This window comes from Leptosomus discolor, chromosome 1, assembly GCF_034619465.1.
Source record: "Leptosomus discolor isolate bLepDis1 chromosome 1, bLepDis1.hap2, whole genome shotgun sequence".
In the NCBI taxonomy this organism is placed as follows: Eukaryota; Metazoa; Chordata; class Aves; order Leptosomiformes; family Leptosomidae; genus Leptosomus; species Leptosomus discolor.
This window is the reverse complement of record NC_141391.1, coordinates 58,011,802-58,141,372: the sequence shown is the minus strand read 5'-3', so window position 1 is coordinate 58,141,372 and position 129,571 is coordinate 58,011,802. Positions and strand designations below refer to the sequence as shown.

At 43.2% G+C, this 129,571-nt stretch overlaps 3 protein-coding genes across 3 annotated transcripts; 1 reads left to right on the top strand and 2 right to left on the bottom strand.

The window, feature by feature from the left end:
* Positions 1-12,856: 12,856 nt before the first annotated feature.
* On the bottom strand, positions 12,857-48,764 carry DNAJC3 (DnaJ heat shock protein family (Hsp40) member C3). The gene is made up of 12 exons (XM_086482030.1): positions 48,683-48,764; positions 42,145-42,255; positions 38,976-39,100; positions 37,855-37,929; positions 27,151-27,303; positions 25,666-25,847; positions 24,692-24,811; positions 21,530-21,635; positions 21,304-21,424; positions 16,119-16,251; positions 15,136-15,284; positions 12,857-13,104 (listed from the first exon to the last, which is right to left on the bottom strand). Exons 1-12 carry the CDS (start codon positions 48,762-48,764, stop codon positions 12,947-12,949), a joined length of 1,515 nt encoding a protein of 504 aa, XP_086338156.1. The 3' UTR covers positions 12,857-12,946.
* Positions 48,765-65,167: 16,403 nt separating this feature from the next.
* Positions 65,168-107,263, top strand: DZIP1 (DAZ interacting zinc finger protein 1). The gene is made up of 18 exons (XM_086481352.1): positions 65,168-66,148; positions 69,639-69,723; positions 71,261-71,385; positions 74,522-74,683; positions 75,418-75,555; positions 76,747-76,809; positions 78,045-78,185; positions 79,869-79,917; positions 85,530-85,586; positions 95,051-95,110; positions 97,934-98,079; positions 98,399-98,594; positions 98,883-99,012; positions 99,204-99,254; positions 100,061-100,263; positions 100,620-100,747; positions 106,145-106,316; positions 107,181-107,263. Exons 1-18 carry the CDS (start codon positions 65,168-65,170, stop codon positions 107,261-107,263), a joined length of 2,970 nt encoding a protein of 989 aa, XP_086337478.1.
* Positions 107,264-109,036: 1,773 nt separating this feature from the next.
* CLDN10 (claudin 10) lies at positions 109,037-122,805 on the bottom strand. The gene is made up of 5 exons (XM_009951286.2): positions 122,586-122,805; positions 116,281-116,442; positions 116,035-116,116; positions 109,866-109,973; positions 109,037-109,151 (listed from the first exon to the last, which is right to left on the bottom strand). Exons 1-5 carry the CDS (start codon positions 122,803-122,805, stop codon positions 109,037-109,039), a joined length of 687 nt encoding a protein of 228 aa, XP_009949588.2.
* Between the last annotated feature and the right edge of the window lie 6,766 nt (positions 122,806-129,571).

Here is a 129,571-nt window from a genome sequence, read left to right as displayed (position 1 = left end):
ATTTCTCTAAGCAGTTTCTTGAAGAGGTCAAAGTTAGCCCTCCTGAAGTCCAAGGTTGCAGTCCTGCTTCTTGTTTTATGCCTAGTACCCATGATCCTGAACTCTTACCTTCTCATGATCACTACAGCCAAGGCTGCCCCCAACCTTGATGTCCTCACCTGTCCCTTGTTGTTTGTCAGTACTGGGTCCAGTAGCACACCTCTCCTTGTGGGCTTCTCCACCACCTGAGTCAAAAAGTTATCATCAATACACTGGGGGAACCTCCTCGACTGCGTGTGCGTGGCTGTGTGGCCTTCCCAGCAAATGTCAGGGTGGTTGAAGTCCCCCATGAGAACCAGGGCCTGTGATTGTGAGGCTACTTCCAGCTGTCTGTGGAAGGCCTCATCAACTTCCCCATCCTGATCAGGTGGCCTGAAATAAACACCCACAACAGTGTCTCTCATATCAACCTGCCCCTTAATCTTTACCCACAAGCTCTCCACTTGCTTTTCATCTGTCCCAAGGGAGCGCTCAACACATTCCAGGTGCTCTCTCACATAAAGAGCAACTCCCCCACCTCACCTTGCTGGCTTGTCTTTCCTGAAAAGGACACAGCCATCTGTGACAGCATCCCAGTCATGGAGCTGTCCCACCATGTCTCAGTAATCGCAATGAGATCATGGCCCTGCAACTGCAAACAGATTTCCAGTTCTTCCTGTTTATTCCCCATGCTGCGTGCACTGGTGTATAACCATTTCCGGGAGGGGCTGAGCATGTGGATTTCTCCCTTGAGGGCTGGTAGGCCTTTTGGTTCTCAAAAATACTAGCATGCTGCCCCACAAGTACTGAGCTACCACCCTCAGGCAGCTCTCTGGCAGGCCCAGGTACATCCCCATCCCCTCTGAATCTCGTTTAAAGCTCTCTCAAGGAGCGCTGCTAACTCTTGTCCTAGAACCCCCTTCCCCCTGTGAGATAACCTTTTCCCAGCTGTTGACAGCAGGCCTGGTGTCTTGTAGATGATCAAAGAACCCCAAATCCTGCCACTGGCACCAGGCTCGGAGCCAGGCATTCATCTGCTGGCTCTTCTGTTTGCCACCTCATCATTCCCAGCAACTGGAGGCACAGAGGAGAACACAGCTTGTGCTCCTGCTCCCTTGACCAGCTGTCCCAGGGCCCTGTAAACTTCTTCATTGCCCTTAGGACGGCTTCTCACAACTTTGTTCCTGCCTACCTGAAAGGGGACAGTAATCTGAGGGCTGTACTAGGGAAGGAAGCTTCATCTTTACATCCTTAACCTGGGCCCCATGTAGCAGGTCTGGCCTTCTCCTCCCTTCAGAATTGAGTCCCCCACAACAAGGGCCCATCTTTCTTTCTTTCTATCAGATGTTTTGATGCAAGGCATGCTCGATCTTAGCCTCGGTGACATCTCCAAGCTAGGCAGCTGTCCTCTTTGTCATTATTTGGTTCCCCTCGCAGAACATCGTACCTGTTACGCAAGGGCACCTGGGAAGGGGGGGTAGTCACTGGGCAGACGCGCCTGCAGCGCCGGGCAGGAGCTTTTTGCCGTTGCCCCCCATCCTGCAACTCCCCCCGTTCAGTCGGGCAGGGAGAGGACAGGCAGCTCTCTGCAGCGGGGGTTCTGTCCGCCTGCCGGGCTTCTGTCACGGCAGTCAGGGGACGACTCCCAGCATCTCTCTCTCCCGCCCTCCCTGGCGGCCCTCAACCTGCTGACCTCCCCCTGAGCTCCGTCACGAAGCGGAGGAGCTGCTCTCCCCGGGCACACCTCCCCCTCCCCCGGGGGTGCTCACCGCTGCCGTCGGACAGCGGCGGGAGAGCCGGGCACCCCCCGCAGCCCGACGCCCGGGGGGGCAGCGTGTTCCCCCGAGAGCTCCGCCTGGGAAGCGGCGTCAGGGCTGGCGGGTGCGGGGCCGAGGGAAGCCGTGGGCTTCTGCCGAGCGGTTCCCGTCGCCCCCCGGCCGAGCCGGCAGACCCCCCGCGCCTCCCGTGCGAACCGCCGCGCTCCGTGTGCCGGCTCCGACCGCTCGCCCGGGAGCGAGCCCTTGCCGTGGCGCTCCCGGGGGACGCCCTGGGGGACGCCCACGCGGTGCCCGTTTACACCGTGGCTGCGATCCCGAGGGGCTTCTTTTGGGGGGGAAGGGGGGTGGGGGGGTGGTCTGGGCGAGTGACCGTTGGCGCGCTCACGGCTCGTCCAGAGCCGCCGCTGGTGGTGCTGGCGCCTTTTTGTTCGCTAAAAGACAGTTTGCCCAGAGGATTTTAGAATATAAAGAACGATGTGTTCAACCCTTTAAAATACTATATCATAAAATTCCATTATGTTTTTGGTTAAGATAATTTTCCAGCCAGCATACATTGCATCAGAAGATTAGTACCTGAAATCTCTTTCCACTCAGTTTTTGGTTATCATGATCCTGTTTAGAATTGAAAATAAAATAATAAAATTCCTGCGTAATTTTGATTATCAGTGGTGTCTCCTGTAATTTTCTAAATATGTACTCAGAACCATTACTTTAATGGGCTATTGACATTTTGATCCCACAAAAATTGCAGTGAAGAGTTCTTGCAATACACATATTTGAAAATAGGGAATTTATTTCTTAAACTGAAATCTAGTGCCTTAAATACACACTGTGGTGTTCAGGCTGGGCTGGTTTCAGAGTGGACTGGATGTGACCACAAATTCTTATAAGAACAGCTTAATGACTTCTTTCAGTCTAAATGCTTGAAATCACAAAAGATAAGGTAATTTGCACTAAGTGGGTGAATCCACAATGAGTTGAATAATAATTCCATACCAGCAAATAATTGAATAAATAATAAGAAAAATGAAGCATATTTTGTATGTACTGTCATTGTCCTCAGGTGTTCGTTATTTAAAATTTCCTACTGTAAGAGCAAGCACTTAAAATGGTGCTTTGCTGGTATTTTTCAAGTGTTTGTAATACGAGTTGCAAATTTTTTTTTTAGAGCTTTTTCTATTTATGCAATCTGAACGTGTCACGTACAGATTTTAAAAGGTCTGTTGTGAGAATTTTCTTCGGATGAGGTGCCCAACAAAGTATTTCCTAGGTAACCCAATGGCAATAATCAGTAAATCCTAATGTCGGTTCTCTGGAGCTCTCCCATCACGCTGCAGTATCTGTTCTGTCATGCTTGTTCTCAAACGCAATTACTTAAGGGTACCAGGCAGCAAGTCCAACGTATTTGAACACAGGACTTTTTCCAGCTGGCATTGCTATACCATATAGATGGACTGATAACTGACTTGCAGATGTACAGGCACCATTACCATCAATTCAGTGTGTAACAAAGAAATACCCGATACTCCAGATCAGAGAAAAAAAAAAAAACACAACATTATTCAACTTCTTGCTGGGTTTTTTTTTGGTGGTTTGTTTTTTTGTTTGGTTTGGGTTTTTTTTTTGTTTTGTTGTTTTGTGGGGTTTTTTCAGTTTATATGTCCATCCTGATGCTTCACGCCGCAGCAGCATTTCACATCGATCTGCCTTGGAATTTCATGCTGGAAGCATGCATTGGAAAACTGTTTTTAAGCCAGAAGTTAAAGGTCCTTTATCTTTAAAAAACCTTAGTTCTCTTTAATTACGATTATCTGTGTGGGGAATTTCTGTTAAGCAGTATAAAAAGTGGATAATTTACGCACTGATTTCTTGTTCATTTTATCTGTAGCATCCTGTTCTTTTTAAAATTCGATTCTACAGGCTCTAAAAAATAAATAGCTCTTTAAATACTATTTCCTTGAGATTACTTAAATGATTAGAATATAATTTTTAGAGAAGCAATTTGCTGGAGATATTTTGAAGATTTAAAAGGTTTCATGCCATTTTCTGCAGTGTCATATGTATTTGTAAAAAATGTTTTACAGCATTTCTTTTTCCTGCATAATAATACTTTTAAGGAAAGCTCTTTTTTGAGATATCTATCGGTTTACAAAGAGGGTCCAGCAAATATATTTGCTACTTTTCAAAAGCAGCACTTTGAAGCATTAGCATATCATTATATTTTTAATAACCAAACCAATGCATTGCATATGTTGTATAAAATATTAAAGGGTGCCACTGGAGGAAAAAAAAATAAATTATTTTCAATTCTCCTATTTTGTGTTCTACAATAACCACTAGAAACTTGGTTATAGATCCAAGGCAAAACAATTGCAGCAAGTCCTCAAATGTCTTTTAATCTGAAGAAAGTGTTTGTGCTGGGAAGCAACAGCAGCGTTCTCAACTCGGAATCTATGGTCAGGTAAGAACTTGGAGGGGCAGAGAGAGCTTATATCTAGCTTCCCACCCATGTGCCCTGCCCTGTGAAAGGGAAGAAAACACATCCCGGATTACAGGAGTGTTACCGAAAGCTGGTTCAAATTGGTAAACAAGCAAAGTAATATTCGAAGCGTTCGAATGAAGATTTAATACAATTTATATTCCTATTACTATCACAGTGTCTTTTCTAGGTCTCAACTCTTCTTACTACCAACTTGTAAGTTTAACAGAAAATGAACAGACCAGACATTAGTGCAGCATTGTTGATGAGCTTTAGCATTAAAAACACTTCTGCCTCCGTTTAGCCTCTACCCAGGGCTAAACTGTAACAGTCACTCTATCACCCAGTGAACGCTCACCAGCCAGGGAGGGCAATCGGGTAAAAGCAGAGAGGACCCGTGGGTGAAAGTACAACGGATTCAATGAAACCACCACCAGTACAAACAGAAATATACTTAGCCAAACAAATATGCTGTTGTCATGATCTAGTGACTGCAGAGCAGTCCTCAGCAAAAGCCAGAGGAGGAGCAGGAGGAACCCCAGCAGGAGCCCCACAGGAGCTCTCTCTCCTCAGTAAACCTTCCCCCTCTATAATGACCATGACATTATGGGATGGGCTACACCTGCAGGTAACTCAGGCCAGCTGTCCCAGCTGGTGAGCCTGCCGAACATGGCTGGGCTGGGATTCTATCCCAGCCAAACCAGGACAATATCTCAGTAAGGTTTCTTTTAACCTTCTTCCTAAATCAAGTGCTTGCCTTCATACCAAGACTTTATTGAAACATAGAACACAGGTCAGAAGGGACCTCAAGGATCATCTGGTCCAACACTTCTTGGGAAAACCTCAGTCTACATAAGACGGCCCAGCACTCTGGCCAGCTGAATCTTAGAAGTGTCCAATGCTGAGGACTCCACCACTTCCCTGGGGAGATTATTCCAATGGCTGATCGTTCTCCTTGTGAAAAGTTTTCCTCTTGTGTCTAATCGCAATCTCCCCAGGAATAACTTGTTCCCGTTACCCCTTGTCTTTTCCATGTGACTCCTTGTAAAAAGGGTGCCTCCATCTTCTTGGTAGCCACCCTTTAAATACTGGAACATGGTGATAAGGTCTGCCCTGAGCCTTCTCTTCTCAAGGCTGAATAAACCAAATTCTCTCAGCCTTTCCTCATACCGCAGGCTTCCCAGTCCTTTGATCATCTCTGTGGCCTTTCTTTGGACTCTCTCCAGCCTGTCCATGTCTTTTCTGTAGAGCAGAGACCAAAACTGAACACAGGATTCCAGGTGTGGCCTGACAAGTGCTGAGTAGAGTGGGGTAATGACTTTGTCTTTGCTGGTGACGCTGTTGTTGATGAAATCCAGCATCCTGCTGGCTTGCTTTGCCACAGCAGCAGCACGCTGTTCACTCATACTGAGCTTGTTGTTCACCAGGACCCCCCGGTCCCTTTCTGCAGAGCTGCTCCCCAGCTGAGTAGATCCTGTGCTGCACTTGGTGGATTATGTTTTCAGAGGTGCAAGACATTTATCTTGCATTTGTCATCAAGACATTTGTCTTGAACTTTGTAAGGTTCTTGTTAGCCCACTCTTCCAGCCTGTCCAGGTCTTCCTGCAGGGTGGCTCTCCCTTCAGAAGTGTATCATTGGCAGACTTCATCAGGGTACACTTGATTCCATCACCCAGACCAATTATGAAGATACTAAACAGCATTGGGCCCAATATCAACCCCTGTGGGACCCCACTTGTGATAGGTTGCCAGTCTGGAAAAGAGCTATTTACCACCACTCTCTGGGTGCAGCCTGTCGGCCAGTTCCCCACCCACTGCATGGATCACTTGTCTAGACCATAACGCATCAGTTTCTCTAGGAGGAGGCTGTGGAGAACCGTATCGAAAGCCTTGGAGAAATCCAGGTAGACAATGTCCGCTGCTTACCCACATCAACCGAGCCGGTTACTTTGTTGTAGAAGGCCATCAAGTTTGCCAAGCACGATGTGTCCTTGGGGAATCTGTGCTGGCTTTTCCCAGTCATGTGTTTCATTTGACTTGTGATAGCTGCCAGGAGGATTTGTTCCATAACTTTCCCAGGGACTGAAGTAAGACTGACGGGCCTGTAATTTCCTTGTCCTCCTTTAAGCCTCCTTTCACACATCTCACATTAGCTATGATTTCCGTTCTGAATGTCAGACACATGCTCCAGCTTCTCCTGCTGACACTTCTCAGCCAACTGCATGTTGAAAGTCTCGATTTGGTTTGTGAATTCCTCTCCCAAAGGCAGGACTCACACAGTTACAGCCACAATCAGTAGTGCTGAACCTAAATCTCTGCTGATGGAGATCTTGGTTCTTTTACCTTTGAATCCTCACTCTTTTGAATGAGGCATTCTGGCAGCTTCTTATTGCACACTGCCAGGAATCTTGAAAAGGATGTCGCATGACTACCTTTCTCCAGCCATCAGTGTGTCACTCTGGATTTTGGGCTCTGACAACTGAAAAATTTAGAGGTGTAGATGGCTTTTAAAGTGCCTTTTGCTAAACACAGAAACGTATTTATATTCATGACTTAAAACCAGACTCAATGCTGCACTCACCTTTTTTTTCTTTTTTTTAACCAAAAATCATGCATGAAAAACACATTAATAAAACTGTGTAATTAGTTGTACCTGGTTGCTGACCATTTATTATCAGATAATTATTTTCTTCCTCTGCAGGAGATAATAGTTCTATACAGATGAATATATATAAAATTGCAGGTCTGAAAGTGCTTGGTCTCTCTATGCCTTTGAGGTGCTTCATCTCCAAGGACACTGTACCGTAAGGTCAGAGGTTCCCCGCCCAGCCCAATACGACTGAGCAGTACACAGTCATTGCCTAGCACAGCGCGCAGCCAGATTTGAACCCTGTGAAACGGTTGTGGTAGACACTGATAGTACAAACTGCATCCTCAGCTGATGTTGGACTTCATGAAAAGAGGCTGTCTTTGCTTGCAGATCCCTTCCTTTCAGCACAGAATGGTGCAGGTGAAAGCACAGCAACCAAAACCTCTCCCTTAAGGGCCTAAGAGCAAAGGCACTTTCAGCAGGGTCTTTTTTTTTTGTTTGGTTGGGGTTTTTTGCACAAGTTCAGTTCCAAGAAGCCAGCTGTCAAACATGGTTCCTTGCAGTTGACCTGTTATATTGACTGGTTTTAACTTCTGGGTATTTAACCGAGTGATGACACATGGTTAAGTTGACTCACTCCTTTAGTGCTATGTGTCTTCTCTGAAATATAAATGTTCTCTTTGTCCGTGTGTGTGTGTATGTAACACCTTTTAGCAGGGGTGTTTGTCAGACCCCAGTTTTAGCTACTCATGCAAATGCATGAGGGACTCTGCCGTTCTACTATGATTTACCTCTCACCCACATGGATATGCTGTGTAGTAACACCATGTTTTCGGTTCTTCACCACCCTTAACATGAGCTATCCCACAGCAAGCATCCGGCATTCTCCAAAGCACATCGAGTCCTGCAGTCACAACAGTAGGAAAATAGGTTTTTGCCCGCAGAAAAATTCTTCACACATAGGAAAATGATGCAGGAGATGCACCACTCTTGTGTTCTAAAAACTGCCAGAACTTGGCAACGCTGTAAGCCCTGCCAAACAGCTGCTCAGCTGTGACTGTACACATCACTTCTGTCTCTGTGCACTGTGTGTCCCTCCTCTCCTTAGGTGGATACTCTTGATTACAGCTCTGAGCCTGAAGAAAACCACCACCAATCAACCCCGCACTCCTGCTGTAACTCCTTCCCCAGTCCTCACAGACTTGAGATTTCAAGAATCTCTCCTAGACCGTAACTGCACCTCTCACTGTTGTGCTTTTTTGATGTGAAGAAAGTCTGACATGCTCCTATCTGACAGGTAGGCCAAAGGTTTCCACAGACAGATGCTGAGAAATCACATTGCCATTCGTGCACACATACGTGCCCTGGCTGACTTCAGGTAGGACCGTCATCTTTATGGATGCCACGACACGACTCTGCTTCGTTTCTCATGCTGCTGCGCAGGGCTTGTGTTGGCGAGTAGACTGAGCCCTCGGTGGTGCTTTATGGCACAGGGTATGAATCGACACTTTCTTCGGTGAAGTCACCGATGGAGCTCAAGCTCTACTGGAGTACTTTGAGGGCACCATCTGCTCAGAGGCCCATGATGCAGTTTCTGCTCCAGCCTCCTATAGGCTCTGCCCTTGCAGAGCAGCAATGCCTCTCGTCCTCTTCAGCTGGCAGTGAAGTCCAGCTGGAAGAGCTGCTGCGTAAGCAACTCCTGCAGGCTCAGCAATTTCTCACCTGCCTTCCAAGTTCCAGTACTTTTGTCAGCCCCCTTGTAACATTCACTGGATTAAAAATAAATAATAATAAGCAACAAAAATCAGGGTACTGGCTTTAGAAGTAGTTTTCATCATTGCCTAGAAATCACACTTGAGCACGTGCTCATCCTACACGTCCCATGTGCCCTCAGGCGCCCACCTTCTCTCCCCAGAGCTGCTGGCTGGCTGCAAGCTCCAGCCGCAGGAGCGAGCAGAGGGATTCCTCCTCTCCCCCTGGCAACTGAGGGGCAGAAGCGTTCCTGGGATAGGCTGCTATCCAGAAAACGCGGCTGCGATGCAATCCTGCCCCCGGAGCGAGCCAGGTACCGCTCTGGGACGGTTTGTCACACACTGTCCTCGACGTTCAACACGAGACATCGCAGCGCTCCTGCTCGCTGCTCAGCTGTGAGGAAAGGGCTGCACCGCCGGCAGCAACCAGCTGTGTCGGGCCTGTCGGGAGGGAAAAGAAGTCTTGAACCCCCCGTGTGAAGCACCCACACGCTGCCTCACCCCGTCCCGTACCTTCCTTGTGAGGGCCTGACGCCTTTTGCAGTAGCTGCTTCGGAAACGTGAATCCAGCCCCCAAGCCAGTGTTCTGGCAGCCTCCTGCTGCACTTCTGCGCAGCTCTGACTTCAAACTTGGAGAGCGGGATGAGGAAAGAAGGGCAGACAAATACACTGCAGTGCATTCTTGTCATCATAAATATCTTTATTGTGAAAAATACCATAAAATAATTCCCACTGTTCTAGAAAAAACAGTTCTTGCTTTTTTAGATTTATGATTTTATATAAAGACATTTTATAATTTCAAACATTTGATAAATCTCTGGCTAGCTTTACTTATCCTTCTCAAAACATAAAACTGCTACTTTGAGATTTGCTGAGGGCAAAAAAAAATTATTCTCCCATTTATTTTTTTTAATTTTATGGATAAAAGTGTGTATCATAGAGCAAACAAACAATACCTTACAATAAGGCACTTATAAATACGACTAACCCGCTATGCTATACTGGCTAGCTTCCAGCAAAGCTCCTACAGATCACAGCCCGAAACAGAAGAATAATTCTTATTCCAAACACTGGTCTGAAAACTGAAACGGTAACAAGCTTTTTTTTTTTCTAAAGTTTAAGCTGACACATTTTCTGCATATGTCACAAGTTTATAATTCACTTCAAATCTGTTTTAATACTGATCTATTAATACATCAGTATTAAGCATGAATCCAGTAAAATACGCTTCCCCCACCTTCATTTTAAAACAAGCTGGAAACTAATTTATTAGAACTGAGAGAATTCAACAGAGAAAGTTTGCATCTACATATAGGCCAATTATTGTAACGATGCTTCATGCACACCCGGGGGTTTACAAACTACCAAGACGTTTATTTCAATGTTCGGTTATTGAACATTATTGCACTACAGACACCCACGAATAAATGAAAAGGCAAATTCAGCTCCCTCGTACATCGCCAGTACCATTAACACTCGGTGCGTTACCAGCGCTCCAGTTTCTACAGTCCCATCAGCCACACCGTATCTGGAGACCCTTGGGACGCAAATGCTTTCTTTTTAACACAACTTGGCACTTCTGTATTTGCAGAAGCACCTTAGAGCTAAAAGTCAGCATCTGCTCCCTTAAAACCAGCACCGGACTGGGAACACTTCATGTAATCAGCAGCTGCTTAGTACCTCCGCTGTCGTTTTTTTGGTTTTGTGTTCAAGACACTGTCTTCTGCAGAAGGAATCTATGAGCAGCAGTCACGCATTTACCATCCTCCTCCTTCTACTGACTATGTTCAAGCCTCTGTTGGGTTTTTTTTCCTTACTGTGTATTTTTCCCTTTCCCATTCGTTCTCAAAAGAAACAATCCTTTCTGTTCCTGACCGCTTCCAGCGTACAGCAGAACTCTCCATCGCCTTAGAGAAACAAGTCCGCACTGCTCTAACGCCAGTGCCTTGTGTGAATAATTTCCTTATGAGGGACCATCCTGGTCCTTCCCTAAAAGAAAAAAAATCAAAACCAGGAAGCAATCTTCTCAGCTATAGCCCTTCAAACAGAGAAGGGAGAGGGATGAGAACATGAAAGCTGAACCAGGGCAGTCCTTCACAAGAAGATGCACCATTTCTAGCGCTTCCCTGGCACGCAGACACAGCCCTCTCCGGTGGTCACTGGGACTTCCCGGAACTGAACAACACTCCGGCGTGTACAAAGGAACACGTCACCTACACCGCTCACTGCACCGCGATTTCCAACCAGCCCCTCCGCAGCCAACCATGCAACACAAGGGCATCCATACAGAGCAGCGGCTCGCACAGACACACGCTGCAGTCAGCCCGCCCGCAGCAAGGGCGGTCGGGTCCAGGGGACAGGGCTGGTGACAGCCCAGGGAGCCGCTGCAGGTGAAGCTCCCTACTGACCTTCCACCTGCTGTGCACCAACAGCTCACCTGCAGAGCGCCGTCTGCGCGGCTGACACCGTGGGCTAACAGGGGACCCATCGTGCAGCAGGACCCTACGCCTGAGCCCCAGAGGTCCTCCAAGAACCATGCTGGCCCAGAACGGCGTGAACAGCGTCCTGAGCATCTTCTACAGAGTCTAAACAAAAAGCAGGTCAAAAGCAGAAGGTGAACTTCTAGAAAGCCAGTCAAGCTTGGAAAATACCTGACACTGGAGGTGAACAGGCTGCTGGAGTGTTCTTGTACAATAAACTGTTGGAAATCACTGCATACGCTCTTCAGCTTGAAGATAAATTTCTGCTGAACAAACACTGACCTTTAAATTGCTGTTGAAAAACATCTGACGAAGCCACATGGCCTCAGAATTATGTTTGCAAAGTACTTGAGGCAGGAGACAGGGGTTATGCTTCAACAGCAATACTGCTTTCAGTGATAACCGCCCCCAATAATGTTCAGACTGAAGGCCTTACTTGCTGATTTCATTTGTTTTACTGTGGCTGCCTCTGCTTTCAGATGCTGTGAGCTGAAGTGAGAGAAGATTCCGATCGGCTGATTGTTTTCCAGTTAAAATTCAACCAAGGAAACACTGATGAACTGTAATAATCCCTGCAGTCTCAGAAAAAGGCTGCTGCTGAAACTCATTGGCACTTATGATCTATTTGGTGACAGAGTGAGAGGACGGTTCCCTCACAGCAACTACAGCCCTGCCAACGCCTCACATCGCATTCACGCAGTCCCATCAATACCCTAAGCCAATTTTAGCTACGGGCATACAGAAAAAACAAACCAGACTTTTGGCTAAACTGGAAAGTTCGTCCCTCTTTTTGCACGCAGGCAGTTGGTTTTGCAGTACTGTGGCTGTTGCACAAAACGACTTCAGACAATTTCACACAGTATTAGCTCGCTGTTGCCTCACCCAGCATTACTGAAGGTGTTGTGTAACGGGGAAAGCCTCAAGTTAACGCCGTATTCCTAGAGGCCGCAACACACTCACCTCACAACCTGTATCGGTTCCAAGTTTATGTACAGAGAAGTAACACATTGCTGCATAGTCGGGGAAACATCACATCGAATTTTTTGCTCAAATCTCACGCAGATATTTTGTTAAAGTGCAAACTACTCAAAAATGGTACCTAAACACCCCAAATCACATTCAGAAAAAGTCTTTCGAAAAACTTCGGGCATTTTTTTTTTTTTTTACTTTCACAGTTGACAATTACCACCAAGGAAATCATCCCAATTCATTTCAGGTTGGTGAAGAAAGCGAGCAGGCATTTTCAAACACCGTTAGTCACAAGCAATCTTCTTTCAGAGCGACTGTTCGGGCTCATTCTGCACGCAGCCTCTTCACCCCCCCATGGCACTGCCGCCAGTAACACAGCTGGCGGTCACTAGGGTTTCCTTTTAAGAATACTGAGAGGGGGATCAGTCCGCTGAGCACGACCCCTAACAATTTGTTAACGTAGAGATTATTGTAACTACCCTTGCCATGTTTATTAGGCCCCGATTCAGACAAGTATTTACATGCATTTTTACCTTTAAGCATACACTTGAGTCCTAAATTTATGTTTAAATGCTGTCCTAAGTAGCCTCTTACTGGTTTTGCCATCCATAGGAATAAGCACATCCTGCATATCCACAACAAGTACATCAGCAGTAACACCCCCCCCCCCCCCCGCCCCAGCCAGTACGAGCTTGTTGAGTTCACCGCAAAGCAAACCCTCCGAACACTAAAAGGAAGAAGGAGCTGTTTTCTAGTGCAGTAAGACTCTGGGTTAAGGACAACATTAGAAATTAAGATTTTGGGTCTTGAACTGAGAGACTTTTTATTTTTCAACAACTGAAGTAAAAAACAGCAGCAGCCACCAGAAACAGTCTTGGCTCTTAACTGAAGTGGAATTTGAATGTAAATGGTCCTCCTCCAGAACCAAAGGGATTGAATCCTTGCCACGTGTTCCAGTTCCTGTGGAAAGGGTTGCCCCCGCCCTGCTGACTCTCCGCATCCAGTGGGTCCTCTCCCGCATCGAATTTCCGCCTCATTTCTGGAGGAAACAAAACCAAGGTGGTATCAGGGCGCAGCAGTCAGGGCAGTAACACCAAGCATCTCTGATCACCAATAATTTGGACACCCCCCCAGGCCACAGAGCTGCAACTCTTGAGTTTTTCAAAGCTGTCCAGGAGCCTGGCATTGGAAAAGAGACTAACTCCGTGGAAACGCTGTACGACAAACTTCAAACAAGTCATTTAGTTTAAAACGAGGCAAGACGGTACCTGCCTGTCCAACAGGACAGGTGTGAATTTCAACAGGGACAGGACAGTGGCACTTGGACCAACTGTGTTCCACAAATAATTGGGACATTTTGTCCTTGATGAGTTTATTGGACCTATTCTCTCATAGCTGCACTCACTTGGGGTGGTCCAAGGACAGACCACACTGTATCCTGCCAGTTCTTCAAAACCAATCAATTCCAGCACTGGTCATTCAGCAACAGCACGGAAGTGAGCACGCAGAGCCTCAAACTTTTTCGACTTTCCCCATATACCATGCAGGCAGAGCGCTGTCACAGGGACAGTGGTTTGGAGGCAGAAAGTGTGTTCTTCAGGTAGTTTTGTCCAGCCTTCCCCCAAGACCCCCAGACAAGTCACAGGCTACACCACTACTCTGTTATTTACACCTGCTTTTAACTTCCATGCAGCCCACAAGCGCCACAAGGTTTTTGATCACCTGACACTTTTTCAGGACACCCACTTTATCAAGGCAAAGAAGGGAAGCAAAGGAGTCAAGTCAGGAGGGAATCACCAGACTGGCTGGGGAAGGAATGTGGAAGATGGCTTCAAAGGACACCAGAGCCCCAGGGTAATAAGCTGGCAAGTCAAAGCTCAGAGATTCAGAGGTCCACAGGCTTTATAGTTTTATCTTTACTTAATCAATGTGGTCACTAGAGCTAGAAAATGACCCGGGAAAAGATATCTGGATGAAAGGAGAGAGTGTCATTGCTGTACGAAGAGATGGACAGCAATACAGATGGCATTACAGAAACCACATACGGTCAGTGCTACTTTTCTGGACCAGTTGGTTTGACAGGAATGATAAATTTGACATCAGAAGCAGTGTTAAGGAGAAAGTAGATGAAGATGTCCTCGAGATGCTGACAGGGCAAACAGCATCTCAAACGCTTCCAGTATACAAGTCTCCAGTATATAAGTCTCCTAACTTGTGTTCATAATTATCAAAAAGATCACAGCAACACACAAAAAGGTTTTCTGACCACAAGTTTGTAATGCAGTTCATCACTCTCGGATCCCTCCTTCCTCTGGAAAACTCTGAGCCCATCTGCCTAATTATCACTTTGATGAACCTGAGCAGTTGAAGATAAAAACAGGAGCCTCCAATATCTCCATGTTTTACGTGCTTCTCTCTCGCCCATGACCATACAGGAACGGTTTAAAGACAAGAACTGCACAGATGGCTCTGGCTGAGGGGTTTTTTTTTGTTTGTTTGCTTGTTTGTTTTGTATTTTTTTAAAGGAGGCAAGATAGCCACGCCACCCTGGTTTTTATTACATTCTTGAGACTAAATGGTCCAACTCCTTCCGTTCATCTCTTGGTGAGAAAGACATTAGACCTCCTAGTCACCACCATAGGGTCTCCCAAGAGATTGACAGCATTCTTCACGTTTTCCCCCTCCTCCAGAGCTGACCAGCAGACAGCCAGACCTGACAGGGCTCCTTGCTCCCAGGGACTGGGCTGGCCCCAGGAGCCTGGCCACAGACCAGTAGCGAGGGCAGCCTCGCCCTCAGGCCGACAGGAGCAGAGTACCCAGTCCCCTCGGGGGGGTAGCTCCGTTTGCAGAGCATCTCTTTGCACAACCCAAATAAATAATTCCAGGTTTACAGCTGACTTCATGCAACAGGTTGGACGCAAGTATGAGTGCACTGCTCTCTCGAGACGGGTAAGGGGAGAAATGGAGAAAGGGAAGCTGTAATGCTTGTTATGACTCACCCTTGCTACATTTTTACATTACTGTAAAAAAGTACTTAAAAATGAAGTCACTGCGTAAGAACAGTCATTACCTGGGTCAGTGAGGACTTCTTTAGCAGCTGCTATATCAATGAATATTTTCTCTGCTTTCTTCTTTTCTTCCTCACTCTGGAAGTTATCAGGGTGCCACTGGGATGCCAGCTTTCTGTAAGCTTTTATGATTTCTTGCTTTCGAGCATTTCTGGATGGATAAAATTGTAGATAACTTAATTTTCTGTTTATATACCACACTAGTGAATCTACAGGCTTCTTTTAAAACACCAAGACAGTAACTAAGCACATCAAGAAACTTATGAGGTGCTAGCTAACCTTCTGCAGGTGGCACTGAAGATTCTTTACACAAAAACCAGCAGAAGCAGGTTGCAACTTTAAACAAAGATTACTCAACTTGTTCCTTCACCACCCATTTACTTTCCTTGGAAAGATGCTGCCGCTAGCTACTATGCAGAACACAGTTCCCAGTCTGAAGAATTTACGATCAGGGGAGTAACAAAAAGCACAATGAGTAGGGATCAAATTAGTTCACGATTGGAAGGACGACCAATACTAGTTCAGAACTGGACATTCATTTGGTTCTCATGAGAAAGAAGTCGTTAGTCTCTCAAGGTTAACGGCAGAAGTACTTTAGATACTTGCCAGTTAGACCTTTCAAACTTTTCCTATCCATCACACTATCCGCCACAGTTTTATTTTTTGTTGCTTTCAGTAATTCTTTCCAGTCTTCATTTCTTCCCCAATTAATTCACCTGACTCTTGATCATCTATACTAAGAATTTCTTGCCAAGGGATTTATTTCCTTCCTCCCTAATGCTGCTTTTTCACTCTTTCTAAAGGAACTGGAAACAAATGCTACTTAAAAGCTGAACACTGCTCAACCAGAGTAGTAGGAAAGTGAAGGTAGCCAGACACAGGAACAAAATCTACCACTCAGCAGAGCACATTCAAGCGATCAGTCCTAGATGTACTGGTTTAATAAGCAACTTTCACATCATCACCTCAGATACTAATATCTCACCTTTTTACTCCTAAGATTTTATAGTAATCCCTCTTCTGTGATTGCTTCAGCATCCTCTGGGCACGTTCGAGCCCCTCCCGAATCTGCTGGTCATTTTCACTATTGGCTTGAGCAGTCTCATAGTCTTTAATAGCTTTTATAAAAAAGTAAATGGAAAAAAAGATTACACAACTATTTTTTATACACTTCAGTTTCAAGAATGCAACCACTCACCAAAACTGGTTTTGCTATTACAATATACAAACAGAAAAACTTATTTCAACTTGCCACTTTTTTTCCAAATTAGAAAACCTTGGAGTAGAGGAGATTCATTTTCACATATAGATTAGGTAATTTTCTTTCTCTAGGTTAATCACACTTTTTGGAAAGGAAGGAGAAGGGAGGTTACTAGTGGTAGGTAGGTCAGAACACTCTAGATATTACAACAGTCACATGGATGAACATAACAATCCAGCACTGGGATGAAACAGGAGTCAAGAAGCCAGTTTCAGCAACTAGTACTTGAAGAGCCCACTGCACAGCGTTAGTCCCACATCACTGTTCAACTGAAGGAGGCATCATACAGAGTTTTTAAAGTGATATTCCTTCTCCCACACTCTGCACTCAACCAACATGACAGAAAACCCCTTCCTCTTTAATGACAGTAAAGCTGGATTTCAGATTACCAGGAAGTTCATAATGTTAGGGAAAGACAAAGATTTGCTTTTTACACCTCTGCGTAATACGCAGACAGTTATATTTTAAGGTTTTTTTTTTCCAAAAGCATGCTCTCACTTTTATTTCAGAAGTTGCATTTCTCAGGAATGAAAGCAAGGTGCTGTGATGTAGTCATGAGTTTAAGAAATTCCAGGCCTATACTTTTTTATTGAAGTGAACTATATTATTATTATAAGTGGTAACTGAATGCTTCAGAATCCAAGTTTAAATATTCTTTGACATCAAGATTTATCAAGGGAAGCAACTGTTGAAGTCTCTAATGAGACTGCTCTTCTTCCACCCTTACAATCCTCAAAGTCTCATTTGCAGATCGAAGTCTCCCAGGTTTCTCAAATTAGACAAAGTACTTGCATCAGATTATTTCCAAGCAGATGCTATTTCTCAGCAGGTGTTACATTTGTTTTTCACTGTTTCTGAGCAAGACAGCAGGAAGTGCTAATGAATTTGTATTACCCAGACATCTGATACCATTGCAATCTTGTTTCGGTTATTAAAACAAAAAAATCCAAGAAGTATTTCCAGTGCCCCAATTTCATATGCCATTACAAACAAAACAGAATTTCTATTCATTTTCACATCACTGGACACTGTCATTTGCCGCTTGAATAAAGCATTTTGGCTTCTACTGGTATTTTTAATAATTTGTCCAGTCATTAAAAAAACAGTGAACATGAGCGTACACTAATGCGTGTGCCCAATATATGCTATCAAAACTGATAAAAAGAATGAAAATGCAGGGATTTCACTATGCTCCTTTACTGCTCCAATAATTTTAAGCAGCAGCGTACTTGATCTGCTTCATGTATTAACAGGAGTTCCCATCACAACGACCCACCAAATGCAGATCAGATTGCTCAGCGTCACTGAGCACCACATCATCTACAGCACACACCACTGCTGCAAACCAAGCTGCTCAGGGGTCAGGGATCTGCAATGACAGTACTAAATTTCTGGGGTTTTGTTTTGGTTTAAATCGACTCCCTCATTTAAAGGCTGCCAGTATTAAGCATATGGGAACACAGATGTTTTTAGTGCCGCACAGCACAGAAGGAATGCACCCAGCACACCTGATGGCAAATACATTTTGCACTTTCCCACAGTTGGAAGAGACTCTCCAGCGTAGGAATTTTCCTCTTTCAGAAAGCTAATCACTTCCCACCTGAGGGGTGAGGAAGCAGGTGGAAGCAGGATGACAGCTTCCTGACCACGGGAAGTTTGCTGTGAAACTAGAAGACTTGTTACTAATCACAGTATGTCAAGTGGGATATTTAACCAGTTCTTCTCAGCTACTATTTCTAAAAGCACTAGTACCTCACAAACTGTCACAAGAATCACTGCTGCTTCTCCCTGGCCTGCTGCTTCATAGAACACCCCTTCTTCCTTTCATTCTGTCTCATGACATGAAAGGAACAACCAGTTTCCAGTATCGCTTTGAGTTTAAATACTTTAGTCAAATCTAACTTTCCTTTCAATACAAGAGTCTTCACAATCTCTCAAACAGCAATCGCATCATATCTCTAAACACCTTGCCTGCCTTTCCTATCTTGCCTGCCTCTTTAAAACAGAGTGACCAAGATTGGCTATTATTCCATACGCAGAATTAATTTCCTATCTAACACGAGCAAATGCAGTTCATGCCAACTCTGTCAGAAGAATAACTGAACCTGTTACACTCTTACTGAAATAGGGGCTGTTTCCTCTACAGTAGCAGGGTGGGGAGGGGGAGGAAGGGAAAAAAAAGAAAATAAAAACGATGTCCTAACCAGTTCTGAAAGAGTAAGGTGGGTTTCTTCTAATTCTTTGACAAAACGTGTGCTGTATACTTTAGACAGACTGCTGTATCTGAGAGGTAAGCCAGAAAGGGAGTCATTACGCATCTGTCTCTGTAGACAAGCCCTGGATCCCATGTGATTATAAAGTAATTAAAACCATTTGACAGGAATCAGAACTCCACTACACGTACTGAAGTGTGTCTTGAACATTTAACCATAATCGCCTTCAAAGTTCTGAATTACAAGTACTCCACAATTTCCTGTCTTTAAACAGGAAAATAGGTGCCTCCAGCTCGACATTTTCTTGAGGGAGGAATGAAAATCAATTTGCCCCTTTAAATATGATACTACAATTTTAATTGCTCTACTGTTCTCTAGAGCAGCGAGAAATCAGCCAGAGTTTTACAGCAGTTCGAACGGAAGGATAAGGGAAGACCCCTTCAGGCAGACTAACACTAATGGATTATAATCAAGTCTATGGAGGCTCTGCTGGAAGGCAGAATGTAACTACAACATCTCACTACTGTCAAGGGCAGGAGGAGGGCAGGGTATAGGCTAAACAACAGGGATTTGGAGAACCGTTCCACTCTAGCATAGCTGTCCACTCCGAACCAGGCTAGGCCAAGCCCAGCAGGCTCCAGCCCAGGAGCTAAGCTCTCCCAGATCACAGCTGTGTCCCCTGATATCCCATAATAGGGAGGCATTGGCTCCGGCACAGGACCAAAATGGCTCTGTGCATTTGTGCAGAACCTTGTTACAAAGCTTTTTTTTTTTCCTCCTCTAATTTGCAAGAGTTGCCAGATTCTCTGACCCTAGAGGAACCAGAAACAGATGAGGATTTAATGGAAGACAATGTTAGAAGCATCCAAATTGAGATCCATCAATTTTGAGAAAACAGATCAATTCTGTCCACTAGTAAGAAGCAAAAGGTACATCTAAGGGGACTCACAGCAGGGCCTGTTTGGCCTGCCCCTCCCTGTACCCTCCATTAAGCTAAAGATTCATACACCTTGCAGGGAAAAAGTAATCTTAAATTTTCTTTGGGTTCTCCTTTTGCCAATACTCCTTCCTCTGAAATCAAAATCTTTGTACCAGCCATAATCTATGTAGATCTGTATTCTGTACCTTCAAGTATTTTTACAGAAGCAGGGTTTTTTTATTCATTTGTAAATCTACTTTTTCCAACACTGAGTGAGCTTACTTCCGCTGTACTGAAGTTCAGAAAAAGATGGGGATATGCCCAAAGGAGGCCTCATCACTGTGAAATCTTCCTAAGCCTTACTTTTAGATTGGCATTGCAGCTCTCAATCAAAAGATGGAAAAAACATTACCCTAAGAACAACAGAAAGAATTTTCCCACACACACTTTAGGGGTTTTTAAACCAATCCCTTTGTACAAAGGTCATCCATTCCCCAAAATGCTGTTATCTTCCACTTTTTTTTCTTAGGAGGAGGAAGAAGGCTTGCCAGCCTCAGCAAAGCGGGACTAGGACTAGGTCACTTCAGAGGTACAAGTCTACAGAACTGATGAAGAGGACTGCCTGAAACCGCACCAGTGCTCTTTATACCCTGTTTTCATTTGAGTCAAGGAGGTCTAAAAAAAGAACAAAATGGGTATCTCATTTTTGAAGTGAGCTTCAAGATGTGAGTGGTATCATCTCTCAGTGATTAATTTCTCTAAAAGAAAAAAAAAACCCTGAGCATGCTATTAACGAGAACAGCTGCCTCATGAATGTTTAAATTGAAAAGGGTTTTTTTGTTCTGTTATAAAGCAAAAGATCCAGTATCACAATACAGAAAAGGAAAATTGTTCTATGAGTGCTAAAATTAATGGAACTAGTTCTTGGCAGATTTAAAATCTACAAGTCCTTTCCCTCATTACATTTGACTGAAACAGCCCAGTGCTTCAAAAACTGCTGCACGACTGTATGGGGAGGGGGGGAACAGACAGATTGTCCAGATTTCCTTCTTAAGCCTGGATTCTTGTGGAAATGAGATTCACTAAATTAAATTTAAGATTTTTTTTTTTAATAGCACATTAGCATTTAGTACTCTTAAAGAAGCCAGGTAACAACATAATGGTGTACTCAGACACGCCCATTACTCGGTCCCTACTTTCCAAGGCTGTAGATGAGACCAAGGAACAGGATGCATTTTATGGAAACCCCGTATGGAAAACGCAGCCTCAGGAGTAGAATCAGTTTTCTGGTCTTAGTAGCACTACAGAGACCCGCGAGGTGAAGCAAGGGCTGTTATCTTCCTCTGCCCTCAACACATGCTAGGGGTTAGAACAGTATTGTTTCATGCTGCCATCTAAAGACATTAAAATGGAGTTCTAAAACAGATTTACATCACCCTAACTATAATTACCTTTTATCTCTAAATGCAATTGTCTGACACTGCTGATTATATAAAATGTGTTTAAGTAAGTTCAGTAAGCTGTACAGCCTCATAAAACATCCTGAACATAGCCCACTGTTCTAAGGACAACTCTGCTGAAAATAAAACAAGTACATTCCACTTAGACTAATCAAGCCCAAATTACCAGCAGGTATTTTTATAAATCTGCAACTACCAGTGCTGATTACAGATAACAACATAGTGTAGAATCAAAGTGCATGTTAAAAAAAATTTCAAAACACTGACTGCATTTTAAACACCCATAAAAGAGTATGTGCAAATGGCACGCACTGCACCTTCTTCATATAGGTCTTCCAGCAAATAAGCTTCTGCTCTGTCTTTCAGAGCATTCACATTGGTTGGTTCCAGTTGCAGGACTTCTGTACAAACTTTTATGGCTTCTGTAGCCTGCTGATTCTAGAGAGGAGAAAGTAAAACAAAATTTATGTAGTGGTAGCTTTTGGGGGGCGGGGGGGTGTGGGTGGCTGTTTTTTAAGAAATTTACGGATAAAGCAGAATTACCTTTGATAAACAGTGGCAGATCCTTTCTTTGGCACGAGTAGCATAAACTGGGACTTCTGGCTCAGTTTTCATTACAGAATCGTATTTACTGATAGCATCTTCATACCTGTTTACATCGTAAAGATAAGCGTAATACCATGAAGTGTAATAACTACTTCAGGGTGTTGTGATTTATTTAAAACTTTAAAATTTTAAAATTCAGGATTTTCACATCCTTCTAGTAACCTACATTAACTTCAGTAGTTTTAAAAGTGAAGTGCGAGACAATAGTATGAACCATAGAATCATCAGTCGAAATAGACCACTAAGATCAAGTCCAACTGTCAACCCCAAACCACCCCCCCAATAAACCATGTCTAGAAGGGCTAGATCAACATGTTTTCTAAACACCTCCAGTGATGGTGACTCCCACCACTTCCCTGGGCAGCCTGTTACAATACTCAACCACTCTTTCATTAAAGAAATTTTTCCTAATGCCCAATCTAAACCTCCCCTGGTGCAACTTGAGGCCATTTCCTCTTGTCCTATCGCTTGTTACTTGGAAGAAGAGACTGACATCCACCTCACTACAACCTCCTTTCAGGTAGTTGCAGAACGCGATAAGGTCTCCCCTCAGCCTCCTCTTCTCCAGACTAAACAACCCCAGTTCCCTCAGCCACTACTCATCAGAACTGTTCTCCAGGCCCTTCACCAGCTTTGCTGCCCTTCTCTGGACACGCTCCAGCACCTCAACCTCTTTCTTGTAATGAGAGGCTGAAAACCGCACACAGTACTCAAGGTGCGGCCTCACCAGTGCCAAGTATGAGGCATGATCACCTCCCTACTCCTGCTGGTCACACGATTGCTGATACAGGCCAGGATGCTGTTGGCCTTCTTGGCCACCTGGGCACACTGCTGGCTCATGTTCAGCCGGCTGTCGACCAGCACCCCCAGGGCCTTTTCTGACAAGCAGCTTTCCAGCCACTCATCCCCAAGCCTGTAGCGCTGCATGGGGTTGTGGTGACCCAAGTGCAGGTCCAGGCACTTGGCCTTGATAACCTCACACAACTGGCCTCAGCCCATCGATCCAGCCTGTCCAGATCCCTCTGCAGAGCCTCCCTACCCTCGAGCAGAGCAACACTCCCACCCAATTTAGTGTCATCTGCAAAGTGACTGAGGGAGCACTCAACCCCCTCATCCAGATCATCGATAAAGATGTTAAACGAGACTGGGTCCAGTGCTGAGCTATGGGGTACACCGCTTGTGACTGGTCGCCAGCTGGATTTAACTCCATTTAGTCCTGATTTAGTCGACTCGGCCTCTCGAGCCGGGGGCGGGACTGCGCCCTGCCCGCCCGCCTGCCCTGCCCGCCCCGCCCGCGCCAACCGCCGCCCCAACGGCCGGGCCCGCGCTCCCCGGGGCCGCTCTGCCCTGCGAGGGGATTGGCCGCCGCCGCTCCTGTCCCCGCCCACGGCGAGTCCGAGCGGACCCCGCCAGGAGCTCGCGCTCCCCTCCCTGGGGGGGCGGGCTGGGGCGCCCTCTCGCTCCCGGCGCTTCTGCCGCCTCGGCCATGAAGAAAACTTTCAGCCATCTCAAGACCTACATCTCCGCTCCCTTGTCTGCGCTACGACACAGACCAGCAGGCACTATGCCTGGCAGGCTTCCGCAGAACCTAACGATTACCATCCCCCACCGTGCACACATAACAGTCTCCAGGTTTGCCTCCCGTCCAACGCACCACTCTGCATTTGGGAAAAAAAAAAAGCATCCCTCTGATATCTCAGAGGGACAAAGTCTGGAGTCTTGCTTGCACTATATTATTTGCATTTCTTGGTACAAAAAAAAAGTTCTTTATGCCAGCTTGAATCGGTCAGTTGTTTTCTCCCTTCCTTCTCCACAAGTCACATAGTAAAATGTATTTTTGCTGTGAAGGTTTCAAAAACACTAAAGTTCCATGGTTTGAGTCAAAAATGGATTAGAACATTCACCTAAAAATGCAAGTGTGTGATTAAACTCATGGGTTGCTACAAGCTAGAAGAAATTCAAGCTCCCTGAAAATGTGCTGATACTCTATTAAACAGAAGACTAAAGTGAAGATAGCCCAAACAGACTGCTGACAATAAAACAGTCTTTAGCTGTGCTGATTCACATGCCTTAATTTTAAAAAGCTATCTTGACAATGTCTACTCATTTGTTAGGGGTCCTTACAGGTGGATGTCATGTGCTTGGGAACACGTAAAACTGAAAGACGGAAGAAGCAGAAGAATACAGAGGCATTGTCTCTCTAACAAGGTGCATAACAAAGCCCATCACTCAGAGCCACTTTTGCTATCACTGCACTGCAGTTACTGGACAGTTTTAGTCTAAAGATGTAGTCCTTTAATCACAGAATAGTTGAGGTTGGAAGGAACGTCCTGAGGCCATCTGGTCCAACCCCCCTGCTCAAGCAGGGCCACCTAGACCTGGTTGCCCAGGACTGTGTCCAGACAGATACTGAATATCTCATCTCCGAAGTGGGCAGACTCCACAGCTCTGTGGGCAACCTCCACCAGTGGAAATGAGGGGGTGGGGGGAAGCATCTCATGTTCACATGGAGTCTCCCATTTTAGTTTGCACCCATTGCCCCTCATCCCGTCACTGGGCACCACAAAGGAGCCTGGCTCCCTCCTCTTTGCATCCACCCTTCAGGTATTCATGTACATTGATGAGATCACTCTGTGGCAGAGAAGACTCGGAGGAGCAATCCCAGCCATTTCAGCCTTTCCTCGCAGGAGGGAGATGCTACAGTCCCTCCATCATCTTAGTGGCACTGCACTGGACCTTCTCAGTAGCTTCAATTCTCTTGTACTAGGGAGCCCAGCACTCCAGGTGTGGCCCCATCAGTGCTGAGTAATAATACATGAGAGCTGACAAATACTATCCCTACCTTGGTCTTACTACCTGCTCCACAAAGAAGTTAAGTATGCAAAGAGAAGACAGTGGCATTAGAAGAGCTCAGAATAGGATTGTCACTACGCGAGTCAATATTTATTTTAATTGTGATTTGAGAGCTGTGCTCAGTTATCCACTTCAACTGACAGATGCAAAAAGCATCACTTAACTCCTCAATCAATAATTAGTTGGCACCTCTGTAGTGATTTTTTTTCTCTTTTTTTTTTTGGTAATATAGCAGTGAACACTTACCTGCCTTCTCTGATGAATTCCTCTGCTGACTCTATCTGCTTATTGAGCTTCTTTACTTGCTTATAGAGAGAGAAGCATTGCTTATGGTCTTGGTCCAGTTTCAGACACTCCCGGACTTCACTTTTTCACCAAAAAAAAACCCAAACCAAAAAACAAGCGAACAAAACAAAGACATCACCACACATTATGAAATTTCACCCAGAGACGCAACGCAGCATCTTTAAGTTGTCCAGAACAATAGTTGGCTTTACACAATCTCTCTCTCCATCCAAAAATGATTTTAAAATGAGACAAAAAGAATATGAAGTTAACAGCCAGGATTGGGCAGGGGCAGTTAACTGCAGGACTGACAAGGGACATACAGGAATAACACCTTAAACTTAACTGAATATGAGTAGAGAGGAGGGCATTATGAAAATATCATCCAAAATACCAGACACTGTCTGCAAGAATGAAACATTTGACAGCTCTGGATCCCCAGCCCCCCATACCTGAATGCTCCTGTACTTTTTATTTGTTCTTAAGCTTGTAACCTTTTGTTTCCACTCTTGAAAAAATCTAGCCTTAAGACTTAATGCATAATTTTTTTTTGTTTGCTTTGTAAACTGAACTTGACTGGAGATTTAAGGTTAAAAAAGGCTCCAGCAAAGCAAGTTTAGAGAAGCACTTTTTTTCTAGGATGAAGAAATACAATAAAGACACCAAGTGTAAGCAGCTCTGATGGACGTCCACTGTGGCTTTTGTTTAAGTAAACAAGATGCTAGGAACCATCAATGGCTGGTGTGCCAAGAACAAACATGGTGCCTTCACTGCCAGTTCTCAGCTTCTGGAAAGGAGCTTCCCTTACCAGATCCAGACCAGAGTTGCCACTCCATCCAAAAAGCAGACAACACAGGTATTTCATGGTTTATCATGACCTGTATCATCACATTGTTTGTCTCAATTATAACCATTACAGCAAACAGTAAAATTACCTGAGTGATAATTCATGGTCCCCCAGCTGATAATATATTCTGCTGATTTTATAGAAGGCTTCAGTGTTATCATTCTTTAATTTGGCAGCAGCTTTCAAGTCACTAATGGCTTTGCTTGGTTCCCCTTCCTTTATATAACACTCAGCTCGAAGTTCCCGTAGCTCTGCATCCCAAACACAAACCTTGAGGAAGCAAAATTAAAGCTTGTTTTTAGTCCATAACACTTCACTTCTTTTCCTCCCCAGCAAAAAAAAAAAAATCCCATTTAATTTCACTTTGCCAAGTGCAATAGCATAAGGTTCAAGCCACATGCAGGGTGCATGAAATTAGCATCTCTGCTTCCTGGTGGATGCTGTGATGCACCTGCCCAAATAGAAAACAAAGGCCTGGAAAATTTGTAAATGATTCAATGAGCTCATGCAGGGAGATGAATTAAATCTACTGGCACTGCTTAAACTGGGACAGTCTGTTGAACCTCCAGGGAAGGATATCAGAATCATAAATTATTATGTCTTCCCAAAAGAACAGGGCTAATGAACAGCAAGGACCAAGCTGTCAGTTGTCCTCTAGAAAGAAGCCTGTGGGCAAGATTTGATCTTAGTATCCAGATTTTAAAGGTAATAGACAGAAGTAACAATGTCACAGCATAGCAAGAATAATTAAAGGAACTGTCTATCATAATTCTTTTTAGAGAATTTATTCTGGGTCTTACAACTTGTTTGTAAGTCATCATTTCAGAGAATGAGGCTTTTCTGCTTTTCTACTTCCCCTCCTGCTAAACAAACTCTTGCACTTTGGGAGTTTCTTCACCAAAAGGTAGAATGTTGTAAATTCCAAGTCCACAGTGGCCATTTATACATGAAGAGTCATAGCATTTAACTGTCTTTTAATATATATTTCTATATTACACCCAAAATGCCCACGATTGAGTCATTTACATTTACACTATCAGACTACCTATACTAAGAACTCAACAAATACAGGTTATCTAAGGAACAAGCAGAAAATCCAGATAGCTATGTACATTTTTAACTTCGTGATATTTTTATCTTTTGTTACTTCATTTTCTCAAGACAAAAATTGCCTGTATATAGGCAATGAAGAGTCTAGATAAAAACACCTACACCTCCTATATTTAGCAGAACTTCATTGGACTGAGAACACCTTTTTTTCCCAGCTCCCCTGAGAATACTGAACTGTGGAAAAATGGGAAAGCATAATCAAAAAAGTTATCAGTAACAGAAGTTTGGTTGAAGTTCTATCTTTATCACCAACTACAAGCTATTATTTTGACTTTTTTTTGTAGCTAGTGCTCAGTATTCTCCACTCTCCAACTTCATTATGGACTCACGGTGTTCAGCAAAACTGACCCAATTACACCAAGTGCTTTCATGTCAGTGAAGAAGTTACTAAACAAAAATACACAGATGTCCGACAGGAGCTCTTGCTTCCCCCTTTCACAGTACCATTTTACTTTACACTTACTGCTAAGATTTCATCCAGAAGCGAAATAGCAGCTTCGTAATCCTCTTGCTGGTAGGCAGATAATGCTTGTGAATGCAGGCGCTGTAGCTCATCAGATTTTGTCAGCTGAGTCTGGGCTTCTTTTTCCTCATTATTGCTTGGATTGGATTTGAGCTGCAAACATTAACAAGGGGAGAGACTGAAATGCTTGTTCAAGGATTTCTTTTTGTCCTGTTAATAATCGTATTATGGAGAACTGACTAAAGTTCCAAATAAAGCAAAATTAGTTTTAAAATGCCATTGGAAACATTTCCAATTCCAAACTTCAGGAAAAAAAAATTTAGCTTCAATACAAGTTCTCAGAGATCAGAGAAATCTAATTCCTCCCCCTACCATGCTTGATAATTTCATTGGACATACCATACACAACAGTTGTCGTTCCCCCATCACCTGCTGGAAGTCACAGACCTCTCAATTGTAATCTAGTTAGCTCACCTCTCTGCAGACATTATTAAACACTGGATTCCTCAGCATCAGTAGAAAGTATATCCACATGGCATAATCACATATCTCACTTTCAGCACAACACGTATTTATAAATTCATGATATATGTAACATGTCACAGACAGCACTACTGTAAATCTGTTTCTTAAATTTTCCCCAGAAAAAGTGCCTACAGCAGCATGTTAAGGCGCTGGGATGGGGGAAAGGGTCGACTGGGATCAGCTGGGAATTTATGCACTTCATATGTAGTTTAAAACAAGTCTGAAGTTTTCTCTAGGAAGACTCTCATTTCTCAAACCCCTCTCTGAGCAAATAAAAGGGGTTACATTGTACCTGCCTTCATTCATCTAGGCAGCTTTCTATTTTCAAAGAAAATAAAAAATATAATTAAAAAAAAAAAATCTCACAGGCAACTCTGCTACCACCCAGCAAGACAAATATGAGCCAGAAGGAATCTCAGCCATTCCCTTGCAAAGCCAGGAAGTCATTTGGAAGATTAGTGTAGTTGGAATAAGGCACTGGCTTCTCATTTGCTCCTGATCAGAATGACTTCCAGAGTTTTAAAAGGGACAGATCAGCAGGACTTGAATTCTTTCTTTTCTTATCTTGTTTTCAAATCAAAATTTGCACTACCTTGCATTTCATACATAGAATGTTGACTGAAGTTACTGAGTCCTCAAAGTCATCCAGTACTTTTTCTTCCCTCCTTTATCTCAAAGTGGCCTCTTCCCTCTTTCTCATCAGTAAATTCTTCAAACAGTCGTATTTTGTGTTTAAGTCTCTAAAGTAATTCAACATCAGCCCTCAGAACTCCTTTAACAAAATTCCCCCTGGTTCTAACACTTAAGTATATGAAAGGAAAAAGCCTAAATGCAACATCAAAAGCATGCACAGGTCCCACCTCTGTCTTAGATTCTTCATTTTAAGTCTTTTTGAATCATATGCAGTTGTTTCATTTTACTCTGGCAAAAATCAAGTTGTACTTAGACCTGAAAATTCTCCTTTATCCCCTACACTGTCTTTCAGCAAGAAGAGAGGAATGTGATCAAAGAGTTTTCTCCTTTGTAGGCTGATTCCTAACATAAGTCTCAAAAGCTTTTCTTCTGGTTAAACATAAACTCTGCCTAAAAATCCCTGGTGCTGTGTATCGCCTTTCTCCCACAAATCTGGAGCTTGTAGTAGAAGCAAATTTCTGCACCTGTAATTTTAGAAGTTCCAAGACTATAAAACTCTCTGAAGTTCTGAACTCTTTAGCTCCAGCCGATTAATTTCTCCCTCAATTTCTAAGTATTTACCTCTCCTAAACATTAAAAGCTTTTGCTATAGACGAGCTTTATGCTCCCGTTTAAACTTATCTCAGGATAACACTGCACTCCTTAGACACACAGTATGTTTTTTCTAATTTATTTGGAGCAAAACATCAGTAGAATATGAAAAGCCATGTTATAATCATACAGACAAGTCCAACAGTACTGAAGACCATTTGAGTGAAACATCCTCAACAAATTTTGGGTAGTACAAACTGTCCAGTTTACAAAGAAAGGGAAACTTTTCAAGCTATCATTCAAACTAAAGTCATCAAGCATTTGTGTACCACAGTATGATGAAAACATACACACAGAAGCTCTTAATAAGTAATCAGCGTACTGCTATGATGTTTTAATCAGCAACATTAACTAAAGGAAAAACAAGCCTGTTCATTCAGCTCCAAGAAAAAAGCTGGAAATGTGATGCAGTTGTTTGATACTCCCATTTTGCTTTACCTCCCAATTATTTTTTTCCTGTCTTTTCGCTCTGAGATCAGAGGACTGTAAGACCACTATCAATAACAAATCACATTTCAGTTATTTCTCCTTTTCAGGTGGAGCAGTAAGCTTGGGGGCAACACCTCAGACTAACTGCTTGCACTAAGTGTGCTAGATTTCCACGAAAGGAGCAACTGACATGATCTACCTGGACTTGTGCAAAGCATGTGACACTGTCCCGCGCAACATCCTTGTCTCTAAATTGGAGAGACACTGATTTGATGGATGGACTGCTTGGTGGATCAGGAATTGGCTGGAATTCAACTCATATCAAGCTGTTGACTGTGACTCTCTGAGCGGAGACTAGCGATAAGTGCCATTCCACAGGGGCCGGTATTGGGACCAGTGCTACTTAACATCTTTCTCAGCAACATGGACAGTGGGATTGAGTGCACCCTCAGCACGTTTGCCGATGACACCAAGCTGTGTGGTGCAGTCGACATGGTGGAGGGAAGGGAGGCCATCCAGAGGGACCTGGACAGGCTGGAGAGGTGGGCCCGTGCAAACTTCACGAAGCTCAACAAGGCCAAGTGCAAGGTCCTGCACCTGGGTCAGGGCAATCCCAAGCACAAATACAGGCTGGGGGATGAGTGGATTGAGGGCAGCCCTGCAGAGAAGGGCGTGGGGGTGCTGGTGGATGAAAAACTGAATATGAGTCAGCGATGTGCACTCAGCCCAGAAAGTGAACTGCATCCTGGGCTGTATCAAGAGAAGCATGGCCAGCAGGTTGAGGGAGGTGATTCTGCCCCTGTACTCTGCTCTGGTGAGACCCCATCTGGAGTGCTGTGTCCAGCCCTGGAGCCCCCAGCACGAGAAAGACATGGACCTGCTAGAGCAGGTCCAGAGAAGGGCCACAAAGATGATCAGGGGGCTGGAGCACCTCCCCTATGAGGACAGACTGAGAAAGCTGGGGTTGTTCAGCCCAGAAAAGGCTTGGGGGAGACCTGACAGCAGCCTTCCAGTGCTTAAAGGGGGCCTATAGGAAAGGTGGGGAGGGACTCTGTCACAGAGTGTACTGATAGAACAAGGGGTAACCGTTTCAAACTGAAAAACGGAAGATTTAGATTAGATATTAGGAAGAAGATCTTCACTGTGAGGATGGTGAGAGAGTGGCACAGGTAGCCCAGAAAAGCTGTGGCTGCCCCCTCCCTGGAGGTGTTCAAGGCCAGGCTAGATGGGCCTTTGAGCAACCTGGTCTGGTGGAAGGTGTCCCTGCCCATGGCAGGGTGGTTGGAACTAGATGGTCTTTAAGGTCCCTTCCAACCCAAACCATTCTGTGATTCTATGAAAGTATTAAAAAAAAAAAAAACCACCCCTTTGGCTGACCTTAATACAGGTCTAAGACAAACCTACCACTTTTCTACATGCTTCATCAATGGCCTCAAAGTATGAAGTCAGAAACTACGCTCTGCTCAGTCCTGCTGGACAAGCACACTTCTATTGGTGCACGCGTCCTCAGCGCAGTATCCTCTGCTGTCTTTGAGGTTTATCGCATTTGGATTAGAACACTAAGTTAGTTGCAGTTTAAGTTGCAGTAGCAAGAGCTAGCCATCCGTTAACAGCAGCTTTTATTCACTACCAACCCCCTGCCAAACCCGCACCCAATTCCTTTACAGAAAACAAAAGGCCAGTATATAGGAATGGCTTTGTTACTGTAGGTAATTCTCAATCACAGATTTACTACTATAGGTGCTGCTTTATTTTATAGCCTAGTCTGAGTATAGGAGAGAAACATACCCTAGGGTAGGCAAAATCCCACTTCCCCCCCCCCCCCCCCCCCAAGTAAGCACGATTAAGGGAAAAAAAAAAAAAATCATCATCCCCACTCAATGTATCAAGTTGAGCTCTAAAAGCATTCACATGTATATCTATCTTTCTCCCCATTACTCTCAGTGAGGAAGCTGGCTTCTTCCAGAACTTTATCTCAAGGACTTGACTCAAAACTTTGCAATACTACCTTGCTGCACCCAGGAGAATGGGAAAAGTTATTAGTAGTTCACTTAATGAAATCCAGCATTTCCTTGGCATCTAGAAAGCACTTCAGTCATTTCTCTTCAGCCTTGGAATGGCTGCCTTGCATTTGCAGACAAAAAATCAGGTATTTAAAAGTTTTCTGCTGGGAAAAGCATTTTAACAAGCTAAACAATTCATGCTGGTTTTCAAGCAGCAACATAACCCCCTCCAAACCTGCCATACTTCATTGTATTTCACAAGTCCATCAATATGACCTTTCTAACCATATACAGAAGGTACACCAGCCACATACAAGGCTACATGAAAAATACAATGCAGCACTACTTCAGAAAGATATTGTTAATACGAGGCAAATGATACAGACAAACTGGTATATCAGCAGTGACAAAACACTAAAACGAGATGCGTGTTGAACTCCTCAGGATCCATTTGCTGGATGCTGCTATCCTGAAGATGCCATATGCCAGTCTGAATTAATTTGTGTATTTCAATGTGCTGCACCTAGATGTATCTCACAACTATGCTTTCTGGATCAACAATATGCTTTTTATTTAACAAAGCTTTACAACACTGTCTGTTACCATGCTGAAAAAAGGATCCTCAAACACTGAACCGGAAATCAGGACCTGGAGCAAGTGCCTCCTGCCCATTAAGTTTAGTTAGAACTCTCTGCTTCAGGATCTTTTTTCTAGAACAACAGGAAAGAGTTACAAAACATGGCTAAGCTAATGCAATGGCTCACCACAACCTGTCCTGCTTTCCAGCTACATAGTCCTACATCTTCCTTCGCAATGGTCCATTAACCATACAGGAAACAGTTGGGCATTTAGTACAGGAATTCTAATGAAGAACAGTTACAACCACCTTAAGAAAAAAACTAAGCAACTCCTCAAAATCCATACTCTCAAAGAGTACAGATTAAAAGTTACACAGGCAATTAATCTGTAGCATTTCAGTATCTTAGTATGTATTATAATCAGATACTATCAACCCCAAAAAATCTTAAATACTGTTGTTTAAAAAAAACAAAATATTGTTAAAACCCCAAAATGTTACAGACATAGTTTCTATACCTTGCTTATGGTGGTCCAGTGCCACTAACGTAGGCATACATCTACACATTCTAAAGCTGTTTTGTTTTCTTGCTTTTCAAACTGGTAAACACAGACAATGAAAAGAAATTTATTAGGCTTGTGAACAATATTCTGAGGCAGACTGAAGGAACCTCCGGGGTTTGTGTTACCTAAGATCAAGACACCCATGCATTCAAGAACAGCGCACAAAGGAAAGCTCTGCATTGGCAGAGCAATATATTAGGTAACATAGCTATGATGTTACACAGACAGAAAAAAGCAAGGAATTATTTAAATACCTCCTATTCTTTACACAGGAAGCTACAGATTATCACAGAACAACGTATTTGGAAACAATCTAATGTTACTTTGATCTGGTTAAGAGAGCTTCAAACACCCAACTCACGATTGCCTAGTAACTTGCTCAGATCAGGTTAACTTACAGTGCCGTAAGATGGACTCCTCCACCTACATCCAGAACAGTATTACTACACATACCAACCAACCACAGAAAACTATTTTCCAGTGTATTTTGCAACAGCCAAGGGCTTCTCTAGGTTAAACAATTTGCACAGTACAGTGCTCAGTCACTTGGTCTTGGCTGACACCTAGTGGAGCTGGAAGGGGCACCTTCAGTTTTCAGCTTTTAAGTGTTTATGCTTTCAAGGGAGATAGATTTGCATGTTTAGGACACCTCGATTTATAGCATTTATTGCCACAAACTGCAACTGTGAACATTACAGCCAGTCTTAAAAAAATAATTAAGAGAATTTAAAAGAAATATGACAACTTGGTTCTTTCGACACTTCCCAATAGACTAGGCAGAAGCTCTGTTCTATTTTTGTGCCTTCTAAAGAATCCAGCATCCCAAAACGCTTGTCATTTTCTCTAGGACACAAGCAGGATCACAGACAATGTTTCAGGGCATATACAACAGGCTGCCAGGACTTGCATTGCTTTTGTCACCTTTTCAGAAGACTTTCCATAAAACAAAGTATACCAACATTCCTTTTATTTTCACTAAAAAAATCACATGCTTAAAGATAAAATAAGTATTCCAAGGCCTTAATGGATTGAAGCCTTCGAAATGAGTGTTGATGTGACCACAGATCTGTCCTGTTGACTTCTATTACTGAGAAACCACTAACCAAAACAGAAGGAACTTTGTATTAAAAGCATATCAACACTCAACCAAAGTTGGAGCAGAGAAATAAATATTATTCATATACTGCAAGCAATGACTTTCTACAGTCACCTAAAGACTTCTATTTAAACCCTGTTCCATCTTGGCCACTCTGAACACAAGAATTAGACTCCTCTGCTGACACCTGTTAAAAAACTTTATTACCCTCTAGGTCCTAGATTTCCAAACTGGTAGCTGAGTTGCAAAGGAAAAAGCTAAAGACCTTCTAAAGATTAATGAATTGTGATTCTGCATCACTAGTCAGAAAAAAAATCCTCTGGCCCATGCAAGGAACTTCATCAGCTTGGTGTATCTGTTGGTTGAACGGAGAGATTTCTAGAAATGTAGTACTGCTTAACATTTCAAGGCATACACCTGAATCACATGAAGACTAGTGTCTCAAGAGGCTCTGTTCCTGAAAACAGCACTCCTGTCCTTTCCAGTCAGGCATTCCCCCTGCCTGCTTTCACACTGGCACTGCCTCACAAGACAGCCAGTACAGATATGCCACAGCGGGTACTAATATCCAAACAGAGAAACTGCTCTGCTTAGCAATCATGTAACTTTAAGGAAGTTTATGGTGCTCATGAAAACTTTCCCCACATACTATAAAACTGTGTAGAAAGATTTTAAGGGCATGAACATTTTTTTTTCTTGAGTACACACTAAAGGATAATTTTACTATTCTATGCAAAAAATAGTTCGGTGATTCTTTTAAGCTCTACACAAAACCACTGATGTTACCAGCTGGGAAAGTTTATCTGTCATCCTTCCCCCTGTTTAGATGGAATGATTTTTTTCTTACTGTTTCTCTCCCTCAAAAATGACTGCATCTCTTAAACTGCTGAGATCCCTTTCAAGAAGCACGACTCCAAATGGAGGGATGGGAAGAAAATAAAAGCTTTTCAGACTCTCCACTGGGATTCGATAGACTTCTGGAAAATGCTAGGAAAAATCAGTATTTTACAGGTGGTTCATCACATCAGTCACCTTGCACTTCTGGTAGGCATGGAAAGGAACACTGGTGACACTGAGTCTTAATGCAAGCATGATACAGGGAATTACAAACCACCTCATTCCTACATGTCCGTCCTTGAGTAGTCCAAGTAAAATTACTCTCCTTAGTTTCCACATCCTGACCCGGTTTCTCCAATTCAAAAGTGGGGAATATTTAAAATCTGATCTACTCCCTTGAAGTCAACACCTGAACCAAACAAAAAATCTCTTATGTGAAATCACACAAGAGATAACATGTACTATCACTCAAGGGCATAAAGTCTACTTCAAAAAAGGCTGGCTTTGCCAGAAGAAAGCCCATCTTACCTACACAACTATTTCGTCGAGAAAAACACTTAATGCTGAAGGTAAACTCTCACATTTAACCCTGCAATTCATTTCTGTAAGCATGACATCCTCAGGACCACCTATTCTAGGTAACAACCTGAAACCCTGCACAGTAAAGGAAGTAGACTATTTCTCTTCAAATTAAGACTTCCCTTTCGGTGAATGGGAACAGATGGGGTGGAGGTTTGTTTTATTTTGCTTTTTTAAATACAGCATTTCCACACCATCTTTCCATGATACTCGACTTTTGCAGACTCAAACCTACGACCAGACTGCTGCAGGCCTACTGACTTACTATGCCTGTTTGCAGATTTAAAGCCTATGCACGACCAATGCAAGATGCCCCAAGTTTTCCCTCTAATTTAGCTCCAGATTTGGACAAATTTGCTGATATGCTACACAATTACCCAGAATTAAAGCATTCTAGTTAACCGATACCCATCCAACAAAGCGAGAGGCTAGAGGGCTGTTCAGATCCTGACCTACATTTAGTCAGCTAAACAGCAGAATCCTAGATTACATACTCTGTTCACAGGTAAAACACACAATTTTAGGTATCCAAGTCCACAACTAAATTCTAGCCTAAAAGCTGTTGAGAGCCCCCTGGCATTTCTTCATGCTGTATGTGCCCTAGTAGTGGAAGGATCTTCCATTTCAAGGTATAACTTATGCCTTTTGGCTTCCCGACCACTGACTTGCCATACGAGTCAAAGCTTCCTAGTGGCTACTATTTGCCTTGCTTCTATCACTTTCGGTAGCAAAGATGGGATCTGGATGTAAAAGTCCTGAAATCACTTAGAAAGCTATTCAATCTCTAACAGCATTCCTCCTTCTCTCCTCCTCCTCTCTCTCATTTACAAAAAAAAAAAAAACCAAGAAACACAGAATGTTAATACATTTTGCAGTATTGTGACTAACTTCCTCTCATCTTGCGATTAAATGCAATTTCATATTTAAATGCAAACATACTGCCAAAGTATACTAGGTATTTTAGATAAGCAGAAAACTGGTAAAATAATCAGATTGACTATCTGAAAGATTTAGAAGAAAACAAGCTCAAGTAAATATGTATTCTACTTAAAAGACTCAAGGTATGTAGGATAACTCAATACCCTCCCCCATATGAATAAATTAACCTATTACAAAGGTTTACTTTAATATTGGCTTATTTTACTTGAAAATACGGTACTTAACTGAAAATTGTGCTCTTCAAAACAAGCTGCTTGCCATATTCTCCAAGTTGTTTACAGAACCAATATTGTTCACAGAACCAAGGAAACTGGAAGTAAGATTTAGGACCAATATGGTATCTTTGTAAGTCAGCTCCTGAGAAGAAACTCTGTTCCACTCCAGATTCAAAACCTGACTGAAGGCTGAAACGATCTGACTGACCAAAGGCAGCTAACTACATTTTTCCAGTTGGTTTGGACAAAGGGCAAGCTACTTGACTCTAGTCGACTAGAGCAGCATTTCCATATGTAGCACTAAGCAATGCTTCAACAAATAGTAACAAAGAGATGCATACACAAACTCAGAATCAACACTGACATCATGTAATTGCTATTGCAGCAACTATGTCCTCAGTTAATTAGAGCTGAACGACATTCTCACACATTTGCAAACAGCAGGGCTGTACTGCAGTCAGACATGCAACTGCAGACCACGCACTCCTAACAAACTTACTGAGGAAGCAGCAGCAGCCAGAGGAGCCGTTGCTACATCAATTTCAGAAATAAGCTTTGCTACAAACACAAAGACTGCCCAGTGCATTTATACCTACAAGGGCCATTCCTGTCAACTGCCCTGCAGAGCATACAGTGTCATACAGTACAGCGTACTGCTCTGTGTCATACACACTAGTTAGATTTCCATTATACATTTGTAATCTGCAATGCAGAACTGCTTTCTCCATCACACTTCAAAGAAAGCCAACAAGGCAGCATTAGTTACACTTGCAAATTCTTTTTATTTTGGCATAAGGGACAAGCAAACTGTTCAAACTAGCAACTCTTGAAGAGTAAGCAAGAATAAGAATGAATCCTATTTATTCTCATGCTTACAGAAATTTCATGCAACAGAGGGAACGGTTTCACACATTCTCTGAAGAATTCTGTTCTGGTGTTAGATCACTTTATTTTTGCAGCTTAAGGCTGAAATACACAAAAAAACCCATCAAAAGAAAAAACCACCCAAGTCAGTTTTAGGTGGGTATTATCCAACTGTGTGTGTATGGAAACTCTGGACACCTCCTGATCATGGAGAGAAAGTATTGTCAACACATTCATGAAAGATGGGAGAACTCTTCTGCAGATGAGAGGACACACAGATGCATGCCTCTGAAATACATAACAGCCCAGTGACTAAATTAAGAGCCCAAGATCCTTCTGCAATCAGTGCAGAGAGATAGGAATCTTCGAAGGTTGATTCATAACGTCCCTAGTGATTTCCCAGGTTGACCTGAATATAGTGATGTAAAGCAGGTTCAATCACATACTTTGAGTCCCATGTCATTTATCCTTTCTTTCTGAATGAAGATTGCTCCCTAGTATAGCCATCATCAAGCAGAGATCATGAAGTGCCAGGCACATTAAAAAAAAGAGACTTTTCAAAGTGCTGTGCTACTTCATGCTACACCTTCTGATTTCATCTTCAGCACTGCACTGCAACTTTATCAGTCACTTATTCATACCAGGTAGCTGAGCTACAATACCTTTAAAGAACAGGAAAGAAACTCAGGCGTACATATACATGTGCTCTAGAGCGTCAGAGCTGAGATGAGACCTTAGCTAAGAACTCAACCTTAAAAGCAGGGATGTAGTTCAACTTAGGCCTCTGACTTACCACATTTTTAAAGTCATCCTCTGCTTCATCAAATTTTCCTTGCTTGAGCAGTAAGTGTCCTCTCTGTAATCTTGCCTGAAATGAAACATAAGGTAATTGCTTTTGATTTACAAATTGGAATTCAGCAAAGTATGAACATAAGCTTCAGTTTCCTCTAGCAGGAAAAAAAGTAGTTTCATTTTACTACAGCTAACAAGCTGAAACAGATCACAACACCCATTCTTTGTCTTCTCAATTTGACAATGTTCTTATGAGGCCTCTTTGATGGTAAATGATTACTCTGCATGAGAGCTGAGGGACAAAAAGCAGCCAGTTTTTATGAGCAGCTGCAAGTCATGGAAGGAACTCATTTGAAGAGTTGCAGAAAAAGTGAATGTTAACTTTACACCATTATTCTGATTGTAACTGCTTATAGATTTTAAGAAATTAGTGGAAATATAATTCCCACATTTAATTCTTCCACTAAACTTTCAGAATAATAGAAGCTATGTAAAGGGACAAGTTAATGATTTAGAAGATTTTGATTTATGGTAAGAATATTTTCATACAACAACAAATTTAAGGTTTCACTGTAAGCTATACAGGACATGCCACTGCCCATGGAAAAGGGTGACTAGAGAATCAGACGGACTTCAGCATCAGTCTCCACATACAGTAAGCAGAAGTGAGCGAGGGCTATGTAAACCAGGACTTGCAACAATCCCATAGGAAGGCAGTGAGATTGCGACAGCTCTTGGGGAGAAGAGATGCCTCAAACCAAATGCCGATTAAGACAGAAGAAAAACAGAGGCATCTGTGCAGTCTTTCTGCCCCCACCCCCCCTCAGAGGGCACAGGCTTGGTGATTAAGAGGGGAATACCTAAGTGAGAGAAGGAAAGTGTTTAGCACAAAACCATGATGAACATGAACTTAAAACTAATATTAGTTAGAATAACTGGCTAGACTGTACTCAGCGTAGTTGCAATTCAAGCACATACACCATTGCTATTATTTTATCCTATTTAAAGCCTTCTGAGTGATAATGTATTTCCTATTTCTGTTTAGCAAAAGCTGAAACAACAATCTTCTTCGAAGTAGGTTTTTTTTACGCTTGAACAATTTTCAATTCCAGTAATACTTACTGATGTGAAGTCCTGCTTTAATTCAACCACTTTACTTAAGTCACGAATTGCTGCTTTAGATTTGCCCATGGCTAAGTACACCGTGGCTCTTCTGTAATAAGCAATGTAGTTATCAGAGTCTCCCTCTGCAAGTGAACGAACAGTAATCAGAATACTATCTCAAAGCAACTGAAACTTTGAGTGCAGCAAAACTGTAATCACTAAAAATACATTCTGAGTTTTAAGCCACTGAGAAAAATGGTACTTACCCATAAAGCATATCTGTAACATTATCCAAGCAATACTTTCTATGCAGTTTGATTATTTAACAAGAAAGATTACAGAAACACAGTAAATGCCAAATACTTATGAGTACTGAGGGTGAAATATGTACATGTTTTTCAGCTTTGTACAGGAACACAGTGACTACATACTAAGCCTTTATCTCCAACTGCAGACCTACATTTGAAAGCATGTTAATTCATCATTCGCCATCCCAGTCCCTGTCCATCATACAGGATGCAAGCAAGTAATCCCAAAATGACCAATATGTTAGTCCAATGTTGTCACAGATGCATAAACCCTTTACACTATCCATCGAAATAGCAGCAACTTCTTTCTTTAATATTCACGTGCACACCAACACCCCCTCTCAACGGCAGACAAATGCACCTACATTATCAAAACCCAAAGGCTAACTCAAGGGCCACACATTCCATGTTGTCTGCTGGTCAAAATTCCAAGACCCAGCAATTTTAACACTCTCTAGCACATACATGTACACCCTTACAGGAGGCAAACACCAGCCTCTGAAATGAAGAAGAATCTTCTTAATATTCCTCTCTATGCAATATTTCAAAGAAACAGGTGACAGTTACTGTGGGCTCTCAAGGGAAGGTAACTTAGACCACCCAAACAACCATATGCAGTAGACAACAGCAAACTTCTTACTGTGCTGTTAAAAAAAATAATCATCAGTCCAGAATCGTAGACAAGAACATCCATAACCAAGGAAAAAAACAAGCATTTCTCTTCCCTACCTCATCTGAGGTTAAAGTTGAACTTTAAAATAAATGGAACAAAGAGCATTGCCAAAAATCTTATGATCAGTAAAACTGAGCTTCATAGCTGACCACCTCCATTACCAAAACACTAATCCAGTTCTCACCGGAAAAGGTATCTGTGCTCTTCCTCTACAATGTCTTTGCTGTGGAAATGCTAATGTCCAGCACTGAAATCTAACGATAACCCCCATACTGTATGCCACCTCGTATGCTAGCATTATGGACATCAAGTAAATTCAAATGTTTCTATCTTTAAAAAAATAAAAAGGAAACAATCTGGTATTAAGTCACATTGCATGCAACTAAGTGTGTAGAGTAAGGACAAACCAAATAGCTAAAATTAGGGAACTTTATTAATACACACAAGATGAAAGATAGGAAAGAGCTAACCCAGAAAGCACATTCCATCACCAGATGATCTTTCTGACAGTCGGAATATGGTTTTACCTCATCATTCCCCAGTAACAGCAACAAATAGCAATTGACATTTACCCAGAGAGAAGGCATAAGCCATCAAACTGATGGGATCAAAGAAAGAGTTAAAAATTAAACTGAAAAGAGAAAATGGACAGTAGCTTTCTTTCATTTTAGATGCTTGCAAAAAATAAAAATAGGCTAAGACAAAAAGATCTGTTTACCTCACAGTCTATCATGATGCAGTACAAGCAAAAAAAGGATTAGAGAAACTTCTTCTCCCCTCCCCTACAAACACAGTAGGCAAATCGTTCTTAAAATCCTTTCAAAAGGGCAAAATACAAAGAAGAAAGAAGTCTGAAGAAAGTTTAGGCAATCAGGCTCAAATCAACATCCAACTAAGAATCCCAGCAAGGTCACAACAGAGGTGGTCATGCCATAGTTCCACCAGCTGCTTGAGCACTGCTGGCAAAGCAGTGGGTTTCACCCCATGAAGGCACCTCACACCACTGCCTCCTGTGCACCACCACCAGCATCTGACTGGTCACCTGCTGAACTGGACTTTTCACCAAATCCAAGTTAAAGCTTGTCAACCAATAACAAAGGAATAAAACGCCTCGTAACACTAACTCTATTCAGACCCCACAGGCGTGCTTTGGCAGCGACATATGACACAAAAGGAGTAAAAGACCACCTCCTGGTGGAACCAGGAGCTTTCGTAGCACAGAAAAGGAGGTTTCTCCCTTTCACTCCCTTTATGTAAGGGAAGCTGACCCAAGAGAACTCATAGAAAATATCAGTAACTCAGAATCAGCAGATATTTCATTTACACATCACTACTAGACCAAGGCATAAATAGCAAAGTCTCAATAGCATGACTCGTTACTCTGTAACACCTTGGTGTTATTCTTCTCAGAGAAAATGCCACACTTGTACACATTATAATGAAGTCAAACAACCTAAAAAAATTAATAAAAAACCTCATACAATTGAGAAATTGTAGTGTTAATGAACACTAATTTTCACTCATGCTGTCCCTCTGCTTCAATTTAAGGATTTAAACCGGAAAAGTTGCTTTAAAATTTAGAGAAGCAAACTGTTAACTCTTCAGTTTATTTACAGTGCAGAACACTAAAACAAGAACTCACTAGCTGAGTATAAGAGAGGGACAGTTCATGTACCCTTCACTACCAGTTCTGAATCTCAAACTTGTAGCATCAGTTTCTCTGAGATACCACCCACTGCAAGATTTCTTTTTTTTTTAAAAAAAAAAATAAAAGAGAAACTATTTTAAGCATTGAACTTTTTATGTTGCTGGACAAGAAGCAAGCATGGATAAACTTAACGTTTCAGAGACATACTTCAAAAAACTTCATAAAGATTAAATCTAATCTTGATTGGATTAGGTACAAGCAATTGCTTATCAAGTGATACTACAGTCAATTATAATTGCTTCCACACAGCTAGCTTGCAGAATATGTGCCTTAGCGTTCACGTATCATGTAGTTAATTTAGCAGAAATATTCTAACTGCATCTCTGTTGGCTCCTGCCCAAGTTTAAACTGCTGCATAAAGGTGCCCCAACTTCTGAGACTCCTGGAAAACAATTTGCAAGAAAGTAGGACACAATGTAGAAAATAGAAAAGCAACACCACAGAACAGCAAAACCCAACCAAATTTCAGAGCAAGACTCACTTTCCTGAGATACATACCTATAGCTGCATGAAAGTGAGACAAAGCATCCGCTAGCTGTCCAGCAGCCAGTAACTTCTTCCCCATTTCAAGCTGTTTTTCTACTTCGGCATTTATTCCACATTCAGCTCCTTAAAGAAAAACAAAAACATCCAGGTTTTGAATGGCCAGTTTGCTTACACCAAACACATACAGCAATAGTACAATACATACAACAGTTTCTGACAGAGGGAGAGATCACGTTTTACCATATCAAAACAATCTGTAGCCTAATAAACACATAGCATGTTTTCCCCACCCCAAAAAAGGTGTCAAAGTAAGTAGATGAACACTGTAAAGCACTGCACTGTGAGAAGGCACTAAATACGCATTTCTGTTCCTCTCTATACATTCAGTAACGTACTTATGCACATGAAGCTTTATAAATCAGCCATAAAACCAGTTTGACAAAATACATTTCCATGTAGGCTTTCAGTTTCAAAAGACTCTGGAAAAAGACTCATAATGCAGACATCGCAAACATAAAAAAGGCTTTGAGTTAAATTTCATGACCCTACTGATAATCCAGGACTCAACTGACAACTGTTAGCTACTTCAAAGATTGGCTTCACATCTACAGCACTTTTGTCTCATCTTTATAATTTACAAGGCAAACTGTTTCCAGAGTGCACATTCTGAAACCAAGAATTAAAATTTTCACTCCCTTTTCATTTAACTAGTAGTATGAAAATCGTATTAAAGCACTATGTTTTCAAAGTGCCAGTTTTAGTTTAAAGCAAATAAATTGCTGCTGCTCAGCCAACAGGGAAAGACTATTGTTGAGAAGAAACGAGCAGCTGAGTGCAAGTACATGCTGTACCTACATCAATTTGGCCACAGAGGTTTTTCATTTGTACTGCTTCCAGCGTTCTTCAAATCAGGGCAGAATTTCAGCACAACTTACCAGTTTATGACTATTAAAACTTTCACACTATAAAATCTTTTATTTTACTATGCATAGGTTTAAGCAAGGTAATATATTAAAATAATATATTAAAATTCTGAATAAATACATTATACTAGAAAACAATGAACTACAATTACTAAGAATCAATTTCTCTGACTCAGGTTTGTATCAAGCCATTTCAGACAGGTACTGGAATTAATGTTAAATACTAAAATGCAGCAGTACTCTGAAGTTGTCCTAGAGTCCGACTAAAAATGTTACACTACACAGACAGTTTGAAGGAAAGCATACCAAAACTTCTCACACAGCAAGGTTATTAAACAAAAAATATTTGTAATGAAAGAACAGTAATTTCTGATCACAAAGTCAACAAAATTGTAGAATGAGACCCTTTTAGCACCTGAGTTCTTAATTTAATTTTCCTTTCCCACTCCTTAATACAGCTCATAATTCTTTTAATTCCACACTGTAAGAAATCATTGACCTGTCTATATTAAAACGAACAAAATATTCTCTGCATCCACTGGAATAAGCTCTATCTATTAAAAGATTTATAGTAATTCAGCAAACTGGATACAAGTGCTTCAATTCATTTATTTGCTTTAGAACAATGACAGCAAACAAATGGTTTTGGGTGGGTTTTTTTTTAAGTAGTAGAAATGACTATAAAGTAAGCCCTAAATTTCCAGTAGTATTTTTTTTTTCTTTAAATAGATGGAATTAAAATAATATTACTTATATAGTCAATTTGAGGATGTTATTAAATGACACATTTCAAAATCCATTCTAGGTATGTATAGCTCTGAATAGAACGTAAACAGCTACACTTACAGTAAAGAAGTATTCCCTGACAGTAAGCTTTTCACATACAGTGTTCAAGGCAGTTTTTATGTGAATGACCAATTTTCAGAAAAATTGACACTCTTATTTGCCATTTTGCTTTCTTGCCTCTTCTCTAGCTTAAAGCTTTGATCACCACATGGTCAAATGTCCTCTAAAATGACAAAGCAGGCACTGGAGAAAAAAAAAACACAACAAAAAACCCAACAAAACAAAAACTGGAAAATAAACCCAACACAAACTTCCCTGACTTTGGAAGTATATAGCAACAAATCAGATATCAAACCATAAACAGACTGAAGTATTTAACATGAGCTAAACCAAACAAAAAATTCTTAAGCTTCATCCCTCCTGTCTCTCCCCACATATGAGTATCTGAAATCTTTCAAAATGTGTTTGGAGTGGCATCCAAGTCAGCTGTAAATACTCTTTGATGAACCTTACATGCACCTAAACATGGAACTCAATTTTCACAGAGTCTCAAGCATCTGAAGGAGTGGCCTTGTTTCACACTGAGTCACATCAGGATAGCTCCAAGAATAGATTTTCCACAATAAGATGTACCTACACTGTTCAGGGTCTTTCACACACATCATGTTCAGTACAGTTTCAGTTACATAATTCTCAGGACAGGAGAGCCATCTTTTTCCTTGAAAATACTGAAGATAATACAGGATTTGAGAAAGGTGACCATTAAGAGTAAACAACTAAGTTACAAAAGCAGAAGCAACCCAGATAGAGAAATACGGCAAACTGTGAAAGACTGCAGGTTCCCCGCAGAACAAGCCTAATTACTAGACATACATTAAAACTTGGCTCTGCAAGTTGCTGAACATCATAAACTGACATGGGAACCTGCAGGAGCAGCCTATATAGTCAGCATAACCATGATGAAAAGTAACATTTATCATAACTACTCAGAAACACAGTACATTGACCTGATACTTGGGCTGTTTATTCATATAAGTCTATTGCTTATTCATTCTCTGGTTGTAGGCAAACAATTGTTCTAAACAACCCCACAGTAGACATCTGAAGTTGTTAACATAGGCACAGGAGTCTGAAGAGCAAATTCTGTGTAACCTGTTCTGGTACCGGTTCAGTCTTTGGCCTGGAAATGAACATAAAGACTCAAGTCCAATCAGAGAAAAAAACAAAATCAACCCCACAGAGCTCTTTCCACCAGATAGACAGTCACCAGTGAGCTCGATACCAAGGGCCCAGCACTACAGCTGGAGGAGCACTGTATACTCCAGCAAGAAATTAAATTTATGCAAAAGATATGCAAGTATACTACTTATGAAAATACCTGAAAGTTTTAAAAATCTGAACATTATTTCCAAAGCCCGCCTAATTATTATCTATTCGCCAAGAACCTCAGACAACCACACACAAGAGCCCCAGCTGTCAAATCAAGTCAGATATTCTGAATAAACTTAGAGCCTGTAGCCCTAGCACTGATAGAAGAGTAAAAAAAAAAAAAAAAAACAAAACACACAAACACACAAAAACCACCAACCCTACAAAAACACAAACCCACTCCACCCACCAAAAAAAACCCCCAAACCACCAAACCAAACCAAACAATAACCAAACAAAACCCCTCAAACTACTCCCAGGGAAGAACTGGTACCAGCCCTGACAACTCAGTCAGAAGGCACAGGAAAAATAAGCAGGTGCAGCTAACCTGTTTTTCCAGTTAAATACACTCACTTCAAATAAATTGTAACTTCCTGGCAGGATTTTTGTTTTATTAGAATAACCAGTGCTAATATGTGGGTACCCAAGTATAAAAAGTTCAACTATATCCACCTATAATCAGTTCCATCCACAGTGTAAAAAGCTTAAGAAAGCCCTTCAACTTGAAAACAGTTTCAAGATTTTACATTTGTCTACACACTCCTCTCTTTCCCCTGTAGAATTTCCACCTACTTTTTTTTTTTTTTTTAAACCTTGTCTCCAAGCTGGGTAACAGGACCATGAAAATAAACAGAATTAGTTCTGACTGTGTACCAGAAACAGAGCTGTTTCAAAGACAAAGAAGAAACATGCACATCACTAATCTTAATTACAATAACCTAAACTTTTTTTTTTTTTTAAACATAGAGGAGCTTGACTATGGCCTTGTCATGCGAGTGGCAGATCCCGCTTTTGGGGGATTTTTTGGATCAGAACGACCCTGTGTTTAGCATAGTAAGTCTGAAGTTGGTTGTTAAACAGGTTTGGGCTTTGCTTTATGCGTTTTTAAAGGACAAGACCGAACAAAGTAAGAAGTGGACAGGCAACCACAGTTTCAGGAGCAATATGAAAAGGCTCACAAGTAGCCTCAGAGCATCTGGTTGAACCATGTGTAACTTCCATCCATCAAGTTTTTACTCACTCCATTTGCAAAGGAAGTCGGTAAATATAGCTAAGACTGGCAAACCAAAAAGTCACCCCCTGCCCTGCTAAGCATCTTTTGGTATTTGGGGCAAGAAAAAAAAACCCTCCCGAACTCAGGACAGAAACATACGGTGTACAGGGTTGAGAGAAATACTTAAGGCTAGTGGTCTGACAATAACGAACTGAGCTCTGTGTACTTAAAGCCCACTTCTTCCCCTTTATTACATTTCCTTTCATGTACTACTAGGAAAGAGAGGGGGAAGAAGAACAATACTCCTCTGTCCTCCTCACTCGCCTCTTTTTGTTGCAGTTAGCGTGGACAAACAGCCATGAAGGATCCATCTTCCCTAGAGGTGATTTGTATCAAATGGAAACTTATTCAGCACGAGTCAGAGTATTTGAAGAGGAATTCAGGAAACCAACAGTAAGGGCTGGACTGCAACCTGCCACATCACCAAGTATTCAAAAACCTTTTTACTGAACTCATTTACCAGCCAGATATAATTTAGTATTCACAGATATTAACTGTAAGACACAAAGTTACTACAGGCTGACTGTTCCACTGATTCCTGAATCAGATGGCACAAGGCAGACTTCTATTATCAAAACGGCAAGATGCAAATATAAATGTGCATATGAACACCTTTGAGTTCAAAGACCAGTAATATTGGGCGGGAGGGGAATCCAGATACTTACCTAATATACACACACACCCCCCCCCCCCATATTCCCTAACTACATACTCTGTAAAATGAACTCATGAACTAAGAGGTTAGTAAGTTCAGTAAGTAATATCCAGAACCACCACTTTTCATTCTATTATTGTACTGTACACCTTTATTAAGCAAAGTTAATAAAATATACCCCAAATTCGGAAACATGGCTTTGGTAAGTCCACGTACTCATTAAACCATACACTTGAAATAGGTTGGCAACTCCAAATAAAGAATCCTCAGCAGGTGCATCACTACCACAGCCTTATGAGGGGAAAAAGTATACTTTGACCACAATAATTATTTTTCCTCTAACACTACCAGAATACATATCCAAAAAAGCAATTCAATACCACAGTATGTAGTCTTATACTACAGAGCATCTTTGCCACAGTATGTTACTGTTGCCACTTTTCCAAAACTGAAGCATTCATGAGTTTAGCACATCAATTGAATTTCTAATGTCAAGCACAGGTCAGTTTTAAGTCTACGGGCTTATTCTGACTATTGACAGCTTGAATTCCACTTCAGTCTGCCACTGCTAGTTAAAGGCTGTTCCTCGGGTGAAACTCTTGACTACATGTGCAATTGTATAACCAAGCTATAAGTTTAAAAGGAGCCTGTGAATAAAAGTTTGACCACACAGGTGCTGCTGACAGCATACTCTGAAAGTAAACAGGCCACACAAATTGCCGATAAACTTCTCTGCTGAGCTTCGAATACTAATAGTGAAAAAAAACAACCAAACAAAAACCACCACAACAGAAGAAACACATAAACAAATGCAACACAACTGTCAAAACCCTCAGAAAATTTGTAGGCCTGGTGCTAATAATAGCTGTGGCCAAGAGGGACCACTGCAAAGGCCTCTGAACTTGGGAGCTGCACAAAATTCATACAGAAGTGAGAAATTCAAGGCCACTACAGAACTAATGCTGTCACACAGTTGCACTCCAGGACACCACGATATTTTCAAGACTTCGCAGTAACTGACCCCCTATCAGCAGGCGAAGGAAAGCAAAGCACATATCAAGCCACCTTAAACACCACCGCCAGGAATCCAGATAAAAACAAACAGGTTACAAGCGCTGACGGTGCCCTCATTACACACCCTTCGCAACAGCCTCGATGAGGTGGCAATTCCGTACCTCCTTCTTCCTCACTCCCGTTCCAGAAATACACGCACACAGCCCCCCCTCCTCGGACGCCCCGCGGGGGCTGCCCCACCGCCATGGCGGTGGTTGGGCCTCCCCCCGGCCCGGCCCAGGCCCACCGGCTCCCTGCGGGCAGGCCGCAGTCCCGCTGGCTCCACTCCGCTCTCCGCTGGCACCTCAGCCCAGCTATGCAGGCTGCCCCTCAGCCCGGGCGGACACCCGGACGCCCCCAGGCGGTGCGGCCGCCGACAGGAGCCCGGGAAAAGGGCGGACGATCAGACACCAGTCGCCGGCTCCCCCCGACCAGGCACCGCTTCGGGCCCAGCAGCGTCCCCGCCTCAGGCTCGCCTGCCCAACGCCCCAGCGGGACGCGGAAGGAAGCGGCAGCCACCCCTACCGCCGCGCACCCCTCGGGCCCGGCCGCAGCTCCCCCGCGCCCCCTCAGAGACCTCACGCGCGACCCCCGGCTGCCAGGGCCCCCCGGAGGCGCCGGCACCGCCCCCCGGCCCGGCCCGGCCCTCACCCTGGTACTGCAGGTCGCAGAGCACGAGCAGGAAGGGCAGCGCGGAGCCCAAGCGGCCGGCGGAGGCCGCGGGAGACACCATCTCCGCCGCCCCCCGACGCCCGCGGCGACAGTGGCGGCACCCCCGGCCAACAGCTCCAGCTCCTGCGGGGTGGGTCGTGGGCGCCTCTGATTGGCCGCGCCCCGCGCGCCCGCCCGCCCCTCGCGCTGGTCTATCGTGGAAGCTGCGTGAGGCCGCCCGTCCGCGCAACTCCAAGCCCCGCCTAAGCCCGGGGGGTGGGGGAAACACGCGGCTCTGCGCCTGCGCAGCACGGAGGCGGGACGCCACCGCCACTGAGCCTGCGCGAAAGGGAGATTGTGTCCGTCCCCCCTCCCCCCCGACCGCCGCTCCTGCCCACCCGCATGCGCAGGAAGGCGGAGCGACGTCGCCGCCCGCAGCGGGGTGCCCTCAGTGGAGATGGCGGTGGGGGCTGATGGGCTGGGTCAGGCGACGGGCCCCAGCTCTAGCGCAGAAAGATAAAGCCGGAACGTTCCCATTTGCCTCTGTGTTTTATCTCGTGTCTCGTTGCCTACCGCAGACAGGCTTCTCCTGGGGCGAGGAGGGCTTTGCTCCAGGTCCGGGCTTAGCCTGGCTGAGGGTGCCCTGCAGGGGCTGGTAGGCCTGCAGAAGGACGCAGGCTGCTTGGCCCGGGCCAGCCAGGAAGTGCAATGGCTGGCGTCGGGGCTGATGGAGTGAGTTTAACACTGTCTATATAAAGGGCCACCCTTTGGGGTGCGATGGTTGCTGTTACCCTTCATTCTTCAACGATTCTCTCTGGACGACCCAATAAAATTTTGGGCAGTAAGTCACAAATTGATTCTGGTTCGTTATTGCTGTGTCTGACTAAGACATAGAGCAGGGGAAGGCAAGTGCAGTTTCAAACTGTGCTTGATTGTCCTTGGGATCCTGTTCTCCACTGAGAGCAAAGCTGAGGTAGTCAGCATGGCCTTAACTATGGTTACCTCCAGGCATGGAGTATTAAGGAGTTTACCAAACGACAGAAAATGTGGTGATAGGACTTACCAGCACAGTATTTTCATGCTAGAAGTTCATATGGATCTGTAAACTGAAAGCAAAGCCTCTGGAAGATGGTCTGCAATCTTAACACATATTTTTAGAGATCTCTTTTGCTTTTTTTCATAATGAAAATACAATTACTTTTAGCTACCACAGAAAAACTATAATCTTGTATGTGCTCAGTTGTTCAATATTTCAAATCATCTGCCTAGTGTTGTTGGATAAACAGTTCATATTAGGGGCTTCTATACTCTCACTGTTAAAAAAAACAGAACAAAACGTTTTCAGGGGAAATCTGCCAAGGAAGTAAAAAACTTGAGGCTTGAAGTCTGATTTGGCAACCACAGAAATTTCTTTTCATTCTGCAGGTACAGTTAAATTAATTTTCTCACCCTAGACAATATAATTTACAAGCTTTACTGAAAGGTTAGACTGAAAAAAAAGTTATCCTTCTTCAACGTTTCATTTGGAAGATGATGCTTCAAAGGTATCACCTCGAAATTTGACCTGCAGAAGATATTCAGAAATAACTTGAAATGACATAAGAAGTGATAGATGTGGAATGAATAATTGATGACATTCTAAAGATGTCAGCATGAGGAAGAACATGACATGGATATAGCATTATGGATAAGAAAATATGAAAGCCTAAAACTGAACTGAGCAGCATGCAATCACTGTTAGAGTAAATGAATTCCTTTGATTTACCTGAGGAAAAAAGTATGAGACCAAAGCCAGATAAAATGAATATGAAAGGGAAATATACAGGTCCAGCCCAAGATAACTGAAAATAATACTAAGGATGATGGACTCTTAATAGTACCTCATACTGGAATACCAAGTATAAAGGTTGAAGCATCACATCCTTTAAAGCAAGATTAAAGTAGTATGATTAAAGCATCAAGTATCATTTTGAGTAGATACTTGACAAGCCCTTGGTCCTTGACCTTGGCCCTGAGATACTGAGCTAAGGTCAATATTTCAGGCTGATGCAGTAATGTAAAGAACAGTGTGTAATGCCAACACTACAAAATGACCTGCTCAAAGAGAAAGTATTTATCATTGTCACTCTGTGCTAGAAATGCCATCAGGTACACAGAAATACACAGTAATTCTTGAAAGAGACCATAAACCATCAATCGTAGAACAGTTTCGGTTGGAAGAGACCTTCAAGATCATCGAGTCCAACCTTTGTCCTAGCTCTATCAACACCATTAAACCATGTCCCTAAGTACAACATCTACCTGTCTCTTAAACACCTCCAGGGATGGTGACTCCACCACCTCCCTGGGCAGGCTGTTCCAATGCCTGACAACCCTTTCAGTAAAGAAATTCTTCCTAATATCCAGCCTGAACCTCCCCTGGTGCAGCTTAAGGCCATTTCCCCTTGTTCTATCGCTTGTTACTAGGGAAAAGAGACCGACCCCAGCCTCCCTACTTCCTTTCAGGTAGTTGCAGAGAGCGATAAGGTCTCCTCTCAGCCTTTCTTCTCCAGGCTAAACAGCCCTGGATCCCTCAGCCGTTCCTTATACGAGACATGCTCCAAGCACTTTACTAGCTTGGTAGCCCACCTCTGTACCCTCTCCAGCACCTCAATGTTCTTCTTGGAGAGAGGGGCCCGAAACCGCACACAGTACTCAAGGTACAGCCTCACCAAAGCTGAGTACAGGGTCAATGATCACCTCCCTGCTCCTGCTGACAACACTATTCCTGATACTGGCCAGGATGCCATTGGCCTTCTAGGCCACCTGAGCACACTGCTGGCTCATGTTCAGCCGGCTGTCAATCAACACTCCCAGGTCCCTCTCTGCCTGGAAGCTCTCCACCCACTCCTCCCCAGGCTTGTAGCGCTGCACGGGGTTGTTGCAGACAAAGTGCAGGACCTGGCGCTTGGCCTTATTGAAACTCATGGAATTGGTCTTGGCCCAGGGATCCAGCCTATCAAGATCCCTCTGTAGGGCTTCCCTACCCTCAAGCAGATCGACGCTTCCACCCAGCTTGGTGTCATCTGCAAACTTACCATTCTTGATTATCGTAGATCCCCAAATGTATATTATTTAGATATTAAGTATAAACCTGTGAGAGAAAGTTCTTTAACATGTATTCCCTTGTGCAATTTCAGAAGCAGAAGAGGAGAAAGACTTGAAACAACAAATGCATATAACAAGCCAACACTGTATTTTGGAATTTGAAAAGTAGCAAAGCAACACAGCTGTGATGCAAAAAGTCTTTCAAAAGGATCCGTAAAAACTAGGCTGGTATCAGAAACAAGTTTCTTCAGCAGTCTTGCGTTTTGGAGTGAAAGGGTGGATGGCAAAGACTACACTAATGTTCAAAGTGCTCAGAAGAGAAAACTAAGGAATTTTCTCGGAGGTACTGCTGGTAATACATACAGTAACAGGAGAGGGCGGCAATTAGCAAGGAATGACTCTGGAAGCTATTCATTGCTTCTAATAGAGACCATGAACTGAATATGGTGGAGGTAGTTAAATCTATTTATTAACCGAGTTTCTATTTATTAACTGAGAAACTTTCGCAGCTATTGTACAGTAAGAAGTCTGGATTAGACGTGACAACACACAGTGTCCTGGGAGGGCCTTGGTATGCTTGACAATACATTTTAATTAATAACCTCAATTCTAAAACCACCCAAACAAATCAAAGTTTTGTAATACAGGAAAGGAAGCAATATAGCAGACAGATATGTTGCATGCACAGTCTAGTATGAAAATAAAGCGGAAGGCGAGAGAGGATGATAACACAGAATACTGTTCTCAGGGCTGCTTCTAGTAAGGGGTCTCTCAGACTCTACACCTCATTTTTATTCTCGCCTGTGTACATCCCTATCAGAAATTTACTATGTTGGAGCTAAATGAAATAGTAGTGTACAGCTGGTTCACATGGGATTATTGTTTACGTAGCCACATCTTTTGGTAATTTCACATTTGGATTTGGGTTCATACGAGAGGACTTTAGGGAAATTCCTTTTTCTGAGCTCCTTTCACAGTACATAGAAGCAGAAAGGTTCCTACAACCTGCAGGTCAGCACAAGACCTAAATTTACATGCTTGAAACTCGCACTTGGAAAAGCTCATCTTTGCCCAAGGATTTGAAAGAGAGTGTGAGGGAGCAGGCTTCTTTAGGGCAAGGCTAGCCTCTGTTAACACTTTCCCCTCCATGTTGTCCTAACAAAATTCTGCACATACATCTTTGCCATATCTGTGATGGCAGAGGGACAATTCTGCTGTGGAATTATTTAGCCCTCTGTGCTATCACCTTGTGTGTAGATGCTATATAAAAATACTAGCTACTGCTTGCTATTTATACTGCTATAAATATTCTTCACATAGCCCCTTTGGTCTCATTTATTTTAAGCTTGTAATACAGGTCCTCGAGTCTGCTTTATTCACTAAGCTATATTACTAGTTAGTTTATCAACAGGGCTGTGTTATATGTAGGACAGAAGTTGGAAAAGGGAAATCAGACATTAGTGTTTCCTTACATTTAAATTGATTTTAAATTTATTTTAATCAGGAGAATTATACTATGTTTGCAACTTTTCTCACTAGCCATGGTAGCAACAAACTCCAAACATCTCAAAACACATCCACCATCTCCTGCCTAACTTAACATTCTGGTATAATGAAGTGTCAATCAGGGAAGGGGATATTAGGAACCCCATTTTATGCTTTACCTTGACATTTTAGTGCCCCAATTAGAGTTAGCTGAGGAGCAGATACTTCGGGGTTTTTTTGTTTGAATTAGAAAAAGTCTAGAAAGAATTAAAATTAAAACCTAATTGCAATTTGAAACAATGCAACCCAGACAGTATTTTTTCAAGTATTTTGATTTAAGATGAAACCTCACTTATGTTGAATTTGGGAGGGGGAAGTCTTGACAGAAAGCAAAAGATTTCATTTATTATGAAAACTCACCCCTTTTAAAACATTTATTTTATTTTTTTAAGGCATAGAACATTTTTCAATTAAAATGCTACTCTGAAAGACAAAAAGCTTTGCTTCAACCATTAAAATATTGTTATATTTCTGAAATAAAGCATTTTGTTTTGAAAATATATGGAAAATGTTAACATTAATGAACTCTCCTCTTGTTTTGACTGAAGCAATTTATGAAATTCAGCCTATTTTCATAACTGGTTTTGATTTCCCTGAACTGTCTTTGGTTTACCTATAATTGATAACAAATATTTTTCTCATCTCAACTCCAAGTTTCAAACCTACATGATAACCGCAAGCTGTTTGTTCTCTTGAACATCTCTTTGATTTTAAAAACTGTGAAAAGTATCATTGACAAAGTATCGTGCCAACGCTGAAGGTGTTCATTCCTATCTTATGTTCTGCCAAAACACCAAGGTCAGCAAATTTCAAACTTCCAAGAATTTTGGCTACAAAGTGGAAGTGTGTATGTGTGCAACCTTACCTCTGCCTGCTCTAGCAGACACCTCCATGCTCTTCTTTTGTAAGTGCCTCGAATTCCACACTTCAAATCCTGTGTGCAGTTTTGGGGCCCTCACTACAAGAAGGACATTGAGGTGCTGGAGCGTGTCCAGAGAAGGGCAACGAAGCTGGTGAAGGGCCTGGAGAACAGGTCTTATGAGGAGCGGCTGAGGGAACTGGGGTTGTTTAGCCTAGTGAAGAGGAGGCTGAGGGGAGACCTTATTGCTCTCTACAACTACCTGAAAGGAGGTTGTAGTGAGGTGGGTGTTGGTCTTTTCTCCCAAGTAACAAGCAATAGGACAAGAGGAAATGGCCTCAAGTTGCGCCAGGGGAGGTGTTTAGATTGGACATTAGGAAAAATTTCTTTACTGAAAGAGTGGTTGAGTATTGTAACAGGCTGGCCGGGGAAGTGGTGGAGTCACAATCTTTGGAGGTGTTCAAAAAAACATGTAGATGTGGCACTTCAGGACATGGTATAGTGGGCACAGGTGGTGTTGAGTTGATGGTTGGACTTGATGATCTTGGTGGTCTTTTCCAACCTTAATGATTCTAAGTGGGAGTTTCCTGTATCTGTTAAGCAATTAGTCGAGACATTTGGCAAAATTTTTACAAACATGTAAGCCCTATGGCCTACAGCCGTGTGATGCTGTCTACATCCTGTTTACAGACACATCTCCGAATCAACAGACTTCATTTATCCTCTAACTGCTAACAATCCAAAAGGCAAGAGAATTCACCTTGCTGATGCAGCAATGATGGCCTGAGGAAATGAGGCATCCTGCATCACTCTTACGACCAGATATCCAGAGGCCAAGCAGAGATCACCTGTATGCATACATTGCCTCTGCTCACACCCATGGGTTTGCTCCAGCTAATCTTTTTTGCCATTCAGTATAGCAACCTGCAGACAGGTGCAAACTAAGGAATTCAACAAAGAGCTTGTGTACATCCTGCAAAGTGACCGGTATGTTGATTAACTCTTCATTTCCTTGTTTTCAGAATTTAGAGTTTTGCTGAATCCAGGACTCTGAAAAGTCCTGAAGGGGCACCAAGTCCTAAGGCATGCCCTTAAATTTTGAGTATCAGGTTTGACAATATGTAAAAAAAAAAAAAAAGGAAAGAGGAAACATTACACATGTACACTTTGTGACTGAGGTTCTGAGATATGGAGGTTCATTTTCCTTTTTCATACATTTGTGGCCCATGAAAATGATTGTGTCCCAATCAGTGTAAAAGTGCAAGGTAGTTGCTAGAAAAAGAACAAATATCTAATGTATGCCATCAAAAATCCACCTAGAGGTTGCTAAGTGTTAAAAACTAAGTCCTTTATTTGGTTTCAGTGTTCAGTGACCTTCCAATTGCTCCAATGATATCAACCGTTTCTAAACACTAAAAAATTAAATACCACAGGTGTCAGACAGTGGACAGTGGATGTTTTTGTAAGTGCAAACCTGAGCTTGGCTGAACGGAGCTCAGCGGGTAAACCCGATGGGTTGGGCAAGGGATATCTACCCTGCCTGGAGCTGCAGGCTGCCTGGAAACAGTGCAAATACGATTCCTGTTCCAGTGCTGCATCCCAAGCTCAATGACAGGGCTCTGGGGTATGTGGACTGCTGAGTTACAGCAGACGGTGAGCCAGGCTGAGGCTGACACCTCTTGAGTTGCTCTGCTGAATATCTGCAGAGGCTTCTGGTCAAACTCTGCTTGGCAAAGGAATGGTTGGAGCTGAGGGGAATTGCAGTCATCCTGGCTGAGGTCCTGCCTGCAGCCTTCACTCTCCTCATCGCACAGGGGTGCATGGTGCATGCCCTGAGACTCTGGGCCATATGTAAATTACAACAGGTCAAGAAAGGGGTTTGAATGGTCAAGAAAGTATCTCTGTGCTAAAACTATGATACTTGTATTTACCTTATTGTTCACATGCTGGGAAAGAAGTTAATGGGAAGGCAAAAAGTTACCAGAAATGAGACAGCAATTTCAGGTTACACTTACCCAAGAAGAAGTGAAAAAGCTTCATGATGCTTTTCTCAACATATGACTTCAGTGATCATCACAAGTAAGACAGACAGGATGCTATTACAGTAACACCCTTGTGTGAAGTAGATGAAGCTCACAATCAGTGTGTTTGCAGTCATTTCTTCAGAGTTAAGTTGAATTCCTTCCGTGTTTGGGAGAAAGGAAGATAAATGAACTGTGTGGCCGTCTCAGTAAAATCCAGCTAGACTTGTTACGTGAAGATAAACCTTTAAGAGAAACTGTTTTATTTGAAGAAAGGAAGAAGATTTAGTTGGAGAAGACTCTGAAGAACCCAAACTTGAAAGTGAAATTTGTTAAATTATATGGGGCAGTGTCTCTTCAAATTTCTTTGTGGTTTGGAGCTGGTGGTGTGTGTGGGCATGAAGGAGGTGGCACAGACGAGAGAGCAGAGTAGCTCATACTATGTTTTTTCTTTTAAATGCTTTGTTTTTCTGTGGTAAAAATATATATTTCAATAATTTCCTCAAGTAAACTAAGTGATGGAAAGATTGAATGAATGGAAGTATTTTAGGCATTACGATTGAAAAATGTGCAGTGGAGGGAATTGGCAGGAAGGAAAAGATTAAACAAACTCAGAATCTGCCTAGACTTATTATTATACCTGTACCATGCTACATCTTTCCACCAGAGTTAATGATTACTGGTATGTGGAACTCAGAGTGCTGTAGGAGCAAGATTACTGAAGTCTATTTCTCTGTTCCCAGGACAGTTTTTCCACTGCCCTCTCAAATTAAAACATCTTGCAGAACATGTATGGCATCCTCCTCCATTCCACAAAACATGCAGATAATTTTTTTACTTAAGGCATTGCATCAGGGCCATGAGGGTACTGCCAGGCCTGGCTGTCCCTGCCCAGCCTCCCCCACCTGCCCAGGGCCCAGGACTGCATGTCATCTCTGCTGGGGGTCCTCAGCCCCTGCCCCAGTGACACCACAGCAGGGCCAGTCTCCAGCTCCCCACAGCCTGGCCCGGCCCTGCCCAGCCTTGGTCCATCCCTGTCCCCAAAGAGGTGCCCCACACCCGGGGCTGGGACTGCTCGGGTGCCTCCTGGCTGCCCTTCTCCTGGGCTGTGGGACAGGCCCTGGCTGCCAGGCCCTGCCCTGCTGCCCCATGGTGAGCAGCCAGCTCACGCTGTGCCCTGATACCTTCCACAGCTACTCAGGACATTTCCCAAATAGCTATGGCCAAGATGTCATTGTATTATACCCCACAATCAGAATAATCTCTCCTTTTTGTGTTCTCCAGTTGCAGGTACCCTCCATAAGCCTCACAATACCTTGCTCCAATCACAATATACTGGGTTTACTTCTTGCACTTTAACTCCCTTTCCTCATCCCATTTTAATTCTTTAACTCTTGGCTTTCCTCACCAGCTTCCTCGTAAAAATCTTTCTGCTCCCTAGAAACCTCAGGTCTCCCCTACTTGTTTTTAATGAATTCTACCATGAAAAAACATATTTAGCATTGCACTGTATCAACAGAATATGGAAAATCCTCCTAGAACAGCAGATCATACAAAATAGTTTCATAAAACGAGCACGCACACATCCAAAACACATTGCCAGAGTCCTCTACATTAAGTAAAGGACTTAAGTAGTAACATAGACTTAACATTATTTGGTAAGCTTGGACCACGAATTGGGAATGCTCTTTATTTAAATCATTCCCCATAGGCTGGCATGTGGAAAGTAATATGTTAGTTAGCAATAATGACACTAGAATAGGAAAAACATGTAAAATTTGAAGTGTGAAAGCACTGGGTAAAAAGTTGGGAATAAAACAATGCAAGGGGAATAAAAGATTTTGAGTTAGGACATTAGACAGTCTTAAGTGTCTCAGCCCAGATTTTAGCTTCCCAAAATGCTCATTCAGCTATCATCTATTACTGTAAAACAAGGTCGGTAGTTAAGTGGAGAAGCTAGCATTTCACTGTCTCCCAGGCACCTAAAGAAAAAAATAAATTAAAAGCTAAAATGCTCTTGGTCCTCTCCTACTAAATCCAAGCGTGTTTTAGGAGAGTACTTTTGTCACCAAGCTACATGATGTAAGGTGAGGAAGGAGGAACCAGGCAGTAATGTGGGTTAAAGAATACCTGCTCTTGCCAAGTCAGGCTGTACCACTGGCAACAAGTAATTAAAGATTAATCGAGCTCTGGAAGGCAGTAAGAGAGAAAGAATGAGACTCTGTCTAGCAGACAGGGTGATGTCCCAACCCTCACAGAATAGAAAACTTGGTTCTAGCTCTTGTTCCAAGGGCTGCATGTGTGTTTTGTATTAAACAGATAAGTGCCCAAGATCCAAGTGTTTCTGCACACTCCATACACACCTCCCCTCATCAACTGACAAGAATCTCCCAACATTTTCTCACCCACTCAGCATTTACTTTGATATAAAAACCAGCTTCAGCAAGAGACCCTTAGAAGGCACACTGAACAGCCTATGGTTGGTATGGCATTTTAAGAAGGGCATGGGCTATAAAACGTCTTGGGCACACTTGCACACCTCACTTTCTAAGTGAGTGTTCCAGCCATTCACATGAAGTGCTCGTCAACTCGAATTGCGTATTTGCCTCTAGGCCTGACCCAAAGAGGCTGTGACTGTCACATTGCTAGCCTTAAAAGTCCTCTCTTCATTATTAGTGTTAATTAACATTTACCACACTAAAGCCATGATATCCCCACCTTCCTCTGGCAATGCCTGCTTTAGCAACTAGTGCAGCCCAATGGGAGCAGATCTGTGGAAGCAAAAGTCAGTACTGAGGACCTGACATCCACATTTTACATGTGTTCAAGTTTTTGTTCAGACTAGCCTGATCCTATGGATTGAATGCCCATTAGTGACTGGAGCACACTGAGGTACCCCTAGGACATTAAAAACTGGAGCATTCAGATGATTACTTACTTTCTTAAATCTGGTGTACACAGCGTGTGTGCCCACATTAACACTGTCACAGCAGAATTTCATGGTTCAGGAAGCAAAGTTGGCATCTTGGTAAGTCTCTGAGCATGCGTGTGGAGAGCCAAAACTTTTCCAGATTTTATTGCCTATGTACTTTGGAAAAAAATAGTTTCTCCCTGACTGAATGGAAGTCCTCAATGAAGATTAGGTGTGGCAATGTGCAATGGTCACCTCCTCTGCTGAATTTGCTGCTGTATTTTACATTAAATACCTATTACTTGTAATTTTCCTCCTTGCCACAAAGGCTGCAGAGCATTGATTTTGAAAAAACACAATTCAAAATATTGCAGGGAAGAGGAAGAAAATTAGGAGTATCTGATGTAATCTGTAGCCGTTGTACTGATTCCACCTGCACGATACGATACATATTTCCATTTAACCCCATTTCTGGGAAACCTTCAGGAAAGCATACTCTGCCTTACCCTCTCACTGGAATTCTTGTTTTGGCACACTTCAGGAAAACACTCATGACAGAGCCCCCCCGCCCACCCCCCCCGGCCCGGGAGTTAACGTTACACCCACCCACGGCAGCCCGCCGAGTTCGCCCCTCCAGCTCCGCGGGCAGGCGGGCTCCTGCCTTCACCGCCGCCGCCGCTGTCCGCCCCGGCCCCCTGCCCGCCCCTAAGCGCTGCCCCCCCGCCCCCGGCCCCCTGTCCGTCCCTAAGAGCTGCCCCCCGGCCTCCTGCCCACCCCTGAGCGCTACCCCTCGCCCCGGCCCCGGCCTCCTGCCCGCCCCTGAGCGCTGCCCGCCCCCCCCGGCCTCCTGGCCGCCTCCCTGGGGAGAGCGCTGCCTCGCAAGTTTAAATGTACCGGCTTCGGTGACCGGGTGGCAAAAAAATGCTTTTAATTTCAAGAGGCGACCTTTCAAAAGCTTCTTACAACTTCCATTGTATTTTAAAAAGAAAGAAAGAAAAAAAGGCTGCTTCTGGCCGGGAGAGGCTCGGGACGCCGCTCCTGGGCCAGGACGGAGACAAAGGACATCCCCGCTGGGCATAAACATCTGCCGGGCAAGTTTCACGAGCCGAGACACGGCCAGCAGCGGGGGAGCCCTCGCCTGCGCCCCGCAGCGCCAGCCTCGGCCTGCAGGCCCCCTGCCGCTCCCCTCCTCCGCCGCCGCCGCTGTTACTGCTGCTGCTGCTGCCCCGACTCATCCTCCGCAGCCTCGGGACAGGGGGAGGCGAGGAGGAGGAGGAGAAGAAGGAGGAGGGGAGCTGCCTCCCTCTGCGGCACGCACTAGTTGCTGCCAGGGTCGGGGCGGGGAGCGGTCGCAGCCCCGCCGCCCCTCCGCGCCCGGCGGCGGGGAACCGCGCTCGGCGGAGCGCCCGGCCGCGCCTCCGTTGCTACGGTGGAGCTCCAGCGTGAGGTAAGCGGAGGGGCTCCCCCCGTCTCCCCCGTTCCCCCTGCCGCGGGGCCGGGCAGCCTTTGGGGCGCAGGAGTGTGAGGGGAGGGAAGCGCTCGGCGGGGCCTCTCCTCGGGAAGGCGGGAGGGAGCGGGGAGGGAGGCCGCTCTCTGAAGCGGAGTCGGAGGTTTTGGCTGGGAGATGGAGCCCGGCTTAGGGCCTCCCGTAGGCCCGGCCCTGCTCGGCCGGCTCCCGCGGCACCCCGCCGAGCGCCCCGCTGCCTGCCTGCCCGCCCGGCCCGCGCCTGGCCTGCGGGCACGGCCGGGGTGAAACGCCGCTTTTCCCCCGTGCCTTCCACCCACCCCGGTGGGAAGGGATGTCCGGCGAAGCGGGACTCTGCCGCCGGCTGCGACCCTCCCGTACGGCGGTGGCAACCCTAACCGAGAGGTCCCCGCGGGTGGACGATAGCCCTAACTTGTAGATGGGCACAGCACCATGGATGGAGTAAATCTGACAGAAAGAAAGGGAAAAAGTGATCGAAAAGAGCTGTCTCAGCCCGTACGTAGTCTTTTCTGCCCCCATTGAGATACTTGGGCGGCATGTGCCTCTCTCAGCTTCATGATGCACCACTGCAAGGTCACATTCAGTTAAAGCAGGTTTAGTTGAAGCAACATGGAACTCTGTATGGATATCCCTGGCTAAATACGTCAGTTGAGGAGAATAAGTGTATCCACAGGTTTGGTTTAACTTTGCTGGCTTTAAATAATGAGGGTTTTTTTTATTAAACCAGTGCCTCGGTGAGTTAAAGACCCTGATTGCACGTGTACTTTTTCAGGCTGCTTCTGCTTGGAACACAAATCAGTAGTTTACAAAATTCACGTGTTTTCTATGTAAAGACATTTCTCTTATGTCAAACAGATAGAGCATGTGTTAGGTTTAGATCTTTGGGAGGCAGATTTTCTTATGTACAACTTAGCAGTTCCTTTGACTAGGAAAAATATCCTAATATGAGTTTTCGAGGTGTTTTAAGGAATTCAAGGTATGAACACTTTGGACAGTAGTCAGTATTTGAGCATTTTTTAAAAATCTAGGTAATTACAAATGAAAGTGTATTTATAGACTGTAAATGGAAGTGAGTCTGCAGTATATTAGAAGTACCTCTAAAGAAGGTTAGTGGTGTATTTTCTTACTACTTAAGGGGTCAGAGCAGTGCAAAGTTAAGTGATAAACCAGGCAGATCTATATTTGATATATATCAAAAAATGTTAAATAGATTTCTTTGCAGGTAGCAATTGCTGGAGGCCCTGCTCGTGGAAAATGAGGTGACAAAAATGTCATCCTTTCAGAGAACACTGCAATGTTACAACCACCACACAGTATCTTTCTAAATTAAAAAAATGTCATGGCAAGTGATGGAAGAATCTGGATGGAAGATGCACTGAAACTTAGGTGTTGTACTAAAGTGTGGCCTATAGGCTTGGGGCTAAAGGTCCAAAAAGCAAGTTTTAGGGCCAAGTATTTTGGAAGATTGCTTTCCAGGGTGGCTTGAGCCAACAGGCAGGAGGGCTCGCTGTCCTGCATTCGTGTTATTCTCTGTTCAAATTTCTGAGACATTGAAATTTGTTTTGTAGATTAATGAAGCCTTGTGCTGGGCCTAGACAATTTCTTTAAAAGGTTGATTTCAAGCTTTTTACAGAAGTGGGGAAGACAGAAGGGTGTAACTTTTCAGTATGTGGATAAAGCAAGAGAGAGGTTCTCCTGGTTCTTTGTGGGTATGGAAAGAAAGGATTTTCCTCCAGCTTTCCCTTTATACGGGAGTAGATGTGGATGTGAAGAATGGGAGAGGCTGGTAAGAATTGCACCCTGGATGGCTAAAGTGAGTGTCTGACCCTCCCTGAGACTGATGAGGGGCTCTCTGACACTGGCAGAGGTAGGGGTTTTGTAGCTGCGGGCTGGAGGAAATGCTTGGGTCTGTACTGTAAAGTAGAGGTGTGTACGATGGTCATGGTTTTGGGTTGCACGCTGAGTGCGCTGACTATGAGGAAGGTAGTTGTTGTGGGTGTTCAGTACCAGACCCCCATTTCTCCCTGTCAAAGGTCCATCTTTTTGGAGCGTGAGTCTGCCATGTGCCCGGGTTTCCTTTAGGATGAATGGGAATGCACAGCTTGCTCACCTCCTGATGCCAAGTCAAAATGTAGCCAGCATGCCTATGGAGAGCAGAGCTCATGGGGTGCACCACAGAGTAGCTGTCCCAGGGGTTGCCCTGAGCATAGGTAGGATGTATATACTGGGGTACATCGAACACAGTGTAACCAGCCGGTCAAAAGAGGTGATTATCCCACTGTTCTCACCGTTGGTGCAGCCTCACCTGGAGTCCTGTGTGCAGTGCTGGGCCCCACAGTTTAAGAAGGATGGGAAGGTCCTTGAATGTTTCCAGAGGAGGGCAACAAAGCTGGTGAAAGGGCTGGAAGGCACGTGCTGTGAGGAGCGGCTGAGTACTTTGGACTTGTCTAGTTTAGAGAAAAGCAGGCTGAGGGGTGACCTCATTACTCCCTACAGGTTCCTGAGGAGGGGAAGTGGAGAGGGAGGTGCTGATTTCTTCTCCCTGGGATCCGGTGATAGGATGTGTGGGAATGGTTCAAAGCTGCACCAGGGGAGGTTTAGATTGGACATCAGGAAGCATTTCTTTACCGAGAGGGTGGTCAAACACTGGAACAGGCTTCTTGGAGAAGTGGTTGATGCCCTAATCCTTGAAGGGTCAGGCAGTTGGACTAGATGACCATTGTAGGTCACTTCCAACTGAAATCGTCTATTCTAATCTATTCAACCTATGTCTGCTGAGATAGGGGAATTAAATAAGGCCAGGTGTGGTTTTTTGTATCAACTCATATATGTGGGAAACACAAACAAGCTTTTCAGCACAGCCACCAACATAAAAACCTACATAAAACTAAGAGCTTGTAATCTGTGAGGGTCCTTGCATTAGTGCATGTAACAACAATGTTGTTATTTACATGGAAGTACCTGTATGTTGTGATTAATGGTAGGCATGTTACCATTTATATTGGAACAGACGATGTTAAAAGTGCAGATGAGAAGTGAGATTCATTGCGAGTTCCTAGGAAGGAAAATATTAAGGGGGAGTCTGAGGGATGTGGAGAAGCTGAAAAGGGGCAGAGAAGGGCTAACAAGAGGGTTAGAGTCTACAGCATATGATCTACAAGAGCTTGAGGGAGCTGTGCTTATTTAGTGTGGTGAAGGAAAGGGGCACTCTAATAGTGGCCTACGGTTACTTGAAGAATAGTTGCAAAAATATCAGAACCATTTTTTTTCTTGGTTATATATTAGGAAAAACATTTTCATCCAGAGGGGAGCAGAGCCATGCAACGGGTTGCCCAGAGAGGTCATGGACTGTTCATCTTAAATGCCACAGGTGATGTGAACTGGTGTTGGTGATAGCCCTGCGTTGAGGAGAAAGCTGGACTAGGTGATGATCACCAGAGGTCCCTGGTGAATATTTTTGTGAGTCTATGCTATATGATTTAGAGGAACCTATAGAGTGGAGTGTATGATCAAGTAAATACTGTGTGAATGTTCTTGAAGAGGTATGTATCTAGGAATGACCAAGAGGATAACAAGCTGAAGCGTGTGTGGAAGGGACTGAAAAAACAGGTAGGTATAAACATGGAACATGGCGGTAAGGCAGAGGTAGCATAGGGGACTGAAACACTAAGAAATGGTTTTTGGAGAAGAGTGGTAAGGATGAATGAGGGAATAAGGTAATTTTGTGTGATGGAGGAGAAGCTTGTACCTGCCTGGGGACAGTGTTTGAAGCAAGTGAGCAGGAACAGGGAAATGGGAACACTTTGCTGGGGGGTACAGGGAATTGTGGTGAGGCAGGGGGATAGGCAGCAGTTGTTGCTTGCCTTGAAGAAAAGTATTTGGGCATGAGTGGTGAGGTAGGTGATGTACGCAGGGCGTGAGCTCCTTCATGGGGGTGAAATGTTTGGGATCGGTAGAGGCAGGAATGACAAGCGGATGTGGTGAGGCTGTAGGGTTTTACCGTTGCAAGAGGTGGTCTGGTGTGTGGTGATAGCAGGTGGAGGTGTGTTGGTGTGGTGAGTGAGCAGAGCATCTGGAAGGAGCATGCAAAGGGTGTATGACTGCGCTAGGGTGAGCAAGGTGTGTGAAAGCGCCTGGCAGGAGGTTGGTGTGTGGGCGTTGGGAGGGTGTGGAGTTGCACTGGAGAGATTGCATGGCGCCACCATCTGAGGCACATGAGGGTGCAGCAGCGTGAAGCAGATGTACAGAGAAATGGCATACGTACCGTGTGCTGATGGTGGGGAGGTGAGTAGGTGAGGCTGGACAAGGCTGTAAACCGGCCCCAGGGTAGAGGAGTGTAACGCTGTGGTAGAGAGAGAAAGGTTTGTTGTGAGTCAGGAGCAGCACCGGGGAGGGAGGTGGGTGGGGAGGCACGATGATGCAGTGAGGTGAAACGGGTCTATAGCGTGCCACGTATAGACTTCTGTGGTGAAGGCAGCGTGGAGAGAGAAAACATACGCTGTGTAGCTGTGGTAAGGGTCCCTATACGTAATGGCGTAGCGGCGGCTGCGTTTGTAGATGTGAGTCATGTGTGAAGATGGTAAAGGATGCGTTGGTACATGCGTGCGGCGTTCAGGGCGGGGGGAGCGCCGGGACCCCAGGGAGAGGTCTCATCAGCCGCTGCCAGGCGAACGTGGAGGTTCTGAGGGAAGAAGATAGCGGGACCGGGCAGCGGGCGGGCGTTGTGCCGAGCGCGGAGCCGAGTCTCCGCCGCGGGAGGCGAGTGCCGAGTGCCGGGGCGGTGCGGGGACAGCCAGCCCGCCGCCTGTCCCGGGGTGCCGCCGTGTGTCGGGGAGCGGGAGGCGGGCCTGGGGCGGGCGGGAGGCGGTGCGGCCGGGCCTCACTCCCGCCTCCCGCACGCGCAGGCCGCGCGGCTGCCATAGCGACGCGGAGGACGCCGTTGCCGAACGGAGCCTGCGGGACGGAGCCCGGACATGGTGAGCGCCGGGCAGGGCGGGCGGGCGGGCGGTGGGGTGGGTGCCGGCCCGGGCTGAGCTGTGTCTCTCTCCCGCAGCCCTTCACCGAGCGCGCCTACTACCCGCCGGCGGCGAGGGGAGCTGGGGCCGGCCCGGGGTCGGCGCCGTTTCCCGCCTTCCAGTTCCGCGGCCGCCATGAGGGCCCGGACTGGCGGCGGTTGAGCGCCGTGGACGTGGACCGGGTGTCGCGGGAGGGGGACGTGGCGACCCTGCAGGAGCACCTGGAGCACGTCACCTTCTGCAGCGCCGAGCGGGAGCGCTGCCCCCACTGCCAGGGCCCCACCGACCCGCTGCTGCTCAAGCTGCTGCGCCTGGCCCAGCTCTGCATCGAGTACCTGCTGCACTCCCAGGAGTACCTCAGCACCCAGCTCGGCAGCCTGGAGGAGGCCCTGCGAGCGGCCCAGGCCCAGCTCGACCGGCTGGGCAAGGAGTTGGCCCAGCGCTCACAGGAGATCAAGGGGCTCAAGGAGGAGTGCCGGCGGAGGAAGAAGATGATCAGCACCCAGCAGATGATGCTGGAGGCCCGAGCCAGCTACCACCAGGTGAGAGGAGAGGTCCTGGCGGCCCAGGCACCCACACCTTGCCAGCTCCGAGTCTGCAGCCCCACTCTGCGGGGGTGCAGTCGCTTCCTGGGCGAGAGGCTGGAGCTGCAGGGACTGATAACCCTGCAAAAAGGGAGTGCATCACTTGCAGGTGCTTCACTTCCCATCTGTGTTTCACAGACGTTTGGCTGGTATCACAGACATTTGGGAGAGAGCTACATCATCCTTAACAAATCCTCTTTTTACTAACAAATGCTCTTTATTCTTGGATTCACTTTTGATGCATCTGAAGTGTCAGATACACACATACAAAACCTGTGGTAAACCTGTTACTACTTTCTCTTGCTGTCTTTCCTCGTCTGTCAACTAAATGGTCAGCAAACACACAGGGCAAGTGCATCAGAACTGGTGCTAAGCAGTAACTTACCTGTCTGTGAGTTGTCACTTTCCTGTAGTAACATTCTCGAGGCACAGAGTTTCTGCTTCTGTGTGTGACTCAGAAGTGACTCAGGCATGACAGTAAAGAGCCCCAGTGGGGTAGCTCATCCCTAACTCCACAACATCTGTTCCTTAAGGGTCTTCCCTAAGAGCCTTAGTGCATTGCTGTTCTGACTGTCTGTGTCATGGCACTCTATTTTTTTTGGGAGGGGTTTTTGCGTTGTGGGTGTAATGGTTTGATTTAAATGTTTTTCAGCTTCAGTATTTTTCAACAGGTCTCAGGAATGCAGACTGCAGTTTCAAATGTAGTCTGAAGTCTAGAGAGTACACTGGACGCAGACTTGACATGATTTCAGGCTAGCTCTTTGTGTCTATATGTTTAAAGTTATAGGTTTTTTGGTTTTTTGGTTGTTTATTTTTTTTTTAATTCTTGGCATATTAGCAGTCCTGATTGTAAAAATTCTCCTTAATCATGGAGATTAGTTGCAGTACAGAGCCACTGCAAGTTCTCCTATAGTATATACACTCTTATGCTACAGTATAATACCAATTTCAGCAGGCTGGAAAAGTTTAAATTTTTAAGACATCAGCGTTGTCTCAAGTGTTTCTGTAAGGAAAGAGATGCCTTAGGCCCGAAGAGTAAAACTATACATATGGTAGACTTCATGGGAACCTTGTCTCAACGCATTCATTTGAGTGTTAGTCTTAAGGACAAGCTGCTGATGCTGTATCATTTAAAAAAGTATTTTTGCAATTTACAGAGCAGTGTGTCTGTCCTGTGTTGCAAAAGAAAACTGATTGCATGCATGATTTTATATGTAAACTTAAGTAATTCTCATACTGTGATCGCCAGTAAAATATTACCAAGTTTTCCTGAAATATTGTAGGATACAACTGTCTCAGTGGAAGCTGAAGAATGTGGTAGCAAACTTGGCTCATCACTAATCTTCTGTTCAGTGGCATTTACAATGACACAGAGATGGAAAGCTATTTCCCATTTTTAGTTTAATTTCATATAAAGTAAATGTCTGCCCTTCCCCCTTTTTTCCTCTCTGTTGGTAAATTCTTGTCTCTAGAAGTTGTTTAGGTTCACATGGGAAAAGTGAGTTCAGGGAGTGATGTTGAACAGTTCCTGCAGTTTCTACAGTGTTTTCAGGATCCTGAGTGTGAATGTCAGAGATAAATTAAACTCTTCCTGGGATTTGTAAATGCAGGGCAGCAGTGTGATCAGTAAACAATTGTGTATTATTTATCTGTGCCACAATCTTGGCTGATCTGCAGTGCCAGCTAATGAGGGTTTTGCTGGTGTTCCTGAGAAGGTAGTTCAAGTTTCATCCCCTTAAAGTCTTGGTTGTTTAGCAAACAAGCCTGTAAATAGTTATTTGCCTTTTTTAGTGGAGGCACACTTTAATGTAACCATACTTTAGAATTCAGATTTAATGCCTTTAACCCACCACCAATGTGAGCTCAACCACGAAATACTACTATGAAATGGTACTGGTACCTACAAGTCATAAATTTAAGACTTGTTGATCAATACTTCCATCTGAGTAATACACATTAATTTTAAATAATAATTTTAAGTCTTATGTTCTCATGCACAGTGTAGGTATAAAGTGCACATTGTGTCTAACACTGTGAAAAGTAGTTGCAAGAATAATGTTACATAATTCAGAACCTAAATATTCCCCGTGTTAATCCTGTGTCCTGCAGTAAGAGCTTTCTTCCGCTACCAGCAAGTCAAACTGACATGAGGTTTGTGCTTGAATGGATAACATTATTTCACAGCCAATTTCATTCCATAAATCATGTGCAATCTGTTACACTGGGAGCTCCCTCTTGGCAGCAATGCTTTGCTACCATACTATATCTCTTTACTTTGGTTTTATGTTAGTACGTTTTTGCATTTGTCCAACAAAATTTGTCTCAATAATTCATAGCTTTAGTGTTTGCCGAAAGATACCTATATTGAATAGCCTACCTGACTATCAGTGGCAGTATTTTAAATATTAGATGAAATCTGTGAATTTGATTATGGTGGCAAGGTCTTGAATCTATTAATTCAGTCTTTTATAGTCATATCACACTGATAAGGAAAAAGGACTCAGCTGAGTATTTGTGGTTTGTTAAAATATATTTATTTTTTTAAAAAAAAGTATAAGAAAGAGGTAGCAAGCAACCCTACCTAAAACAATTAGGGGCTTTGATTCACAGTCTTACCAGTGTGCTGCAAAATCTGTAGATGCAGCTTCTGTCCTTGTACTATCCGTCTGTTTTTAGTATTCTGAACATTAGTGGAATGGAATTTGAAGGTGAACAGAAAAGATGGGTAGGATCTAAATTTGACTTGAAATATAACTTAAAATTCAAGTTCAAAAATAATAAATAAATTATAGGAACAGTAATTTAAACAGTTTTACACTTCAGAAGGATGCTAGGTAGCATACTAATGTACGTATGTACCTTTTCTTGCAAAATTGTATATTGTTACCTTTTTTTTGGTTTACATGTCTGACCTTTTTACATATCTGTGGTTCTTCTAGTATTGTCATCTTACAACTCACTTATGTATACTCAAACCCATCTTTATTGGTTCTCTTCTGACTGTATGATGCTCTCTCTTGCTGTGATAAAAGAGTCTTAAGAATACCTGAGCTGCTAGTTGGCTGGAATCAGTGTGTATTTTGCTGAATAGCATTGTCTTACTTTTTCCTTATCCTTCTCTACCTACCTATATTTGTCTCTTATCTGTGGTTCATATCTGAATTTAAAACTCACTTGGTCAGTCTTTTTTGTTCAGAGTTTGTACAGTGCTAGCACAATGGGATTCTTGCCCATGAGCATCACTGAGAGAAATTAAATAACACAAATGTACTAATAACTTTACAGAAATTTGGCATTGAGAGAATTTTAGAAATTATTCTTGTGAAATGGAATTTTATTGAAGTTACCTACTTTCAACATCTGGACAAACTGTAATAACCTTAACCGCTATACTTGCCAAACAGATGTTACTAATAATAACTAAAATGTTTTTATCTGTTTTTTCTAGTGTCAGTTTTGTGAAAAGGCTTTTATGAACTATTCCTTTTTACAAAGTCACATGCAAAGGCGTCATCCAGAAGAATCTCAGATTGGTATGTACTTTGATAATGTTAATCAAAGAAATGAAGTGAAATAGTTTAGGAAAGTGTAAATATAGTGAGGATGTGCAGTCCGTGCCTTTGTGTAACTGGGAAGAAGGATTTTCACGTTCCATTTTTAGGTGGCAGATACCAGTTGGTGTAAATGCAAGCAACACTGACTGACAAAATGTATTGGGCAACATACGTTTCAGTCTTTGGAAAATAATTAACAAAAAATTGTGCGCTAAAACTAGCATTTTCCCTGAATACTTTAGTTGGCAGCAGAGTTCAGAGCCCAGTTTCTCTTTAGGCATGTCGTTATGAAGGTGTGGGTAAAAGGAACAAGATGCCTTAAGGAAAATAAATGTTGTGAATGTATATGAATGATCAGTGCAGAAATAATCCAGCTCATCTGAAATCAGTTTGAATAGGTTAAGGCTTTCCTGAACTAAACTGACTGTAAAATATAGTGAGAAAAAGAAACTGTCGAGTAATCTAAAGTCATATATCCAGGATAATCTTGGTTGCTATACCACTAATTTATATCCTTTTATCTCTCTCAACTGAAAAATGTTTAGTTTGAAAAACATTGCTCTCTGTTCCGTTCATATCTAAATTTTCTCCTTCCCATTAGGCTGCATGCTTATGATTTATTTTTGAGGCCTAACAAGTATTGACAAATGGTGATGAGTAGATGTGAGTTAGGAAAAAAGAGCATCTGGGAGGAGAAAGAGTGGGAAGAATCTAGCGAGGTCTGGACTGTAGCTTGACAGACAAATAAAACGGGAGGAACAGTGACATGAGTCTGAGTAAGCATCTAAGGAAGTGTTAATATATTGGAAGAAGAAAGAAGCTCTTGTACACTTTACAGTTCATAAAAATGATAGTGGAAGATGCTGTAGAACTAATTCAACTAATTACAATATAAAGAATTAGTCCGAAATGGCTGTATGGGGGAAATACTCCATGCAGTTATTTTGAAATAATATTCTGCATTGTGCTCAGAATCCCAGATGATGGGCTAGTAAATCCTTGGTAAATTGATTAAATATTCAAGATTAACGATTGTTATAATTTTTGCATATTTTAACATGTTTTATTACAGTGACATTCCCTCTGACTCAGTCCAGATAAATGATGAGTTGTATTCCAAATGGACTCCTTCCAAAAGTTACTTAGAATAAATTAATTGAATAAAAAATTGAATAATTGAGGTTCATTTTGTCCTTCATATGTCCTTTTTTGAGCCCGTGTTCCTTAGATGCCTTTGAAATTAGATTATCTAGTACTTTTTCTTGTAAATATTTCCTAAACTATTTCACATGTCAGTGATACTGGTATTTTCCTGTCTTTGAAGATAATGTTAGCGGTCCAGAGAACATACATATTTAAAAACATCTTTGGTGAATCATGGTAGTGGGATGGAAGATAGTCTATGACAGTCACGCTTCATGAAGATGTTACTGAAATGCTATAGAAACAAATTTGCAGTATCACGTTTCCAGAAATTACAACAAACGTTTTTTAAATCTGTGTTTCTTTCAAACAGAACAGAACAGGAAAGCGAAGACAGACAAATTGCAGGATGAGATTGATAAACTGAAGGAGCAGTTGCAGCTCACCAAGTCCCAGTTAGAGGCTGAACAACAGGCTAATGTGGTCAGGCTTTCTAAGGTAATACGTACTAAATAAAATGCACCTCGTAAAAGAATTAGTACTTTGAACTATATTCACTCATTTTGTAACTGGAACAGAACAGAAACGTATGTACAGCTCGCGTGCCTGTTGGCAATGGTGCTTGGGCATTAAAGCATATCTCACCCTCACCCCTCCCTAATTTTGAACATCTGCTTTCTCCTTGCTTTTTTTTTAGACATACTTTAAATGAATACTTAAGAGAACACTTCTGTTAGCACTTGCTATTTCATAAGTGTGGCCCGTTATTGAAGCAGATAAAATTGCCGTGTTGTGGTGAAATATAAGCTATTTTTAGTATTATGGTATTTTGTGATGATTTTATATGTGACTTTATAAACTGCGTAAGATTTATTCTTTGCTGCAAGGAACTTTACTGTCTAACAGAGGTTTAAAGCAGTCAAGGAAGACAGATTGAGAAGAAAGCAAGCAATCTAGACCTTGCATGTTGGTCTTTAAATGCTTAGAATTTGGTTGACCAGAGAGCCAAAGCAGAAAGTAATCTTAGCTACTGCTGTGTGAATAAAAAAGCTTAAAACAGAATGATTTAAAAGCAGTAATTAGATGTTTGTAATCACATGCAAGACTTTCTTTAGGATTATACTGAGTCTTGTGGTAGTGCTTACTAGCTCATAAAGAGGAAAAAAGTCTCTACTTGTTTCTGTTTTGTTTTTTTTTAAGTTTGATAATTTCAGATGATCTCACGGTTTTCATTTCTGTTGGAAAAAATACAATGAGATAACTTGCTGTTGAAATAGGGATGGGAATTTTTCTAAAGGAGGGGGCCTTGTGATTCACTAAGGAGTAAATTTTTGGCATAAGAGAAAAGATACTTCTAAGGATTCATTTAGATGCTGATCTTAGTGCTGCAGTTTGCCCTGTATCACATCCAAAAGCAGGGTTTTGTGGCTGTTAACATAACCTGCGAGAACCTTGCCTTAATATATCACCCAACATTCAGAACTCAGTGGAATTTGAGGACCTTCAAGTATAAGACCAACCATTAAGTTTGGAAAGAAACAGTACATTTTAATTTAAAGGGAACCAACAAAACATTACCACCATTAATAATTTTCTTCCTTGTTTTTGGAGGAAAAGCTGGTCTTCTGTAAAACATGCAGTGTTTCTTTTCCTGAACGCAGCTTCAGACTCTCTCTTCTTCAGTCCTCCTGTTCCCCTTGTTCTGGAACTGTTCAGCTTCCTGTTTTTTTTTCAATTTTTCAAAAGTAGCTGGATGACCAAATGAAGAGCATGGGTAGAGTTTCACCTAGAAGTGCAAGCAGGGTCAGAATAATGAGCCTTGGCCCTATCTGCTAGGTATTCTACTCATTCATTCTGTGCCTCAGTTTTGAGAGGTACATCTATAACATTTCTCTTGCCCCTGAAGCATTGTTTTTCTTATGAGATAGAACTTGGAGTGTTCGCAGCAGTGCAGTGTAGACTTTTTTTCTTTTCCCTTAAGGACCTATTTTGAAGTCACTTGTCTTAGCTGAGACTCCTGACTACAAGGGGACTGCCTGAAATGTCCTGAAGCTGCAGCCTGCAGTGTTACGCAACAAGAAGCTTTCAAAGCTTCTGTGTTTTTCTGGGATGTCAGGAAAGATAGAAAAGTGAAGTGTGACTGGTTGCAGTTTGTCTGCCATGACTGACATCCACTGTCAATATAGGTATCATTATCTTGTTGTCTTTTGCTTCAAAGAGCAGGAGATCTTTCCCCTGCATTTTTTTTTTTTTTTTTAGGAAAACCGCTACTGGAGGGAATTTGGATAAAAACTGTCAGGCTTCCCCTTCTTGGTCCCATCTACTTCTTTGAGGTGAAAGGACACAGAGGATCCCATTCTTCATAAATGCACAATGATGGCTTGTTATAGTTAATCAGAAAACATATTCAGAGCGAATGTGGTCACAGAAAGCTGTACAGGTTGCCTGAAAAGTGTGTATAGCTTGGCCAGTGAAATGCAGGACTTTGAACAAGTTGAGGACTATACAAAAATGAGCAACTAGGTAATGGGATGGTAAAAATTATTTGACAGATAAAGTGGGGTAAATGTATATGGGGAAAAAACAATTCTAACTTCTCCTACAAAGTGATGGGTTCTGAGCTGAGTGCCCCTACTGAAAGGCAAGATCTTAAGGTTTTGATATATCGTTCCAGGGAAATGTCAGCCCAGTGGTTAGTAGCAGGCAGCAAAGAAAATAAAATAATTACAATTTATTCTGAAAAATCACTGTGCAAGCCACAGCCTAAATACTGTGTGTAGGTCTAGTCCCTTCATCTTAAAAAGGATATGATATAATTATAAAAGTTACAGAGATGGGCTACAAGGATGATCACTCTGTATTTCAAATGACTGAGCGTGCTAAGAGTTGTCAGTCTGAAAAAGAGCCAACAGCTTGGTGGGGATGGAGGGTGAGATACTGATATCTGTGAAGTTGTGAGTTACATCGAGTGAGTCGTGAGTTACATTGAGTGAGTAGGTATCAGTCATTCACTCTCTTTTCCAGTTCAGGACTTAGCACCCATCAAATGAAGCTGGCCGGAGCCGTATTCAAACAAACAAACAAAGTACTTGGCTCTTCATGCAACTTGTGGCGCTCATTGGCAAAAGATGTTGCAGTTGCTAAAAGCTGAGGTAACGGGAAGGGACATCTGCAAAAGTGTATGAGGAGAAATCTATAGAAGGTCCCTAAGTTTACAAAACCGTATTGAGCTGAGGAAGTCCCCTGAGCTGAAAGCAGTTGGCGGCGTGGAGACTATTAAGGACAACGTGCATGTTTGCTTGCCCTGGTATTATCCTTTCCCACTGATACGCTTAGGGACTCTGTGAGAAACAGCATGCTGAACTAGGTGGATCTTTAATATGACCAAGTAAGGTCATTCATGTGTTATTCAATGAAAATTAATGAACTACCAAAACTTCTTGAAGTGTACTTGCTTTGCTAGCAAAATGCGTAGTTTGCTACCTCAGAATTCTTCAGAAACTGGTGGTTTTTTCATGGTTTTTGATGTCACAGTGTTGCCCATTGAAAGTGACTGCTTCCCATACACAGTTTGGGTGCTTGAATTATTGCATGTGTGGAAAAATAACAAATAATGTTTTTAAAATAATTTCAGGAATGTGAACAGCAGAAATCAAAAGAAGAAGAAATTCTACAATCATTTCATAAGTGGAAAGAGGAGGAAAAAGAGAAATTGGCTGATAAAATAGAAAAAGTGAAAGAGATGTTTATGAAAGAGCTTAAGGAGTTATCTTCAAGAAATTCAACATTAGAAAATGTAAGTGATTTAAATTTTCCAACTTTTTAAGCCATGAATCCTGTGCAGTAGATGGTAGTAAACTTCATGTGTTTGAAATGTGGTGTAGTCATCTTGGAGGTCTTCTTACAAAACTTTAAAAATAATGGTGGAATGATAGGCGTAATTGTATCTTTGTATACTGGTACTTTATTTCTGTTCTCTTTTTAATAGCATTGTGTTGGACGAATGAATTATGCCTTCAGCAGCTAAGTCAGTTTTTTCTTACTCCTCAACCTTTGGGTGCCTGCTTATAGATCAGTAGATACTGTTATTATTGCTGTCTTTTAAGCATCTATTCCACTAATGTCCTCATAACTGGCATGGAGGGGACTAACCTCTACGTTACAGTCCTGACAGCAGAACTGCATGTTTTCCATAGATGCTCGGAAAACGCTTTCCAGAGTTTTCACTAGAAAGAGAATTGTGAAAGTATAGGTGGGTCAGAAAACAAATATGTATGGGGTTACCAGAGCAGCTTATATTTTGTAGCTCTTAGATCCTGTGTATATTTACAAGGTCTGTTTATGTTAGATGTATATATTAATTATTGCATGAAATTTGATAAATGCTGAACTCATGAGAAATGTGAGAGTTGTCTTATGCAATCTCTGTGTAGTTATGTTTAAAGTAAATTTTGTATTAAATGACAGTTTTAGAAAAACAATATCTGTATATATATATTCAGGTCTTCATTTTCCCCCTCCTCCTTTTAGCAACTGTTAGAATTACGCAAGTCCAATATGCAACAAAAATCCAATTTAGGGACACTGAAAGACAGCCAAGAATTTACAGAAGAGAAGCCTCAGAGTCCTCAGGATTATCACAGTGTGGTTAAACTTTTTGAAAAACAGGTAACGCTGTAACTTAATGTATTGCTTTTGAAGGACTACCTGTGTTCTCTTCATTTCTGTACATCTTTGAGTAGGATTTTAAATCCATAAGTAAAATTCTTATTCCTCTCAGTGCCTAAAATAGCTGGGTTTAAAGATTTACGACTATTTAGTACAAGCTCTATAAAGGAAATCAAGGAATTATTTCCCTTATCCTTTTATAAATAAATAAATTGTTATTTATTTATTGATATTCTTAATTATTAAATATATCTAGCTTTACCAAGTATGGTTGCAGTCCAGTTCCAGAAAACTCTAATAAAAAAAATTTATGTCTGCTGATCTGTGAGGCCACTTAGGGAAAAATTGGATGAAAGTGGTTAAGAAACTTTCTGACAGGATTTGTCAACCTGAGGCTTTTGAGCAGTATGAAGCACTTGAGCTTGTCAGGTGCGACTTCTGTACCAGGACTATGTTATCTGACCAGCGCAGATGCTGGTGCTAGTGCAAATCTGTTGGACAGTCCAAAGTCCCACCTGTAGGAAAGATTGAACTAGGAAGGACCGCTGAGCCCAAGGTCATTGCATTGCTTTGAGACTCACCTGCATGTCCAGGTTGTTCCTATAAAAAAAAATTAATTGTGAGGCCTTTGAAAATACCCACAAATGTCTTTGTGTACTGCTGGTAGCATCCGGAAGTTTGGTCACTTCTGCTCAAAGATGGGGAAAACTTAGTCAGCTTTACTTTATGGTTTTTCTATTTCATCAAAGAAAATTTGGTTCACTCTCAAACTCATATATTAATACTGTTTTAGATCATCATTACGCAAAATACATTGTTAATAAGTGCTTGAAATGACATTATTTGGGGGGGAAAAGCCCTGCTTTTGGTATTCTTATTGTTAATACGCAGCGATATGTCAAAATACTTGTGTATTTCTCACTCACAGTCACTATATATACCAATCAAGGAGCAAATATATAGTTTCTAGAGTGATTGGTAAGAAAACCACTTGGTTGTATAAAACTTGCTCATAATTATTCTAGGTCTTGAATATGGGGTTACTCAAATTTCTTATCAATAATCCTTATTTGTAAAAATAAAGCTGCATATATCAAACTAACTGGTAATGTGTTATTAACAAGAAATAAAGCTGCATGTTATCAAACTAAATGTTAATGTGTTGTTAAAATATTGATTTCCTCTATGCAGGAAAGTAAGTGGACGTCTAGAATACAAGCCCTTCATCATGAACATGAGACAGAAAAGTCCCTGGTAAGCGGCACAGCAAACCACTTAAACTAAAAGGAGGCTTTTTTTCTTATTTTCTTACCCTTTCAGTAGTTCTTGATACACTACATCTATTAGATTAGAAAGCCTAGATATCAAGAGTTTGTAAGAGTGTGTCCTTTTAGATGTCTTATCTCTGTATTTCTGTTATCCTAGGATCTCAACATTCCAGTTAGGGCCAGGGTTGAAACGCAATTTATCATTTAATTTAAGAATCCGACAGACAGCTGAAACTATGTCTGTTTCGAAAAGCTTAAAACTAATTCCGTGAGCGCTGTATTATACAGTGTTTTCTGTGTTACATGGATGTGCAGTGGAGATATAACTTGCCAACATGTAGCTTTCATCTGCCCTGTACCTTGTGCTACCATGGACCTATGGCATATGTCTCAATCTTTTTTCTCTTTTCTGTCACTTCTCAGCTGCTTTTTCTGTTGTAGCTTTCTAACGCAGAATCTGTTCAGCTTTTCCAGGAAAAAACACCATGGCATTTTATTTTGCATCAGTTTATATATTTTATTATACAAAGCTTTATTCCTCAGATTTTTTTTATGTCTGCATTTCTTTTTAATCTCTTTCCTGCTTTGTTTCTCTCGCTTCTTTTCCTTTCATTTTCCTTTCATCTGCGTGACCATGTAAGAACTGAGCAGATCATAGTGGTCTGACCAATGCTTCTCCTCCTCTGGCAAGAAAGCAGTGGGGAGGAACCATGGAACAGTCCCCAAAAAGGATGTAGTTAATGATACACCCACATACAATGCAAGAATAGAATAAGGGAGCAGTAATGTAAGTATCACGTTTGGGATGATGCACCTAAAATATTGTTCCCTTTCTTCTACATTCAGAGCTAATATAAGGTTTATCATGCGAACTCACATCTGATCTCCTTAAAATACCATTATTTGACACTACTTATAACCAAAACATTTTTGTGGAAGTGTATGCTTTTTCCTGCAATCTTATTTTTAGGCAATCTCAGCAATGTCTTTGTATGTCCCTTTCTTTGTATGGAGATTTAGGTAGACTTCCTTGTGTAAATAAAAAGTGATCCAGACGGCTGTTTTGTAATATATGCAAGTCCCAATGAAATTACTGGAGACACTAAGTTTCTGCTGAAAAAAATGTTAAAAATATTTAAGCCTGACACTTGCTTCTTTAAACTTGATGGTTATTTTACATGATATTAACATGAAGTTATTTTTCTTCTGATTATTTTCTAGCTACTGTCACAGATCGAGAAGCTTAAATCATCAGTGAGAGAAAACCTGAATAAAAATAACACCTTTTACAAGAGGAGGATAGAAGAATTTGGGCAGAGGCTTCAGGAGCAGAATGATCTGATTACTACTCAGAAGAAGCAGGTCTGTTTTGTGAAGCACTCTATGTTGCAGAGAGCATAGGACACAGAGAAACATTTTACTAGCATTTGGTTTTTGATACATCTCTGGTTGCGTAATTTGTAATAGTATTGCTGTAGTATTTTGGTTACACTTTGGAAATTTTGTTAACAAATAAGAATAGATCTGGAAAAGAGACACAGGAATGTAAACCAGGAATTAAAACTCAATTTAAAAGGAAAGGCTTAATAAATGAAATGTTTTCCATAAGTTCAACACAAAGTTAAAAAATTATTAGGTTGCAGTCACCAAAGACCTCTACAGATGAAAAATTTCTGATGGTGAAGAGGATTTAATATGCCACAAAATAATCATAATGAGATCTAGTGTTTGAAATTGGAAAATACAGGACTTCTCACACTAAAAATCAAGTATCATATTTATCACTGTGAGAATAATTCATTACTGTATGAAACGCAGTAAGAGCAAGTGCTGGATTCTGCACCTGGGACAGGGTAATCCTGGTTATACATACAAATTGGGGGATGAGAGGCTGCAGAGCAGTGCCACGGAAAGAGATCTGGGAGTTTGGGTGGGTGACAAGTTGAATATGAATCAGCCTTGTGCCCTGGCAGCCAAGAGGGCCAACCAAGCACAGCATCGCTAGCTGGTCAAGGGAGGTGACTGTCCCACCCAACACCACACTGGTGCGGCCCCACCTCCACTGTGTGCAGTTTTGGGCGCCTCAGTATAAGGAGGATGTCGAGCTATTAGACTGCATCCAGAGGAGGGCGACCAAGATGATGAAAGGCCTTGAGGGCAAGACGTAAGGAGCAGCTGAGGTCGCTTGGAGAAGAGAAGGCTGAGAGGTCACCGGCCTCCATCTCCACTGCAGATCCCGCAGTCAAAGTTTCTTCGTGTTCCGTTAATCAGTCGTTGGCGTTACCAATTGTCGCGGTCGAGACGGACAAAGCGACAAGACAACAAATCTTTTTGAAAGCCTGTTGTGGTGGATCTCAGCTGGACTGGACGACTTTGACCTTGAGAGGATTCCAGTCTACCCGTGAGAGAACAGAGAGGAGTAAGAAGAGCTGCAGCTGCAAGATAAGCAAGTCCTGAGAAAGTGTCGACTACAAGACAAGGCGTACATGTCCTTTTGGCAGAAGAGCTGAGTTATAATGAACTGTGCAAATAACAAATGATAAGATTGTGTAACAATTTTGAACCAATTAGAAAGAGACACATCTGGAAAAGCTAAGGGGAAAGAGAGTATAAATGAACAGACAATAAAAGCTTTACTAGTACCAGGCTTTCCAAAAGATTTGTTGTCTTGTCGCTTTGTCCGTCTCAACCGCGACAGCCCGTTTAGTACAAAAGCCTTTATTGCTCTCTTTCTCTGTTCATTTATACTCTCTTTCCCTTAGCTTTCCCAGATGTGCCTCTTCCTAATTGGTTCAAAGTTGTTATGCAACACAGTTGTTATTTGCACAGTTCATTATAACTCTGCTCTTCTGCCAAAAGGACATGTACACCTTGTCTTATGGTCGACACTTTCTCAGGACTTGCTTATCTTGCAGCTGCAGCTCTTACTCCTGTCTGTTCTCTCATGCGTAGACTGGAATCCTCTCAAGGTCAAAGTCGTCCTGTCCAGGGGCCTCAGTCCAGCTGAGATCCCCCACATTGATGTATCTGTCTTTTCTCTTTTAGATAAAAGAATTGTCCACAAGATCAGTTGCAAACATTAAACCATATGATGGTAAGTACAAATGATAAGAAAAAGCAGATTTTGTTTCTGCTTTCAGCAGGTTGGCTGAAACAAAATTACAAATTAATTCAAAAATATAGACATAACTTCACTAACCATTCAAATCAAATCAGTACTGGCAGTTTATTTGTGTTTCACAGAGTACCTACCTGTTTCCAAGCCCTTATTTGCAAAGTCCCCGTTTTGCAGCTGTAAGGAGTTCTAATGTACAAAGTTGATTGCTTGAGTACTGTAGGGATGTGAAATACAGCAACGCTGAGGCGAAGGGCTCCGGAGCGGCGGGTGGCGCCGGGGGCCCCCGAAGCGGCAGAACCGCGGCCAGACCGAGGCGGCAGAAGCGCCGGGAGCGAGAGGGCGCCCCAGCCCGCCCCCCCAGGGAGGGGAGCGCGAGCTCCTGGCGGGGTCCGCTCGGACTCGCCGTGGGCGGGGACAGGAGCGGCGGCGGCCAATCCCCTCGCAGGGCAGAGCGGCCCCGGGGAGCGCGGGCGACCTGGACGGGCGAACAAGACGAGGCGCGGCCGTTCGGACAGCGGTTGGCGGAGGCGGGCGGGCAGGGCAGGCGGGCGGGCAGGGCGCAGTCCCTCTCCTCACTCAACTCGTGGCCATCGCCCTCCCAGAACAGGTCCCAGCCACGGTTCCCACTCGGCCGAAAGCCACCGCCGGAAAGAATGTGTCGACCCAGGCGGAGAGAGATGGGTGGAGCCGCACCCTGCCAGCCCTGAGGCCAAGGCAGCAGGTGGAGGCTCCACAAGCAGCAGAGGATCCCCTGCCCTCTTGCCACCAGGCAGAAGGAGGGGACATAAGAGACGAGGGGTGGGAGAATGGAAACAGGTCCCTGGTCGGGGCAGCAGGTGACTCCCCTCGATGTCCCTCACCTTCCCAGTTGCCCCTGCACAACAGTTATGGGGCTCTAGAAGTTAAGGGCCAGGCAGATGAGGAGGCAGATGAAGGTCCCTCCAGGGAGTTGCCCAAGGAGAGTCAGTCAGCCCCGCGCATTGTGACTGCCTCTGTTAAGAAAAAAAAGGAGGGTAATTGTCGTAGGCGATTCCCTCCTGAGGGGAGCGGGGGGCCCAATATGCCGACCAGACCCATCCCACAGGGAAGCCTGCTGCCTCCCTGGGGACTGGGTTAGAGATGTCACTAGGAAACTCCCAGGTCTGGTATAGCCCTCTGATTCCTACCTGCCATGGGTTATGCAGGTTGGTAGTGACAAGGTTGCAGAGAGAAGTCCAAAGTTGATCAAAAGGGACTTCAGGGCAATGCAGCAATTGCTCGAAGGTTCAGGAGCACAGGCAGTGTTTTCCTCAATCCCTTCAGTGGCAGGGAAGAACACTGAAAGGAACAGGAAGACACACCTGATGAACACATGGCTGCTGGTCCTATTGGTGGAATTTTGTTTTTTGTGATCATGGGGAGGTTTACACAGCACCAGGCCTGCTGGTGGCAGATGGAGTTTGGCTTTCTAGAAAGGGGAAAAGGATTCTTGCGTGTGCATTGGCTGGGCTCATTGAGAAGGCTTTAAACTAGTTTTGAAGGGGGAAGGGGACAAAGCAAGGCCCACCAGTGATGAACCTAGGGGTGGCATGCCTGTGTTGGGGGTGAAATGGATAGCTCAGCTCAGGTGCATTTACACCAATGCCCACAGGGTGGGCAACAAACTGGAGGAGCTGCAAATCATTGTGCAGCAGGATAGCTATGACTTGGTCACCATCACAGAAACATGGTGGGATGACTGTCGTGGCTGGAGTGCTGCAATGGATGGCTATAAACTCTTCAGAAGGGACAGGCAAGGGAGGAGAGGCAGTGGGGTGGCTTTGTATGTTAGGGAGTGTTTTCATTCTGTAGAGCTTAACGATTGTGAGGACAAGGTGCTTATGGGTAAGAATGAGGGGGAAGGCCAAGGAGGCAGATACCATGCTGGGAGTCTGTTACAGACCGCCCAACCAGGAGGAAGAGACAGATGAAACATTTTAGAAGCGGGTGGCAGAAGTCTCTCAATCATTAGCCCTTATCCTCATGGGGGACTTGACCTCACCAGACGTCTGCTGGAAATACAACAGAGCAGAGAGGAAACAGTCCGGGAGGTTCCTGGAGTGTGTGGAAGAGAACTGCCTGATACAGCTGGTAAGGGAGTCTACCAGGGAACCTTGACCTACGGTTGATCTACAAGGGGACCATGACCTGCTGACTTCTCACTTGATGTACTCTTTATTAACAGAGAAGGACGGGTGGGAGATGTGGTGGTCAGAGGCCGTCTTGGGCTCAACAACTGTGAAATGATAAAGAGTTCTCTAATCTTGCTGAAGTTAGGAGTAGAAACAGCCAAAACAGAACCATGGATTTCCAGAGGGCAGACTTTGGGCTGTTCAGGACACTGTTTGAAACAGTCCCTTGGGAGACAGTCCTAAAGGGCAAGGGGGTCCAGGAAGGCTGGTCATTCTTCAAGGAGGAAGTCCTAAAGGCACAGGAGCAGACTGTCCCTGTGTGATGGAAGACGAACCGGCACGGAAGATGACCAGCTTGGCTGAACAGGGAGCTTTTGCCAGAACACAGGAAAAAAAGGAAGGTTTACCACTCCTGAAAGAAGGGGCAGGCAGCTCAAGAAGAGTACAGGGATCTCGTTAGGTCATGCAGAGGGAAAATTAGAGAGGCAAAAGCCCAACTAGAACTCAGGCTGGCCACTGTCATGAGAGACAACAAAAAATGTTTCTACAAATACAGTAACAACTAAAAGAGAGCCGAGGAGAATCTCCGTCCTGTATTGGGTGCAGAGGGGAACATTGTCAGCAAGGATGAGGAAAAGGCTGAGCTACTTAATGCCTTCTTTGCCTCCGTCTTTAATAGTCAGACAAGCTATCCTCAAGGAAATCAGCTTCCTGAGGTGGAAGTCGGGGACAAAGAGCAGAATAAACCCCCATAATTCAGGAGGAAGCAGTTAATGACCTGCTTTGCCACCTGGACAGTGGACAAGTCTATGGGGCCAGATGGGATCCACCTGAGAGTACTGAGGGAGCTGGCAGAGGAGCTGGCCAAACCACTCTCCATCATTTATCAGAAGTGCTAATCAACAGGGGAGGTCCCAGACGACTGAAGCCCTGGCACTGTGACTCCCATCTACAAGAAGGGCCAGAAGGAGGATCCAGGGAACTACAGGCCTGTCAGCCTGACCTCGGTACCAGGGAAGATTATGGAGCGATTCATCTTGAGGGCGCTCACATGGCATGTGCAGGACACCAGGGACTCAGGCCCAGCCAGCATGGGTTCATGAAGGCAGGTCCTGCTTAACCAACCTGATCTCCTTCTATGACCAGGTGACCCGCCTAGTCGATGAGGGGAAGGCTGTGGATGTCATCTACGTGGATTTAGTAAAGCCTTTGACACTGTCTTCCACAGCATTCTCCTAGGAAAGCTGTCAGGCTCATGGCCTAGACAGGCGCACTCTGAGCTGGGTTAAAAACAGGCTGGATGGCCAAGCACAGAGAGTTGTGGTGAATGGAGTTAAATCCAGCGGGCGGCCAGTCACAAGCGGTGTCCCCCAGGGCTCAGTGTTTGGGGCCAGTCTTGTTTAATGTCTTTATCAATGATCCGGATGAGGGGATTGAGTGCTCCCTCAGTCAGTTTGCAGATGACACTAAATTGGGTGGGAGTGTTGATCTGCTCAAGGGCAGGAAGGCTCTGCAGAGGGATCTGGACAGGCTGGATTGATGGGCTGAGGCCAATTGTAAGAGGTTTAACAAGGCCAAATGCCGGGTCCTGCACTTGGGTCACAACAAACCCATGCAGCGCTACAGGCTTGGGGATGAGTGGCTGGAAAGCTGCTTGGTGGAAAAGGCCCTGGGGGTGCTGGTCGACAGCCGGCTGAACATGAGCCAGCAGTGTGTCCAGGTGGCCAAGAAGGCCAACAGCATCCTGGCCTGTATCAGCAATAGTGTGGCCAGCAGGAGTAGGGAAGTGATCGTGCCCCTGTACTCAGCACTGGTGGGGCCGCACCTCAAATCCTGTGTGCAGTTTTGGGCACCTCACTACAAGAAGGACATTGAGGTGCTGGAGTGTGTCCAGAGAAGGGCAACAAAGCTGGTGAAGGGCCTGGAAAACAGGTCTTCTGAGGAGCGGCTGAGGGTACTGGGGCTGTTTACTTTGGAGAAGAGGAGGCTGAGGGGAGACCTGACAGGAGGTTATAGTGAGATGGGTGTTGGACTGTTCTCCCAAGTAACAAGCGATACGATGAGATGAAATGGCCTCAAGTTGCACCAGGGGAGGTTTAGGTTTCATATCAGGAAAAAATCGTTTACTGAAAGAGTGGTCAAGCATTGGAACAGGCTGCCCAGGGATGTGGTGGAGTCACCATCCTTGGATGTGTTCAAAAAAACATGTTGATGTAGCACTTCTGGACATGGTTTATTGGGCATGGGTGGTGTTGGGTTGACGGTTGGACTTGTTGATCTTAGAGGTCTGATCCAACCTAATGATTCTGTGGTTCTGTGATTCTATTTTGTGTTATGTAAACAAGTTTGGCTTTGGTTTATGAAATGTAATTGTTTTTTCATGCTTGAGTGTCCTTAGGCTGCAGAACTCACAAAAGGGAAATTACTGAAAGAGTTAACAAATTTAAGTTAAGATACAGATCTTCAAAGAATTTTAAGAACTTTGATGTTTTTTTCTGTGCAGTGCTTTAACGTCTCAAGTCCATTACAAATAGCTAAACCTGATAATAGTGTGTTAGGATGTAGTCCTGCAAGTCCCATATATTTCATGCTGTAGTTGCAGTGACTCGAAATATGTTTATTGCGATAGATGATGACAGCTGAATCAATTCTAATCCCTGTTTGGAAACCATCTTGCTCTATTAGCAAGAGATTGGCCTGAACTGAATCTAACAGCAGAGAGCAGGTTAGTTTGAGCAGAGCATAGTAATAGTATGGCTGTATGGCTTTTCAACTGGAGCTGCTCGTATTCAGCCACAGTGAAGCACAGACAGGTATAAGACATGGCACACAAGCAGATTTGCTCCTAGGCCCCAGGCTGATCTGTGGAACGTAGAACTGAAGTGATAATTCACTCCAAGGCTGCACTCTGTACATGATATAGATTTGGTTTGTGCTAATTGACACAAAGTGTGGATGCAGCAAATCCTCTTTGGGTAATACAAGTCTCAATCAGGGCAGACTAAGTAGCTTTGGGCCAAGGCTTCTTCCCTGGGACACAAAGACAGTGTACAGAGGTGAACAAAGAGATGATCACATTCCAGTTCAGTGATGATTTAGTTACTAGTTTCTTCTCCTGGTTCTAGAAGTATTAAAATTTTAATTTTTATTATTTTTTATTACATGTTTTTTATTTTAATAAAAATATTAGACATTTTAAGCATATATAGACATGTACTTCTATGTTGTGAGGGACCATCTTTTACTTTGTAAATAATTTGTTAAGTTTTTTCCCCCTAAAGCCAAAAATTATGTATTTTATAAATATGATTAAATATTGCTAAATATTTAAGAATCTGTATATTGTTTACTATAATACATTTTAAAATAAATATTTAAGAGTCTGTTATTGTTTACTATAATACATTTATATTATTTTTTACTTTTATGCTATTTTAGTGAACACTACTGTAGAGCCTCTTGAAGAATCTAAGCCAAGTCTACCAGCGACGCAGGGTAAGGTTTTTTTGATAGGTCCAGATCCAGTACTTTCAAATCTAAAACTGTGTCCTCTCAAATGCATAGCTTGTCAAGTCATAGCTGTAAGAGTAATTGTATTGAAAGAACATAATTTGAATTGCTTTGCTGTGTCAGCATTGAGAATTCCAATCAAGTAATTGTAAAGATGCACTGTTGAAAAGAATAAATGAAAACCAAAAAATAATTTGAGACTATTTCCTAGCATATGTATAGTATTGAAGCAGTTGAAGGTAAATGAAACTAATTGAGGAAATAAAATTATGTTTTTGTATAGAAAAAGGGCTTATCTGGTATATGCATATACTTGATAGGTATATGCATGTGCTGGAATTTCTATAAGGAAATATGTGGAGAAGTTTGTTTGTAAGTCTTGAAATACTGTATTTTTCACGTGGCCTCAAATGGCAAGGAGGAAAAATACAGAAGAAATAATCAAAATAGACAGTCATCCCATCTAGATAGTTCTTTCAGGGTATATCTGTATTTATATATAGATCATTATTTAGTTACTTTAACTTGTGGCATTGTGATATTGTTTGGAAGTGGGGGGAAGGGGTGAACCTCCGTTTACATTGTTTTGTACTTTGTGAAAATAGTTCTCGTTTTTTTTCTCAGTATGCAAAGTAATGGAGAGTATTGTTACCATACCAATATTCTGCAACCATTCTTTAGTTTTAAGTAGGAAAGTCATGAAAAGCGAACTTTGAGCAAGTAAAATGTTTAAATGTTAAAAACCAATTTATTAATTTGAATTATTGAATTATAATTACATAATATTTTATTATTATTATTTCTCTTAGTTTTAAAACTGGTAAAAGGGAGACAAAATGGAATTTGCCTAGGAAAAATGTACAGAATTTTTCAACAAATTCAAGAAGTTCTAAAAAGGCATATGGGGAGAAGGGGCAGTATACAACAGCTTTCAATAATTTGATGAGGAATGAAAAAATGATGAAGAGTTGATTTCAAAATATTTGTTATGACAAGAATTATTAAATTAAAGGAAATACATTTTATTTATTATACAGCAACATTATTTGAATAATACAGAGATTTGTTTCTAACCTACACAAGGATAGTAGTTTGTTGCTTGAAGCTTTTTAAGTGAAACTATATAGATGAAATGTTGTGTGGAGAAAAGTAATGATATATCAAGTATAGATTATTAGGAATAGTATTTTAAATAACCTAATTCTTTTTCATTCAAACAGCTGCATTGCATCAACACAGTAGTGCTGGTTCTGGCTAAGAGATCTCACAGCAAGTAGCTTAGCTATTGCCCTGAATTTAAGAAAAGAGTTTTATGAAGAATATTGCTGCTAAGGGCTTACACACTGAGCTTGTCAAGCATTGCTTTCTTAGTGCATTTACTGTCATTGTACTGAGGAGGAAAACAGTTCTGTGAACATAAGTATTTCCTGTACTCTGACAATTTAAATAGCCTTATTCAGATCTTTTCTGATTTCTTGCTGCTCCAAACATGAAGTTTGTGACACCTTGTGAAACTTCTCAAGACTGAAAAGGCTGTTCCTGCCATTGATATACAAAAGATTCACTACCAGTTTATTATAAAACCTCAAAGAAGGTGTTTCCTTCAGATTCCTTTGCTGATGATGATTTTATTTATCTCTGCAGGTCTCTCTGTCTGTCCCCTTTCTTCCCTTCTGGATTTTTTTAAAACTTACCCTACCTAATTTCTGGATATAAAGGTTAGCAGAAGTTACAGTGTCTTTCCCAAAAGTTTCAGGGCTTCTCGAGGGATTGACTTACATACTGAGTTAGGACATCATGGCTGCATCTCATGCCATTATGAAAATAAAAGCACTTGCTGGTAAATTCTGTATACACATTTATTTAGTACAGATCATCTTTGAAATCACAAGAGCTGTAGTTTTCTTACCAAACAATCGCCACATATGGAATATCTTCTTTTTTTTTTTTTTTCTCTGTTTCAAAGAAAATGACTTCCGGAAAAAGCTCTCTACTGTGAACTTAAGTACACTTTTCGAAGTTGTTTGGAAGCTTTTGCATCCTAACGTTTGTTCTGCACATCTTAAATCTGTGTTATGAAAAGATTCCCAAATTACAAATGAGGTATTTTAGGTGTAAAGTACTGGAATAACTGCGTTAGCCTGGTGCTTTTGTGTTAAGATTTCTTGCGAGAACTAATAATGTGCCTTGAATGCCATCCTGGCTGACTATTTTTCTGTCTGTTTCTGACCTAGCTGTAGGGTTTTGTGCAGATATAACTTCCTATTTTAAAAAATTACTTCAGTCTCACAAAAAGGCAATGAATTAATTATGATTTTTTTTAATCATATTTTAAAATCAGGCTTTGGCTTCTATTTTACTCTTGAAATGTTGATACTTGTTCAATATTTAACCTTTGTTACGTCAATAATATTAGGTGGAATTGAAGACAGTAGTTAAAAAGCAAAGATATTAATTAGATTGTCCATTAAAACCTATGTCTCAGTCTTCAAACATGGTGTGGAATAAGGCCCAGCTATCGTAAGGGACATAGCTGAAGCATCTGAGGAAAATTTAGTCAAAGTAGTCTTTCTAGACAGTTAACAGAGAAAAGGGGCACCTTCAGAGTTTGGTTCAGCTGAACTAAGATCTGAATTGCTCTTTGAAGTTGCCTGTGTCTCTTCGTTGACTGTAGGAGGAGTCAGAGATGACTAGGTTCCTTAGAGACCTCAGGTAAGTGTCAAAAATTTATCATATTTAAGAGTATTCGTTTAAAATTAGTATTCATGCTGCTTATGTGCAGTATATGGCTTCCCATTGATTAGTTAGGAGAAAAATATATGAAGTATCTTGATTCAGAGATGACAGTCAAAATGACAGGTATCACAGATTAAGTCTGGCAGCTGTTTGGATATGAAATTTGAGTATAAAGTAAAGGAGTATATAATGACTATAGCCATGGCTTACATTTCTTACATCTTTAAGAAGTGCAGCAATTTACAGCAAGTAAGTTTTACATTTTATCCTGGGTTTTCATATTGCAATGCAAAGTGCTTACTATAGGTGATACTCGACTATAGATAACTATAACACTTCTGTTCAGGCTGAAAGTTCTTTAGCATTTCATATTTCAGAGTAAATAGAGAGGATTTCTCCTTTAAATGTTGGCCAGAAGACTGCCTTTCCAATAGTACTGCCAGACTGTTGGGGTCTTTTAAAATAGTAGATAAGAACAGACAAATAATAAATGATATGCTTGAAATATACACAGCCTGAATTCTTCATTATTGTTAAATATATTTTCCTATTCCACCTGCATAGAAATTGTCTTCAGTTATTATTTAAGACAGATACTTAATGATTTGTCAAAGTATGCCAGGCACATAATTTTTCAGTAGTATAATTATCCACTGAAGGAAATTAAGGCAACCTGTACTTTTAATACATCTCATCTATCTCTCCATACATATTAGCTGGCAGAAGAGATATTGTGGAAGATGTGGAACGACACACACATCGTTGTGGAGGTTATCTTAAGGTTGCTGGCTTTAATGATGGCTAGTATTAATATGACTGGTTTCAGGCCAGTGGGATATGAGTATGATCAGCCTGCATTAAGACTGCCATTTAGTTAGGTTCAAGCCTGAGGCTGACAGGAACCATTCTTCTGAGGATGAAGGTAGGGCTAGGGGCTAGGTTTGGGTCTGAGGCTGGCCGGTGACATATGGGAAGGAAGTGTCTAGAATTTGCCACTGGGCTAGGTATAGGATTTAGCAATAATACTGTTTGGTTAGGGTCAGTTGTGGAACTGTTGTGGAGGACTGAATGAATTAGGTTTGGAGTTAAGGAGGTTCATGCCAGCAGAAGTTGATTTATGGCAGGGTGTGCAAAGGGCTGGTATCACCCAGAAACATCTGGTTATTGCTGAGCCAAGGTTTTACAGGGATCACTGAGCTTGGTTAGGGTTATGCTTAGGCTTAGGTAGGCATCAATTGGAAAAGAGAGTTACGGTTAAGAAGGATCAGTTAAGCAAGGTAGCAGCAGCAGAGCCTGACTGAATAGGTTTAAGTATGAAGTTGAAATTTGTCTCTATTTTATAGCCAAGAAAGGGCTGGAGATGAGAGACAGGGTTCAAATAGTGTCATTGAACAAAGTATAATTGAGGTTGCATTTGAACTACCAGACTGATGTACTCTCTAGTTGTATCAGTACCCTGGTAGTCCAAAGCAGGTGATCTGCTGGATCACAACATTCCTCCTGCCTTGCCATCCTGCCAGTTTTTAACCCAGCTTAGAGTGCACCTGTCTAGGCCATGAGCCTGACAGCTTTCCTAGGAGAATGCTGTGGGGGCCAGTGTCAAAGGCTTTACTGAAGTCCACGCAGATGACATCCACAGCCTTCCCCTCATCGACTAGGTGGGTCACCTAGTCATAGAAGGAGATCAGGTTGGTTAAGCAGGACCTGCCTTCATGAACCCATGCCGGCTGGGCCTGAGTCCCTGGTGTCCTGCACATGCCATGTGAGCGCCCTCAAGATGAATCACTCCATAATCTTCCCTGGTACCGAGGTCAGGCTGACAGGCCTGTAGTTCCCTGGATCCTCCTTCTGGCCCTTCTTGTAGATGGACATCACACTGGCAAGCCTCCAGTTGTCTGGGACCTCCCCTGTTGATTAGCACTTCTGATAAATGATGGGGAGTGGTTTGGCCAGCTCCTCTGCCAGCTCCCTCAGTGCTCTCAAGTGGATCCCATCTGGCCCCATAGACTTGTCCAATGTCCAGGTGACAAAGCAGGTCATTAACTGCTTCCTCCTGAATTATGGGGGTTTATTCTGCTGTCTGTCCCCGACTTCACCTCAGGGGGCTGATTTCCTTGAGGATAGCTTGTCTGACTATTAAAGACGGAGGCAAAGAAGGCATTAAGTAGCTCAGCCTTTTCCTCATCCTTGCTGACAATGTTCCCCTCTGCACCCAATACAGGACGGAGATTCTCCTCGGCTCTCTTTTAGTTGTTATGGTATTTGTAGAAACATTTTTTGTTGTCTCTCATGACAGTGGCCAGCCTGAGTTCTAGTTGGGCTTTTGCCTCTCTAATTTTCCCTCTGCATGACCTAACGAGATCCCTGTACTCTTCTTGAGCTGCCTGCCCCTTCTTTCAGGAGTGGTAAACCTTCCTTTTTTTCCTGTGTTCTGGCAAAAGCTCCCTGTTCAGCCAAGCTGGTCATCTTCCGTGCCGGTTCGTCTTCCATCACACAGGGACAGTCTGCTCCTGTGCCTTTAGGACTTCCTCCTTGAAAAATGTCCAGCCTTCCTGGACCCCCTTGCCCTTTAGGACTGTCTCCCAAGGGACTCTCTCAACCAGTGTCCTGAACAGGCCAAAGTCAGCCCTCTCTAAGCCCATGGCAGTGGTTTTGGTGAGCCTGCTCCTTACTTCACCAAGAATTGAAAACTCTATATTTCACAGTTGCTGAGTCCAAGACGGCCTCCAACCACCACATATCCCACCAGTACTTCTCTGTAAACAGTAGGTCAAGTGAGGCACCTCCACTGGTAGGCTCCGTTCCATCTGTGGCGGGAAGTTCTCTTCCACGCACTCCAGGAACCTCCTGGGCTCTTTCCTCTCTGCTGTGTTGTATTTCCAGCAGATGTCTGGTGAGGTCAAGTCCCTCATGAGGACAAAGGCTAATGATTGAGAGACTTCTGCCACCTGCTTGTAGAATGCTTCATATGCCTCTTCCTCCTGGTTGGGTGGTCTGTAACAGACTCCCAGCAGGATATCTGCCTTGTTGGCCTTTCCCTTCATCCTTACCCATAAGCACTTGGCCTTGTCCTCACAATCATTAAGCTCTACAGAATGAAAACACTCCCTAACATATAAAGCCACCCCACTGCCTCTCCTCCCTTGCCTGTCCCTTCTGAAGAGTTTATAGCCATCCATTGCAGCACTCCAGCCACGACAGTCATCCCACCATGTTTCTGTGATGGTGACCAAGTCATAGCTATCCTGCTGCACAATGATTTGCAGCTCCTCCAGTTTGTTGCCCACCCTGTGGGCATTGGTGTAAATGCACCTGAGCTGAGCTATCCATTTCACCCCCAACACAGGCATGCCACCCCTAGGTTCATCACTGGTGGGCCTTGCTTTGTCCCCTTCCCCCTTCAAAACTAGTTTAAAGCCTTCTCAATGAGCCCAGCCAATGCACACGCAAGAATCCTTTTCCCCTTTCTAGAAAGCCAAACTCCATCTGCCACCAGCAGGCCTGGTGCTGTGTAAACCTCCCCATGATCACAAAAAACAAAATTCCACCAATAGGACCAGCAGCCGTGTGTTCATCAGGTGTGTTTTCCTGTTCCTTTCAGTGTTCTTCCCTGCCACTGAAGGGATTGAGGAAAACACTGCCTGTGCTCCTGAATCTTCGAGCAATTGCTGCATTGCCCTGAAGTCCCTTTTGATCAACTTTGGACTTCTCTCTGCAACCTTGTCACTACCAACCTGCATAACCCATGGCAGGTAGGAATCAGAGGGCTGTACCAGACCTGGGAGTTTCCTAGTGACATCTCTAACCCAGTCCCCAGGGAGGCAGCAGGCTTCCCTGTGGGATGGGTCTGGTCGGCATATTGGGCCCCCCGCTCCCCTCAGAAGGGAATCGCCTACGACAATTACCCTCCTTTTTTTCTTAACAGAGGCAGTCACAATGCGTGGGGCTGACTGACTCTCCCTGGGCAACTCCCTGGAGGGACCTTCATCTGCCTCCTCATCTGCCTGGCCCTTAACCTCTAGAGCCCCATAACTGTTGTGTAGGGGCAACTGGGAAGGTGAGGGACATCGAGGGGAGTCACCTGCTGCCCCGACCAGGGACCTGTTTCCATTCTCCCACCCCCCGTCTCTTATGTCCCCTCCTTCTGCCTGGTGGCAAGAGGGCAGGGGATCCTCTGCTGCTTGTGGAGCCTCCACCTGCTGCCTTGGCCTCAGGGCTGGCAGGGTGCGGCTCCACCCATCTGTCTCCGCCTGGGTCGACACATTGCTGCCGGCGGTGGCTTTCGGCCGAGTGGGAACCGTGGCTGGGACCTGTTCTGGGAGGGCGATGGCCACCAGTCGAGTGGGCCTCTAGAGCCGGGGGCGGGACTGCGCCCTGCCCGCCCGCCTGCCCTGCCCGCCCCGCCCGCGCCAACCGCCGCCCCAACGGCCGGGCCCGCGCTCCCCGGGGCCGCTCTGCCCTGCGAGGGGATTGGCCGCCGCCGCTCCTGTCCCCGCCCACGGCGAGTCCGAGCGGACCCCGCCAGGAGCTCGCGCTCCCCTCCCTGGGGGGGCGGGCTGGGGCGCCCTCTCGCTCCCGGCGCTTCTGCCGCCTCGGTCTGGCCGCGGTTCTGCCGCTTCGGGAAGGGGCCCCCGGCGCCACCCGCCGCTCCGGAGCCCTTCAACGCAGTGGCTACATGAAGTCCAACTGTTAACCGAGCACTGCCAACTCCAAAGCGTGTACCTTTATGCCAGACCAGCAGATTCTTCAGGTCTGAGTTCTGGGGACTGGGCTTTTCCTGTCAAATTAAGTTACTTGACAAGGGCATGTGCAGAGATGAGTCAGCTCTTTTAAGCAGATTGCATTTGAGTAAAGTACAGGTAAAACAAGTACGGATTAAATCAAATTACAGAGCAACTGGCCTACTGTCTGGTAGGTCAAGCCGAGAAACTTGGAAGTCTCAGTGCCTGTACAGCTAAATTTTATTGCCCCAGAACATCTCATCTGTGCTTCAGGCTCTGTCCTGTAAAACAGACTCGCTGCAGGCTTTTGGGAATGATCCCAGAGTGTGCCTGACCATCGTTTTGGAGAGTGTTAGCTGGTGCAGGGCAACAGCATGCCAGGAGCAATAGTGTGGAGGGTCGTGTTCCAGTGCCTAGGAATGCTGTGGCCATTGTTAAATTTTACAGCCTTAGAGTCTGAAAGACCAGAAGCCTATTTGCCTCTTCGAGTTTTGCTTTTAAGTGTTTCCATAAAATACATTGACGTTTGCATCTTGTTAGCATGTTGTGATGGTGTAAGAACCATTTTTTTAGAACTTCTTATGTAGCGCAAGTTATATGGAAGCAAATCTTAAGTCTGGTAACGTGCATGGAAAAGCAGGTGAGAGGCTGAATGTAACCATAAGCACAGAGAAAGCAGATACCATACCCAAGCGTTTACACCACCAGTTTTAGTCCCCTTCACATGAGGAATACTGGAGATGTGACAGTAAGCTCCAAGCGCTCATTTCATTGTGATTTGTACCTAATTGTATGAGAACTGCTGAAGAACAGGCATCTTGACTGCAGCATCACTTCCTCCCCTTCTACCTATACAGTGTAACAACGATTTATGGTGCCAAAGGTTTCTTGTGAAGGCTGGGGCAAATGTATGTTGGCCCGAAATATTGGTCAATGAATAGTTTTCTCCTATACTACCAGTAGTTGAATGCTGAAAGTGTAGTTTGCACATCTCTGTTTTTATCATAAACCCTAGAAGAAACTCACATTATAGTTTTCATTGAGTAATTTATGGAAGGTGAATATTAACATTTTAAAACCCTGAATTTTTGTTAGTCTACATATAAACATTTTCATGGGGCTCTTATATCTGAAGTCTGTAAAGTTGTAAATAAACTGTACTCAGGCTTCATTTATAGAAAGCAAATTGTACCTGACAGCCTATTGAACGGTAATTTCATTGTGTTTGGGAAACTGTTTTCTGCAGAGGACATGTCAAGATTTCTTTAAAGCACATGATAACACTGAATCTCACTTTGTTGAAGTGATAGAAGATCTTTTACATTGGTTTTATTGGAAATTATCATATATATATAAAAATATATATATAAAACTTCTCTCTGTTTTGCACATGCAGACTCAGTACTTAATATTTTTCTGGAATAATGAGTTGAAATATTTTCTCCATGTATTTTTGGGGGTTTTTATGTCTGTCCATTTCACTTCCCTTTTATAAACTTTTAGTATCAAATTGCACATAAACAATATTTGAAAATAAATGTAAAATTTAAAATGCTTCTTACAAGAAATGAATGACAGTATTAATTTGCTTAATCCTAGGTGGCCTTGTCATTGTAGATGCCTAAAAACATCCCATCTGGTCGCTAGGTGCCATTCTAGAAGGACATGGGTTTTTCTGTAGTTGTGTGACCTATCAGCAAGCCCTGTGCTGATGGCTTAAAACTCTGATATATCCAAGATGACATTAAACACCCATGTTTGGGCAACTGAATCACTCCTGAAGTGACTATTGTATTAGGGTCACCTCTACAAAAAGGCAGTACCACCAAGGCAGTGAAGAGGCACGTTGCATTGGGTTTGTGATTGTTAAGCAGGTTGTCAGCAATCAGGAAAGTTGACATCAGTGTGGTTTTTTTGCCTGGCTTTCCCACTCTGGACCTTGACCTTCTTTTGTCCTGTTTGTTTGGTGTTCCTGTTCTTCCTCGTTACTAGAGCAGGCACCCTTGGTGCATATGCTGGAGCCCATAGAGGAGCTATCAGAAGAGGAAAAAGGTAATGGTTGATTCAGCTCAAAATATAGTGGCATGTGTTTCTTGAAAATAAAAAGCAAATATTATTTGATATCTACAGTATTTCTCATTGTATTTCAGAATGCTTATGTGATTTGAGTGGGAGCATTCCTTGTTTGTGTCAGCCTCCTGTTTGCCATTGGTGCCTGTAAATATTAGGATTTCGTTATCCAAGTACAATGTTTTTATGAAAATCTGGCTAACTCTTTAAAGCAGGCATATTCCATATGTCTAAAGGCATTTGAGCTAAGCAGAGCAAAAATGTTCACTAGTGTTGTGCAATTCTGAATGGAATTACATAGCCCAGTGTTGGCAGCTGTTCTTCTGCTTCATTGGAGGAAAACTTGAAGAAGGCTACATTTACAGGGACAGAACAGAAAGCATTGGTTCATCCTGCATGTTATTCTTCTGAAGAAGGCTAACAGTACTTCGGATGAAACACAAAATAACCGAATAGCATAATAATCTGTACTGTGTGCAAAAATCAAAATCAGCCTTGAACCTTATAGCCCGTGAGTTTATAATTTTGAAGGAATGATGCCGTTTTGAGAATGAAATTGTTGTTTGACTACATCTGTGCGTGAGAGGTTTCCCCAGGGAAAATCCGGTGACTGAACAATGTGAAATAAAGACTGCTCGCATTTTTGCCGTTCTTTCTGCTATTTCTCTTGCTTGCCGTCTTCTTTCTTGATGGATTGTCTTTGATTCTTCTGCTGTGCCTAAAGGCATGGCCTGCAGTACAAAAGAGAGAAAGAAAGAATGCAGTCTGAAAAGACAGACCTAGATTTTTTTGTTTTCAGTGACAGCCATTTGTAAGGGAAAGTGTGAAAATTCTTGACTGGGCACATTATTTCATAGGATTATGTAGAAGGTGAGACAGTGGACCAGACTTAAGGTCTCTTGTGTCCAAAGCTGTTAAATCTAGTATTTAGGAGTGTTCTTTTTAAAAAAAACAACCAAAAATGGGTAAGAAAACAGTTCCTTAAGTAGTTGGCTCCAGCAAAAAGGATTTGGCTTCAGTTAATTAGCAAGAATTAATATTGTCATTAACTAGGATAATGCTGGATAGTCTTGTTACCTATATTAGTATGTAGTAATTATGAATTTTAAAATTATTTTATATAGATCTGTTTTATTGTAAGGATTACCATCTGAAAGGGACAGGATTTTCAGAAGGCTCCTTGGAGCCTTCCACTTTAAAGTACCTCACGTCTGGCTTTCTGGGAGGATTTCCTGTTGCATAGTGCACCTGTTCCTGACAGTGGATAGTCTGATAGCCCTATGTTTCCCCACCGACTAGTAGTTTGCCTCTTCCAGGACTCAGCTCTCCAGCCAAATCACTTTTAATCCCACCTCTGTCAGGGACTTCAGTTGTCTGCACAGTTCCCAAAGCCAGGTAACATTTCAGCCAGATTCTGTCCTCTTCAACACAGATCTATTAGTGTGGTAGCTGGACTCTTTTTGGTTTTCATTAGCTGTGGTTTTTTCCAGGATCCATCAGAAGCCACTTCCTCAAAACAACCTAAATATCATTTGTGTATCTTGAGGACTTTTTGAGTTCTCTCCAGAGTCCTTCACTTAAAGAAAAATGAGAGTAAATGGAACTGCTTTTTAAGAAATCGTTGTTTAAAATTAGGAGAAGTGACATGTTTGTTTTGAAAGAAAACGTTTGAAAGTCACAATATGGAATTGTTCCTTCATTTATGTCCTTGTCTGTGGGCTGGCAAATGGCTCTGCTGCCCTGTAAGGCATGCTGGAAAGAGACAGACTCCTGCCCAAGATTTACCTTTTATTTCAGGGGGCGAAGTTGGGAGTGTGGTTTACAGTGTGCTTTCCTGGGATGTTCTGTACCCCTCCGTGAATGCTTTGTCAGCTTTGCTGACCACTGTCAGACAGAAGCAGCTCCCGTGGTCCCACAGGTTATTGGTTCTTTTGGTATAAGTGGCATTCAGTAAAATTTTGTCTTGCCAGAGGCAGTTTATAAGCAGATTCCAAATGGGTATGTTTTACTTCTTTACTGCCTTGCGTGACCCTGTAATACCTTGACCTAACTTAAATGTCAGTCTTTAATTTAGATAAAAGAATCTGTCTAGGTGATTCTTTATTTCTTGCATAAGAGTTCATGTCATTACTGACACTTAAAGCAAGGGAAAGAGATAGAAACTTCTTTGTCTGCTTTTAATTACGTGTGATGTCATAGACTTGCATAGAAGAAAACACGACACTGAACTTTGTCCATGAAAGAGTTATGAAATATTATCCATCATGTATTTTCTGTGAAACGGTCTGCTTCAGATTAAAGTCTTTTCCAAGACTTTTGAAAGTGTTACAACTTTCCAAAGATTTGATTTCAGTAGGTGTTTTTTATCAGACAACATTATGTTGTTTGAAGCTTTTCTTGTCATATTCCTGTTCTAATTCCTGCTGGAGTTCAGCTTTAATTTGAAATACCACTTTTAGAGAACTTAATTATCAGAAGATAGTCTTTCTTTATTGAAAGTTTCCAAGTACAGTCCTAAAAGTAAAGATCGTTGTTGCTGAATATTCAGGCATATATCTTTACAGTGATTCTGTAACAAGAGAACTAAAAGATACTTGTGATGGTGAGTATGAGGTGCTGAGGTATAGATTCCAAGTGAGCTGACTTTTATAAGCTAGCCCAAAAAGAACACGACTCCGTGTAGACAAAAAGTACACATCTATGTCTATGGTGTTTCTAAAAAATGCATGTTTCAGTTTTTAGTTGTCTCATGTACTGTGGATTTTTCAAATGTCTCTTAAATGCATTTTTCCTTTCTTATTTCAGAAATTGAGAAGGGTGATTATAAAACAGGTAGAAGTAACAACTATTTAATAGATGCTTTGAAGACTTACCCTTATTTAACTAAAGAATTACGAATTGATTTGGAGCAAGTCCTGGAAGACAAGCTGAAATCCTTGGGCATTAAAGCAGTAAGATTATTTTGAGTTATTTAAAAGAGGGACAATCTTTGTGCCACTTTTTTGCTATTCTCTGTGACTCTTATACCACAAGCCTCAACCTATAAAATCCAAAGCTAAACTTCCACGTGTTATAAATAAGTGTAATTTATTAACCTGAGTGGATGTCCATCGAATTACAACTGTGGAGGTTCTGGCTACACCTGTGAGCAGTGTTACCAACTTTTGTGATTTTTTGTGGTACTTGAAGTTTGAAAGAGTGTATATGATTGTAGCATGTAAATCCCAGAAATAGTAACTCCTGTGCTTACAATACAATTTGTTTCTTTAGGGTGTTCGCGGTATCCCCAGTGATCGCTTAAATAAAATTTTGCGTACTATTGAATCTGCTAGAGAATGCAAACAGAAGCAAGTGCCTGACATTCACCGAATTCGAGAGGATCTTGAACGACAAGTTAGCTTTAGGATTAAAGAGAAATCATCATCTTGTAATGGACTTGTTTCCCATCCTCAGCTTCATTCAGAAGGTTAAAATATTTGTGTGGTTTTTTCTTTCTCTTACATTTTGTAATGGCTATTTAAGGTTTTGTTTAGCAACATTTCTGTATAGCTGCTTTCATAATTTTTCATATAAATATTCTATATAGTTGCAGCCAGCTAAACAGTGTCTGTTGAAGGGTTCTTGGTGTTGTGTTTAACTGCAGAAACCTTAGCTCCTATATTGGCAGGATACATGGCAGCTCTGAACTGCTTTGAAGAAAAAAAATTATACCAAACATTGTTACTAATAATGAGATAGATCACTTGCCTTGTAGATAATCAGAAGTTCAATCAATTGGGAGTTTCATTATCTGCCACACCACGAAAACCGGTAAAACGATCTTCAACAGCTGTCCGCCCAGCTGAACAAAGAACAGCCATTGCTGAGAATACGTCTACACCAAAGTAAGAGATGCTGTTCTCATAGTGCTCATACCTCAGGTAACAATCCTATGGCTTTGGGGTTTTGTGACTGATGTGAACACTTCCTGCTAATACTATAAGAATTGAGCAAAGAATTCACGTTACTTCTATATAAACTTTATGGTTACTTAGTTGACTGTCAGTCTTCAAATAACTTGTCTTGTTATTTTTAGATCCAGAAAGCTTTTTGGAAATGAGGTTTCCAGAAAGACGTCCAGCATCACGTATGTTTGGTTCCCTTGTATTTTTGAAAAAAACAGTTTTGGTGACTGTATATTCACATGCTTGCCACACAAAAGCTATTAGTCAGCTAAAATTATAAACACTTTCTGGACTGCGTATTTCATATTTTGTTTTAAACTATTATTCCATTTGAGTGTGTAATCCTGGGAAGATAGCATGTTCTCCTTTCAGTAGATGTATTCTTTGTTGTGAACTACAGAGGGACATTCAATAAAATCAGGTAGTATCACTTCCTTTAGTTTTGTTCTCAGGCGCTTTTTCTGACCCAGTTAAAAGCATTTAAAGACTTTGGTGACCTAATTTTTTCAGTTTATTGATACTTTCTTACTATGACCAAAATTAAACACAGTATTCCAGATTCTACTCACACCAGGTGCATTACTTTGTAAATTCCTGCCACTGAAAAATGCCTAAATTATTTTCATCTAACAGAATGTCAGAACAGACTTTCTGTGGTGCAGGTTCCTTGACCCTGAACTGTGCTCTCCCTGATGTTCCATGAAAGCCTATCTTTGTTTGCCTGGCAAAACTTGTTATATATTGGTCTGTTGTTTCGTAAAGATAATTTCATAGATGGGAATAGTCATGTCTATGTAAGAAATCATTTTGTGATAACTTTCTGAGTTTACTTAGCAGCATGATTTCTTTTAAATAGCTTTATGGATAGAATCTATGGGAGCTCTGTATGCTCATGTTATTGGAAAGGAAAATACAAGGAAGCTGCAATATGTATATGACATATATAGTATACCCAGTCATTCCATGGATTGTATGTGTTTTTGCTTAGAACTCCACCATTCAGTTCAGAGGAAGAAGTAGATGAAGATGATATTAAACAACTTTACCTATCACCAGAATTACTGCAAAACCAGTCAAAAACATCAGGTGGCAAAGTCAGTGCCTTTCAGAAGGCTTCTGGCAAAAGTAGTATGGATAGGACGGAGGAAAGTGAAATTGAAGGAACTGGAACACCTGCCAAAACTTCAAAAGGTTTTTTCACTACGTCTGTATATGCGTGTTGTAACGGCTGTGCATGATTTTGCATTTCCTGATAATTCTGTGTTAGAAAACATAATGAAGGCAGATTATCTAGTCTTGAGTGTATATATATTTGTGTGCACTTTATATTTTTGCTAATGTGTTTATATTAATATAGTATTTAGACATGTCAGTTCAAATCAGATGTGTATCATGCTGTTTTATATAAATGCAGAAAAAGATATAATCTCTGCCTCAGAGAGACTTCTTTTACTTATTTTTTACTTTGTGGAAGATTTCTAGAGGGTTTACGGTAAAGCCTCTTACTTGTGAGTGGAAATGTCAATATATTTTTTTATGAACTTTAGGAACAGTTATTCAGAAACTGACTGAACAAGTTGGAAAGAGTCTTTCTAACCATGGAAATAAGAAGAAACTGGCTGGAGGGATTAATGTTGCGCAGGCATTTATTAAAGAAGAGGTGAAGGAACTGAAGGTATCACTTTTAATAGTCGTTAAGTGATTGAAATATATATATATGTATGTAGAATCATAGAATCATAAGGTTGGAATAGACCTCTAAGGTTGTCAGGTCCAACTGTTGACCTAATACCACCAAGCCCACTAAACCATGTCTAGAAGTGCTACATCAGCACGTTTTTTGAACACCTCCAGGGATGGTGACTCCACCAGTTCCCTGGGCAGCCTGTTCCAGTGCTTGACCACTCTTTTACTAAAGAAATTTTTCCTAATGTCCAATCTAAACCTCCCCTGGCACAACTTGAGGCCATTTCCTCTTGTCCTATTGCTTGTTACTTGGGAGAAGAGACCGACCCCCACCTCACTACAACCTCCTTTCAGGTAGTTGTAGAGAGCAATAAGGTCTCCCCTCAGCCTTCTCTTCTCCAGGCTAAACAACCCCAGTTCTCTCAGCTGCTCTTCTAAGACTTGTGCTCTTGATCCTTCACCAACTTTGTTGCCCTTCTCTGGACACGCTCCAGCACCTATGTATATCTGTTACTTTTTTTTTGGATGCTGAAACCATCTTGACACAGTGAAGAACTTAATTCTCAAAGACAGTTTTGGAATTACAGCTAAGTAGTCTTTTTGGGTACGTCTGCACTGGTATATAGAAGAGTGCTGACAAGTGAGCTGTGGCCAGTGACCTCTTCATCCACTCTGCTTATTAGCTTATGCCATGACTGTTGGATCACTACAGCTAGCCCAAAGTTTGAGCACAACTGGTATCATTTTTACCTCCTATCAGCACAGAGAGCTCCCTCCTTTAGTTGCTTTCCTATTAGCTTGTTTTGATGGAGGAGAAAGTGAATTTGTTCATCTAGTATTTTAAAATATTTTTGTTTCTAGAGCTTTAGCTGATACAGAACTTGTAAATACATTTTAATAAGGGGAAAGATTGCATTTTTTAGTATGATCTTTGTTCTGCTGCATTTATTTACAGTCACATACTGTTTTCAGGCTACATCAGATCTGTCACTGGTGTCTGTCCATTGAGCATGGCATGTGTTCAGAATCAGAATACTAACACAACTTATTCTTTACCCTTCAGTCTTCTCCTCATTTTAGAGTTTTGTAATTAATAAGCCACTTTGATGCAAATCAATCTTTGCCTGAAGAATTTTTAAAAGGAACAAGTTACTCCACATCAGAAGTCAACAGCAGACGGTGATTTTTATTTCAATTTTAGTAGCTGTTATTAGATTGGAGTAGACAGCCTAGTTCTAGCATTCAATAAAATACTTTTTCACTAAATAAACAAATAATAATTACTGAGAGTCCATAATAATTTTATTATCCATAATAAAACTGATAGCTTATCTTAGGGCTTCCTGACTGCCAGTTAAATCTGAAATTTATCACTCCTCCAGAAACAGTGACACTTCTATTTCAGTTTCCAGAAAGGGGTGATTGTCTTAATCAGCTTCAGCAGTAATGGTAGGGTAATCACTTTTAGCCTGTGTGCTTTTAATTGCCACGGGTGACACCTAACTTACCCGTTGACTGTGTGGGAGCTGCAAATCACACCAGACTCAAAATTATCGACTGACATGACTATTACAGTGTAATTTTCTGTCCAAATGTTACTTTCAAATTCTCTGCAATTTCAGATGATACAAGACTGTGAAATTTCACAGTTAAATTTAGGAGATGTTACATTTTATAAAGATCTATAGACAGTGGGCCACTGTGTTAAGGAATCACAGAATCACAGAACGGTAAGGGTTGTAACGGACCTCTGGAGATCATCTAGTCCAGCCCCCCTGCCAGAGCAGGAATTTGGGCTTCAAGAGCAAAGAGCTGTAGCAAAATAAGCCTTACAAATCTATGTTTTAAAGGTGCTGTAGTTTTCACTGGTAACCTCTCTTCCCCACATCTCTGGAGCCCCTGAACCTCAAGGCAGGGACTGGGGGAATGAAATCCCTCCCATTGCAGGTGAAGATCGGGTTCAAGTCCACCAGAGGACCCTGAACATACAAAAATCCATGGGACCTGACGAGATGCTACCCGGGGTCCTAAGAAAATTGACCACTCTTCATCATAGTTGAAAGGTTGTGGCAGTCATACAAAGTCTCTGACTGAAAAAAGGGAAACATCAAACCCGTTTTTAAAAAGAGTGAAAAAGAGGACTCTGGGAACTACTGACCAGTCAGCCTCACCTCTGTGCCTGCTAAGATCATGGAACAGATCCTTCTGGAAGATACATCAAAACATCTGGAAGACAGGGAGGTGATTAGAGATAGCTGACATGCCTTCACCAAGGGCAAATCGTGCCTAACTAATCTGGTGGCGTTCCACGATGGAGTCACTGCACCAGCGGGCAAGGGAAGAGCTATCTACCTGGACTCTAAAAGGCCTTTGGTACAGTCCCCCACAATGTTCTTACTTCTGAATTGGAGACATGTGGGTTTGATGGATGGACTGCTTGTTAGATGGCTGAGGAATTGGCTGGATGGCCACGTGCAAGGAGTTGCACTCCATGGCTCAATGTCCAAGTAGAAACCAGTAATGAGTGGTGTGCTTCAAGGGTCTGTGTTGGTACCAGTACTGTTCAATATCTTTATTAATGACATAGTTGGAGGGAGTGCACCCTCGGCAAGTTTGCAGATGACAACAAGCTGAGTGGTGCAGTGGACACACCTGAGGGACGGGATGCCATCCAGAGGCACCTTGACAGGCTTGAGGAGTGGGCCAGTGCAAACCTCATGAAGTTCAATAAGGCCAAGTGCAAGGTCCTACATCTGGGTTGGGGCAGTCCCCAGTATCAATACAAACTAGGGGATGAGTGGATTGAGAACAGCTCTGTGAAGAAGGACTTGGGGCTGTTGGTGGATGAAAAACTGGACATAAGCCAGCACCGTGCACTCACAGCCCAGAAAGCCAGTCACATCCTGGGCTGCATCAAAAGTGTGGCCAGCAGGTCTAGGGAGGTGATTCTCCCCCTCTACTCCGCTCTAGTACTTCATCCAGCTCTGGGGCCCCCAGTACAAGAAAGACATGGACCTATTGGAGCTGTTCCAGAGGAGGGCCACAAAAATGGTCAGAAGGCTGGAACACCTCTCCTGTGAGGACAGGCTGAGAGAGTTGGGGTTGTTCAGCCTGGAGGAGAGAAGGCTTCAGGGAGACCTTGGTGTGGCCTTTGAGAATATAAAGAGGGCTTATAAGAAAGGTGGAGAAGGACTTTTTAACAAGACCTGTAGTGACAGGATGAGGGGCAATGGTTTTAAACTGAAAGAGGGTAGGTTTAGATTAGGTATAAGGAGGAGTTCTTTTATGATGAGGGTGGTGAGACACTGGAACAGGTTGCCCAGAGAAGCTGTGGCTGCCCCCTCCCTGGAAGTGTTCAAGTTGGGTTGGATGGGGCTTTGAGCAACCTGGTCTAGTGAAAAATGTTCCTGCCCATGCCAGGGGTGTTGAAACTAGATGGTCTCTAAAGGCCCCTTCCAACCCGAACCATTCTATGATTCTATGAAAAGTATTTTTGCTAGAATTCATTTAGCATACATTGTGTCCCTGATGTATTAACACAGTGGCATGTTCCTGTATGGACATGATGAGTTTGCAATGAGTTTATGAACTCAAGGCAGTCATTGCTACTTTGGTTCTGGAATTACAGAACAGCACACCGTCTGGTATTCCCTGCAAATTGTATATGAATGTGCATATATTCATGTCCGTATTTGTATGTGTAAATGTAGATGTATAGTTCAAGTTAATTCTTTAAATTTTAGGTGGGATTTTAAAAAGTGCCCAAAGCACAAAATGCCGTTGTAATGATAGTTTCTCTGAAAATCCAGATATTTTTATTAGCTTAAATACTTAGAACTGCTAATGGTCGTTCTCAAAACCCACAACACCATAAAGCCTTTGTAAGGCATCCCATTGTCATGTTTTACAAAGATCATGTTTCACAGAAGCTACTTCAGAAACATTTTAGAGAAAATTAATGTTGTGCTTACCTGAAGCTGTATTACCTGAGTTCACCTGTACTAGATATTGTACAGATTATGGTATTTCTTTGGAGTAAGGCTTTGAGTAGTAAAACTGCTTAGCAGTTTTGACTGGTGCTGTGTATTCACACTTGATCGAAACTGAATTCTATTTGAAGCTGACATTTTTCTCTGTATTCTGTACTTTAAAAGTCAGTTGGGACTTTGTGAATCTTTGAGGAAACTCTTCTACCAGCATTTCTCAATATATGCAACTCTGACTTTCCCATCACCACGCCCTCCAAATACAGATAATTTAAGCCAGCAAAGCGTTGAATCCTGGTATGTTAATAATACAGCACACGGAGCAGATCTGTCAGTTTTGAAAAACAGTTTGCAATGTTAAAATTGAATTATGTTGCAAGATAAAGCATTACTGCAGCCTCTTGCCTTCTTTCGAGACACACGACATGTTCATATTTGTTGATTTTTCTCTAATATGTACATACCTTACGTTGTTTTCTAATAGCATCTGAGTCTTTGGTGCAATAGAAGCACCTTCTATATCTTACTGAAATATTGAGACTCCAGTGAAATAAGGTTTTAGCTGTGTGAGAAACCCCTCTTTCCTCAGTTAAGCTCTTTAATAATGGCTCAATTCCATCGAACCACATCTGATTGACAAATAGGGAAATGCCGTAGCTCTTCTTTGAAAAGCTGAATGAAGATACTTAGTTCTCAGGCAGATGAGGTAAGAAAGACCATGGACTTGCTGCCTTCAGCTTCATCTGTTTGAGTTGCTTCTCGTTTTGTGAACTCATTATGCAAATTCACCACGTAATTAAAAATATGTATATGCTGACGGTGAGTCTTAAGAGGAACACCTATTTTAACTTTGAGGACCATGTGTTTTTTTAATTTTCATTATTTAATTTTCTCTTTAAAGAAATTAGGTTTAAATTGAGAAGGCCTTTATTGCAATATTAAATTTTTATAGTGTGAATGCAGAATGCTTATATAGCAAACTAAACTGCCAGCTTGCATGATAAGATGTGGTGTCTTTATTTTCATGTAAGTAATATACGTTCTAATGCTTAAAGGACTTTCCATCTCATTGGAATAGCTAATATCCCAGAAAAGCCGATCCTTTTTAAGGTAGATGTGTAATACCTGAAAACATAGGTTTCTGCCAGTACGTTTAATTTTTGCAGTTCCTGACTTAAAGAAACCCCAACAACCACTTTTAGCTTTGTAACTGTAATAGTGAATTAATGTAATCTAGGTAATTGAATGGTGTGGATTTTAAAACTGTGGTGATAGCTGTCATAAAGGCTGTGCGCCAGTGCGTTTTTCTTTAGCAGTTTCACATTGTTGAGTTTATAGAAGATCTCAGCACAACTTGAATGGACAGAAGAAAAACACGTGTTTTTACTTCTCCCTGTTAGTTCACAGAAGTTGATGAAGATGATTGGGATATATCATCGGTAGAAGACGACTTTTTATTGGTGAAAGATGACAGAGGTCAGAAGGCACTGACAGTTCAGAAAAATGAGTCAAATGCAGCATCCGTGGTACACGCATGGGGTCTTCCGAAGACAAGTGTGCCAAAGGAGGAAGGTAACATATTCATACTTCTACATCATAAGCCTTAAACAACTGACATACCTAGAGGAGAGCTTAAGTATAGTGTACTACACATTGTAATTCAATATATGGTATTTTGTAGGAAAAGAACAAGCAAGAAAAACTGTGTGCTTGGTTTTATGTCATATAAATATCATATATGATATTTATGATACATACTTAGATGTAAACAACACACACAGGTAAATGTGCAGAGTGCCAAGAAACTTAAATTTCAGTTTTTAAAACATGTAGTACTGTCAGACTTCAACCTCATCTTAAAAATTAATCACCCAGGATTTTTTTTTTAATCCTTTCCCAAATTTAAAGGAGAAAGGAAACTTTCTTACTCTGTCTTGAGGATAGTAATAAAATTTCAGGTTTGTTCAAGATATCTAAGTGACCTACCAGGCTGAGGTAAATATTTGAACTACTGGTAAAGTAATAGCCTCAATCTTACACAGAGCTTATATAGTAGTTTCTAGCCCTAACATTTCGATATACGTGAAGGTTAAAGCTGTGTCAGTTATATAAAGATACTATTTTTCTAAATATATTATATTTTATAAATATATACAAACCATATATATTTATACACTTTTTAATATAAAGATATTATTTTTAAAGAGAAAGTAATGTAGATGCTGACTGCTTGTACTGTGGATTATAGTCTGTGACAGAAACAGCCTTCGTATTATCAACACTTGTAATTTCTTCACTGGTTGAAATTCTGGACTTCCTGAAGGCCACAGGTGTTTGCTCACATAGCATGTGATTTTAGCTCATAGATAAATACAAAGTAAAAATACCCCCAAAATAGTATTAATAATTGGTAATATTTTTTTGTTATTTTAACAGGCCTTCATGAAGCTGATAATACGAGCACGTTAAAAAGCAGCTTAGTCACTGTAACAGACTGTAGTGATTCATCAGATATATAATTGTGTTCTCGATGGGAGGCGCTGCCTTCGGGTTCTGTTGGGGCTGAAAATGTGGTGGAAAACATTGTTTCCTGTTCATTTCTTGTATTGGTTAGGTAATCAGAAGATGTACTGTTTCCAGAGCTCTTGTGTCTTTCAGTCCTGAATTTGAAAAACAAGAATGTTCATATACGCATCACTGGCCATGTCTGTTTGGAAATTGAGAGTTAATGCTTCTTTCTCCTGAACTCAATGATGAAAGTCTCCTTGATTTCACTGAGGTGAAGATTATGCCTCTAATGTTTACATTAAAGATTGAAACTGGGCTCACACGAAAGCCTGTGGGCCAGTGAACAAAATTTCCTGCAGAGTATTACTTTATACAATTTTAAATGCATATTTGCTTGTATTTTATCATAAACTGTATATAAAATTGTGAACATTTTAAAGAAAATATTTCCATGTATTAAAATGTTACGTTTCTACCATGGTTTACAATAAACACCAAATGAAAAGAAAAAAAGGCCTCAGCTATAAAACTAGTTATTATTAAATGCCTCCTATTTTGGGAAGGTTTTTGTTTTTTTTTTTAAATTTTATTAGAGTTGAGTCTTAGTTAACATAAAAGCACAAAAATTGGAAAAAAATGAAAATGTCAAGCTGAGGTGAGGAAAGCGCTGACGTGCCATTGTGGAAGTACTTTCATATTTCTGCTTTGTCCGTACTGGCTGCCTTCTTAAAAAACCACAATAGTCTTTTGAATTAAATGAAATACAAAAATCAAGTAAAATTAAAAGAGCCTTTAATAGCTTTGTAGTTCTGATGTATTTTAGATGGTATCAGATACAAAACCTTTTTTATCATACTGTGCCATTATTAAATAGGACTATTCATTTTTTATATTTACACCCTTGTCCCAAAATAACCAATGTACTGAAACTCCAAGGGGTCAATCAGTTCAAACCTCAAGACAGACCTGAGTTTGTGCCTGATTTTAGGGTCTTGGTCTGGAAAGGATTTTGTGGTTATTCATAATCTCTGATCTCATTTATTGACTTCCTGTACAAATATTCCCTCAAAAGCCATCACATTTCTATGGACATGCCGCCTTCTTCTCATACATGCATTCTTCCTAGGCCATGCAACACTCTCTCTAGTGACTGTTTTCCTAACAACTGGTCCCAACTCTTCTTAGTACCCGCTCCTGCCTCCCCAAATCCCACTTATTTGCAGTTCACCCAGTCTCTTCCTTTTCTTATCCCTATGGCACCGAATTGACCAAGTTGCACATTCGTCCACTCCGGCAATGTGATAAGGAGTTCAGAGCCTGCTGATTCCCCCTGACTGTCGGCGTCTAGTGCTGCGGTTACGATGTGCTCTGCAATTCCAATGTTGCTGCTAATCAGTGGTGAGATATTTCACATACTAACCTGCACAGAGTATGGTGGTTTTGTCCAGTGCTGAGAGACAGTTGCAATGATGCACTTCAGGCAATGTGATGTGTGTGATGCCATTCCCGTAAGCAACTGCCATACTGAATTGGTAAATAACCTCATTTATTTTTTTCAAGAAAGCAACATCAGCTCATGATTTCCAGGTATAAACTTTACAATACCAACTTCAATCTTAAAATATTATATAATAAAATTTACATCAATATGTAAAAAGCTGCAAGTTAATGTTTTAAAAAGGCATTGTCTTAGTGGTAAGTACGTTGGGGTTGGGGGGGGAAATCACTCTGAATGAAATATACAAATTCATCTTTAAAATGCTTTGAATCTTCCAACAGTACAATCAAACATAAGCATTCTTGTCAAAGTGCTTTGGTGGGGTTTTGTCTGGCACATTGTTGTGGACCTTTGTACGAGAAGACAGCACAGATGTGGCTCCATTATATGCATACCCCCTCCTGAAAAGGAAAGAGAATCAACCATTTGTAGCTCATCCCACAGACAGGTAACATCTCCGCATCCAAGCGTTATAGTAATAAAAATCTAGAAGAAACGTATAGGAATGTACCTATAAATTTCAGGGGAGGGGGCAGGGAGGACACCTTCCTTCCCTGTGTGGTCTCATTCTGTTTTTGCTCCTCCAGCATCTCTCTTTGCAATTCACTTTTCTATAAACGCGTATCCCTTGTTCAGAGCTAAGTAAATTAGGGCCCAATCATGAAATATTTAGGCTGTGGCAGATCCTAGTTGAGGAGTTACTCCCTCCAGCTGTCCCTCTTCATTAGCACCCCTCTTCTGCTGCTGGAGGTCCTGCTGCCACCACCGTTGTCCTTCACCTCTCACTTTTGATCTGATTTGGGATCAAAGAAACTTGTCTATTCACACCTCTAAAGTGACCTGACCTTTTCCTACATCAGTGAATGCATTTTTTCCAGCTGTAGTAAATGTATCAAGTAAATATAACACAAGTATTTGTTCTGAGTCAGTAGCTTTTCTTAATTACGTTAATGGACAGAGCATTATCCTTAAATCCCATTATTTTCTTTCATCCATGCAATTCTTTTCTGAACCTCACTACAAAGTGTTTTGGAAAAGTAAACAAACGGCATACATATAGCGAGTACAAATGTGCTAGTGTTGATTTCTTTCAGTAAGTACAGCTTGTGCTTTACCTTGGCGAGTTACTGTTTTCAGCTATTGAGAAGCAGAATATACTGCCACCAATTATGCAGAGTGAAGCTCCAGCCCATCCAATGAACAAGGCTGCTCCTAATTCATACCTACAGGAAGTTAATAAATGGGTTTAACAAAACAGAGCATGGATTTAACAGGGTTTTTTCAGAATAAAAGAAGTACATTTTATTTTTTCCTGAATAACTTTCTATTGACGTACACATTATTCATCACAAAATCAGCAGCTCCACCATTCACCCACATTCTTTTCATTATTTCCCTCTTACTCAGGCCGCAAACTCTGTCCCTGCCGTACACTTGGGCAGTGCTTATCTCCCCGCGCGGCCAGCCGGCGTGCCTGGCTTTTCCACATCTCCTCCCGGATTGCCTGGCTGCGGGGTTATGGGATTCTTTGCCCCGTTTACAGTGCAGAGCTCCTGTCCCCTCGACCATTTCAGGTTTGTTGCCGTTGGCTCCCAAACTGGACTGGGGCTTTCACTGAGCCAGCAGCTAGAGCTGCTGCCTGCAACTTTCCGTAACTCTCCCTCTGGGTCTCAGGATCTCTCTCCCTCCCTATCCTCTCTCCAGCCTGCTTAAAACACGAGGGTTTTGGACATATATAGAATACGCATATGTCATACATAAACAAACATACAATATCTGCATATACATACACAGATATATCTGATAGACGCATATGCATATACAGATATGTACACATGCATATGCAGATGTACCTGTGTCTACACACACATGTGCTGGCAACTTTCTGCTTCCCTAGTCCCTGTGGCTGGACACTGCTCCTCTCCGAGCCCTTGGGCACGGCTCCAGGTCACCAGCAACGGTCCCCTCTGCCGCCTGGGGCAGCCACAAACTGTTTGCAGCCAGAAACTGCTCAGTTTGACTCTTAGAGGAGATGGTGGTGCTTTAGAAGCGTTATCACACAAGGGTAAGTCCAAGGTTCTAAAGCAACAGTAGTAAATGAAGGAAAAGAAGGACATGGGGGAAGAGATTCTTTGCCTCCCCCTACTGAGCTCTGGAGCTTCAAGACAAGCAGCAAGCCATGGGCGTCACTCATCTGCTCCATTCCCCAGCTCTTTGCCTGAGATACCGCTCTATAAAACACTTTCAGGATGACCTGCATTAGACTGCAGGCCCAACAGTCTCCAGAGTCTTATATTCCTCACTCTTAGGACAGACTGTGTGTCTCTTGCTCCTTCTCTGCTCCCGTTTCTCCTTGAAGAAACCTTTATCTCCTCCTGACTCTTAGGATCCTGCGCTGAAAACACAGTCCCCTGTCCTCCAGCCAGCCGCAGTTATCGGTCAGGTGGCTGTGCCATTCAAGCCTTTGTTAGTAAGTTTGTTTGTTTATTGTATCCTCTGGTAAGGCAGAAGAACGAAAGCCTCTGCTTGACAGCCTGCCTGTACAACTAAAGGACTCTGCAACTGCATACTTTTCAGCTAGTTCTGAACATTGCCGTGTGAACAGATCTTAATTTCACATTAGCTGAAACGTATAACTGAAAACACCTGTGAGCTGTTCTACAAAACTTGTATCTTTACAAAGACAACACTGTGGAAACACCTAAAAATTGCCTTTGAGCCCAGACACCCAGAAAATGATACAGCAACTTCTGTAATAGGTTGTAAGAGGGTGAACATTGGCTGGAGAACAAAAAATCACTTTTCCATGTTTTCTTGAGATTCTAACCTGAGGTAAAGCACAGACTTTAAAGAAAAAGCCACACAGGGAGAAAAAGCCACACTTAGGCTATCAGTGCTAGATGCTATGGACACCCAGGTTCAAGTCATTTCTCGGGGACTTACTGCCAAAAAGAGATGGAGACATTGGAGCTCAGACGTAGGCCACTTTGTGAGGGCTTGCACCTGACTCTTCATGGCGCTGCTAGTGCTCTAACTTCTGGGCTTCTTTTTCATTTTCTGTTCACATCATCCAAGTAGAGTTTTTATTCACCATCCCTTGCTAAAAAAGGATCAGATTCCCCCAAACGTCCTCCATACCCAGTGTGGGATTTAGATACTCAACCCCCAAATTAAAACTGCTGGAAACCACAGCTCAGCTGCCTTTCACTCTGGAAAACTCTGCACTCAGCCCCATTTGACTTCAAAATATGCCAAACCTCTAAAGCTTTAATTCTACCTATACTTCTATTTCCAACCATGTGCTGCAGTTTTCACAAGACTTGAGCAGACTTCTGTCTGTTCAAGGACGGTGACTTCTCTGATTGGAAGCAGATACCTACATCAGAGCTCATCACCTAGGATCCTGTTATAATCAACACAAAAAATACACACAAAGTACACTTTAAACACCCTCAAGGCTCCTTTTTTAATGAACTGTAAAAGCAGATCAAATTGACTTAACCCCGATGTGAGGTAAGCCACATCCTGGGGATCCCTCCATCCCCACAGTCACTGCCAGAGCACACCCACGGTCTACAGACCAGGGTTAGGCTCCCCACAAAAGTCAGCACAGACCACCATGGTGCTGGAGAACACAGCTGGACCAACAGGAAGGCTGTTGCTGTAACAACTTACTTGCCAAGACCGTTTGCCTAGAAAGTAGGAAACACAAGTTTGTTTCCACATTTCCATCTAACAACACTAAATAGCTGGCCAGAGGCTAATGTGAGAGAGATCAGGAGACCAGTTGCCATCTCCCCCCCTGAAGCTCTTCAGTTGTACAGAAAAGAAATCAAGATTACCTGAGGTTTAATCGGGTAGAAAAGGCTTATGACTGTTGCCTACTAGCTGGGAAAGAAGACATGGGGTCCGGCCTTTGTTCTTGGGATTGTTTGTACTTTTTAAGCAACATTTGTTACTATAACATGCATAAACAAATTGCATACATGGACCCTTCTCTCTGCGGATTTACACTGGTGCTTATGAGGAAATCTTCAAATTTTCAATTGCACATCAGCCTGTATATGGCTCCCTGGATGGCCAATCCATCTTTTCAGCATTTAACCTCCCATCAAAATCCAGTATGTAAAAAAAACCCTTACCATATGGAAAACCCTTACATACATTGGTACCTCCAGAGAAAAAAAAAAAAAAAGGAGATAGGCTTTTTTAGAAGAAATTTCTGCACTCGCTGTTTTTCCTTTCTCTCTTGATCATTAAAGTCTTTGCAGGAAACTCACTCTTTTGTTCTTACAATTCTGGTTGCAAGAACAAAAGCATCCACTCTGCGAAGTCTGTGGCTGCATATCCCGTCTCAAGTCAGTGAAATCAATCTGATTAGAGATTGCTTAGAGATTGCTGGTAGCTTAGGGGGAGCAGGACATTGAGGAAGAGGCTTAGAGGTGGATCTAAGGTGTGACTGAGGATCACAAGAATTCAGTCACAGAGAACTGAAAGCTACCTTCAACTACACTGAGCAAGCAGGCTAAATGCGATTTTTTGTTCTAATCCAGGGAGTCAGAATTCAATGAAACAAAAGAAAGAAAGTACTGTATCAGTATAGAAGAAAAATATTCTAGTTGTTAGGTACATTAGGACCATGAAGTAAAGTTCCAAGCAAAGCAGTGGAAGCTGACTGGATGTTGGCAGCATCTGAAGGACATACCTACCTACCTACTGAATCAGAACAACTACCCAAGGGAAATACACATTTTGAATGTCTAATTCTTATGATTCTGGGAAAATGAAAAATAGATTCGAATATAACAGTGGGACAGTGGAAAGAGGGCCTGTGTGAACTGTGCACTATCCATTCAGAGACAAGAAAGGTGAAGGGAAACAATTCTCTATAAAAGAGAACGGGAAATTAGTCAGGTAATTTGGATAAACTAATCCCATTCATCAGTAAGAATGATCATGATTATGGAGCTCAAACAGTGGCAAGAGACAAAAAGGATAAAGACCATGAGAAGGTTTTTTTAATTAAAGGTAGTAAAGTGACAGAACAGTATCCCAAGAGAAGCTGTGGGAGCAATGTTAGCAAGACAGCAAAACAGAAGCACAGATTTTCCCCTATTAGAGCTGCCTGAAGAAAAATTAAATCCATCTTGGCTACAAGCACCAAGGTGTCCCGTGCCGTCCTCAAGACTCTGCGTGTGTTATTATGCAGGGTCAAGCAATTCCTCTGGAGCTGTTTTAAGCTGCCAATGCAAACTGTCACATCAGGACATAAAGTCCAGCCTAAGATTTCTTTCTAAGTAAAGCAGGTTTTAGGGTGTCCCTGTGGTGCCTGTCATTCCTCAGTTAGGTACTTAATTCAAACCAGAAGTCTCTGGGGCAACACCTTTAGACAGGGCTCCTATTCCTCCTGCACCCATACGTAGTCAGGGTGCCTCTTCCAAATGCAGAAGGCCGGAGGGAAATTCTGACGGCTGAGATGACGCTAACCACCTTGTGTCGTTTGTTTTCCACTAACAGTACATCAAGCCTGTCTTTGAAACTGCCAGAATAACTTCAGGAGAGAAATGTGCAGTAACAGGTGAAAGGTTGAATCCCTCTTTCAATGAAGAGCCAATGCCAAATTTCCACAATATACCAGCAAAGCATATGAAATGCTTCTGCAGTGCATATCAAAGCAAGAGTTCACAGATGGCAACAAAATCTGTTACTCCAACATATTTTACATTGGTTGTCACAGAAAGGAGTCGAATGCCACCATTAGCTTAATCTGACACAAGGTTATTGCATGAGCTACGTACACCATCCGCAACTCAAATTACAACTTCTGGCTTTCCTCTCTGCCTTTTAACTTTGTAGTTGTGATTATGGGTGCCCACAGCTGAGTTATGCTGGTTGTTCGGGAAAAAAGTTAATTTCTGCAGAGGATGTTTTACTACCTTTATTTTGATATTTAAACTGGATTTCTCATTCCCTCACAGTAAAACTCTGCTGTAAGGTCTGCCTGCTCTTTTGCAGCAGAAGAACATAAGGATACAGTGTAGGAAAGGGACTTTTGGCAACAACCGTGGTATTTTTCACTAGGAACAGTAAGCCCGATGAATAATTAACTTCTGGATATATAGCCAGGCTCCATTTTCTTCACAGTATCTCACATCCTTTTTTCTTTTGGAGGCCTTTTGATCCTGTCCTCCCTGTATCGACAAGCAGAAACTACAGCAGAATTATGGAGGAAACTAATATGAACTTGTTTCCAGGATAGGAGAAGCAGTGTGAGCCCTACTGCAAACGTGAAGCCTAATGTTATTTATTCAGACTATTTTCTTTCTATGAAGGGGAAATGGAAAGGCTCAGGGTTCCTTACTGAGCCCTTACTTGGGTCTCAAGGAAATGTATACCCCACACTTGACACATCCTGGAATCACCACCAAGAAGACTTTGAAATCCTTGCCTTTAAAGATAACATTATATTATGTAAGAAGCCAAAACAGGGAAGTCTGTAACGCTATAATTTACAGCCAACATTTTCATACTTGGTAGTTAAGATATGAATCCAAAATCCAAGCACTGGTTCATGAATTGATGCTTTTGTAGGTCCTGAGAACTTGCACAGCTTTAAAGGGAGTTGTTAGGGATGCCCATTATTTCTGGTACGGATCCTGAAATTCTATAAACACTCGCTCCCTTAAATTTAATTACAAGTATAGCCAAAGCATCTATATTAGTGCTTATAAGATCATGAGTTACAATAAGGTTTATGATCCACATTTCAGTCATCTGGATTTGAAAATCTGTCAGGAAAAAGTCCACAGAGACCGCAGACACCTCTCTTCAAGGGGAGACAAGATTGCGCAGTGCTTGACACCTTTATGGAAACCACATTCTATCAAAAGCTTAAGAAATAATTTTCTTCCTTTCCTATCAAATGACATACCTAATGAGCACCTCTGTTTTGTGCAAACCTTTTTCTGCATCTCAGTCATAAACACAAGCTTCGTTCCTGATTAACCCCATTTGCTCTGCAGCAAGTGGGGCATAACCCTGCTGAGCCATGACAAGCCTGGGCACAACAATTACAGAGCAATTGCTGTACGGTATGGTGTTCGTTCATTAAATATCAGCACATGGTTACTCCAGTCAGAAAAATATGATTAAATGAAACTTCAGCCCACTCTCCTTCTCTGCCCAACAGGAGAAGCACCCGCTCTCTGTCTAAATGGGCTCTAGTGCGCAGTATGAAACTTAAGGTCTACTTTGACAGATTTATGGGTATAGGAAAGTACTTACTTTTGTGCAACAAAAGAAGGATCAAAGAACTCAGACGTAATCCTGTTTGCATACAGGGAACAACTAGTCATAGAGCACAGCCCTGAAAAGCATAAGACAAACCATTCAGTGGAGCCAGCGGAAGAGCTTTGGGCCTGACCCTGAGGCCAATGAAGTCACGGAGAATTGTGCGCAGATTTCTGCGGAAAAGAAGTAGCTCTGGTATGACTTCAAATACGCAAATTTAGAGAAATAAGGTATATTTACCAGAGAGTATGAAAATCAGTCCAGCTAAACAAGCTATTTTTGCTTTAGTCTGATCGGAGCCTCCAACTTTTGTGCACTTCATCCCAACCAGTCCAAAAACAGCACCAAAGAAGCCCAGGCAGACGGCGGAGATCATCAGTCCTCTGCAGGCTTGGATGTAACCTGTGGTGAGAAAGAGTAAGGCTAATGTGAGAACTGGGACCACAATGGGTTTTGCTGTAGTTCCTCTCCCTCTGCGCAGCATTAGGCACCCACTATTGCAAACTGAGTCAGACCTTGGCTGGAGTAATGTCGCTTTACAACTGAGCGTATTCTTCTAGGTGATGTATGTCCGTCACAGGGCATCATCACCTAAACCCAGCTCATAAGAAACATACTATGGCATTCAGGGCTTCAAAAAATAATCCCGTGGCATTGGGTACAGTATCTGCAAGAGGTTGTATCCATGATATTTTGAGGAGCAACTCCACGTGGCCTGCAGGGTGGCTGCCACAGGTTGCAGAGACACTCTGTGCACACAAAGCAAGTCAGTCTTGTGCGTATGTCACCAGTGCAATACGACTGGCAGCAGGCTGGCAGCACTGAGCCTGGCTGGGGTCCTGGACACACCACCGATTTGATTTGTATCCACCAAGAAGGCCCTCATTCTGCAAGGAAGTCAAACACGTGCACAGCTTCATGGACAGCAGTAGCCCTCTGAGACAGAACAAACTACTGCCATAGTTAAGCCTGGACAAAGGCCTTGCAGCTGCCTTTAGCCACGTACAGTTTTGCTGTGCTGGCTGAGGCTGCTCTGAGCTGGATCTCCCAGGGGCAGAGCCTTTCAGCAGGACAACAGGTTGCTTGGCCTCTTTTCCCTTCCAAGAATATCTTGTAATTGAAAGACTGTGGCAATCTTGTATCACGGTTTACAGGGCGGAACACTGCAATCTTACACAGCTGAATAACCATCTCAAGATGGGTTTTTTCATAACCTGTTGTTACATCTCATTTAAAATGAAAATGTACTTCTACTATTAGGGTATTCATTCTTTTCGCTTTGATCTCCAGTGGGTGGAAATGTTGAGAGCTAAACCACATTTTCATCGCCTATTACACCAAATTTTACATAATAACAAACAAAAAAAATACCCCTGCATAAATGTCTTTAACATACAGAAAATTAATATATTAAAACAGAAACTAGAGGACATCGAATGAAAACAGAAGGCAGCAGATTCAAAACAAAAAGTGCATTTGTTCATATAACGAAGTTATGGAACTCCTTTCCACAGGATATGTGGATGCTAAAGGTTTAGGAGATTCAAAAAGAGACTGGATACATTCATTAAAGAGAAACCTGTGTCTGGCTGGCAAGTCCATGATGCTTGCCCACTTCTGCTCTCCTCACTGCCACCCACTTTAGCCACTGCTGGAGGTGCATCAGCTCCAAGATGACCACTCTATGTTTAAACAATGTTTAAAAAAACCCCATTGATTCATAGCTTTGTGCAACGAGCAGCACACAAGAAGTCATCTGTAGCACATAACATGCCGTTTTATCAGTCCTACTGAACTCAGGTGCTGTGCTGCATGTCTGCGAACACAACCTCCTGCCATTTACCTACACCTGCTGGCATGCATACAGATTTCTTTCATTTGCAACATCCTTCTGTAGCCCATCTGCTAAAGAAATACAATAGGCAAATAACCGTGACTGTCGTATGACTCGCATGTTGGAATATAAGACAGAGAGTTATTTGTGCAAGACCCAAGTCTGAAGAAAGCAGTCTTGCTTTCTTCATTTTTGTTATAGGCATGGAAAAGTTGGCTTCGACTACTTTTGGTGGTGTGTAATGTATTTCTTGTAGCACCCATGTAAAGCAGGAGATGAAGACTGGCAAGGAAGCCATTATTTTTGACAGGTCCAATTTATTGACACTGTTAGTAGCTAATTGACACATTAAAGTGCTGAACCATGAACATATTTACCTGGAGGTCCTCTTAAACTTTTATTTATGTCTGAACCTCCTAGGAGAAACAGCAAATACTCACCCCAACCAAAATAACCAGCATATGCTAGGAACCACAGGGCTGAAATTCAGCTGTTCCTGAAGGTCAATACAGTTTTAGAATAGGTAGAGGGTAGCGAGACACCGAGAAATAATTAACTCACTCACCAAGAAATCATTTTCAATTATAAACAGCATGAGCTGGAGGACTGCTCAGTTCTGCTGAATGAATAACCTTCCTCACTAAATATTTCACTGAATTGGGTAGGACAGACACAGCAGGACTGGTTTCAGTTCACCACAGCAATCATCCAACTGGCACACATTTTTAGAACAAAATATACGAAAAAAAAATCACAACATATGCCAGTAATGTGGAAGAGCAGAAGACTCTGTTAGTCCCACTAGGTTGACTGGAACATTATGAAGCATGAAAGGGCGAAATCAAACGTTTCACCAAATCCAGCCTCTTCTTGCTTAGTCCCTAGGTTAAAACTATGAGTATATAGCGTTTGAGTATAAGAGTAATTAAACTTTTTCTTTGCTTCCTAGAAAGCAAGAACATTATATTGCTTACCAAGGCTTGTAATGCAGAGAATTGTAAAGAGGAGCTGCCTATTTCTTCACACTTCTGCACTCAAGACCCAAGACCCCTTTCCAAATGTTTATTGCCTGTATTTGCACCAACTCCTGTAGGAAGCTTGTCATGTACATGTTAACCACCCAAATGAAGCTCCAGCTCCCAAGCAACAAAAAGCCGTATGTTTTAAACAGACAAGCAGACAAACATGCATTACTCATAAAGTCATGTTTAGCAGCATTCCAAGAGAAACCTATTTCAAGGCTTTTTTTTTTTTTTTAAAACAAATGTGTTTTGTCTTGCATTCAAATTAATCTTGTTAGATCTTCATCTTTCTTGCCTCACTGCTCTCACGCTTGCCTCTCATGCTCACAAAGTTAGGAAGAATTCATATATTCATATCATATGACAGGAAAAAAAAAATACATGCAAAGTTCTGGGGACTGTCACTTTCACAATAAATGCCCCCAGTGGCATCTTGCAGTCTGCATCACGTGAAGTATAAAAGGTTGCCTTACAGCACAGATTCCTTCTAAAAGTACACACCCATTGCTTTTGTATGTTTTTCTAAGCTCTAACACCCTCTTTTAGCTCCTAAGTAAATTTTTGTTCTTGCAAAAGGTCACTGGATCCACCGTTGGAAACACGGGAACTGATAGGTCCTCTTTTGGGGAGGTGGTTTCATCACTAAGTTTCCACCTATGACCCTTAGCACACAAAATTAAACCCAAAATTATTTTAAGCGCCACAGACAGCAAGAATATCTTTGCTTCCATACAGAATGTCGAGCTGAGCCCTTAATGAGGGCTGGCCAAACTTATTCCTTGTACAGGAATGCATAAAGGTGGAAGGGCATCACATGCAATTTTCTCTGGTGGCCACTCAAGTAGAGTGATGGTCTGAAAGCCATTGAGGAAGGCCCGCTGCCGTGCCACCCTACAGCAATCTGGGGAGCACAATCTGAGACCTCTCAGTGATGCAAACCAAAACAAGGGTAATGGGAACCATCTCCAGATCACTCCTGATGCAAACTATGACACTGCTTCTGAAGAAGGAAGGACTTCTCCTGCACCCCACAGGAGAGCCCCAGTAACTAGCATGGCGATACTCTGATTTCTTACCCTCTTGTTTTGCCTCTGATCCTCTGGCGGACCTGAGCGGTCTCTCCAGACAAGAAGTCCAGCAAAACTCAGAGGTTTCTGATTTGACAAAAAACATTTCCGTAGAAGAGGAACTATTCTGCAAGGCAAATCCTCTCCAGCTACATGAGGAAGGAGTGGAGTGGAGCCACCTTTCCCTGGGACAACAAAAATTTTTCTAGTAATTTCTATGATTTTGAGGAGAGCAACACTTTATCACTACATGTATCTCTACAGGGTTATTGTTTCTGCTCACAAACACTTCAGGGAAAACGGGAACCCAGATCTGCCCTTTTTTGTGTCTTCTGAGTCCCCCACTGCAGGATGGAGTGAGGAAGTTCCCATGTTCCAAATCACAGGGAATGGGATCCAGCTTAGCCATATAAGTCTGTGTAAAGAGGAAGAGGAGCTAAGGGAGAGGCTACCTGAGGGCCAAGGCAGATTCGGCTTCATGCTGACGTACAAATCCTTCTAAGCTATGCGTGACGCACTGCAACCCCAAGGTACACTCCTGCACAGGGGAAGGTTTAGGTCAAAAAGGGGACATACACACCCATAGTCAGGTGTTAATGGGTTCCTAGCAGAGCCCGTAACTGCGAGGAGGGGAGTCTGAGCTAGGCTGGCTACTGAAAGCACCTCTGACTGTGGTGGCTGTCCCTTTGCCCCATCCCAGCTTGGCTGGCTGGTGCTGTGGGGGTTATGTTTCTCTCTCCAGCCTGCTTTTCATTCACATTGTGCCTGAGTACCAGTATCTGGCCCCACAGCATTTAGAGATGTTACCGAGAAACACTGAAGCCAAGAACCTTCCAGTACTGATAAACAGTCTGGCCAGGAGGATGCGATAAGGCCCTTCCTGACATGCATTTCAGATTCACTTCTGTCCAAAATGAGTTAGTGCTCTGATGGCTGTTTCACTGTGCCTCAGAAGGTGCCTCAGAAACTCATTCCTTGAGCAAATGGAATGTGTTACCCAACGCACAAGAGTTTGAAGGAAGGCGTGGTAAGGACCTTGCTGTCAAGTTTCTTCTTCTTTTTCATATTTTACATGTTCCCAATTCTGCACAACTTATTTGTAACGATTTTTTTCTTACTCTGAAAACAGATTAACCCAGAACTAAAAGAACAGCTAAACAATAGATTTGGTGGTTCCAAAAGGTTACACACTGGTGATCACGCTGTGCTGGCCTGCACACAGACCACAGCTCCTTGCCCAAGCGTGGAAACCACATTCTCAGCTGCTACACTTGGCTGTAGGGTGACTGATGCCAATGGAGGCCAGCCAGCTCTCCCACCCCTTCAGAGGAACGGGCAAACCCCTCTGCCACCATGGGGCTGGGTCAAAAAGAGGTCTGAAGAATGGTACTTCTCCATCTGAGGGAAGCATCTTGCAAAAGCAATGCTTAAAGGTTGCCCACATTACCTCTTGTTAGCATCTTGACCTCTTTTAACCCTTTATACATACAGAGGTTAAAGGTTTTCTGATATTGGTATTAATTAGCTTCATGATAATATTAATGCCTGTTATAGTGGTATTAATCTCTGTTACTGATTTGATTAACAGACTGACTTTTCCTTTTAAACAAACCTTTCACATCAAAATCCACTTTCAGACTCTGGTGCAAAGGGAGTGTCTGGCCAGACCATGAACGGTAGGCCTGGTCTTTTGTGAGTATCAAAGCTATTGGGACTTTGTATACTGTATACGTTCATGACTATAAAAACTTGAAAAAGGTGCCAGAATTTCAAAAATCTTTCCTCTCTTTCTTTACAGTCACTCCTGAGGCTACAAACCGATGCCATCTGCACTTCCACTGTTTCTACCAGCCATAGTCAGTGCGGATTTATCGACTAAAAGTTCAGTTGTAAAGATTTCCTTCAGTGACCCAGTTTCCCAGTAGGGCTTCCCTAAAGGGCAAAAATGTTTCCCCTCAAGCAGGGAAGAAATTCAGCACCAACTCAGTCTTTGGTTTCAGGCACTATAGTAAAGCTCTCAGCTTTGCTTCAAAACGACAGTCCCAAAATCAAGCTGAGCTGTGCATGGCTTTTGCATACCTTTGCATCCCCGACCGCCCCAAGCTTTTACACTGTCATTTATCAATGAAGCAATTACATCTGAGTTAATAACCGCTTAGCAAAAAAAAAAAAGCAAAGGAACATTAATTAAAGCAAAATGACGCAAGGGCTTGTTCTTCTCCACCGACCGTTGCACGGCTGGCAAAACCATAAAAAAGAGGAATGTCACAACAGTCGGAAAATAAACCAGCACGAAAAACTTGCCCGCATTCTTCTTGTGTCAAACCCACACGCACGGAGCCTTCCGATGGGGGGAAAAAAAGCAGGTAGCGACAGCGAGAGAGACCAAAACAGACGCTGAGGCACCAAATAGGATCTCAGTCGGCAGGTTTCAGGGGGAAACCCCCGCTGCCGCCTGGGTCCCGGCCACACCCCTGGCCCCGCTCGCTGCACCCCGAGCCCCGCTACCCGCCAGCCCCGCCGGGGCCGGCCCGGGAGAAGCCCCGGAGCCCCCGACTCCCGCAGACCGGCACGGAGGAGGGGTGGGGGGAATTGGGATGGGGGGGTCGGCGGGAGCCTGACCGTCCAGCGCCAGCATGGATGGGAAGTCCTTGCAGTTGGAGACGCCGGTGGAGTCGGTCACGCAGGTCTTCCAGAGGTTGGCCCAGAAGGTGGCGGTGGTGATGACCGTGCCGTCGATGGTGGAGACCTTCCAGTAGTCGGTGGGCAGCGTGGAGGAGACCAGCACCCAGCCCGAGATGGTCAGCAGGAAGGCGATGATCTCCGCCGACGTGCTCGCCATGGGCCCGGCAGCAGGCAGGCAGCGGGCGGGCAGGCAGGCAGGCAGGCAGGCAGCGGGCGGCGCGGAGCCGCGGCGGCGGCGGCGGCTGCAGCCCGGGAGCGGCGGAGTCCCGGCGGCGGCAGCAGCGGGCGGAGCAGCGGGGCGGCAGCGGCGGTGGCGGCCGCCCCGGGCCGCGCAGCCCAATCAGCAGAGGGAGCTCCTGGCGCCCCCGAGGCCGCCCCCGCCCCGCCGCGCCTCCCCGGGCTCCCCCCCGGCCCGAGCGGCGGCGGGGCAGGGAGGGGAGCGCTGCCCCCGGGGCGGACCCCAGCCCCGCCGGCACGGAGGGGGCCGCGGGGCGCTCCGGGCGGTTGGCAGTAAAAAGCGGCCCCGAAAACAAACGAGCGGCGACGCGACCTATAATTAGGCTCTGGTTTCTCCTCCCCCCGCAGATGAGCGCTGCGGGGCAGGGGCGAAGGGGCAGCGACGCGGCAGACGCTGCCGTCGCGTTTTCTCAGCGGTTTCAGGTCCGCATCTCCTGGTGCATGCGGATACCCCCCGCCCCCCAAAAAAACCCACAGCCTTGCCAGGGGGTTAGTTCTGAGCGCTGCTTGTAGAATACAGGTGTGCCGACCGTATCGAGCGCTCCGTATTCATACAAGGAGGTAAGCTTTTGAAAAGCATAGCAAGGTTTTTTAATCCTCTGAATTTCAGCTGGCCTCCTGTTACTATCCGGCCACAGACGATACAGCTTTTAATAGCTGGGTTTGCAATGTGAGATGGTGAACTTGGGGTTTTCTACCTCAGTCTTAGTGCACCGGCATTTGAGCCTGCAGCTCAGAGGGGTAAAGCTATCCACCACGGCTTCTTCTCTTGTGAGAAGCTGTTTACTTTCCACATCAGTAGTACATTTGCCATTGATGTGAAAAGTACACTGCCGGTCTTTACTTTCCTCCTATTTATTTCAAAACTATTGTTACATTTGCTAGACCTTTTTGCCAGATGGGCAATCACTGGAGGATAAGAAGCCACATTTACATCATTATTCTTATCATGAATGCTCTTTGGTTTTGCCGTGTGGACACAAACCCGGATGTAAAACACCTTATAGACTTTTTTTAAAAAAAAAAGAAAAGGAAAAAACCCAGCTACAGTTAGGTGCGCCCTTGGACGTGTGTCAGAGTTCAATGGAAACAGGCTGTTTGATGATATGTTAATGCCCCAGCAGGATAAAATGGGGTCCGCAGCTGTGTTTACTGATGTGGTGGCTCTCTGCCCACTCTCTGCCTCCCTGTACCCTCTGACTTGCAGGTGACACACTGGCAGAGAAAAGGGAGAGGGAAAAGCAGGCAGCAGGCTTGTCTGCACAGCGGCATTGGGCATGGCGTATGCTATAGCTCCCATTCAACCTCTGTGCCAAGATCTTCTCCTCTCCTCTCCTCTCCTCTCCTCTCCTCTCCTCTCCTCTCCTCTCCTCTCCTCTCCTCTCCTCTCCTCTCCTCTCCTCTCCTCTCCTCTCCTCTCCTCTCCTCTCCTCTCCTCTCCTCTCCTCTCCTCTCCTCTCCTCTCCTCTCCTCTCCCTCTCCCTCTCCCTCTCCCTCTCCCTCTCCCTCTCCCTCTCCCTCTCCCTCTCCCTCTCCCTCTCCCTCTCCCTCTCCCTCTCCCTCTCCCTCTCCCTCTCCCTCTCCCTCTCCCTCTCCCTCTCCCTCTCCCTCTCCCTCTCCCTCTCCCTCTCCCTCTCCCTCTCCCTCTCCCTCTCCCTCTCCCTCTCCTCTCCTCGAAAGGACCTAGAAGTGGGTGAGCCACATGCAGCTATGGTGTCAGGCTGTAGCCAGAGCTCACTTTGAGACACAGAGAAATGCTTCTGAATCAAGGAATAGGGGCATGACCATACATCCAAGTCTCATCTACATGACATTATGATCTATTTATTGTAGGGCATGGCAGCAGAAGGCGAAAAAAAAAAAAAAAAAAAAAAAGTAGGTCTTTTGAATATTTTCCCCCATCATAGCACTCTGAGGTCTTGCAGAGTGGATTTCTCTTGGTGGTAGAAAGCTAGGTCAGCCCAAGCAGCTATCCACTGGGATCTAATCCAGTCTGAGGTAGGACACTTGAGCCCAAGTCTGGGTCATTGTGGGTTTTTGGTGTGGGGAGCTCACTGATTCTTTTGTTGATAACACTGCTTTGGTTAGTGTAAAGCTTGTTGAATCCAAGGACTAGTGTCTCGGCAAATTTTGGCCAGGGCCCTTCAGAAGTTTTCAGTTTGCTGCCATGCTATAGCCAGAAGGCTGGAGCGAGTATTGAAGCGTAGGAGCACAGCCTGGGGACTTCTAGCTCTGAGTCTGAGCCCCAGGGGAAGAAGAGGAGGAGAAAGAGGGGCTCCCTGGCATGCATAGGCACCCCTTCCCAGAGGGGCTGTGGAAGGGGCAGGCTGGGTGTGTAACCTTGCTGAAGGTGGGTAATCCTGCTGAAGCTGCTGTGGGCTTTGGCTGTCATCTCCAACAACTGTCCCAGACTCCTCTGCTTTCAACAGAGCTGGACTTTGGCTGTGATGTGCAGTGTGGATCCATGGCTCTCTGACAGGCACCTATCTACTGCCAGGGACTTCAGAGGGAGCCCTTGCAGGTGGCTTTAGGGCAGATTAAATTATTTCCACTTCAAACCCACTCTGCCTGTCAGCAAGGACCCTTCAAGCAGGGGTAATTTGTACGTTCACACCCTGGTAAACCTCATTTTATCCAGAATGATGTAAAATGGCCTCAGCATACATGAGAACCAGGCTTGCTTCAGCTTCAGGGAAAGGCTCCTCTTTTCTACTCCTGCCATTGCTGCTTCTGAGGGTGTTAAGTTACTAGTCCAGTTGTTACTGTCTTTCTCACCTAAAATCAAAGCAAGATGTTGAGCTTCTGATCTCATCTATGGTGGTATAAACCCAAAATAACACCATGCATGGCTGAGTATTCACTCCAGGTTGAAGAGTAAGGGGAGTTGCAAGAGATACTCTTGCTCTGTGGCATTTTCTTTGTGTTGGCTGGGATCTGCAGGGTTTAGATGTTGGAAAACATTCATCTATGAAGCTATGTTTCTCTGCACTGTGGGACTGACTCCTTTTCTGTACATGAATTGATCAGATCATTGCATTAACAAAGTTTTGTGTTGGGTCATTTGAATGAGTGTAGATTTATTCCTTTGGACTGGGAAAGAAAGGTGCTCACATGTTTTTGTAAGAAAATTAGCCCTTGCAGTTCATTTTTTGTGGTAAGTCTCATTAGCTCTTGGGCATAAAAATGGCATTTTGGAGGAAATTATCAGTGTTTAGAATAGACTATTTTGCTTGGAAGGACCTACAATGATCATCTAGTCCAACTGCCTGACCACTTCAGGGATGACCAAAAGTTAAAGCATGTTGTTAAGAGCATTGTCCAGATGCCTCTTAAACACTGACAGGCTTGGGGCATTGACAACCTCTCTAGGAAGCCTGTTCTAGTGTTTGACCACCCTCCTGGTAAAGAAATGTTTCCTAATGTCTAGTCTGAACCTCCCCTGGTGCACCTTTGAACCATTCCCACACATCCTATCGCTGGATCCCAGGGAGAAGAAATCAGCACCTCCCTCTCCACTTCCCCTCCTCAGGAACCTGTAGGGAGTAATGAGGTCACCCCTCAGCCTGCTTTTCTCTAAACTAGACAAGTCCAAAGTACTCAGCCGCTCCTCACAGCACATGCCTTCCAGCCCTTTCACCAGCTTTGTTGCCCTCCTCTGGAAACATTCAAGAACCTTCCCATCCTTCTTAAACTGTGGGGCCCAGCACTGCACACAGGACTCCAGGTGAGGCTGCACCAACGGTGAGAACAGTGGGATAATCTCCTCTCTTGACCAGCTCGTTACACTGTGTTCGATGCACCACAGGATGGGGTTTTCCCTCTTGGCTGCCAGGGCACGCTGCTGGTTCCTATTGAGCCTGCTGCCAACCAGCACCCCCAGATCCCTTTCTGCAGGGCTGCTCTCCAGCCACTCCTCTCCCAATTTATACTTGCTCCCAGTATTACTCTGTCCCAGGTGCAGAAGCCAGCATTTGGACTTGTTAGATTTCAGCCCATTGATCATTGCCCAATGCTCCAGTCCACCTAGAAACCTTTGCAAGGCCTCTTGACCCTCAAGAGTCAACAACACCTCCTAGTTTGGTATCATCAGCAAGCTTGCTAATGGTGCATTCAGCTCCTGCATCTAGATTGTTGGTAAGGTATTGAATGGGACTGGCCCTGGGATTGAGCCCTGAGGAGCAGCACTGGTGACCAGTTGCCACCCAGCTGTAATCCTGTTCACTACAACCCTTTGAGCTCTGCCTTTCAGTCAGTTCCTCACCCAGTGCACTGCGAACCCGCTCGTCCCACAGTTGGACAACTTGTCCAGAAGGATGCTGCGAGGGACGGTATCAAAAGCCTTACTAAAATCTGGAAAAACTACATCCACTGCCTCCCTTTCATCCACTAGGTGGGTGGCCTTATCATAGAAGGATATCAAATTAGTTAAACAGGACTTTCCCTTTGTGAACCCATGTTGACTGTGCCTGATGATTGCATTATTCTTTAAATACCTTTCAGTAGTACTCAGTATAATTTTTCCAGGAACTGAGGTTAGACTAACAGGCCTGTAGTTCCCTGGATCTTCCCTCACACCTTTTTTGTAGGTTGGAATAATGGCTAGCTTCCAGTCAGTAGGAACCTCCCCAGACTCCCAAGATTTTAAAACTGCATGTATTTTACAAATCAGAATGGAATATTTTGCAATAGTTGGGTTTATATAATGCACAAAAGTTTATTGTATTACTACGTACAGAAGAGTCCTTCAGAAATGGTTTTGCTCTCAAGTCTGAAATACAGGACATTAGTGTGGCTCTTGCAGGATCAAAATCACAAGCAATCGTTGTTGCCTCATAAGTTAAACACCGGATGACAACAGCATTTGTTCTGCAGCCAGGATAAGCAGGCTAGGGTCGTCATGCCTTTGTCCCAGAGTAATTTTTCTTGTAGTTTTACCATGCATAGGTCGGGCAACTTGAGACTTTTTCCTGGCTCTGCCATGTTATGATTTGCAGTGCCTGGAGCACTTGTGCAAAGGAAAAAAAAACCCAACTTTATTTTTCTAAAGCTGAAAGACAACTTCCTTGTTTGCTAGGGTTTCCCTGAGAATCTGAATATTGAAAGGTAAGGCAGACATGCGGGGAATATAGACAGGCTTGTAAGAGTGTCATCACCTGGGCAAGGTCAGGTCTGCTGTCAGTGATAGATCTGGGGAATACGTCTCAAATGGGTGTACACATTAGAGGAGATTAACACGATTGTAAAATGAGGAGGCTTGCATGGTGTTCTGCATTGTGCAGAGCAAAAAGTACCACCTAAAAAATAAGCAACCAGATCCTTTTCCACAAAGGAGAGTAAACAAAGGAATGTTTCTGTGTTGCCTAAAAAAATCCATCAGAATGGGAACATCAGTTAATAATCACCAGTCCTTGCTGGGGTCGCCACTGTTGTTTTTCTTAAGCTATCAGAAACGGAATTAAATTAAATTACCGCACGTCTTTTGTAAACTGCCAGGACAAGAATGATTTTAAGCTATGCGGTTCATATATTATGTAACAAGAAGTAAAAAATTAATAGGAAGTGACAACCCAGAGTGTTTTAAAGGAGTGAAAAATTGCATTCCATGAGCCAATAAACTTTCCTCTCTTCCATTCTGTGCAGCACATTTGGACATTACAGACTTTGCTTCTTGACACCAAGATTAATGCATTATTTCTTTTTCTTTTCTTTTTTTTTTTTTTTTCAGCTCAGCTTAATTTTATTGAAAAAAGCCTGTGTTGCTCTTTGAAAGTTTGTAATACAATGCTTTTAAAAATAGATATAACCTGTTTAACAAACTGAGCAGGAAATGTGAAGAAGTGCATCTTCTACTTTACTGGAGGTGCATTCCACATGGCCAACAGCACAGGTGCAGCTCTTGACGTTCAGGAGTTGCCTCCACATCAAATTAAGTTTTGCTAAACCCGAGTAGGTCACGGTGGAAAGGAAGGAAAAATTCAGCCTGATTTTTAGACCACGCAGCCCTGTGTAATGAGATTTAGAAAAGTTTGCAAAATAAAAGAATACTGCATCTAATGGGATTTAAAAGGATTTAATTGAGGTGGGAGGCAGATAAGCAAATGTCTTCCCAAAGCAGCCAGTGTTCAGAAGTGACCCTTTCAGTGAGCCATAAAGATGAAGAGGTTGAGTCCAGACCAATGGCTGAGCTGCAGGCCAGGATTCAGACCTTGCTGTTCCCAGAGTGGGAATGCTTTGCCACCGAGCACATCATCTGCCCTTTTGTGCCACAGCTGGTCTCTGCCATTTCCTGACCACTTGATAGATCTGGGCATGAGGAGTCTGTTGTCTTTCATGGGCACCAGGATAGCTCCCAGTAGGAGGACTTGGAGAACCTGGAGCCAACCCTCTGGGAGCAGCATAGCAACAGGACAAGGGGCATGAGTTGGAACATGGGAAATTCCCGTTAAGTATTAGGAAAAAATTGTTTACCAATGGCCAAGCGCTGGAGCAGGCTGCCAGAGAGGCTGTGGGATCTCCCTCTGTGGAGGTGTTCAAGACTTAACTGGACATGGCCCTGAATAAGCCCATCTGATTAGATGTGTTTTGGACTAGATGACCTCTGGAGGTCCCTTCTAACCTGAATTATTCTATTACCCTATGATTTTGTTACCTCGCTGAAGCAAATAAAATAGCACTGGGATCCATTT

Coding starts and splice junctions, on each gene's coding strand:
- DNAJC3 (XM_086482030.1), bottom strand. CDS start 48,764: ATGGTGTCTCCCGCGGCCTCCGCCGGCCGCTTGGGCTCCGCGCTGCCC. Junction 37,930..38,975: donor TAAAGCAGGACTTCACATCA/GTAAGTATTACT, acceptor GTTTCATTTCAG/GCAAGATTACAGAGAGGACA. Junction 16,252..21,303: donor GGAAGACCTATATGAAGAAG/GTGCAGTGCGTG, acceptor TTTTTATAAAAG/CTATTAAAGACTATGAGACT.
- DZIP1 (XM_086481352.1), top strand. CDS start 65,168: ATGGTAAAGGATGCGTTGGTACATGCGTGCGGCGTTCAGGGCGGGGGG. Junction 74,684..75,417: donor GAAATTCAACATTAGAAAAT/GTAAGTGATTTA, acceptor TCCTCCTTTTAG/CAACTGTTAGAATTACGCAA. Junction 98,080..98,398: donor AATCCTTGGGCATTAAAGCA/GTAAGATTATTT, acceptor TTGTTTCTTTAG/GGTGTTCGCGGTATCCCCAG.
- CLDN10 (XM_009951286.2), bottom strand. CDS start 122,805: ATGGCGAGCACGTCGGCGGAGATCATCGCCTTCCTGCTGACCATCTCG. Junction 116,443..122,585: donor ATCCATGCTGGCGCTGGACG/GTCAGGCTCCCG, acceptor TTCTCACCACAG/GTTACATCCAAGCCTGCAGA. Junction 116,117..116,280: donor ACTGATTTTCATACTCTCTG/GTAAATATACCT, acceptor TATGCTTTTCAG/GGCTGTGCTCTATGACTAGT.